The 144,179-nt window shown below is 42.1% G+C and overlaps 2 protein-coding genes across 3 annotated transcripts; one reads left to right on the forward strand and one right to left on the reverse strand.

Moving 5' to 3' along the window:
- Positions 1-8,430: 8,430 nt before the first annotated feature.
- Positions 8,431-111,656, reverse strand: NRIP1 (nuclear receptor interacting protein 1). Of its 2 annotated transcripts, XM_054047247.1 has the most exons (3): positions 111,469-111,656; positions 95,842-96,040; positions 8,431-12,962 (listed from the first exon to the last, which is right to left on the reverse strand). In XM_054047247.1, exon 3 carries the CDS (start codon positions 12,594-12,596, stop codon positions 9,090-9,092), a length of 3,507 nt encoding a protein of 1,168 aa, XP_053903222.1. In that variant the 5' UTR covers positions 12,597-12,962; positions 95,842-96,040; positions 111,469-111,656; the 3' UTR covers positions 8,431-9,089. The 2 variants fall into 2 exon arrangements, with proteins under 2 accessions (XP_053903222.1, XP_053903213.1); XM_054047238.1 differs by lacking the exon at positions 95,842-96,040.
- On the forward strand, positions 77,076-79,436 carry LOC128847662 (protein Spindly-like). The gene has a single exon (XM_054047258.1). The coding sequence runs from the start codon at positions 77,154-77,156 to the stop codon at positions 78,975-78,977; it is 1,824 nt and encodes a 607-aa protein (XP_053903233.1). The 5' UTR covers positions 77,076-77,153; the 3' UTR covers positions 78,978-79,436.
- Positions 111,657-144,179: the final 32,523 nt, after the last annotated feature.

Here is a 144,179-nt window from a genome sequence, read left to right on the forward strand (position 1 = left end):
CCTCCGTTGCTTTTTACAGATTCAGACTAACACAGCTACCCCTCTGAAACTTTATTAGCACATTCCCACTTTTTTGCCAAGGCCAGTAATAAAAAGATTAAACAAGATTGGTCCCAAAACCAATCCCTGAGGAACTCCACTAATAACCTCCTTCCAGCCTGACCCATTGTAGTCTCCCCTTTAACCAGTTCCTTATCCACCTTTCAATTTTCATACTGATCCCCATCTTTTCCAATTTAGCTAATAATTCCCCTCCAAACTGGGTAGGCACTCAGTCTAATCCTGAGTTCTCAGTCACTGGGATTTTCAAAAAGCATTGTCTAGTGGTGTAGTTTCTGTGCACTACCATGCTGCCAACTTCAGAATTGCCACTCCCTACCCCCAACGAAAGGACACTTAACCACTTCTCTCCTGAGTCACCTGTGATATAGTAAGGCATTCCAAAAAGCACACCTGTCTGTGTAGAGAGAGAAAAGGCCCACAAATAGGAAAGGAGGGAGAGGAGGTAAATGGTTCCTCTCTCTCTCTCTCTCTAAATACTTACAGCAACTTTCTGTGCTGACATGTTGCAAACAGGGAATATGAAAACAGGAAGTTTCCTAAATACACAAGATCCTAAACAATACCTTTGTATGTCATGACACTTCAGAGACTGCTCGTGTTGGGACAACCAGTTCCAGCCACCATGCTAAGTTCACAGCTCACTCTCTCTGTCTGGGTCCTAGTATGGTCTGATCTGTAAAAGCTGGCACAACTTGGAGACTGTCACCTTCCTGTGGGCACAGAGATCCAGGCAGGCAAATATCAGGAAACCACATAAACAGGACAGATATCTGAATGTCCCAGAGGCCATATATGAGTACTATACTCCTGGGGGAATTTTGCACTACTATGCGTGCGCAGAATTCACATCCCCCATAGATTTCTTTGCTTCCCTGCAGAAAAATGACTTTTTGAAGAGAAAGCAAAGGTAAGCTGTAAGAGCGGTCATGTGCCCCTCCCCAGCAATGCAGGGGCGTTGTTTTGGGCACCTGGAGTAGCTGGCAGAGAGGTAAATCACTGCAGGGGAGAGGGGGACAGGGCTAAGGATGCCCTGTCTGGTGGGTCCTACCCCTCGCCAGGCTCAGCTGCTAGTCCCATCTGGGGTGGACAGGACTTGCTCTTCCCCTAAAAGGTCAGACCCACCCCCAGAAACCTCCCTGGTTTCACGAGAGAGCTCTGCACACACACCTCCCACCCCCATCATTCCTCAGCCATGAAGGGTCATGGTATGGGGAGCTGCTCCCCCATCCATCCAGTCCCCTACACACTTAGACCCCCCCCACACACACACACTCAGATTCCTCCTCCACTGAGCTCCCCACACCTGAACTCCTACCCCACTGAGTCCCACCTCCTGCTGTCAGACCCCCCCACTAAACCCCATCCCTTCACCTAGACCCACACTCCAACCCCCACCCTGATGAGCTCTCTGCACCCAGACCCCCAACCAGCAGCATTTGGACTCCCATGCCCCACTCTCCCAGCACCCCTACCCCCCCCAATAATCTCCCACACCCAGACCCTCGTACTGAGCCCCAAACACCTTCACCCCCCGAGTCCCCTTGCCCCTGCACCTGGAATCCCCCAACAAGCTCCAATACATCGATACCCCCATCCCACACCCAGACCCCACACTGAGCCACCCACACCCAGATTGCCCCACACAGAACCCTCTCATCCCACACCTGGATCCCCCCCACACACTTGGATCTGCCAGGCTCAGCCTGCCTATCCACACCTGGTGCACCTGGCGTGGAGGGGCAGGGCTCCCAGGGCATTTCTGGGGCAGGCTTGGCTCTTGCGCTGTGTGAGCATTGGCTGAAGCCCCACCACTGAGCCCATGTCCCAGAAGCAGGGGGCGCTGCAGGGTGATCTCCCACCTCTGTGCAGCCAGTGGTCTGTGCTCCCAACAGCCATGTTGGAGCCTCCACATTTATTTATTGACAAATAGAATTTGCAGAATTTTAAAATATTTTGAGCACTTTTTGGGGGGAGGGGGGCACAGATTTCCCTCAGGAGTAGTACTAGGTGTGATCACCACCTGTGTGGTTTACTCAAAATAATTAGATCAGAGCAGACCAAGAATTAACATACACCTCAGAGTGAACTGTGACTGATGTACCCCCCAATCCCAAGGCCTCCCATCACCACCCTTCATTCTGTGACTCACATTGGAAGCATATACTCCAAGAATACTAACTTTGATCACAAACTGTAGTGTAAAGCTTATCTAAGGGGCACAATTGTTGGGAAGTTTTAGTTTTGCATTTAGAAAAATTCTTTTTCTCATGGAACCACTCAGAAATTTGGAAATAGCAGCTATGAACTGAAAGTACGCAAAGTCTCAATGGCCAATCAGGTGCTGGATGCGGCAGGCTGTGCCCATACTGTGCTTTCTCACTGGTGGTATGAGAATTAACAACTGTGCCCTGACACTATACCTTCTAAATACTGTTTCAAGGGGATCCACTTTTACAATGGTCAAAAACAAACAGGTTAGTAATGGATATTACTCCTACAGACTCCCCCCGATGCCTCAGTCAGCATCAGAACAACAAGAAGGGCCACATCCTGCCCCTACTTGCTTTCCCCTTCATTTAGCTTGAAGGAATCCCAGTTTCACATGGAAAGACTGCCTGGTTTAAGGTGAGCATATTTTACCAGAAACAAACAGCCCTATGGAGTGTTCAGTGTGATAAAAGTGTTTGGAGTGAAGAGAAAATTTGTATGGGTGTAGATATTATCAAAGATATTCTCTTGAGCATTGTGAGTGCTAGCAGCATTTTGTCCAGTTTTTCAGGATAAACTAATTCCAAATGTTTGTTCAAACCAGCAATGGAGCTCTGCATAGACTACCTATGCCCGTTCAGAATCCTATTGATCTCTAGTTTCTTCCTACTTGAAACAAAAGGTCTCTGATGTTGGTGTGTTTACCCCAGAGAAGTTACTGTACAAAGAAATTAAGATTTTCTTGTAGAGACTGCAAAAATTGGGAAAAAAATTAGCAATTATGGTCACATAATTTGCCAGCAAAATAATCTATCTGCAAAATTAATGTCATGATAAAACTACTGACTCCAATGAAACACTGGGAGGGTACTGAAGTGTTTTGGGATCCTTCAGAACAAGAAGGTGTTACATGCAATAAGGGCCTGACTCCACTGTAATCTATAGAGTTTTGTATCAACTTCAATGGAAGAAGGATCTGTCTCTCCCATCAAGTCGTACTTTCCAGATGAAGTTTCCTGACAAGAGTCTTATGAAAAGATATTTATCATCATGTCTGGCAGTGCAGGCAAGGAAAATGTATAATCAATTAAAGTGAATCTGAATTACTTTCCTGCAGTTGTGCAACTCCAGATACAGTATGTCTAGAACAAGTTCTTCTGGTACTTGCTTAAAATTCTGTGGTGGAACACAATATTCTGCATCCCTCAGTTGTTGAAATAACTTCACAGTAACAATTACGGAGGGCATATATACAGATACCTGAATTAAAAATTATGTTGAATCTTAGGCTGAGAATCTTATCTGTTTTACTAACTCATTTCCACCAATTTTCATGGGTTTCTTATTGGATATTTTGTTGAAGAAAATGTGGGGTTCCTGAAATCCTGTAGTTACTTTTGGATGATGAAAGTTTACATTACTAGTGTGGTGCTACTGGATCACAAAGACTCAAAACAGAGAAAGGACACATAATAAAATAGATTTAAAAACCATCAACACAATGCATTTTTCTCATTTATTCAAATTTTCTGCAGGAAGTAAACACTGAAAGATTTAAAAAACTTCACTCTGCAGTATGTACAGGTTTGTGACATCACATGAAGAAATTAATTTCTAATAAAAAATGAGACCAGTTATATTACTGAAAACACATCACAACAAACTTGGTTGCGGTAAACCCCAGAATTCTTATGTATGGCAATGAGAACTGTCATTCCATTGTTTTACAATGGTGAAATACTCTTGATACAATATTTCAGTTATTTAAAATGGAGTTCAAAACGTGTATGACCGATTACAATTGTGTGAGTTCTTTATGCTTTAAAAGTAGTTTTGAGGTTTTTTTCAAGACCCTTTTGATTTGAAGCACATTCTTTCACAAAGCTAAAATACCACAGCAGAAGTCATGTCCAGAAATGGAATACTGTTGTGTGTTTTGATGAACTGACCTGACTTTAAGACATTTTTGCCAATGCACAGGGTCCCCCATGCACTTTTCATGCAGCAGGTAATCACAACTTTAAATAAAAGGTATTTTCTATACATTCTTCCAGACTTGCAACTGTATACTTACATGCAAAAATTTTAAACCTATGTGATCATATTTACACTTATACATGGAATATACATAACCAAAAACAAGATTAAAAGGTTTTTTTCCTTTCCATTAGAACAATACAAAATATGTATTTTTCATTAAGGAAACCACTATTTACATCACCTTTTAAAAACCAATTTCAACATATTATATGTTTAACAAGTCAATTTATTTACATATATAAATATATATAATATATACTTACCAGTTTACTCCTCTGTAAGATGCAGCAGAGAACAAACTGGTAATATTTCACAGACGTCAATGAGAGCTGTAATACTCTTTTACTGACAACATTTAGCAGGGAATTTTTAAATCATTCATATCTTTATTTTTTTAAATGTAAATTAAACATTTTAAAATGTTATAAACAATAGTTGGCTAAAACAAGAGACAAATATGGCTGAATTCCATTTCAATCTTCTGATGTGCATAAACTGCTCCACCTGAAATGATGGTTTAGTCATATCAGTGGACACCTCCCTAACCTTTATTCTTTCTATGGTCACATGCACCTCAGCGGTTTATACGTCTAAAACTGAGGCAGAAGAGAAACCAGAAACAGCAATTCTGCCCTCAGTCCCCCATACCTCATTTCCCATTGAAACTTAGTGCAGTTCTTGGCTCTCTCCACCCCAGTTATCAGGAATATTCTGCACTCCTTTGTAGCTGCAGTGCAAGTCCCACTTCCTCCATGATGCTTAGGGTAACCAGATGTCCCGATTTTATAGGGACAGTCCCGATTTTGGGGGCTTTTTCTTATATAGGCACCTAATTACACCCCACCCCGTCCTGATTTTTTACACTTGCTATCTGGTCACCCTAATGATGCTGCAAACCTGGAATTTGTTAGTCAGGTCTCACAGCAGTATTCACCAAACCTGCATCCCTCTCCTAGCCTATTATTCTCATCCACAGTATGATAATTTAAGCTCCTTCCATGCAGGTCTAAAAAATAAGGGTCCAGTTGCAATTCCAACCTCTCACAAGGTATATTGTCTTTTGTCCCCCACTCCCACAATTGGGAACCCCCATTTGAGGAGTGGTAGTGGAGAAAGCCAACTGCGTATGCCCTGGAAGAAAAGGTCTACTGAATCATGGGGCTGAGGATGTCTAAGGATAGAGCTGTGAGAAAGTGCAGAAACACAGGGCCTCTGTATGGATGATCTTAGTCTATCACTGATCCTTCAGAATCCATGTGGATTCCAGGACCTGGGGACTTGCTGCAACTAGGGAGCCAGTCCCACTGATTATTTTGCTGGTGAAGCAAACCCTGCCCCTGCATGCTGCTTGATGGAACAATTGGGAAGAGAAACCCATAAGGAGAATTTTGGTGATCTCCTCCCCCATAACTCCTGGGTGAGAGCTAACAGAAAGGGCTATCGAGCCTTTTAGGTTCAGCTAAACCTTTCTAATTGGTTTCAGCTTGCCAATATGGATAGGGACAAACCAGGCTTTAATTCTCTTTGCTAGGCAAGAATCACATTGGTATTGGGGAGCTAATGTAGACAATAGCTTTGCCCCATCCACCAGTGGCTAACCAAACAGTATTAAGTAACCAGTTTAGCAGGAACTGTATGCCAGAAGAGTGCCCTCACCTCTTTTCTAGGGTCTTACTGATCATCATTGCAAATTCTGCCATGGGTGAGATTTTTCTATCAACATGTTCTAAAATTATATTATGCTGTATTTTAATTTACTGACGTCAGAGTTTTAATTCTCTTTCATTAACCTCATCTAAAAGGAAAGCTAAATTGTTAACAGTTAAAACAGTTAACATTTTAACTTAAGTGTCACATAAGCTTTAAAAACAATTTTAAAAAGTATATATTATAAACAACAATAGACTACCATAGAATAAATACAAGGGTAAGCACCCACTAAGGGATTCTGTGTCACATCTTGCTAGGGTTGGTTAGAAAACAGCAAAGTCTGATGTTCCCCCATTTTTCATCAGAATTTTGTTATGACAAAAGTTTTCCAATCACATCTACTTCGCGCACATTCAAGCTGCCTCCTATTGTATATGAAGTAAGCAGTGTCCCTCAAGTAAACTACAGCCTTGTATTTATTCTAGGGACCATCTATCATTCTATATTTCATAGCTATATACATGTAATTTCAAGAAAAATAATCACTTAAGACTTTAAGAGACACGTTTCATGGATGGAACAAATGCCATCTTTTTCTAATATTTATGTCAGGCTGATTCATATAAAAAGATTCAATCCAATGGCAATAATCTAAAATATAGTTTACCTTGTTAGCAATTAATTTCTATGACATATTTTATTTGTCAGCAGGCCACTTATTATAAATGCTAACTATTAAAGACAAAACACAAAACAAACTTTTTTTTTTTTGTAATTTACTGCATAGCTGAAGTCAGGCTAGTGATAATGAAATTTAAAACAATATTAGACTCATGTGAACATTTTAAAATATATATCTCCTTCATATAGCTCAATAATATATTAAGCTTTGCCCAGACAACACAAAAATGTATCTTTTATTCCCTCTGTAACTCTCTATATCTTGCGGGATGTTATGTACAGGACACTGTCAAATATTTGTGTTCCCTGACACACTACAACTTTCATTATCTCAGTATTATCAGGATTTGTTCATAACATAGGGAATTTTCAATCAAATAAGTAGCTATTGAGAACACGATCCAGTATTGGATAAGCTGGGTTCAGCAGTAGTTATGGTTATTAATACAGTTACTTTTGTTTTGCAGGAGCGGGGGGAGGTAATTCTTCACATTTTTCCATGCAAGTTTGATGCTTCTTGGGGTTCAGGCTGGCCACTAGGAAAGCATGTGCTGCTCAGCTTTCCCCCCACAACACCCTTTTCCATGCATCTCAGCTTTGACTTACAACTCTCCACTACTCCAGTCCAAGGCTGATTTTGAAAAAAATGCTGCCAATGTTACAAACTGTTGGGTGGAGGCAGGGGAACAGAGGAGACAGGCCATTTCTGAGATGATGTTCACTATCCACTATGGAATAGAACAAAACCACCAATTTTATTTTCACATACAGTGACACCTAACAAATTGTTCTGAATCTAGGTTTTCAGGGATGAAAGACCAGTGTATTACCCACAGATCAGCTGCTCACAGAATAATAAATACTCGCAGAATATGCATTAGGCTCTACTTACAGGAAGACCCACCAAGTTTTCCACCAAGATCTCACAATTTCCACTGAAATATGGAATATGTATTAAATAAACACAGTAACTGTTTTTTTCAGCACCATGTTGCTTCCTGTTAAAAGATTTTGCTTATGTGTTTCACAAACTGGATTCAATGGCAGTTTTCTGGCCACAGAGGACAGGTCTGTTTATCCCAAAATACTAAGATGCCTTTTTTACCTTCCCTTTATATGTCTGCATTTAAACTGCTAGTGGCACAACTGCATTGTAGACACGTCCTACACTGATGGTAGTTAATCCACCTCCGTGAGAGGTGGTACCTAAATTGATGGAAGAATTCTTCTGCCGACTTAGCCCTGTCTACACTGGAGGTTAGGTCATCTTAACTATGTTGCTCAAAGGGTATGGATTTTTCACACTCCTGAGAGACATAGTTGGGTTAACTTAATATTGACTAAAAAAAGCAACAGAGGGTCCTGTGGCACCTTTAAGACTAACAGAAGTATTGGGAGCATAAGCTTTCGTGGGTAAGAACATCACTTCTTGCATCTGAAGAAGTGAGGTTCTTACCCACGAAAGCTTATGCTCCCAATACTTCTGTTAGTCTTAAAGGTGCCACAGGACCCTCTGTTGCTTTTTACAGATTCAGACTAACACAGCTACCCCTCTGATACTTAATATTGACTGTAGACCTGGCTTAAGACAGGGGAAGCAACAGGTAAAAGTGGACAAAAAAAAGACTTACCCACTTTTTTTTTTTCAGTGTAGATTAAAATCTGCTTTTTATATAAAATGCTAGGAAAACTAGAAAACAATCTTTACTCATAATCCCTATTTTATATGAATACTACTCAGGGTTCTGCAGAATGCTCTAGTCAAAAGGAACTGGGAGGGGGAAAAAAAAAAGGACACCACACCATAATTTGGGGATAACCGCAAAAATAATTAAATAATAAAAAACAAAATTTGGAAGCACTAAAAATTACATTTCAGCACATTTGATTAATTAACACTTAGACTACCAAATGTGATGCTCTACTACCCTGGACGGACTGTTCCATTTCTTAAAAAAAATCTTAAAATTTCACAAAATGTATTAAACAAATATCACAGGTTATATTGTCTCTATGCTCAAACTGCCAAAAAAAAATGGGAATATACTATGTATGTGGAAAGTATGAAATGCAGCAGAATGCATTACCACCACCGTAGCTGTATGCTTACTTTATTTTATACCTAAATACCTGTGGTTCCAAATAAGACTTCAGTCACAGACTATTCATAACTTACTTTGATGCATACAGAATTGTGTCTTGTACAGCTTACAACTCTCACAGTTTCCTTGTGACTATCTACTGTAAAGCAAACATATCTACATGTTTTTAAATATCACCAGAAAAACAAAAAGTTTCTCAAATGAAAATATGATTCAATAAGACCATGCTTTTCTCAAATCATGCTCAATTTATACAGTATTCCAGTTCATACTTTTTTATTATTATTATTATTAAACACAGATTCAAACCCACTGACTGTAAACTCATTGTGTTGGCTATATATTTCACTCTGGTTCTTTTTTGATTGTTAGCACTTTTTCCAGGAGTCCATACACTTCTCCATTCATATTGTGTTGATGGGAGCTCTTATTCCCCATATGGCTATTGTAAGGGCTTCTTAAATTATGGAAAGGAATTTTAGGTTCTGTGCCAGGTAATAACTCCTCTTTTATTGTAACAGGAGTTGAATTTTCCATAAATGAAGGTTCACTCCAAATGTCCTTATGTGCTTCTTGGCTACTAACAGAATTGCCTCCTTTCTGTAACATGTAATACAATATTGGATTGGTTTTGGTCAGTCTTGGGGAGTCTTTTTCATATTCACCCTTGTCCATTCCTGTGATAACCCATCTGATGGGGCCTTTTTCACTGGGTATGGGGCAAACATTAAATTGGTCAGATTCAGGTCTAGATACTGTACATCCCAAGTGTTCAGAGAAGGGGGAACTAGCAGGACTCTTCACTGCTACTGGATACTGAAATGTCCTGTGATCCACACAACTGTTTGGTTGCACAGGATTTCCCATTAATGCATTTATTGAAGAAATTCTAAATTCGGGTTTATTATTTGCTACATTATTTTTGTTTCCTTTCTTCTTGCCCTCTGTTACTGCATTATTCCTATGCTGTGAAAAATCTCTCTCGCAATTTTCTGAGAGAAGCAGTTGTTTCAACACATTAAAGCCTTTACTATCTCTAGACAAACTCCTATTTTCACTTTCATTATTTGAACCATGACCAGCAGCATATTTAAATTCAAGATCGCTTCTGTTGAATTTCAGCTCTTGCTGGTTAAGCAAAGGCCGATACAATGTCTCTGCAGGAGATATGCGATTGTTTGAAGCATCAGACACAGACACATTACTTTTTACCTTTTTTAACGGACTTTCTGAAGGCTCAGTATGAAATTTCCTCTTCTTAGGAATGGTGCAAAGGCTCTTTGAGTCTAGAAGTGTCAGTTCACTATTTCTGTGACTTCTGTCCAGATCATCCACGAGATAACTATCTTGATTCTGTCTCAGCAACCGACTTAACAAGCCATTTTTTGAAAAAGAAAAATCTTCAGATGAAAGAGGCTCAGGTTTCAAGTCCTCAGATGCTGGAGAGGCACCTGTATTTCTCTGCACTGAATGAGCTATTCCTTGAAATTTGTTACCCTTACTCTCTCTTATTGGCTGTGCATTTGGATTATGAGGAGCATTTGATTCTTCACAAGGTTCAGTTTTTATTTTCACAGTCAATATTTGCTCACTCAAAGCCTTATCCATCTGCTCTTGTGAGCTTTCATCTTTTAAAAGCATCCTCTCTTTCTTTTCACTTTTACCTTTATTGGGGGTTCCTAGGAGCAACTGAAGGACAGTGCGTCTTTCAAGGAGATTTTCTATTTCAGAACTGGGAAGTCCTTGTTCAGTGGGTGTAGGATGACAATTGAATATTTTGTTGTTCTCTTCAAATTTACCTGATACATTTGTAAGTAAAGGACTATTTAATCTATCAATCAACCCTACAGGTTTATCTGTATTTACTGTTAGCAGCTGTTTGCTGGTTCTTTGCTCTTCACCTGACATGGAAGTCTGCATTCCACACTGAGCTAAGTTCTGCAACAGCTTGCTGGCACTGAAAGCTGCAGAATTTTGTGCACTTTCATTTATGTTCAGTTTAGTTCCTTGAAGTTCTTTATTTTTTGTAAGATCTATCAAATGTTTAGATGCTGGATTCATTAACCTCTCTGGCTGGATGCTGCAAGCATATGGTGGTGAATTACGTTTGACTGCTAGAGAAGATTGGTGTGAGAGATTTATAGGCGAGTCTGCTTTTGTAGAAATAAGCAAAGGTGGAGTGCTTAATGGAGTTATTCGATTTGCACTGGGACTTTCCGTCACAGGAGTCCTTTTACCAGTTTGTACAGTAAATTTTGCCACATCAGCTGTACTGTGTGGTCCCTGAGGGTCTGTATCTTTCTCTTTGTTATCTTCACTCTTAGGCCCAAGTAATAACTGAAGCAGTGTTACTTTCTGATGTGGATTCAGTTTAGAACCTTTAGGAGTGTCTTTATCTTCTTTATTCTCCATACTGTTCTCTAGACATGGAATTTTTGGATCCCAATTATGAAACAATGGCTGAGTCAGATTATCTAGAGAAGCAGGCTGTCCAGAATCTTGTTTGTCTATCCTCTGTTTGAAAGATAAATCTATAGGAAGACAGTTAGAATGGGAGCTTTCATCATCACTGCTGTCATCTTCTGTAAAACTAGGATTGTTGTCTGAATACTCATCCACAGTAGTTGGTGTGCTACGGTCCTCAAAAATACCCGATCTCTCATTCTGCTCTTGCCCTTTTGTTTGTTTAGTTGCATTTTGACTTTTAAGAAGATGTAAAAGCAAACTGTTGCTGGGAGATGGTTTTAAGTGGTTTCTTTCCAATATATTTTTGTATCCTAAATTTTTGGGAGGAGAACGAACGATTCCAATGGGGCTCTGAAATGGTGCCATATTGCTCTTGTTAGTTATTGTTTTGGTTGATGATCTCATTTGACCATTAAGATGGCTTGGCATTCCTTTTGACAGACTGAAATGGCCAAGGTCTTTCTGGGCACTTTCTTGTAATCTGGCCATGGCAGCAAGTCTCTCGCTTGCTATCTGATTTGCATTTTGTGCCTTTAAAGCATGTTCCCTTGAATACTGCTGCAAATGAGCTTCGCTTGAAAGAAGTAAAGCTAGCTGACTACAGGCTACGCTGGGTTTAGGCGAAGCAGTAGGACTAGATCTTTTCTCTACCATGCTTGCCACTGCTTGTAATCTTGCAGCACATGAGAGAGGCTCATTCATCACCTTGGGCCCATTCTGCCCTGTATGTGGAGATTCTATAAACCTCTCTTTAGGAGGGTTCGTTGTTACATCAGGCAGAGTGGTGTCAAGCTTTTGATCTTTTGCTTTTCTTTTCTTCAGCAGAGTCTTCAAACGACTAGTTGCAACACCATAGCACCTTACATCTTTCTCCACTTGTAAAGAATCCTGGCTGAGGGAATACCCTTGCTCCTTGAGGCTCTGCCTAATCTGTTGTGACAGAGCAACACTCTGCAGCCTAGAGCTGAATGACTGAAGCAAAGAGGCAAGTAATGTGCTATCCTGTTTGCCTTTAGGCACATTTTCAACCATGCCAGCTAACAAAGCTTCTTTTTTTCCATTCAAATCCACAATGGAATCAGACAACCGCCTTCTCTTTGCTGCATTCCAGTCTTCAGAAGACTGCAATAGTCTTGCTTTTTTGAGATGCAACATGCCAGATCCCTGATATGTATGTGTGTTAAGAACTGGACCATTACTTTGACAGTTGGGAAATATATTTCCAGAAATCTTAAAGTTTTGATCCTCTTCACTATGCCCAGTAGGCTTTTTGTTAACTGCAGTACCTGAGCCTCCCGCTGCTTGATGCATTAGTAATCCCTCTAGGTAAGTTAGAACAACAGAATCCTGGTGCATCTCAGAGCCAAGCTCTTCTCCATGAGTCATGTTCAATAAAAATATCCACAAAGACTCTGCTTCTATTCACTTTAAAGACTAGTTTGGTGTGGCTGAATTGAGATGCAAGGTTAATAAATAATAGGTAGAAGTCTATAATTTTTTCACATAATCTGAACTAAAACAAATGTTATGTTCCATGCAGGCTTCTTCCAGCATATATTGCTGATGAGCCAAATTTTCAGTCATATCAGTCTCTGTAGATATATAAAATATTTATGAAAGATGTCTAGAAGAATTACTTAAAACATGGTTCCAATGTAATGAAGTTCTACTAAACATCCATCTTCTTCACCTTTGTCCAGGACAGCAGCTTGTTTTTCATCCTTTTTCACCTCCATCATGCATGTCAAATTCCTAAAGAGAAAAGACAAATAAAAATGGTCTCAGAAAAGATACAAGGGAGAGATCTAGAACATAAGACACACTCAAATAGCACAGGACATACTTTAAGGTCACATTTCCTAGATCATTGCAGATAACTAGCAATACATATGTAATAAATAGCCAAATTAAAGAAAAACTAAAGTATATAAAGCCTACACCTAAAATAAATAAAATCACTCAAATTATCCTAGAGAATGAAAATATAGAGGAAACACAAACCCTCATGTACCTAGGTATTAGAGGGGGTCATGAATACACCTCTAAGTATGTACCCTCTGGCACAAAACAAAGAAAAGTAGTACATAAAGAAAAATCCCAATGTATTTCAAAACTTCACAGTTTAAAAAATTATTAAGTCGGCATATATTTCAAAGTTATATTATCTTTAGCAAATAAAGCTTACACAGAATACCCTGCACCCTGTCAATAAATTAGGACATAAACTAACTATTAATGAGGATCAGTGGCAGACGAGGGAAGCCTTAACCTTAAAAACAGCCTTCATTTTGAATCTATATTGGATTTTTTTTTTTTATAGGTAGCTTCATTTTTTATGTCTGCCTGGCAGACAGATGACACACTGGAGATTTAAAAGTAAAAACAAATAATCGCTGCCATCCCAGACCAGGTGCCAATTAAAAATAATTTCCCTCCTTTCCCTGATGCTAAATAGTCTGCCTCAGTCTTTCATTAACATCCATCATACACTTAAATATCCATGTGGCCACTTCTCTGCCTCCCTCCAAACAGCAGAAATCTGAGCTATGGCTCTCTAACTTTACTGGTTCCAAGTACCATCTTCTTAAAACAATATTGTTAAATAAATAGATGGAACATCAAGCTCACATACCACCAGTGGTACATGTACCACAATTTGAGAAGTGATCATGAGATGTGTATCACCCCTTCCATTATCAATGGGCACAACAGATCCCTGCACTGCACTGAATACTGACAAATACACCCTTCTCTATTCCTCCCTCACTACTCCCAACTAGTAGCAGCCACACTGGAGATGGAATAGAAAAGCTGCTGGGGTCAAGTTCTGAATTCATGGATATTTGGAGGCATTTTACTTTTATATTAATTTCCAGGGAAGTTTCCCTTGATTTCTTAGTTTGATTTGAATATGCAGAGAAACCTATTTGATTCTTTCATCAGTGAAAGTAGAAGAACATCATAAAATTCTTCTCTGGAAATCCCAACAATGGCACTTGCACTGGAATCAGGAGAGACATTTTCAATAACTTCTTAGGTCTAACAGTTCCTAATTGTATTACTCTGGTCACCAAGGGAATGGCTACTGTACGGACAATGCAACAATTGGGATCACTGCACAGGCCTGATTATTCTCTCAAATTATACCAGTGTACAACTGGTGTAAAAATGCTCAAATAAATGGAAGTAAACTGTTGTAAGTGGAAGACCAATCAATCAGGCGCTATGACTTCCTATAAATGCAGTGTGAATTCAAGTTTAAAGAAGGAGGTTTTGCTGTTGATTGTACTGTGACCAGAATTTCACCCAAGAGATACAGACATAGCTTAAAGGGACACCTCAGTTCTGAAAATGTCATTAGAACAGTTAAAAATGCATACTTTTTGTAACCTATATACTCAAGCTGTGCAAATCCCTCAGTTTTCATATTTCAAGCAGTATAATGAATCCCGACAAATCAGTCATAAAATAGATTACGTACCAGTATTTTTATAGTAATATCAAGTCCAAAGTCATCTAAAGATTACTGAAATCTCAGCTTTGCTCTCAAAGATACAGACACACACACACACAACCCATACTTTATAACAGAGTTAACTATGGTTGTTTCTACATTTATCCAAGGATATGAACAAGACCAAAAGAGGTATGCTACGTTTGGATTCATCTAACTAAATGCTGTTTAATAAGTTACAGCTTCTCCCAAACAATGAGCCCCGGGGCAGACTCTTACCAAATATCACCTCAATGTGAATTAAAATCAGTAATCCCTGAAAATCTGGGTTGCTAATGGGAACATCAAGTAGTTAGTTTATTAGCACCGCATTTGCCAAGGCTGTGTAATAGAGGTGCTGAGTCAGGAGCTGACTCAGTATCTTGTCACTCAAATTCCCACCAATATAAAATTAACTGGGACTTAAATTAGAGGATCAGTTAAAAGCAGAAATACAGCTGAAGGGCTAATTAGAGGGGGAAGCAACCCCAGCATGATAAACAAAGAGGAAGGAAGCCCTGAAAGGGGGGGAGCTGAGAGGCTGAAGGAAGGCAGAGCTGTGGAGGAGCTAGCTAGGACTTGTAAATATGCAAATAGCACTACAGGCGGTGGCCTGCTGGAACAGTATAATAAAGCATGGTGGTGGTGGTGAAGACGACCTAAAGTGGGTGTGGTTTGCATTTAAGGCAAGAAAGGACTACAGTGGATCACCCTGTGACAACCTAATTTCTTCAAATATTTGGGTATGCTGTGTATTCAGGGGGGAAAATGGGTTACTCCTGCTGTGTTTGCACATTTCAGAGGAGAATCCAGAGTCCACAGAAGACTTTGAAGGCAGCATTTGCAGGGCTGCCCAGAGGATTCAGGGGGCCCGGGGCAAAGCAATTTCGGGGGCCCCTTCCATAAAAAAAAAAGTTGCAATATTATAGAATACTATATTCTCGTGGGGGCCCCTCCGGGGCCGGGGGGCAAATTGCCCCACTTGCCGCCCCCCCTCTCCCCCGGCAGCCCTGAGCATTTGGCCCAAGAGGATTCCTTTTAGAAATAATTTTAACTTCTTTCATAACTAGAAAAACTGTATTAATCCTTGAACGGTTTAAACACACAAGTCCTACTATTCCTAGACTTATGATAATCCAAAGTTAGCTCTGCTTTGGTATTTCGGGACAAATGACATGAACAGGGTAAAACTCGAGGTATTATTAGAAAAGGAGAAATCCAGATTTTGTTTGCCCTGGAGAGATTCCGTGACAACTGATGAATGAATGAAATGTCATCGCCAAAGTCAAGCGATTGAAAGTTGAGGTTGGTTTTGTTAACAATTAACATTTTGGAGAAAGGACTTTGTTAAAATTTCTGCCTCCCTCCCCGTCCAATTAAAGGTATCAGTTTACAATAAACATATTATAATCTTTCTAAGAGGACCTTCAGCAAAACCAGAGAAAACAAGACTACACATTCTTGATATTTTTGAGATGAAAAAACAAAAACCCCACAGACAAACAGGGGGAAAAAATGTATATATTTTCAAACCTTCTTCAGATAGCATACAAAATAATAAAGAAAGCGCAACATTAAAGAAATCCTTTGCAGGTAACTTTTAAATTAAAGACTTTAGCTAATGTTCTACGGGTTATGCCAATACTTGATTTAAATTAAATCTCTCCAGCTCTGAGTAATTAAACAAAGACATTGTATTTATGCAAATCCCTCAGGTGCATAAGAGCTCTGTGATCGTAGATGGTATCCATAGACAGTTTAGTTTACTTATAGAAACTGCATAAGGAGTGATTTCCCTTTTTTTTTTTTATAATTACTCACAGCAGGAGAAATTGATAATTTAGAGAAACTAATAGATTGATCAAAGCAGCCATTTGCTAAAAATTAAATCTGAAAAAATACATAGAAGTATGAGGAATGAGGACTACGCCAGCCCTTTTAATAAGGCAATTAATTGGGGCAAGTGAAGGATCAGTTATGTAATATTGTACACCACTTGTGTATGTTTTTATAACAGGTAAAATGTGCTGAGCAAATCTGTCAAGAGAGTTAAGCTGGGTTGCAAGAAGTCAGGTACAGAGGATGAAATACATGTTTCATGTTTCTGATGGGAAGCAGAGTAGCTAGTTGCAGTTTTCCTGGGTCTGGATCTAAAAGGCATTTGTCTCAAAACTGCAGATTTCAAAGGCCTCTTTGTCTCTCATACTTTTGTTCCAACTCCTTGCTCAATACCATGATCAGGTTTAGATTTAAAACAACACAAAGGTAGATCAGCAGCATTGATGATACAAACATCGGAGATACGGGGTTGAGAGATTTACAAAGATCTTTTAAAGTTCATAATTATATATCCCGGTAAGTTATTAATACACAGTATTACAGAAGCTACGTATAGCAGCAAAGAGAAAGAGGCAAGATTGTAGGAGACAAACTGGAAGAAAGAGAAACAAAGAAACCTTCAGCAATGTGTTTATCTTTGAACAAACCAGTAACCTTACTGCAATGGATCTTTAACACACACACACACACACACACACACATACACACACACACACATATATGTACCTCTAGAGTTAGATACGTAAATATTATAACAAACTAATGGATAAATTAAGCAAATATTCAGATAAGCAGACCAAGTACAGCATATGTATTGTCTCTGAACTAAAAATATAATACTTTCCATTGCAACAAGATCCAAAAGATTAGTTCACCATCTCTTGGGTATAGTAAGATTATCCACATTATTTTTTATGAATATGATGTGTACCTCTATTAGATTATTATTATGCTATCTGCTATAGAGGTGAAAAGGGTTAACTCAGTTCTGAGTGGTTTTTGCATATCCGCAGAAACCAAATCAAGGGCTGTAGATAGCCCAATTACCTGTGTTTAACAAACAGTACAGGTGTCAATTCCTTTGACCTCTTAACCCCACTATACTCTGGTCAACAGGTTGGCTGGTAACCCAAGGAGGAGGGTGGGGAGGAGAAAGAAATCCAAGTGGTGAAAATGAAACAAAGAGCTTCGAGGGGAGGGGGGCTTAAAAAGTCTTAGCCCTGAAGCTGAGAGAAAGGGGAGGATCTGCAGAAAAGCAGAGGGAATCCCAGTCCCCAGAAGCAGGAAGGAAGGTCCATAGGAGTAGCTGAGTCTAGCGAAATCTTGAAGGGAAGGGCAAGCTTTAGGTAGGACTGAAATCTAAAAGCAGGGGCCAAACCTACTTGGATCTGCTAAGGAAAAACTGTTAGTAAACAGAGGTACTGTAACTTCAAGCAGCAGTATACAAGTGGGGTGAATTGTAGGATTCCACTCTGAGGAGAGCAGGTGCTGGGACTGTCACTTGAAAGGTGTGCCCAGGGAGAGACTGGTTGGTGGGGACAAAGGTACACCTACCCTGAACCATGGCAATAACTTTCAGGTGTCAACAGATTTGCTACCAGAGACTATACTTTTGGTGACTTCAAAAGATGGGAAAATAAAATCAAGTGACTAAAATGTACATTTTAGCCTTTTTTGATAATAAGCTACCACTGCAGCCAAAGGTAATTAATTTTCTGAAAACATCTTTTCAAAAGGTTTCAGAGTAGCAGCCGTGTTAGTCTGTATCCGCAAAAAGAACAGGAGTACTTGTGGCACCTTAGAGACTAACAAAAATTTGTTAGTCTCTAAGGTGCCACAAGTACTCCTGATCTTTTCAAAAGTTAAACCACTACTTAAGAGACAAAGGAACTTTCAAGACCCCATTAAAATGATGAAACGTTATGAGAATGAATCTATTTCTAAACAGCAGTTTAAAACCTAAACTGAGACCATAAAGAATTGTCATTCTCCTATTTAGTTCACTATGTACATATGTACATTACATCTCTAGTCCAATGAATCAAATCCAGAATTAATTCTTGCACCATTTTTCTACTCTCAGATATTTTAGCAACTACTGCAGTATCATCATTATCTCAGAACAGCATTTAAAAGAAAGAATAATTTCTAAGGCATCGATAATGAAAGTAAATTATATTGGACTAGAAGATCATTCCAGTTGAAGGGCTATTCCTGCTCAGGGGTAGTCATATTTATTCTCATGATGCTTCCTTGGAATTCTTTGGCTGGGTAACATGGAGATCTCTCCTCTCCACCTCTACTATGTCTCATGGAGAATAGTAGCTCTACGTACTAAAGCCATAAATCTAGAGAATCTGCAATGGCTGGAAGGATCCCTACTGGAATTCTCATAAAGAAGGTGGGTATCCAAACTATGGAGGGGAAAAGAGCAAGTTAATGCGGTCACAGGTTACTGCACTTTCCAATTCTGGGACTCAAATGCAATTCCTTGGAACACACAAATGGACTAATTTAGCAAAAAGTAACAGAAAGGAAAACTACAGAAGGTGCAACTAAACCTCAAAATCTTGCTGGTTATAAGGATTAGCTTGGGCAGTGTTCAGCTGGATCTGTGACATACCTTTCTTAGTGCCGCAGCCCACCCCACCCCACCCCAAAACTGCAAACTTCTAATTCTCCAGTCTCCTGCTGTGCTAGACTCGTATTTGCAAAAAAAAAAAAAAATTCTCATCTATCTCCCTACTTATATGGCTGTATCACCTTAGCATTTGAGCACCTCACAATCATTAATGGATTTTATCTTCACAACAACTCTGTGAAGTATGGATGAATTAGCTTAGGCACAGGGTGAATTAACTTGACTTGCTCAAGGCCATACAGGAAGCTGAGCCAGATATAAACCCAGGTCTCTTAAATCCCAATCCAGCATTTTAGACACCAGACCAGCATTCATACCTCTCTATGAAAGGAGAGTTGCAGAAAGGTGAATACACTTACCCAAGATCTCACAATAGGCAAGTGGCAGGACTGGGAAAAGAATTTAGGAGTCCTAAGTCCTAGTCCACTGCTGTACCCACTAGTCCACAATCTTTCCTGAACAATACGTTTTGCACAGGACTGGATGGGTGCCCCACCATCACTAGCAGTACATGGCCGGATTCTGTGTGACTTTGCACAAGTGTAAATTACTGCACAACACAAAATGTTTCCAAACCAAAATGGTAGTATTTTGAATTAACTTTGCACAGGTGTAAATGACTGCATAAGGATGCAAGGCAGTGAAGAACCAGGCTCACCACCTTCACATTTTTTTTTTTCTTTTCAATATGAAGTAACAACGAAAAAGATGTGAAGCAACAGAGGTGAATTTAAACAAGGATGAGGAAGTAAAGGAGGAGATTAGGAATTGATCATCAAGAACACAGAAACAGCTTAATGAAAGTGGGTTGCTTTAACACCTTCCTTATCATAGCTACATGCAAATATTAGACAGCTTGTAGGAAGACTTTATATACATGCTCAGACTTGCCTGCTTGAATTCTAGAACGATAAGACATCATCATTATCCATAGTCTAGATAAGCCATTATGTATTATATATGCATCATCTGGGAGATCCCTCTGGTGACAAAGTGGTGGAAGAGGAATAAACCTTCTCCTCTCATTGTTTTACTTTGTTTTGTTGAATTAATTCATAATGCTAAGCTCATACTGTACAAGAAGGTGTGACAACTGGCTGGTACATGAAATTAAGATACACACAGTTCTTTAAATTAATTTGGACCCCTAAACATATTTTAATTTAAAATCAACCCATAAATATTCTTGATATTGAGAACAACCAAAAGCTATTGAACATAAAAGGGGCTATAATAGGTTTCTCTCTCCCCCCTCCCCACCACCACAACATGCATACTTCTGTATTCTAACACTAAAACACATCAGGCCAGATATTAAGCAATTTAAAATAATCCTCAAGAAAACCAATTCCACATTGGAAAACATCCTTGCGCAAGGAGTCAAAATGTACCATTTCATCACAGCATGTGAACAGTTCAATATTGTGAAGATTGCAGTCACACAAAATTGACATGAACACAAAACTCCTGGCTAACACAACAAATGTTTTTGCCAGTGAGAACAAAGTGACAGACTGTTCAATCAAATTCAGTAGCAGTAACCCAACACCTGAGAAACAGCACAAGGATGACTGCTCTGGCAGATGAAGCAGAACATAGGCCTCCTCACTTGATTTTTATTTTATTTTATAAGACAAATATTAAATTAAATGCTACAAACTTTGGTTACAGCTATGCCCCCTACATTCAAACAAGGAGGCGGAAGCTGTGCACAAAATTTCCCCTCCTGTGCAGCAAGGTTGTTCAGATTCCCAGGAGACAATGTCTCTCTCTTCCCCCAAGTTTCACAGGGAAATTCTACATGAGTTAGAAGCGGGTCACCTCACTGGCAATAAGGAGCTCTGAGAGGACATGTAGTACAGAGAGGGGCAGGCTTACATTTCCACAGCCTGCCTGTCTCTGGGGTGGAGGTAGGGAGGGGGGCGGGGAGCTATATTAGTGCTTCTGCATAATCAGTCAGAAGCCTGGGCAGGCATGTGTAGGGAGGGTGCTGTTGGGGGGCAGGGAGAAGGATCAGGATAGGAAGGAAAAAGAACCAGAAACCAGAGTAAGCAAAAAGACAAAGGGAGAACTGTGGTCAGACCACAGGTTAATGCAACATCAGGTCAGTATACATTAAATGAGGAAATAAATATATATATATATATATACACACATACATACATACACACACAGACACACACACACACACACACACACTAATTTCCTCATTACAATACCTTATGGTATTTCTCAAATTATAGAACACAACATGATACACATGTATATTAGATACCTTATGACTAGCATTGTGCTCTTTAATAGCCACAGCTGTCAAGACCCCGATTTTACATTTCATCCGAACGAATACATCTCTTGCACCCAGGGGTCAAATTTTGTGGGGGAAAAGGTGGAGGTATTCTCCCAAGCGCTGCCACAAATTCATCTCCACCCATGTGAACCATCAAAATGAAAGACCTTACTAACAGCAGTTTGTGGAGAGGTTCAAAATATGAACATACAGCTCTCTGAGCAACACTGGGCTCGTTAGGCTTTGCTTCTTTATGACCAGTGAAAAGATAAGTGGTGATATCTCTCAAATGTCATTTACTTCTGGTACTAAAGTGAGACTTCATTCACAGTAGATTAATTGTGCAGATCTGTGATGGTCCCTCTCTTCCTTCTGACATGAGGAATGAAACAGTTAACATTTAAATCATCATCACTGGACACCTCACTGAGATGACTGGCACAGTTCACACCTCTATTGTTCCAGGCTCTCTGCAAACTCAAGTAGATATATTTGTATCAATTACATGATCAAATTTTTTGAAGTTTTCTTCATAATCATAAAAGCTAGATGATTTTTTTTTAAAAGATGAAAATGGAGTTTCTGGAAACCTTGGTAGCAGCCTGAGAGAGGTGCCAGTACCTGGTATTACCACAAACCAGCTGATTCCAAGCCCTGCCTGCATCCCAAAATATCCTGCTGGGACATACAATTTAGCTCCGAAAAGTGCTATCTACTGAAAGAAACACATTTATAGTGTCTCCTGCACCATTAAAATACTGACCCATCTCAAACTTGTTTAAACGGATAGTTCATCTACCCACAAACCAAGACAGTGCATAAGTGTCATTCTTGGGTGAGGCAAATCCACCTTATTCACCAAGTTACACACGTATGAACTGTATGTTTATATATTTAAGCCAATTCTTTAGTGCACATACACAGTCTCTCTCTCACACACACACAAAAATGCACTTTTAGAACAAAGTCATACTAACACTAAACTAAAACAGACTATTTCTGAACCTTTCCTGGTCCTACCATCCCTTCACTTCCAACACAGCATCCAGAAATTCGTGGATATCAGAACTTCTATTCTGTTTGCATCTTGCGACAGAATGGAATGTTTTCTCGCTGAGAAAATTTCTAATTATTTTGCAGATAATAATTAGACCAACCTGTCTCTCTCTGCTGCAGCACAGTTGTCACTCTGGGGCAATAAAAAGAGAGTGTCTTCTCTGCGTGAACTTGAGCCAGTTAAGGTTCTGGAAGTGCTGAGGGATGGCACATACTAGAACCTGTGAATTAGGTTGCTGCTGACCTCACCAGGAGTTATCCAGATTTTTAGCCTCTTTCCAACATATTACTGAAAGGCACCCCTATGTGGGGCTACACCTTAGAATCATTCGGAAACTCCTGCAAGCCATGCTGGCAACAATTGCTCTCTGAGCAATGTCTGAGGCACTGGTTTTGCCCTACCGAGTCCCAGATGGTTTGGGTCCTGGCTTTCTCCTTCTGATATCATGACAGCTGTGATAAACTCAGGTGTCCTATCTAACAATGGCCTGGCTTAAATGGGAGCGGTTTGTTAGGAAGGGATGGATTCTCAGCTTTGGCACTCACTTTCCACAATGGATCATTCAGAGCCTGGACTTGGTGACATTAGGAAGCTGCCCTACATTCATTGGTTTTCCAAGGTTTTCTATTGGGTGGGAGAGAATTTGACTGAAATTCAGTTGGCAGGATAAGCAGTAGGAATTTATTATAACTTTTGAATACACCTACAGAGTTGCTGATGGGTATAACGCTCACATGTAATTATAGACAAATTAAAATCAGAGAAAGTTTCTGTCATAAGCCTTCCACATTCAGAAAGTCAATTTTTTCCCCTTGCAAATACTACTGGAGGAATCAGGTACTCTTCTATATGTTTATATTTAGCATCTTTAACAACGTACAAATATCACAGGACCTCTTAAAACCCCTTAACCATAGGTGTAAATAAAGAAAAAAAAAGAATATGTAGTTTAAATAATATACATTTTTATAAACAATTGTCACCCTATGCCACTGGCTACTTAAAGAAAAGTAAGCCTATAGGAGAAATCTAGGATCTTCTAACCTGTAATGTTCTAACCTAGAAATTGATAGGTTTGTAAAGTCTTTTGTCCATTATTCTGACAGTCAAGGGAAGTAGCCCTACCTATAATGTCAGTCGCAAAGTCAGATTGAGTGTTTGACACCTAGAACTGTCCCTGTCAGTAACCTGCTTCTACTGGAGAAAAAAGGAGATGTAAGGAAGAACAGACTGAAGAGTACTGAAAAACACAGAAGAGGTCAGGGGGTTGAGGGGGGGGGGCAAGAGAAGAGAAAACCAAACCTCGACAGTGAAATATGCAATTGATCATTTTGATACAGTGATGATCTATGCCCAAAGAGCGAAGCAACAAAAGGAAATGTTATTGTTAAATTTCAGTCAGGCTATTTTTAAGAATAATAAGACAAAAATAAATAGCAACATCTGCTTTAATGATTGACAGCTGAAAATGGAGCTGTCTAATTCACAGTCAAATACAAGACTGGTGGATAAAAAGGGATGAAGAGAGGAAGTTTCTTTCAAATCCTATTCGATACTTATTTAATTCTAAATTTAAAATTAAATCTCACCAACTATATTCCTATTATCCTTAAACTTGTGACAATGGATCACCGATTAAGCATTTTACTTGCCAACTCCCAAAGAATGAAACTTTATTAATATACAGTGAAGAAATCGATATTCTCCTCAGGACAGTCATGCCACTGAGGCTTGATCAATACTCACAGATGATGTGTTTCCACAGAACTCTGACCTCATACCTGTTGTAGAACGATAAATATAGTGGCCAATTTCTCTATTGCATGAAGTTTTACAATTCTCAGTAGTACTACTGGAATTGCTGGAGTAGCTTTAAACGGTTGGTGACATTCACATTGAAAAGTAACCTCCCATTGTAGTTTTTTTTTAATTATTAATTATTTTTATCATCATCATCAAATGCATGTGCACCAAGGTACATTTTCAGCTCAGTGCCTGGTGAGAAGCAAGCAATGCTTAGTAACCAAGGTACTGTGACACCAATTCATCCACTTTGAGACGAATGTTATGATGTATAATTTTTGATGTGGGTCATTTTCTTGAATGTTTTCCTCAAAACAGATTATTATAATAATAATAATAATAATAATAATAAAACAAACCATAGTTTCTTACTAATGGGAACATGACAGGGCAGAATTCAGTGATCCTGTCTTACCACCACGATAAAATGAAAAATCCATGTGCAATATCATACCACCATCTTTAAACAATGGCCCCCATGTTAACTGGTACTGTTAGTCTCTCAAATCACAAAAGACTTAGCATACAGAAGACCTTGTACAATTTCTGTCAAGTGGGACAGGAACTATTTGCATTAGCAGAAAATCTCTACTACAAAGTAAAATTGATTTTTCTCCAGAGAGGCCATACTATTTACTGGAAATAAAGATGCAACCTGAAAGCTAGCGCTATATAAAACTAAGGAGGAACTATTTCAGAGACTAACAACATACAGTAAGGAATGTTATGGCAACTCCACCATAACTTAGCCACTGTGCAAGAATGACCGTGAGAATTGCTCACAACATGAATCCTAAATATTATTTGCACAGTTAGTTAAAAAGTAACACTATATTGTACATGAATGTCAAATAATAATAATACTCAAAACATCAAAAACTAGGCTGCAACCTCCTCACTTATGAACACAAGCCAGCTATACGATCAGAATGCTTTTCGAGTAGTTGTATCGCTACTTTAACCCGAATAAAGAATGTTATTCTATATTCACTGCCACAAAGCTATGATTGAAGGGGTGGGGAAAGATGCTAGGGCTTAACTACCCTAAATGCTCAACACAAGGACATACTCTGAAGTAATTCCTCAAATTTTATGTTGATAAAAATGACAAGCATTTTAAGCAAAAAGATGATATGCTGTCACAAAGTTGTGGAAACAGCTCTTACCAGTATGTTTTATATCTGTCTTTCATGAATGCTAAAGCAAGAAAATAATTACAAAATAGCAAGAAAAGGCTATTTATCTTCACTGCTTGTTCCATTAAATGTCAAGAAAGTTAAGACAGGTATTCAGACTCATTTAAAAGCTATATAAAACAACAACAACAAAGTACATAGGAACTTACTGATCTCTGGAAAAAGTTTAAGGTTGTGCCTAAATAAAACATTCCCCCCAAAGTAAAAAAAAGTCAAGGCAACATTTTGCTTATTAGAATCCCACAAACAACTAATTTTTGGCCACCACTGCTTATTAATAGACTTAGAGAGTTATCATCACCATTCCAACAATTTCACTGTACATATAAAGCCATTTGTTCCATGGCCTCAATTCTGCAAAGCATTTAAGCACATACTAAAGTTAAGCATGCGCTCAAGTACTTTGCTGAATAGAGATGGACTCCTGAATTGTGGGTCTAAATAGACATTGAATAAGTATCATCTATCTGAAAGCTAAATTTTACGATGGCTATGTACAAAACTTAAGTAATAACAAAAGCAAATCAATATGTTCGGGAGCTGCAGAGGCTTTGTATGTAACAAAGATCATATTCTACTGGAAAGAGGGGAATCTAATCATCAAACAGAAGATCTAATATATAACAATAAAAAAAAAAAAAAGGTTTTAGCATTCTTAAAACTAACAAAGTATGCACTTTCTAGAAAATATCTTCCAGATTACACACACACACACACACAAACAATTATAGTGTCAGTCGAACAAAGTTTCAAAGGCATGATTTTAAGACTATAAGCAGCCAGGAAAAAAACTGAAATGGGATAACTACCTCAATTAATTGCTTTAATTTTTATATTGCAGTGGGACATCCTGTGAGGTTGGAGTATAAAGCCTATTAAACTGAACTATGGTTTGTCCATCCCTAAAATAGATTTGACATACAAACAAGTACAAGTACAAGGTCAAGGTCACAGATCAGCAAGAAAGATTACAAACAGGACTGATGTAACAGCTGGCATTTGTTCAAAGCTCCTGTTTTTTTTTTAAGTCAACTTACAAGAAACACTACATTTTATTCATTCCATACACTGCATTTTCAAAGTGTTCCCCATCTTCGTAGACCAATACCATATGCCTGTTTTATCTGATATGGACTGTTATGAGGAAAAACAACAACAAAACTGAGGAAGAACAATTTATGTTGACCAAAAAAAAGGCGGTGGGGGGAGTGCCTTCTGACACCATTTTCACTAATTACAACTGTCAATTAACATACATTCAAGCCCAACATTGGGGGAAAAAAATCCAAAAAAGTCAAGATCCAAAAAGATCTAAGATCCATAGAAGTCCGTGGAATTCCAGACTGGAACAGGGACTCCACATGGGTGCAAGGGTCTTTGCTAGTGACATAGGACTTTTTCCCATGCCACAATCCATACCTAATTACAATGATAGTCTGCTTAGTTGCACACACTGAAGTTCCACTACTTGCACATCCATCTTCATCAACTGCATTTACCACATATCTTAATACGGAAAAAGGGAGCAACTAAACACAAAGTCTATGTAGAACACAATCACAATAACCTTCTTCATAACAATGACAATACTGCTGTCCTGTGACGCTTCCTTAATGCTGAGTGTTGAGCCAATAAGCAGATTAAACACAGTAGCAACTTATGAAAATAACTGCTGAAAATAATTAGCAATGAAAGTCATCTACCGAGTGGTCCATCCACCAACCTCTATATTCTCAATGCTTAAAAAACAAAACAAACGAACAAAAGGAATATTTAGCTTATACATCATATTCCTCAGACATACCTTTTGACATTTAAAGAGAAAAATAAAAAAGACGCCTTGCCTTGTGCAACGGAAAGTCATGTGACATTTACTTTTTTAAATTGAGAAAGAGAGATGGGTGCAGACGCTTTCATAATGCCTAACTGCTTGAGGAAGAGTATAGCTTGTGCTCTTCTTTCGACCCAACACATACAGCTCGCTTGATGTCAGCCTAGACATGACTGGGAGCAGTTTATATATAGACAGACATCTAGCTCTATAAATAGGATGATATGTGTTAGTATAAAGCTTTTATTGGCACTCATTTGGGGTGACCTGCATAACTCACTTGTAATGCAGGCATCTCAAACACTGCCAATAAAATCTTTATTCCATGATGTGCCCTCAATTATTTTGTTTATGCCGCATTTTAAACTGGTTTAGTCCCGTCCCTCTTTTTAATAAAGTTTTAAAATGTTTTATGGGTACTACCTTTGTAGCACTCCACCTGTCTGACCACATTGCCTTAGTTTATTATGTACAGGCCTTGCAGTGAAGGTTGTTGGTTTGTTTTTTTAAGCCCTCATAATATTAAAAAAAAAAATATTTCATATGAATCATGTTATATTTTTAAGCTATGGTATCTCATGATACATTGAGACCCAGAGACAAATGTATGTATCACTTCAAATCCTGGAATGTGAGCTCCTGAATGTAATGGTGTAGGTGGGTCTAGCCCTTACGGTTATTCCTAAATCTTAAATGGTCATTGAGTTTAAGACCAAAATTTGTCAGTTCTGGACCTCAGGACAAAAATTTGCACTTCCTTACCCCCATATTTGAGTGAATGGGGGTGGGGGAAGGGACATTTGCATTTAAATGCAAACACACACACACACACACACACACACACACACCCTCAAACCAAAAACAAACAAACAAAAAAAAACCACACCACCCACCATGGCAATGAGTATCAGAGTCCAGGTCAACTGAGTAGGGCTCACGCAAAGGGGTGAAAAAACAGTGTAGATGTTGAGTCTTGGGCTAGAGTCCAGGCGGTGAGACCCTGCCCCCTCCCCAGGTTTCAGACCTGAGCCTGAACATCTACACTGCTATTTTTAATCCTGCAAAGCAAGCCCTACTTTAGTTGCCATGGGTTTTCTTTGCTGTGTACACATACCCAAAGTTATTTTCTTTGTAAAAGGCTGATTGAAATCTGTGCAGTGATTTGGAATGTTAGGAGTCGTCCCAGCAGACATTAGCAGGCAGAGTACAAATAAGAGGGTCCAAGATTGAATAAATTGCATTTATTTTTGTATTTTAAAAAACCCACAACTTATTTACATTATGAAGCATAAAATTATTACCTCTCTCACTCAGCCTAACTGACTTCATCATACTTCCAGCTTAATCTGTCAGTGCAGAGATCCAGCATGGGTGAAAGGTCGTGCTCCAGGTCCTTTTTGATAGTGTCACCTTTCTTTTAATGTGCACATGATGGGTGTTCCCCATTGTGGAGTGACTTCAGGTTTTTGAGTCAATATATTGTAATACAATAGTACTGACACATGGATAACTTTCATACATACAGTTGTTCTCTTACTGAATTATGCGAATTGTTGTTTCTTTTTGTCTCACTTTCTTTACAAGAATACTAATATGAAGCTAATAAATGGATTTCTGTCCCACTTCTGCTGACTACAGGTGACTAGTGGATGATATTATGGGGTTTCACATAAGGTTTCGCTATTGTTGATTGCCTTCAATGCCTTTCAAAAGAGAATGGTTTCACTACTATGCAAATGGAGGCAGAACCTTTTTCAGGCTAATGCAGTTACAGAATATTCCTTATAGAACCAGAGCCAAGCTCACAGAACATTACAAAGACAATTCATATTGGACAGGCAAAGTGCAGTCCAATCAAATGGGTGCCTAAGGCGGCTAGTTACACCTTCCCTCTTCTTGAAGAAGCTACAGTCAGTAGAAAACAAATCGTGCATTTTAAAAAATTACAAAAAATCCTCAGTTGAGTTCCTAACGAGCAGCTGTCCATATTCCCCAAAACACAACAATACAATTATTAGACAATTAGTACTCATTGGCACTCTGGTTTTCTGTCTAAGGAAAGGAAGGTCAAAGACTGAATGGGGATGAGATTTGATCCCTCCTTGTACAAAAGTGACAAAGACCAAGCCTGTGAAGTGGATCAAGTTACCACTCATTGCCTGAGAAAACAAGGAAGGAGGAGTAGGAAACATTATACTTTTTCTTCAGCACCCTGATGGCAGAAACTCCTACATTAAAGGAGACAGCCCTGGACCTTTGTCAAATCAATTTTGGAACAAAACAAGCTTAATCAGAGAAGTAGAAACTCAAGACAGGACAGGAAACATCCATTATTTCTATAGTAGTGAGAAAGAAATTTTGTTAATTCTATATTAGCTCAATGAAAGGGAACCTTTCCTAGCCCTTCCTGAGGTGTCTATAACTTTAAATAGAAGATAATTCACCCACTCACCCACACACCCCCGCCGCCGCCTCATAAATTTGGATGTACAAGTGGTCCATTCATGAGATCCAAGTCAGAACGCTCAGTACGAGAGGCAGTGAAGATAAGCCCTACCTGTTTGTCCCTACTTCTTTCTCTGTCACTGTTTATTGGCACTACCACTACCCAGTGTCACCTACTTCTCACCAGAGGGTCATCTTCAACGCCTCCATCCCCGTCACATGTTCGTGTTGTTCCTTAACATTTCTTTCTCCATCTCCAAGATGGAATCCTGTTTTTTCCCCATAGTTAAGTTCATGCATGCCCTTATCACCTACCAACTGAGGCCATGTCTACACTACCACTTACGTCAGTAAAACTTATGTCTCTCGGGGTGTGAAAAAACAAACACCCCCCTGAGTGACGCAAGTTTCACTGGCATAAGTGATTGTGTGCACAGAGCTATGTCAGCGAGAGAGCTTCTCCTGCCAACATAAAACCACCTCCACAAGCAGTGGTAGCTATTGTGTTGATGGGAGAGCTCTCTCCCATTGGCATTGAGTGGCTACATGAGTGATCTTACAGCAGCGTGGTTGCATCTGTACAGCTGTGCCGCTGCAAGCTCACTAGTGTAGACATAGCCTAAGTTACTGCAACCTGCTCTTCTCTGGCCTCACCGGTATCATCAGGGCCCTCTTCTAGTACATCCCAAATGCAGTTGCTAAATTGCTCCCTCTTACCATTTGCTCTGATCACATCTCACCCCATCACACACACTTTTATTCCCTCTACTGGCTTCCCCGGTCAACCATACCAAGTTTAAATGTCTTGCTTTAATAGCTTTCTGGGCCTGTGTAACTCTGGCCCACCTACATATATGACTTCATCTTATTGCGGCCCTCTCCCTACACCCACTCTGCTTCACCAATGCCAACTTCATTGCAACAGAAACCTCTCCTACAAGCATTTCCATGACATGCTACGCAAGGATGACCTCCCAAGACTAGCCTGCCAAGCCGCTGCGTTCTCCCCATTCATATCCTTCCCACAATACCCAAGAGAAATGAGTCAAATGAAACACACAACTGAACCAACATGATGAAAAGGTGTCTATGGGTTAACGCATTGTTTGTCCTTCCTTACTGTTTGCTGCCCTCCCTCATCATGTCATGCATACATTTAGACTTAACATTTCAGAACAAATCTAGGTCTCTGCGAGGCAGTGAGGGAGGTTTAGGTTGGATATTAGGAAAATAGGATATTAGGAGGGTGGTGAAGCATTGGAATGGTTACCTAGGGAGATGGTGGAATCTCCTTCCTTAGAGGTTTTTCAGATCAGGCTTGACAAAGCCCTGGCTGGGATGATTTAGTTGGGGATTGGTCTTGCTTTGAGCAGGGGGTTGGACACACTAGATGACCTCCTGAGGTCCCTTCCAACCCTGATAATCTAGGAGGCACCTCACGCACCTATATCATCAATTAGATTGACCCCTGATAATTAAATGAGACCCATGAACAAGACTAGCCCCTAGAATAAACTGATTTTTGTCCCTTCCTATTGTAAAGGAAGGATCTGGGGAGAAAATATTATTTATTGTTTAAAAAACACCATAGTGACAGTGCTTCATAGACAAATAAAAAACCCCATATGGTTCCTTCCTCCCCAAAACCAACAAACTAAGTAAGACTGATAACGCAGTGAAAAGGGCAGTAGAACATGGTGGGTGTTGATGAGGAGAGGAGAATTCACTGGGGTTAACATAACTGGGAGTAGAACTCTCCCCTCCTCTTTGGTTAGTGCTATTAAGAATATAGTGAAATTTCTCCCTCAAATTTTCCCCTCCTAGTCAAATTTACTTTCACCCCTGAGATTACAAACAGAGGAGAGACTAGAGGAAAAAAGAAAACACTGCTTATAGCAGATCTTTATTTTGAGAGTGGGTTGTTTGATACATTTTTTAAAACAATCATGAGAGCAAATGGTGCCAAAAGTGGAGATAATAGATGAAAAAAAGTGTATTTTGAGGAGAGATTTAAAGGAAGAGAAAGGAAATCACCCTAGGGATCTAGTTAAATATAAAACTAGGCCCTGGTTCAATGTAATGGAGAAGGCTTTGCAATATGCTTCTTAATCATCCTATAAACGGAACTAACCTTTCTGGCTCAAAACAAAAGGCTTTTAACTCAATGGAGCCCCCACCCCACCACGCTTTTTAAGTGAGAGAAGGCAGCAGCCATTGGCTCCAATTCTGATCTCATTTACCACAGATTTACCCCAGCGTAACACCACTAAAATAAATTCTATTTCTCTGAACTGACTCCAGTATAAAACTCAGATCAGAACCTGGCCCACTCTAATGCAGGAAGCAGGACCCTAGGTGGTCATTCAACAGGATGTGCTATAATGAAATAATAAGGGGGGGAAGCCTGCCTTCTTTCCAAAGTTGACTTGGTATTCCTCTCCTAGCTCACATAGGCAGTGTTTCAGTCATAGCCTCTCTTAAGCTGAACAATTTGGTGTACCAAGAGTTGCTGTAAGTACTCCTGGGCTTTCCTTACTCTGGCAGATTTATGTGAAGAAGTCACTCTGCCTTTGACATTTGCCTTGAACAACTGTGTTGCAAATGATCTCCAGCCCTAGAGGATGGCATTAATTATTACTATAATAATTTTTTGTAGCACCATAAATTTACACAGCACATTACAGAACCCACATATGTCTCCAGCTCCAAAGAGCTTACAAACTAAGACAAGACATGGGGACAACAGTTCAGGAAATAAACAAACAGTCTGGTAGTAGGGAAGATGGGAGGAGGGTTTTCCTTACATGATAGGTTTCAAAGAGGCATTTGAAGGAAGGAAGGAAGAAAGAAGGTGCTAGAAGAGAAGAGATACTATTCCACATGTATGGGAAAGTGTGATAAAGAGCATGAAGTCATGAGTGGGGGAAGGAGAGGAAGATAGGAGCAGCAAGAAGCATGTGGAATGTGAGGGCAAAGACATAAGTGGAAGCAAAATTATGTAGAGTTTATACTGTAAACCAGGACAAGAAACCTGAAACTGATGCACTACAATAGAGATATTCAAGAAGAGTTTGTTGATGTTATAAGGAAATACCAGCATGGTTTGGGGGCTCTCTCTTCATAATATAGGATTCCCTTCTCCACTATTGTAAAGAGGATTTCATTGATGGTGAGGATAGATAAAATGTTCCAACGCATCTGGACAAATGAGCCACCTGCTGGGTCCAGTAATATGTAGTGGCCATTAATAGCAAGGAATGATCAAAAGAAAAGAAGCAGTACTCAAGTTAGTCTTCCCAGCACAAACCCTAAGAATGATCAAACTGATGCACTGGGATGTGCAAATAAGCATTGTACAAATCTAGTGATGCCAATAAATCCCTTCTTCAGTAAATCCTTTCCTTCTCTCCTCTACTGTGTGATTATTTGTTGCCCATTTTGATCACATTTTATCTAGTTAGTTTTTTCATGTGAAGTTGGTTCAGCCACCTTTAATCTCAATGATACAGCTCAGATGACAACCAGAGAAACTGCACATGTAAGTACAGAACTGTAAATAAGAGATTCCATTATTCTCAAGTTATCCAGTGGTGGGACACAGAAGGAAATTCAACTCTACATGATAGCCTCTACTTGCTACTTACAATAAATGTTCATCCAGTGCAGTTCCCAGCTATTCTTCCATGAAATTATTTTCTTTGCCAAATGATAGCCACAGGAGTAAACACAAACAGAGAAAAATTCTCTAGATTAACTCGAACATTCTTAGCAGTCTACTTTTCTTCAACTGAAGGTACAAGAGGCATGAAAAGAGAGGTTACTTTCCTCCACTTAAGGCTTTAGGGTATCGCTTCACCTAATTATGAGAAAAAGATTTTGATGATAATACAGTACGTCTCTCTTTCTCTCTGCAAAAGCAAATCAAAAACAAAACCCAAAACAACCCTGCTGTGATCGTTGCTTATGACACTGATCACAATTGTTTTACTCTTATCTTGTGCATCACCATCTCTGTGTTGTATTAGCTGGTTATTTTTCATCATATATTTGAATTGTAGGCTCTGTGAGGAAGGGAATGTCTTTTTGTTATTTATTTGTGCAGAGCCTGACAGTCTGGGCTTGATCCCTGATTGGTGCCTCCAGATACTACCAATAAACCAAAAAAACAGTAATAGCTACACACCTGGCCCTCAAAGCAGCAGCAGAGTGCTTCACAAACATAACTGAACATATCACCACAACTACCCTTTGATGTAGGGAAGTGCTATTATCTCCACTTTACCGATGGGGAACTGAGATAGAGGAAGATTAAATGACCAGCCCAAAGTCACCCATGAACTCTGTAGCAGACTTGGGAACTGAACACAGACCTACTGAGTTTCAGTCAAGCACTTTAATTACAAGACAATCCTTCCTCCCCACTGATAGGTGCATACAGAGTGAACACGTAACATCTGTCTAGTATCAGAAAATAGTGAATAACAGTTTATCATCTCATCTAACCAGGATTGCAGAGGCAGACTGCAGTTACATGACTTGGAATATACCCAGGACTTCATAGTAAATACCCCTATCTGACAGAAAACAATGGGAGGTCTTTAATGATCAAATATAGTCAAGATCTAGGTTTTACATCAGATAGCATATGCAGCAACAGAATACTGCACAACTCTAAGCAGGACAACTGGCCCAATATTGAATTGGCCATAACCTGGGTCACTGACACTACTTCCTGCAGCACCCTGATTTTTCTCAGAGATTCTCCCACCCTGGCTCAGCAGTGCCATGTAATGACCTGGCCCAAGCCTTCTTAGCTTGTGAGAGCTGACGGGACTGCAGTACAGCTTCAGAAGACAGAATTTTGCAGCTAGTCTTTGTTCTACTGTCTTTCTCCACATAGTCCTACTGAACTACTTATCAATACAGACTAATTTCTAAATGAGCACAATGAATCCCTGTAGTTTTGGAATAAATCTCTCTCTCACACACGTTACTTGTTGCTCTCTCCCACAAAAATCCATTTTTTGGAAATTGGTCATAAGGCGTCTACTCGCCACTTGGTCTGGGTCACCTGGAGTGCTTCTGTGAGTGGCTTGATTTGGCAGAGGAGAAACAGATAGGAGGTGGGTGCTGGAGGAAGAGGGAGGCCTTGATGGGCCATAGTGGAAAGGGATTTGAGCTGAAGAAGCCAGATAAGGCTGCCTGATTTTTTTCCTTCGCATTTAACAGCTTCGCTAATTCAGATCCAGGTTTTGGAACACTTCCTCACACCAAGTTGTATCTTACTCTGTAAGGAGCCCATTGATTTCACTGGGGCTGATCTCAAGGGGGCGGAGAGGGGGGGGGGGGGGGGATAAATAAATAAATAAATAAATAAAAGATACTATTCTGTGACCGGGCAGCAGAATCTAACCTTCAGAAATTAATCATCCCATGGGTATAGGGATAATCAAACAATATTAAATAATAAACCCTCATTAGAAAAAGTTAACTCTAGCACAGGGGTCGGCAACGTTCGGCACATGGTTTGCCAGGGTAAGCACCCTGGCGGGCCGGGCCAGTTTTATTTACCAGCTGACGCATCAGGTTCGGCCGATCGCGGCCCCCACTGGCCGCGGTTTGCCGTCCCGGGCCAATAGGGGCGGCGAGAAGCCGCGGCCAGCACATCACTCGCCCGCGCCGCTTCTCGCCGCCCCCATTGGCCCGGGACGGCGAACCGCGGCCAGTGGGGGCCGCGATCGGCCGAACCTGCTGCGTCAGCAGGTAAATAAAACTGGCCTGGCCCGCCAGGGTGCTTACCCTGGCAAACCATGTGCCGAACATTGCCAACCCCTGCTCTAGCAAAACTTCACCTATGACTAAAGAAATTGGTAAGACAAGCTTCAAAGACACAAACATTCTTGTTTGGTCTTGAAAAAGTGTGGCATTTTCTGAAGAGTGTTTTAATGTCTCTGTTGCCGGACCCCTTTACAAGTAGAATTTGTAGGCCCCTTACATGGCTTTTATCACTTTAATGAAAGAAAAACATTTAGAAAGTGCACACCACTGGTTTTAAAAAAAGCAAATACCAGAAGAAACTTCGGAAGGGGAGGGGAGAAGGGGAAGAAAGCCCCAGACTTTGGTTCTGCTATTGATCATTACTTACTATGGCTCAAATGGAAGAAAAGCACATCGAGAGTGAAGAAAAAAATAATAGTTTGGAACTTTTGCATTCTTTAAGCACCAAAATTACTACTTAGAGAATAAGCAATTTCTAGATTTGCAAATGCTTTCATAAGAATACATAAAGAAAAATACAAGCATAGGTGTCTGTGGCCATTTACACAATGTGGCCTTGTCTAGACTAGAAAATTTCTCATTTTTAGCTGTGGAGCAACACGGGAACTACAAGTGTAGACAAAGCTCAGTTGTTTTTACCACCGTGTCATGAAAGCCTGCTATGGCTTCCATCTCTCCAGGATTGTCCTGGAGTCTCCAGGAATTTAAGATTAATGTTTAATTAAAGATTATGTCATGATGAAACCTACAGGAATATGTTCTACCAAAATTGGCAACTCTAAAGCCTGCAGATAAGCAAACAAAATTTCTTAGTGTAGATGAAGTCTATAAAATGAGAGATGACCCCAGCGGCTTGCTCCCCACCCTTCAAATCATACTGCATGATCAAATTTGATAAATTTTATGCTTAAACTAAAGTTTGTTAATTCAGAATGGACACAGCAGTCAACAATTTTAAATAAGGCAAACAATAACAGAATTAATTTCAGTGGGAGTTAGGCACCTACATACTTTAAAAATCTGGCCCTGGGTTTCAAAATAGAGAATATTAGCAATACTTGTAGTTTTCAGGGAGAATTACCCAGCATAATAGATGCAACAATTCCACCAAAGAGGTTTAGCAATAGTCTCAGTTGAATACATGGGGACATTAATTACACAATTGCCTCTAGCATTAATGTGAATTGAGCTGCTACAGACCCAATCACAAGATTATATTAATTGTTTGCACACATTTCTGTTTGCTTAGGAAAGTTATGCAACAGGTCAACTTCCTCTGTTCCTTATGCTGAAACATGGTAACAGAAGGGAAGGGGATGGAAATGGGGAACAGAAGTTTCACCATCTTGACCTGGGCATGCATAACACCCGTTGGAAGATGCATGAACTGTAAAACCTCTCCCTTCCATTTCCATTATTTAATACTGTCTTGACAGGCAACTGCATATTTTTAAAAGATACCTTTATGTATCTGAAGGGGAGGCTATACTAGATAGGTCCACACTGGACTGACTACTAATCTTGGCAATCTGTAAAGTCAGAAAGTTCAGCAATTTGATTTAAAAAACCCAAATGCATTACAGTCACAAAATCCATTTCAGGCCAAGTTTTCCCACCACATTGACAGCAAAAGGAAATAGTTTTCAAACATATTAACATATTATATTGCGCATCAAAAGTTTAATTCTATAGATGTAATCCTACATTCCAATTAAAAAACAAATCCACACACCATCCTAAGCATACAGATTGTTCTGGATCCCATGACAGTTCATTTAACATAAAAAGTGATAAACACTAAGGAAGCTTTTGCCTTTAAAAAACAAAATAAAATAAATCTTCCTTCCTCTTGCACACAGACTATATACTATTCTAAAAGTAGTGCTTATCCAAAAAGATATTATATATATTGGGAATAGTCACAAAAAATCTTTGCTGGTAGAGTGTTTTCAAGGTCTGACATGGTTTGAATCTGACATTTTCTTTTCCTCTAATCATTTATTTAAAGTCATAGGTTGAATTATTTATGAAGGAAAGTTATTTGCATTGAAATACTGTATTATTGCCCTGTATTTGTCTAAGAAATGTATCCCTCCGAACTCAAAGCAAAACAGCTTTTCAATAACTGGATAAAAATTGCTAAGAGTCATTGCAGAATGGAATAAATTTTAAGTGAGAATTAACTAATTCTATGGTGTTGTAGTAATTAAATATTGATTTTAAAAGTCTTGTTAAATTTGGTCAGTTTCTTTTAACTTATGGTTTGAATGTAAAGAACCTGTGTAATTGTTTTTATTGTATTACGAAACATGTTTTTTATTTGCTTTAAATGGACTACAAAAGGTGGTGGGAAAGAGAACATCCCATTCACAGAGTACTTTCCTTGCATAAATGAGTTTAGACTAAATAGTTTTAATTTCATTATATATTACTTAAATACGAACTATCACATCACACTGCCCCCTAGGTGTATGCCTCTTGAAGAAATTTATAGTTTTCAAAGGGTCTATATGAGAAATAACATATCCATAAGGCTATGTTCACACTCTTTGCAAGCTGTAAAATATAAGATCAAGGATATTCTTGTATAAACATACTGCAGATCTTAAATCTAAAAGGCCATATGATGAAAGTAACTATTTTAATGCATGTCTATACTTCAGCATTTGACATCTTTTAGGTCCCTGGTTTCCTTAAAGCAGACTGTTTACTTGTCATCTACTGGAACAACATGTAGAGGGATAGTTTTAGAAGCCTCTCTCTGATAACTTGTATATAGTGATAACAAATCAGCAAAGATAGATTTTCATTTCCCCATCAAGTTATTAGATTGGGTTTACATCAAGATTTAAATGTCCTAGACAAGTCTTCCACCTGTCCTAAACTTAATTGGTTGAGACTGTTTGCATTACAAAGAATTTCTGCCCTTAAATGTGGCCACAAGCAAACATCCAAACAATCACTAACATAACTTCAGCAATGTTAAGAATGGAGCACTGAGTACAGCTCAACATAAAGCAGTCTGAATCTTATTAACAGATTGTTCTACACATCCCATCAAACATACAATTGACATCAGCACAGCATCTTAAAAAAAAGCCCCAGAGAATCAACTAGGTAAAGTCTATAACTGACATAGCAAAAGAACAGCACTAACCTACATTTTTAAAGAAAGGGTACACATTTCTATGCAAATGAAAATAAACCACAGAGCACAAATACTACACAAGACTTTTTCCTAAGCCTTGTTCTAGTATAATATTAAACAGTATTATATACCCTATAATATATTCCTCTTGCTTTTCCTCTCTCTGAAGCACCAGTACAGTGGGCCAGTTCAATAAAGTGGGGGGAAAAAACCCATACTCATCAGTTAAGTAGAACAACAAATCAACAGTCACATGTAAGATTTTTCCCCATTCATCTGGATATTAAACAACCTCAACCTGGAATTGCATCTGTGCAGGCATGTTGCAACCAGTGACACAAATCTGTGTCACTGAGCACTATATGTGGGTTTTTGTTATCAATCTGGTTATGTTACCAGTGAAGTATACAGCAAATTTGTCTTATTAGAATCGGCTTAGTTGATTGTAGTAAACAAAGCTGCAGACTCAATGCTCTCACAAACTTTCATTCATTCATTTCTTGTTCTTTACTTAAACTTACAACATGTGCCAAAGAAAGAGCTGAACGTTAAATATTCCTGGAGTGTCACAACATGTAATACAATAAAACAGATTACAACCATACCTTTCTTTCACAGCAGTAGTGCCAAGCACAGGTACACTGTAGCAATCAATTTGTTCTGCAGACAGTAAGGCTTTCATAGAATGCTAATGTAAAATCTCTTTTCTTTCTCCTTCGACTTGACTCCCCAATGCCTGGGTCCCGACCAATACAAGGAGGAGGGCGGAATGTCTTCTGCTGAGATAACCACAACTACTAATCAAGTATACGTGTACAAGGGCACAGGATTAAACCTCTACCAGGCTTGACTCAGGCACTGAGAGAAGCTAAACACATGCACAGCAAGGTCAGAATTAAACACGCACACGGACGCGTCTACTTGAGTGAACTAATTCATCACACTTTACCACTGACGGGTTTTTACCTCAAGGGAGTAAAATTACATCCTGGTGAACTGATGAGATTTAGACATAGGAGCATCCAACAACAATTTTGTTTTCCTTGAAATGAGAACTAGTGAACCCTGCTCTCTGTAGTGAAAGGCTGACTGTTTCAGAAACAAAATGTATATGGGAAACTGTTCTGAAGAAGCTAAAATGGAATTATGCCATGAAGTTTAACACACATTTAACGTACTTTGGGGGAATTTTTTTTTTTAAGTATTTATCTTTAATTTTTAGCATAATCAATCTATGAAAGAATAAGCATTTCACTTTTGTCTAACATTGCAAAAGTCAAACAAGCTGTTCAGTTACCTTGAAGTTTATTAGCATAGCAAAGTAACATCCAGATGCTCTCAAATATTGTCAGCAGTACTCACAACATATATTTTCAAAATCATTTAATAGGTTTTTGTTGGCTGGCATAGTTGGATATTGCATTACTCCTTTAAAATGGGCATGGCATTACCTTAGTCAAATAGCCCTAAAGCTACTTTAAAACTTTTCCTTTAAACATTCATTTATTTTACTTTCCTTCCTTTCATTTAAACTATTATAATATTTTACCACTACAAGATATGAACACACATATATAAACAAATATTTTTATTATAAACGTGTGGGGGTACACATGCTCACATTGTAAATTATTGAATTTTCACCATACAAAGACTGGGAAGAGAAATGTTAACATTTAACAGCAGTTTATTTCTCCTTTAATTTTGCCTAGCTGCATTTGCTTTTTGGTATTTCTTTAACAGTAAGTGAGATCGAGTATGTATGCACATTTATAAAATACATCAAGGCCACCGCTATAAAATCATTATTGACAGGACTTAACTAATATTGCTTCTCCTGTGGGATCTGTATTTAGAAGAAATAAATGTAAAAAATACTCAAACACAACCCTGATGTTACCATTTGGTACTTTACCACCTTTAGATTAGCAAAATACTTTTGAAGCATCAGTGGCTTCAATGAGATACAAAAGAGAAGCATAATCAATACTGATGAGTTTGTCCTTGACATACTGACCGTGTCATGAGGCTATTGTCATGTGATATCATGTCATTTCCCCACCTGGCTCATGACCTTGTCCTTTAAATGACCCAAAGCTTCCCTCAAGTAGCAGGAGGCCCCTCCCCGCAGTCTCAGCAAGGTCGAATGGGTCAGCATGTCCTCATCTATAATCCACCACCATTTGTCAGCAGGGAGGCTGGAGGAGGCAGGCTTGCTACAAGGGGAGAATGCCCAATTAGGCAGCTGTCACACAAAGCATAGGCTGCAAAATTATCCCCTGTCAAAAGAAAGAGCAGCTGCGGGTGCCAATTACAGCAACCTTTCAACCCTTTAGGTACTGGAAACTACACAGAAGTAAATGAAGTACAATTAGTGATAACAAATCGATGAATTAGGACAGTAAATTAGAAGTTACTAGCAGGTGAGTTTAGGTCTCACATAATGTTAAGGGCATACTACACCCCAGGCAAAGGCAAGAATGTACAGATTTTACACAGCGTATCAGTTTTCTTCTATCCATTTTTCTTGCATGGAGTCTGTTTTCCTCCATCATTTTATTCTTACACGCCTGCTGCCAGAGAGCAAGTGCAGAATGCGGTGGGGGAGGGGAGGGAGCCCAAGAAGAAAAGAAGTTGCATTTCCTACTCTTGCCCTTTTATCAGGGCAAAGGCTCAGTTTCCTGTCTCAAAGGGAGGTCCCCACCAAGAGCAAGCATAATTTATCTATACTAAGATAGTTAATTTCAACCTGACATTTAATGTTCACAGCATCTGACAGTCTACATTGAGGTGGTTTGTCCAGAAAGACCAGAATATCAATTCAAATGATAAATCCATCATGTGTGTTATTTCATTTACATTTGAAAGCCCTTAAATCTCTATTTGAAGTGTCAACAACTGTGTTACACTTCAGATTAAGGGGGAAATATTTCTCCTTATTTCAGTTCTCCTTGAGGCAGCAACTGTGTATAAGCACAAAGAATGCTATCAGTCACATTACTCCATGTTGTTGACAAAAATTCTCTTGCCTCATGAATAATAATTTTTTTAAAAAGCTGGTAAACAGCTTAACTAACTTAACTTTACAGTTTAAGAGGACAGCAATTTGCAGCTATGCATGAAAGCCAGGCTCTACAGGACATTAATACTCAACCTTTCCTTCTCCTCCTCTCTCAAGTCTATCACAACAGCATTATAGTAAATTTTGGGCTATCTTTTGACCTATTTCCTACCCCACGGTCAAGAGGAAAAAAAGTAGGGGGTTAAGAAAGGGAGGAAGAGAGGGGAAAAAAGGACAGAAAAAAGCACTGATGACCAATATAAAGCACCCCAGTACACTGTTAACAACCATATTGAATCAGTATTTTGCATACATATTTTGGACCAAACACAAAAGCCAAAAAAAAAAAAAAAAAAAATCCTTATTCCAAGACATCTTATGTTATGCACTGTGTGTGTGTGGGGGGGGGGGGGGAGGAGTGTTTTAAGTTTAACTGCAGTTAGCCCTTTTTTATATTACAAATGAGCACTCTCTCCCTCCTCTCAAATACATCTTCCACAGGGCTTCTCCTTCATAATATTTTTCAGTGGTGTGGGAACTAGTCCAAATGTCTTAAGGTAACAGTTTAAAAACACAAAAATCAAACATTTTTATATATACAGTGAGAATCACTTAAAAGAATAGTACAACAGCAGGAATGATTCACTGATCTTTCAGAAACAAAGTTTTATACTTTTGCTCTATAGCCACCGAGTAGCATTTCAGGGTAAAAAGAAAAAAAAAAAGTTCTCTCTGACTTTTATAGTTCAGAAACAGATCATCATTATATGCACATTGTTGTCCTATTTTTAAATAGATGGAAAATGTTCATTTAATAGCAATTAGAATATTTCTCATGAAGTTTGACATTTCCTTTTGAGTAACATATGGAAATCGCAGCACAGTGAAAGAGTTAATGTCTTTAGAATTCAGTTTCCATCATACTTGGGTGACTATCTCTTTAAATAATTTAAATCCTCTCCATCAACTACAAAGCTGTTTTGAAGCCATTTAGCTTTGTTCTTTACATGTGTTCTAATTAAGAAATGACCTTGTCATCACACACACCAGAAATCCTGGATTATTTCCTACAGCAAAAATCCACACAGCCAAAAAAAAGAGAAAGAAAGAAACACTTCTTTCTTTAGTGAGGAACTGAGGAAGTTGTTGGTTGGCTGAATGCTGAAGCAGTTTCACCGCATAATTTTTTTTTGTTGTTGTTGAATGTCACAGGGCGGGTTATTGTGACCTTGAGCTGCATCAGCAGCACAGCAAGGGTCGAGATGCCTGCAGGCGCCCTTGTACTGGATTTGCAAGACAAAACCTTCAAACTGGCTGAAGGACATCTTAAATCTCTTCAAAGGTTTTCCGTACTAATCTGGGCTGCTCTTAGCCGGATCTGTGCCAGTGAGAGAGGCAAAATTAAAAACAAGGTCTTTGACAGAATATTGTCTCCTCTTAACCCTTCTCATGCAGAAGGCAACATAGTGTAGGCATTCTGGAGACAGTTTAATAAGCAACGGAGATGCACACAGTTTAACCAGCTGCATTCCTTCAAAATTATGTAAGCAAACATGCACGAAGGATGGTACTGTTATTAACAGTGAATATTCAGCAACCCCACTACACAGCATTCCCTTCCCCCCTCCTTAAACCTGAACTATGTTATTTTCCTGCTGCTCTTATATTACAGGACACTGCAGTAACAATCTTATTCTCTTTGGGCCCAATCCTGAGAATTCAATGGGAGCAGAGGATGCTCAGCATCTCACAGAATCTGGCCCTTCATAACTATATAGGGTCGCCAGATTCTTATAGTGGGAAAAGGTAACACCTGCCACAAGGACGATGGAGGTGGGTGGTAGGGAGGGTGAACTGCACGCAATAAAAATGTTTTTCTTCTCAGCCACCTTGTGGATTTGAGTACATACAGGGAAAGGCGGATTACGACTTAAGGACTTACAAGGTAGTAAGGAATCACTGAAAGAGGGGATGTCTACATGTGACAAGCCTGGTAAAGATGGGAAGTGTACTTGGAGTGGACAAGAACTCTGTCAGCCTGTTTCAGTTTCACCAGGCTATCTGGCTGATGGCTCCTTCAATTGGTTGACAAATAGGCATTGTATTCACCAAGTGGACAAGGGGAATCCCGTGGACATAGTGTACTTCGATTTCCAGAAAGCCTTTGACAAGGTCCCTCACCAAAGTTGTCATGGGATAAGAGGGAAGATCCTTTCATGGATTGAGAACTGGTTAAAAGACAGGGAACAAAGGGTAGGAATAAATGGTAAATTTTCAGAATGGAGAGGGGTAACTAGTGGTGTTCCCCAAGGGTCAGTCCTAGGACCAATCCTATTCAGCTTATTCATAAATGATCTGGAGAAAGGGGTAAAAAGTGAGGTGGCAACATTTGCAGATGATACTAAACTGCTCAAGATAGTTAAGAACAAAGCAAACTGTGAAGAACTTCAAAAAGATCTCACAAAACTAAGTGATTGGGCAACAACATGGCAAATGAAATTTAATGTGGATAAATGTAAAGTAATGCACATTGGGAAAAATAACCCCAACTATACATACAATATGATGGGGGCTAATTTAGCTACAACTAATCAGGAAAAAGATCTTGGAGTCATCGTGGATAGTTCTTTGAAGACATCCACGCAGTGTGCAGCAGCAGTCAAAAAAGCAAACAGGATGTTAGGAATAATTAAAAAGAGGATAGAGAATAAGAAGGAGAATATCTTATTGCCCTTATATAAATCCATTATACGCCCACATCTTGAACACTACATATAGATGTGATCGCCTCATCTCAAAAAAGATATACTGGCATTAGAAAAGGTTCATAGAAGGGCAACTAAAATAATTAGGGGTTTGGAACGGGTCCCACATGAGGAGAGAGTAAAGAGGCTAGAACTTTTCAGCTTGGAAAAGAGGAGACTAAGGTGGGATATGATAGAGGTATATAAAATCATGAGTGGTGTGGAGAAAGTGAATAAGGAAAAGTTATTTACTTATACCCATAATATAAGAACTAGGGGCCACCAAATGAAATTAATGGGCAGCAGGTTTAAAACAAATAAAAGGAAGTTCTTCTTCACACAGTGCACAGTCAACTTGTGAAACTCCTTACTTGAGGAGGTTGTGAAGGCTAGGACTAGAACAGGGTTTAAAAGAAAAACCGGATAAATTCTTGGAGGTTAAATCCATTAATGGCTATTAGCCAGCTGTGTAAGGAATGGTGTCCCTAGCCTCTGTTTGTCAGAGGGTGGTGATGGATGGCAAGAGAGAGATCACTTGATCACCACCTGTTAGGTTCACTCCCTCTGGGGCACCTGGCATTGGCCACTGTCAGTAGACAGGATACTGGGCTGGATGGACTTTTGCTCTGACCCAGTATGGCCATTCCGATGTTCTTATGTCAATGTCATTTAAAAACCATCAACACTCTTACTAAAAAGAAGCATATTATTCAGAGATGTGTTTCTACACAGAACCCTCTACTTAATTTATTTGAAAAAATAAAAATATTCCAGGTATCCACAAAAAAAAAAAAAAAAAACAAACAAACAAACAAAAAAACAGCTTTCTGTATTAGTAGACAGAAAACTACCTGGGTTTTGGTATATGTAAATGGGAAAAGATGGCTTAACCACATACCCTATCTCACATTACAATGGCTGATCTGGTCAACAGTAACAATAAAACTGTTATTAATTTCCTACAAGTAAAGCTGGGTTAAAAACAGACTCATCATAGTTGTGAGAAATCACCATGACACTTTAGAAATGCCTTTTAACATTTACAATGTATAGGCCAGACAAGTCCTTGGGGAAGGAGAACTGGAAAAGGAGCCCATTAATGCCAGTAGAGGGTGTTCCAATTCTTCTCTGGCTATGCACTTATAGTTAAATTTAATCTGCTATTGTACATTGACTTTTAAAGTACTTGGCTCTACTATAGACAAGAAAGGACAATATTTAAGTTTACTGAAAGGATGATATTGCTTTGGGAATTATATCACAACTGTTACAGCACTACTCATCAACCGTTAAAATGGGCTCAATTGGTCACTTCTGTGAATGACAACTCTTCTCACAAAAACATCCTACTTCAACCGTCTGTTTTCAGATAAATTAGTGACAGTTCCTTCATATTTATCACCACAGAGGGATGCTATAGTGCCACTATATTCATGGCTGTCAGAGGAGCCCCTTGGGATCACTGGCAGCTGGGCAAAAACATGAGCACTTCCAGGACATGTGACACCGTCTGAACTGGACTGTGGCCAGATTGGGGAATAAATGTGGCATAGGATTGCCTTTGCAACCCTTCCTCATTTGGGGCCCTGCAGAAAGCACAGCTTGGCCAATCCTGCAATGGCAATTTTTAGTAATCTTTCTATTTTAACATTCATTAGGTTGGGACTAGGAGAGAAACCCTTAAGTCTATGTATTATATGTCCCTCTAGAAGAAAGTACTATGATGCTTTTTATACTTACTATAAGTATGCTGCAGCGTATTTCACTGCATAAGCGGCCTCCCAAATTTTTCCTTCCTGTAACTGAACCACACAGTGGAGGCAGAAATGTCACTAGTTCCCTGAGTATCATCAAGTGTTGTGAAGCTCCTCAAAACAAAACAAAAATGTGTTGCAATGACCTGGCTGAACAGGGTGAGTTAAAGACGCAATTAAAGCTTTTAAGTCAGGCAATAGATGCTGCCAAGTTTGAGAGAGAGTGTAGTCATGCCAAAAGCAGGCGCCAGAAAACAAAATGCAAGTTAATAGCTTCATTCTGGAGTTGCAGTGCTCCAGGGAGAACTTCCTAAATTGCAATGTCTTTAGAACTGAAAACGAGAGCTGGAATGCCTGACATACAGCACCTACCAGGAGTGTGGCACTCTCTACACCCACATGCATGGAATTCAACCATCTATACATACGTCACAAATGTACCAAGTCAGGCAATCTATCACTGGGGCTAAAGTTTGTCATGCTTTGTCTCTGCAGAGGAACACCTTGTTTGGGAAGTATGATTCTGCTGACCCATGGTTCTTCTCTCCACCTCGATCCGCTTTGTGATATTAGGCAAGACTATCATTGTGTGCCCATGCACCATCCTTAATTCTGGCATTTTCTAGTTGCCGAGTTCTTGATTTTGCAACCATTTAACATTATTTAAACAGTGATGATTGTGTGTGTTGTATATAATACGCACACCTTCCCCCATCTCTCCCCCCCTTTCTCCTTCTCTCCCCCCACTACCCCCCCATTATTAACAAAAAAGGAGATAGAGATTGTGGAGTTCTCACCACAATTTATCCTCCTCTCAATTGGAACTCTACCAACTACACCTCTACCCCGATATAACGCAGCCGATATAACAAAAATTCGGATACAACGCGGTATAACAGTGTACTGGGGGGGGGGGGGGGGGAGGCTGCGCACTCTGGTGGATCAAAGCAAGTTCGATATAACGCGGTTTCACCTATAACATGGTAAGATTTTTTTTGGCTCCCGGGGACAGCGTTATATCGAGATTAAGCCTACAAAAGCTAAAGTTCCCCCTTTGGAAGCCACTGCACATACTCTCCTTTGAGAGATCAGCCTTATCAAAAAAATGAACAATTTTAAAACTGTACTATGACCATGGCATGGATCTTGTTGCACTCTACAGTCTCAAAACACTGTTCTTACTATCATAGTTCAGCACTGCATATTAGAGGCTTCCACAAAGACAACAGACACAAATCACGCTGCTCACTATCAAACATCCTTTCACAGGTTTTAAAAGTCACAATGCAGACAATGGTCTGATAAATTGGGGTTTGCTTTACAAAAAAATATCAGCTTTTCTAATTATGTGACTACAGACAATAGAATCAAAACACCTCCAAAAATGACTGAAGGATGATAAGAGACCAAGCTTATTTAGCTGCATGAGCACAGAAAGCTTTTACAGTGGCCCAAAAGAAACGCAAACTTCTAACAAACACTTAATAGCTACTATGAGGATGCACATAATCCTTAGCAATAGAGGTAATGTCAGTTGTTGTTGCTTCTTTAAGTCTGATTTTTTTTTGTAGTAAACAGAGCATTGTAAAGATAGTTGTGAACCATTTGAAACTGACAGAAAAAGAAAAAGCATTTTTAATAGAAACAGCAGAATTTGGACTTTGGCATAACAATTTAAAGCCAGCAACTTATCTAGGCTATAAAGTCTTTTGATAACATCCATGTGCTTTTGTCACCTCTCATCCCTTCACCCTTTTTGGGAGAGCTTGGGGGCTGTCAGTAGAAATTACAGAGGATTTGAATCATGGCCCTACTGTGCCCCGTGGGTCTGCACCAGTGGTTCTCAACCCGCGGCCCACGAGTTGCTTGCAGCCCAATCAGCACAGTGCTGTGGCCCATGTGACATCCTTAAGGCCATACATGTAGTATTGGATGCGGCCCACAATGGTAAATAGGTTGAGAACCACTGCACCAACAACTTCCTAAAGGTGTTTTGCCAGAAGAGGGCAGATTTAATTTGCACTTGGGCTTTCATGGTGTCCTGCTGGCGAGATATATTCAACGGAATAATTTCTTAGACACGCTGCTACATCTTCTCCACAGTTAGCACCACTAATTTTTAGGGCTCTATTGGCTGATTAGACAGACATATGAACCTCACAGTTACTTATATGGCCCTCACAATCATAGTGTCTTTGCACACATTAATGAATGTGTTTCAAATTCATACAAGGATTTAAGCATTTGCTTACCTGTATGTATGTGAGCACTCCCATAAATGTCAATGAGGACTTACTGGCTGACAGTTAAGCAAGTGCTTGAGTGTTTTGCTAAATCAGGGCCTTAACCCTTAATGCAGATTCTTCACATAGCTTCACTGGTTTATGTTAGTAAAATACAAAAGCACCACCATCTGTCAAGTGTTTCTCCTCATGGACATTGTAAATATTCACAATAGCTTTCTGGCTGTGTGCACAACAGAGATGCACTTTAAAAAAATATTCTAATAAAGTGATGTCTAAACTTTTTTTAAATAAATATTGAAAAACATCTTTTAAAAATGTGTTTGCTCTGCTCTTCCCTGCAGCCCCTTGTATGAGGCCTTGCTCAGCAAGTCTCACAATACAAAAACTTGCAAGTCTCTCTGATAGATGTCTCTCCCACTCTTAATTTTTTCCTCCCCTGTGGCTCCCCCACTCACATTCATTCATTCATTCATCCATTCACACACACACATACTCCCTGTAACAGAGAAAGATCTGGTTTTTGGAAAGAAAAACCCAACATCTGATTGTTCAATATTAACTATTAAAAATAGTTTTAGCAGTACCTGACTGCCCAAATTAATGTCAGAAACCCAAAGAAAAGTAATTTCTTAAATTGCATTACTTGAGGTTACATTTTAAAAAGACCGAAATAAATTGCTACCCCGAGGACACCTGACATGCTGTTATTACTCATATGCCCACCATACAGTGGGATACTAGTGTCACTATAATCACTATAAAGGGGAATCTATCAAATTTGAACATTAAATCCTGAACATTCACTATATCTTCTATGGTTGTCTTTACAATACTTTGCAATTGCCTTTGAAAGCTAAGTAACTTGATTTCTTTCTGTAATGTATTCCCCCTAGATATTCCCTGCGCAAAATACAGAGAAGCACAGTGAATACAGAATGGAGATAAAATTATTTAGTCATGAAATGCAAAGACTGGAAAGGTTTGGTGGGTGACCATTTTATGTATTTTTTTTAAATTTGGTATTCTATGTCCTTTAGGATAAGAATTAAGAGTCTTGAGAACTGGATAGGCACAGTAAATGAATAAATTATGAGTGCACAGCTCCAGCATATGATCAGCAGCAATACAGATGCCACAAGTCCAGCGTATGGTAAGCATGGGAGTAACAACAGAAGAGGTGCCAAGCAGCAACGGAGGAGTTTACTGTGATTCCTGGTGACAACATTCATTAGGGAATTCAGGTGTCATTTTTCCCTCAAATGCGTTTCAGTTCAACTTTAACAATTCCTATTCCTGTATTATTTAATAATTTAAGCCTGTAGTGCCAGTGCTCATCTCCAGACAGCGGATGGCTTTTACTCAACAAAATTCTGAACTTCTTTCTTGCAGAGGGTGCCAAAGTGCATCTAAAAGGCAAAAGGTCTTGCCGTTATTATTTTATTGATTTTGCACTTTGAACCGTTTGAAGCAAGTTTCAGGGGCTTTTGGCTTGATTCCGTCATGCAACTTTGTCCTTAGTTCACTCGATACTTAGTCAATAGATCTCACTCCCAAATTATTTAACTACACATGCTAAGATTTAGTCACAGGTATTTTTAGTAAAAGTCATGGACAGGTCACAGGCAAACAAAAATTCACAGCCAGTGACCGGTTCATGACTTTTACTATATAAATACCCCTGACTAAAACTTAGCAGCTCCTGGGGCTGAGGGCTAGCCCCTGCACTGGCTGCGGGAGCTGACTGCCCCCAGCAACCCCTGCTCCGAGGCCCCGGGGACCACTGCTTGGGTGCACCCCGGGGCCAGTTGCTCCAGGACTGCTGCTCAGGCACTCCCTAGGGCCAGCCACCCTGAGATGGCCTGAGCAGTGCCTGGTGTGGCTGGCCACGTGGTATCCGAGCAGCTGGCCCCAGGGCCAGTTGCTCTGGCGGCCCTGGGAAGAGCTGCACCGGCCATTGCAGCTGCGAAAGTCACGGAGGTCGTGGAAAGTCAGGGAATCCATGACAGGATCACAGCCTTACACATAGCTAACTACAGCTAAGAATTTTAATGTATTAGGCATCTTCATTCAACCTTAAAAAAACCAAGTGGTTATCAATCTAATATTCACCTTAGTTCTGGAAATGTAGCCTCCACTCCCTACCATATCCAATCCAGTCGTCCTCCCATTCATATCACTGGGAATCTTAGTGGGAGCATGAGCTGGTAGTTAGGTCTCAATCCAACTCTCAATGGAGTCAGTTGAAAGGCTACAACTGATTTCAATGGGAGAAGGATCACGCCATTGATGATTAACCCCACTCCAGACTGACTTGCATTGTTGCTGTCCATCTCCTCTTCAGTGATATACATTCCAGCCTACAATACACATTGGGCTACTCCAAGCATTTGTCTTATAAAGCTTTGTAGCAGCCCAAGCTATACCCAAGTTAGGGAACACAAAAACTAAATGGGACATAGTAGGTGCTGCCTACTACATCTGAGGTCTTCTCTATCAAGCTGGTACAGTTGCTCAAAGATGTTAAACCATTGTTATAGTACAGGGGTGGGCAAACTTTTGGCCTGAGGGCCACATCTGGGTATAAAAATTGTATGGCAGGCCATGAATGCTCATGAAATTGGGGGTTGGGGTGCGGGAGTGGGTGAGGGCGCCATCTGGGGGTGTGGGCTCTAGTGTGGGGCTGGGGATGAGGAGTTTGGGGTGCAGGAGGGTACTCTGGGCTGGGCCTGAGGCGTTCGGAGGGCAGGAGGGGGATCAGGGCTGGGGCGCCTCATGGGTGCAGGCCGTCCGGGTGGCGCTTACCTCAAGCAGCTCCCAGAAGCAGCGTCATGTTGCTCTTATGTGGAGGCACGGCCAGGCGGCTCTGCACACTGCCCTGTCCACAGGTGCCACCCGTGCAGCTCCTAGAAGCAGTGGCATACCCCCATACAGCTCCTAAACGGAGGCGCAATGCCAAGTGCTACCCTGGGGCCAGCCACCTGAGCAGTTGCTCCTCAGGGCTGTCCCTGGGACCGCTGCTCAGGTGCTCCCCGAGGCCACCCGCCCCAGGACTGCCTGAACAGTGGCCAATGGGAGCTGCGGGGGGCGGCGCTTGGGGCGGGAGCAGCGTGCAGAGAGCCCCCTGGCTGCCCCTACATGTTGGAGCTGGAGGGGGGGGACATGGCGCTGCTTCCGGGAGACACGCAGCAAGCCCTTGACCCCACTCCCCAGCGAGAGCTTGAGGACCATATTAAAAGATCTGATGGGTTGGACGTGACCTGTAGTTTGCCCACCCCTGTTACAGTAGGTCCTCAATCCCAAAATGAAAGGTTTATAAAGAATAATCTCAAAACAATAACTGTCTTAGATCATATTTCCTTTAACCTTTCATTAAAACTGTGTGTATGAATAAGTATTACTAGAAGAGTTGCACACTTGTGATTAACAAATTGTAATCCTAACAGTTCCAGAAAACAAACAAACAAAAAACAACACTTCATGCATGCAGACATTATTCTGGACTAAACAACCCACTTCAAATAGCAATTGGCACCAATTCCTTCAAGCTCAGGACATTTTTTTCAAGTGCTGTAACTCAGTTCTTCAAGAAACTTACACAATTTTGTATTCAGTAACAGACTACAGTGATAGGACAGACATCTAGCATTCAAGGGATGGTCAGGGTCAGAGAGAGTAGATTCATGAAGTTGTGAAGAACTTCACTGCTCTATTGCTGATGAAGTTCAACAATGAGAAAAAAATTGTAAGATGGGTGAGCTGACCATCATATAAACTTTAATTTTACAGTAGATCAGCAAGCAGCAAATAACCCATGTAAGCAGCGAAGATGATGCTATTAGGTAGATATTTCTGCAAGAACTAACTGTTCTCATGTTCCTCCAATATGTCAGCCACAGCAAAAACATCCTCCAACATCAAACAAATCTTTTCCCCTTTCATTAGAACAAATGTAAGAAAGAGTTCGCTCTTCGTTGATGTTCCCGTACCCTTTGGATGGTTACAATCTTACAGTGGGTCTCGCAGCATGTCCTGAAGATCACCCAAGCATATATATTACAGAAGGAGAAAACCTATTAGGAGATCATTAGTATTGCCAGCAAGATTAAATTTAGTATAGTTTTTCCTTCTTTGAGGATTGAAATGCCCAGATCTTCGAATGCACTACTGCTGTCTTGCATCACACGGAGTAGTAATAGAAGTGTACCCACCTATAGGAAAAATACTTTAGGGCTTGTCTACGTGGTGTGTTCTAGCAGATCTGCACTACAACTTTTCCCAATGCAAGTTATGTCAGCATAACGTCTCCAGAGTTAGTATAATCACTTGTGTGCATGCATACTTGTTTCTTTCTATACTGTGGTGCACGTACTCACGAGGAGTGCTTGTTTAAATGTACAGTGTGGCGCACCCTGAATAGGCATCCCAGTGTGCAACTCGCCACTGTCCAGTGCATTGTCTTTTGGGAAGTATTGGCAATGCATGGGGGGGCGGAACTGCAATTGGGACTGCAATTTTCTTCATCACATAAAGCAATCTCTAGCACATAGGTTTGTTGAGCTTTTCACTGGAGCAAAAACTGCCATGGGACTTGTCACTGTCTGCCATCTCTGACAGAAGCACGGAGCATGCACAGTTCTGCACTATTGTCAGGAGTGTTGCAAGCACAGAAGACAGGATTCTTCAGTATTTGCAGAGTCACAGAAAGAAACGTTGTGAATTTCCAAGAGGGCAGATTGCTGTGGAACATAGCAAGAACCAATTCAAAATTGATGGTACTGCTCACTGAGGGGATGCAGATGGTGGAAAGCCACTTCAGGGCCCAAGAAAAAAGCACTGGCTGGTGGTATTCCATCATAATGCAGGCCTGGGATGATGAGTAGTGACTGAAAAGCTTCAGATATGCAAGGCCATTCCTGGTTCTGTGTGCTGAGCTTGCCCCAATCCTCCAGCACAGGGACACCAGAATGAGAACTGCCCTGACAGTGGAGAAGCAAGTGGAAATCACATTGTGGAAACTTGCTAGATTGCTACTGGTCAATGGGAAATCATTTTGCAGATGGAAAATCCACTGTGGGGGCGAATGGCATGCAAGTGTGTAGGGCCATTAATTGTTTCCTGCTACAGAGGACTGCGATTCTCAGCAAAACCTAGGACATAATGAACGGATTTGCAGCAGTAGGGTTCCCAAAATGTGGTGGAACAATATATGGCGCACACGTCCCTATCTTGGCACCAGACCACCTTGTCACATAGTGCAACAAAAGAAAGGACTGTTTTTCTATGGTTATGCAAGCGCTGGGGAACCACCAGGGACACTTCACTGACATCAATATTGGCTGGTCAGGGAAGGTGCATGATGTATGCATTTATAAAAATACAGGACTGTTCAGAAAGCTACAAGCAAGAACTCTCTTTCCTGACTGGCGGATTACCATTGGCAATGATGAAATGCCAATAACTACCTCCGGGAGGGGAGGGGGGAGCACGGAAGGGGGCATAGCCTACCCCTTACTCCCCTGGCTCATGAAGCTGTACACCAGCCACCTCCGCAGAAACAGGGAAAGATTCAACTACTGACTCAGCAGGTGAACAACAGCTGAATGTGCTTTTGGTACATACTGATTTAACAAAAAGAAGAACAGGAGTACTTGTGGCACCTTAGAGACTAACAAATTTAACTGTTTGCTGTATAGGATGCTGATCAGGTGGTTTCGCAGTTTCTTTGAGAGTGTGTGACACAGTCTCTCAGCATAGTCTGATTATCACACAGACTATGCTGAGAGACTGTGTCACACACACTCAAAGAAACTGCGAAACCACCTGATCAGCATCCTATACAGCAAACAGTTAAATTTGTTAGTCTCTAAGGTGCCACAAGTACTCCTGTTCTTCTTTTTGCGGATACAGACTAACACGGCTGTTACTCTGAAACTGATTTAACAATATTTACAGGAGTTTGTCACTTTCAAATTACTTTCATTTATGGTTGACTAACATTCAATAATTAATGCAGGCATAAAGGAATAAAACGGCAGAAAAGCTGACTAAATTAAAGTCATGACAGATGCATACTTGGGGGGTGGGCGCGGCGGGGAAGGACTGATGTATTAAACCCATACCAATATTTAAAAAAAAAAAAAATCAAAAATATTTAATGTTTTGCATTAGATAATTAATAATGGAAGAAATGGTTTGTAGAACACTAGTCATGTCAAGAGAAGTGGTAAAATATCACTCTGTTTCACTATCTTATTGCCCCTCTGAATTACTTTTGAGAAGTCATGTAGTAAAAGAGTAAATGTAGTATTACCTTCAAAAAGATATAGAAAAAGGATCCGGGCAATTGCCATTCTGAAAATGTAACTTGTATGCCTCACAAAATTAGGGTTACCATACGTCCGTTTTTTCCCGGACATGTCCGGCTTTTCGGCAATCAAACCCCCGTCCAGGGGGAATTGCCAAAAAGCCAGCTGGGCACTTCCCCTCCCGTGGCTGCTCTGCTCCTCCCCTGACTCTTCGGCTCCGTTTAAGAGCTGAGCGCTACGGGCTTTGGGCAGCCCCCATGCCTCCGGACCCTGCGCCGCCGGAGCCCGGGAGGGGAAGAGCCCGGCCGGGGGCGCAGGGTCCGGAGGCATAGGGGCTGCCTGAAGCCCAAGCGCTACCGGCTTCACGGTTTGCCAGGCAGCCTCCAGACCCTGCGCCCACAACTGGGCGCTTCCCCTCCTGGGCTCCAGCTGTGCTGGGGAAGCGGCGGCCGGGGGCGCAGGGTCTGGGGGCTGCCCGGCAAACCGTGAAGCCGGTAGCACTCAGGCAGCCCTTTTCGCATGGCTGGGAGTGGGAGGGAGGAGGGGGCGGGGTTGGGGCGAGGAAGGGGCGGAGTTGGGTGGGGCTGGGGGTGGGAAATAGGTGGGGCCAGGGCCCCATGGAGGGTCCTCTTTTTTTATTTGTTAAATATGGTAACCCTACACAAAATAGTTGAACCAATGTTAAGCTTGACCCTGAAAGGCTTCAACTCTTGGTTAAATAATGGGCCTCTCAGGAGGATAAAGGAATCATGCATAAAAGTCTAACAGATTTATAAAGAATTACTCATATTAGTAAACAAATCTGATCCCTTTATTGATGGAAAAGCAAAAGCACTAATTGATATTCCAAAACTAAAAACTTAACCCAAAAAAAAAAAAAAAAAAAAAAAGCAGTTACCACTGCTTAGTGAAAACAAGACCATGTCCAACCTCCATTTTCAAAACTCAAGTCCTTAAAAGCAAGAAAACCTATGCCTTTTTTTTTTTTTTTGCTGTGCATCTGCAGAGATGATCCTGGCCATTGTGCATGGAATCCAGGGAACAAGAGAGACAGCCAAAGTCCATTGCCTGTTCTGACATATCCACCCCCGAACAACTGAACTACTTGGGAGAAATATACAAGAGAAGAAAATGTCCTCAGCCTTAAGTCCTTCCTTTGTGCTTTCCAACAGAAGGGCCATTTGGCTGAGAAAATGATGCTGAACACCAAAAAACCTTCCTGACAGCAAGATCCATTTGCCCATGAAAGAGTGGTGGGGTGGGAGGACAAAAAAGCCCGATCACTCAGAGCATTTCGAACCTAGCATTTTCAAAGAAATACACTACAAAAAAATGCTGTGGGGAATAATCCAGCATTGGCAGGAACAGTGACTAGATAAAAATCTAGCAGGTCTTTTCCATTCTTAATATATATAATAAATCTATTGCAAAAATGTGGACCCTGTGCCTCAACATGACAAATATAAAATTCAAAATGTCCCTAACTTTGAGGAGTGTCCAGAAATTATTTCTACAAAAACTTCATATTGCAAGTTGGTATACTGAAGGCCTTAAATTCAAATTTTTATCCTTCAAATTAGGTACAGTTCACTGAAATAGTATGCACGCCAAGCTGACTGCGTAGAACTCAGCAGAAAGCTGAGAATGACTGCTAACTGCCATTCCAGCTAGACGGAGGCATGCATACTAATGTCCTTGGATTGCTGCCACATTATCCATGTATGTTTTATTATAGCTCATCTTAACATATAAGACCTTTGATTCTTTCAAAATTAGAACCAAAAAAAAAAAAAAAAGGTAGAAAGATTCGATACCCTAAGACTAATAACAGTATAGTTCAGACAACTTAAAATGGATCACCTTAAGCTCTTTTGGCAGATTTTATCTTTTTGATCAGACAAGTAATAAAAGGAGGAGAGATTATTTTTTTGTTTTTGCAGTAAACTCTTCACAAATGTAGTGGGTAGATTTTCTTAACAAATTATGTAGTCACATTAATTCAATTGAGGTCAGGAAGTCTTCATGTTAATAAAATGATTGTCCCAAAGTCAGAATTCCTATCTTCTCTAAATTTCCAAACATGCCTACCAATGATAAGCTAAAACCTAATAATTTCAATAAAAACTCCAAGCAATCATAATACAGAACAGGGATAGGGCTTGATCATGAACAACCCTACTCAAATCAATACCATTCGTTTCAATTTTACATGAGAAAAGGCTTACAGGATTGAGCCCCAAAACACTTAAAAGCAAATAACTACTTAATGCCAACAATACTATTAAGCATATGAAATATTGGTATTTTCCCATTTCTTAAGTGGAGAACATGAAGTCAAGGAATGCACAGAAGAACAAGAAGGCTCTAATGGATAAGCAACTGGCGAGTGTGTTTTTTATTTTTTTAGAAATTGCAACATAAAGTAATGCGAGTCCAGGAGATTTCTTTGAAGATGAGCTACCAGATGTGCAATGAGAACTAAACTCATGCTAAAAACTGGAAGACTATGTCAACATGGAACACTTACAACATATGCTTATATCAACTTTGCAAAGTTGGCATAAAAGTTTACCACCCCAGATACAAATTGTGTTGATCAGGATTTTACTATAGCTACAAGCTACAATGAAAACACTTTTTTTACTTACACATCAAAAAATTATTCAACCTATTTTTTCTAATCCTGCTGATCTCTCTTCTATTACTAAATGTTTCTTGTTTTCTTAATACATAAAGCAATACATAACATCATGTTAAAGGAATACTATCAAGCTATATTTACAAGTGTGTGTGTGTGTGTGTACGCACGCACACATGCATATATCTCATCACCTAGCCCCATGAGAAAAGCAACAGGTGTGGCTATATTGTCACGCACACCATCTCCTAAGTTTCCTACTTTCAGTAGGTGGTTTGCTCCTTCTACCAAAGAAGCAGGGGGTTCAGCTCCCAAGCATCACAGGTCTCAGTGGTCCACTGGAGGCACATGACAACCCAGGCAATGCATCTTCAGCCTGGCTTCAGGGCCTGCTGCAGTGTGGCTTTATTAGACTCATGCTAGGCTAGCCTGGTCTTTCCATTCTACACTTGTCCATGAGACTCATGAAATAGGGGACAGTGGAGTTTTTAAGACGTGTATTAAACTTTCCTGCAGATTGCCTGTGGGGCTGGGAACAATGTGTGTCCTCACTGATCCCATCTCACCATCTGTTACCCCCTACTCAGGCTTCAATCCCGGACCCCTCAGAGCACCCAGTGTAGTGTTTCAAGAAGAAAGATGCTGTAGACAGCATGCCAGACGCACCCTTTGCAGCCAGTTTTGCTTTACCATTTGTTGGCATAAAGGGTTGTTCATGGCTGCTCAGAACTTACCTTCCCTCCTCTCCCCAAAAAAATAAAATGTTGAAAAACAAACTATCTAGGACAAACTTGACCATTTTACCTGCACTTCGCAAGACGGCGATAAGAAAAATTACAGTTGGTCAAATCTGGGTCCTAGCAACCTTGATAGTATCCCCATAAACATTTTTGCCTCTTGAATAACATAACATAATTCCTGTTTGCATATTTGGAGACAATTAGCCTTCTTATAAGAAAGTTCAGCAATTCCAAGGAGGATTGTGTTAATGTTGCAATTTACAGGACTCAATCAGTTGAAAAGTGATTGGTTTAAGGAGTATTTATCCTCTCACAGCGTGAAAATACAAAAGACAATGGTTCTCAACCAGAGGTCCGGGGCCCCCTGGGGGGCTGCAAGCAGGTTTCAGGGGGTTAGGATGACCAGACAGCAAGTGTGAAAAATTGTGACGGGGTGAGGAGTAAGTGGCATCTATATAAGACAAAGCCCCAAATATCAGGACTGTCCCTATAAAAAGTCGGGACATCTGGTCACCCTACAGGGGTCCACCAAGCAGGACCAGTGTTAGACTTGCTGGGGGCACAGAGCAGAAAGCTGAAGTCCCACTGCATGGGGCTGAAACGTGGGGCCCTGAGCCCCGTTACCTGGAGCTGAAGCAGAAGCCTGAGCAACTTAGCTTCACAAATGCTTCCTGTGGCATGGGGCCCTGGGCAATTGCCCTGCTTGCTGCCCCTTTAACACTGGCCCTGGCTTTAATATGCAGAAAACCAGTTATTGTGGCACAGGTGGGCCATGGAGTTTTTATAGCATGTTGGGGGAGGCCTCAAAGAAAAAGGTTGAGAACCCCTGACATAGAATGACACATAACCAAAACCGTAATTTAGCCAGTTCTGGTTTCACACTTTTATTTTATTTTATTGGGGGTGGGGAAAGAGAGAGACACTGCAATTAAAAACTTTAGTAGAAAGCTGCAGTTGGGGGGTAAACCAACCAAAAGATGAATTCGGTTTAGTTTAATTCACTTATGTTAATGAACTGAAACATTATTAAGGCCACTTTAATTCTGAATGTGTGTCCCCACACAGGGGTTTAATGCAGTTCAATCTACTTTAAATTCACGTCTTTAGTTATTTTGGATTAAGTTTCCTACATGCCCTGGGGACAGACAAGCCCTTTGACATAGAACAAGGAAGATAACTGATCTCAGGAAAGTGTAATGGTGAGGAGGGAGGAGGAGGAAAAATTGGGTTTATTTCTCACCAGGAAAGAGAAGACTTTAAAGTTGATCGAGTAGCTTTTCAAAATTATACAAAGTGATGTCAAACTCCTCGTAAATACGTAAATTAGGCAAAACTCTTTCACACTAAGGGTAATAAATGTGGCATCAGCTACCATGGAAGGTGACTGAAACAGAGTTTGCATGAGTTCAAGAGACATTTATATTACTTTTTGAGTTAACGATGGACCAACAGCTTTAATAATTGCTTTGCTTTTTGTCAGTGCAAGTCAGATCTTTAATATGAACTGCAAAAGTTTTGGTGTTTTTCTTTTAATTGAGGGGAGCAGGTTATGCACACAGTGTATTATGCTACAATTGTTAAAAAGATTAATCTCACAAAAAACACACATGGATCTGATTTTAATTCCCAAAAGCAAGGATATGCAGAAGCATGTCTGGCCTCTATCCTTACAGCAAATCCATCAGACAAGTGTATAGTTATCTCCAAACTGAATGATGTAAACCAAGGGTTCCTAAACTGGGGTCTTCTGCGCTTCTGAGCTGAGCTCACTTCAATCCTCACCTCTGCCTGCTGCGTGCTGGGAGAAAGAGGCAAGTTCCCCAGCTAGCTTCCTCCCCTTTGTCCTTGCAATGAGATGCATAAGGGAGCCAAGGCTGGGAGGCCATTCCATCTGTCTTTCTGACAACACACATCAAGCAGCCATGTTTATACACTCCTTTTTTGTGCTAAGCTCAGACAGCCTCGGGAGGGTGGCCTGTGCCCTCAAAGGGTGACATCAAATTCCCAGTAATTTCCAAGTGGGCTGGTCCTGAGTGGAGGCTGGATCTGAATGAGTTTTGGGGGAGATGCAGGGGAACAGAGGTATGATAGATTGATCAGAAAAGCAAAGTACTGGAAAGGTTGGAGAGACTTGGGTTACCATATTTCCACAAGCAAAAAAAGAGGACACGGGGGGGGAAAAGAGCCCCGCTCTAGCCCCGCCCCACCCCCATCCACTCCCTCCCACTTCCCACCCCCTGATTGCCCCCCTCAGAACTCCCAACCCCCTGCCCCCTGCTCCTTGTCCCCTGACTGCCCCCTCCTGGGACCCCTGCCACTAACTGCCCCCTAGGACTCCACCGCTTATCTAAGCCACCCTGCTTCTTGTCCCGACTGCCCCCTCCTGAGAATGCCCTACGACCCTACCTGTCCCGACTGCCCCGACCCTTATCCACACCCCCACCCCACATTCACACCCCCACCCCCAGACAGACCCCCGGGGACTCCCATACCCTATCCAACTGCTCCCTGCCCCCGACAGGACCCCCAGAACTCCTGACCCATCCAACCCCCCCGCTCCCTGTCCCTGCCTGTCCCAACCCCTCTCCACACCCCTGCCCCTCTGACAGCCCCCCTGCAAACTCCCAACCCATCCAACCCCCTCTCCCTGTCCCCTGACCAGGGCCGGCTTTAAAGAGCCCAGGAATCGGACTGCGCTCCGGCCGGGGTTGCGGGGCTTGGGGTCGGCCCGGAGGTGCTCAGCCAGGGGTGCTGGGGCCCGAGCCGGGCCGGGGGTGCTGGGGCCCGAGCCGAGCCGGGGGTGCTGGGGCAGCCGGACGCCGCTCAGCCAGGGCCACGCCTCCACCGAGCTCTCCTCCTCGCCCCCCCCCCCACCCCAGCTTACCTGCTGCTGCCTCCCGCTTGCCCCTGCTTCTTTTCAGACTTCCCGCAAAGATCTGATTCGCGGGAAGCAGGGGAGGGGGAGGAGCGTTCAGGGGAGGGGAGGAGGGGGAAGACAGCTGCGGGCCGGACAGCATGGTAAGGCTGCAGGGGATGGGGGAGCCGGGAAGGGGCATTGGGTGCCCAGCAGCGCTTGGCCGCCGCTTTTCTATCTATAAAATAGCCGACCGGGGGGAAATCCCAGACATTTTTAGATTTTTAAAAATCCCTCCCGGACGGCTATTTATAGACCGAAAAGCCGGACATGTCCGGGGAAATCCGGACATATGGTAGCCCTAGGGGAGACTGAGGATGAGGATTGTTGGGTAAGTTAACATAGCACAGGAGGAGAAGGAAGGAAAAGAAAGGAAATAGTGAGGGACTGAAAGAACATGAGGGAAGATTGAACAAAGAGATTAAGTGAAAAACAAAGAAAAGAAATGAAGGAAGAAAGTGAAGTGTAGGGAGAGATAAGGTAAAAAGGCAGGAGCAATTAAGGGACAGTAAACTGAAATAACATTATATAATAGAGAATGCAGCCATGCTGTAACAGAATACACCTAAGATGCCATTCCCCACACTCACTCACTCACTCACACTGAGGGCTAAGATCCGCAACCCTAGCTCCACCTGCTTTTGGTATGCCAGCTTCATTCCAGCTGCTCCACTCCCCATCAGGGAAAAGACGGTTACTCACCGTTGTAACTGTTGTTCTTCGAGATGTGTTGCTCATATCCATTCCATTAGGTGTGTGCGCGCCGCGTGCACGATCGTCGGAAGATTTTCTACCCTAGCAACACCGGCGGGTCGGCTGTGGAGCCCCCTAGAGTGGCGCCTTCATGGCGCTGAATATATACCCCAGCCGACCCGGCGCCCCCTCAGTTCCTTCTTGCCGGCTACTCCGACAGTGGGGACGGGGGGCGGGATTGGAATGGATATGAGCAACACATCTCGAAGAACAACAGTTACAACGGTGAGTAACCGTCTTTTCTTCTTCGAGTGCTTGCTCATATCCATTCCATTAGGTGACTCCCAAGCCCAACTTAGGTGGTGGGGTCGGAGTGAGACATTGCCGTGTGCAAAACCGCTGATCCGAAGGCAGCATCGTCCCTGGACTGCTGCACTAGTGCATAGTGAGCTGTAAACGTGTGGACTGATGACCAAACCGCCGCTCTACAAATGTCCTGTATCGGAACATGTGCCAGGAAAGCAGTCGAGGAGGCTTGGGCCCTCGTGGAGTGAGCGGTGAGGTGCGGTGCTGAGACACCTGCCAGGTCATAGCAAGTCCGGATGCAAGACGTAATCCAGGAGGATAGGCGCTGTGAGGAGACCGGTGAGCCTTTCATTCGGTCGGCCACTGCAACGAAGAGCTGCGTCGTCTTTCTAAAGTGCTTTGTGCGGTCAATATAGAAGGCCAGGGCCCTTCGTACGTCCAGGGAATGCAAGCGTTGATCCTGGCGAGTGGCATGTGGTTTGGGATGAAAGACCGGGAGAAAGATGTCCTGGTTGATGTGAAAAGGAGAAACCACCTTAGGGAGAAAGGCAGGATGTGGACGAAGCTGCACTTTATCCTTATGGAAAACTGTATAAGGGGGCTCGGATGTCAGCGCCCTGAGTTCAGAAACGCGCCTTGCTGAGGTGATGGCTACGAGGAAGGCTGTCTTCCAGGATAGGTACAGAAGTGAACAGGTGGCCAGTGGCTCGAATGGAGGACCTGTGAGCTTGGAGAGAACCAGGTTGAGGTCCCACGTCGGGACGGGCTGACGTTGTTGTGGGTACATCCGGTCTAAGCCCTTGAGGAACCTAACGACCATCGGGTTAGAGAATACCGAGGACGCGAGTTCCCCTGGGTGAAAGGCCGATATAGCGGCCAGGTGAACCCTAATTGAAGATATCGCCAACCCCTGATGTTTTAGGGAGAGGAGATACTCCAAAATGAGAGGAATGGGTGCCTGCAACGGGGACGTGGCTCGTTGTTCGCACCAACAGGAGAACCGCTTCCACTTGGCCAGGTACGTGGTGCGTGTTGAGGGCTTCCTACTGCTCAGCAGAATCTGTTGGACAGAGTGCGAGCATTGCTGCTCTGCCTGGGTGAACCATGGAGCAGCCACGCCGTGAGGTGGAGTGATTGCAGGTCGGGGTGACGCAGCCGGCCGTGGTCCTGCGTGATGAGATCCGGATACAACGGAAGCGGGATCGGTGTCTGAACCGAGAGTTCCAACAGTGTGGTGTACCAATGTTGTCTCGGCCACGCTGGAGCGACCAGAATTACCTGTGCCTGGTCTCTGCGCAATTTGAGCAGTACCTTGTGGACCAGAGGAAACGGAGGGAAGGCGTAAAACAGGTGGTCTTTCCAGGGAAGGAGAAACGCATCCGAGAGGGAGCCCGGAGCTCGACCTTGTAGGGAGCAGAACACGTGGCACTTCCTGTTGTCTCGGGATGCAAACAGGTCTACCTGGGGAAACCCCCACCTCTGGAAGATGGAATGTATGATGTCCGGACGGATAGACCACTCGTGCGTCTGGAAGGACCTGCTGAGTCGGTCCGCTAGAGTGTTCTGGACTCCAGGGAGGAACGATGCCGTGAGGTGGATTGAGTGGGCGATGCAGAAGTCCCACAGGCGAATGGCCTCTTGGCATAGGATTGACGAACGTGCTCCTCCTTGCTTGTTGATGTAAAACATGGCCGTGGTGTTGTCGATGAGAACTAACACACATCGGCCACGTAGGAGGTTGAGAAATGCCTGGCACGCCAGGCGCACCGCCATCAGTTCCCGAACATTGATGTGCAGGGCTAGCTGGGATGCAGTCCACAGGCCCTGGGTATGGTGTTCGTTGAGATGGGCGCCCCAACCCAGAGATGAAGCGTCTGTGACCAGGTGCAGAGAGGGTTGTGGGGCGTGAAATGGCATCCCCTCGCAGACCACATTGTGATCTAGCCACCAGGTGAGGGAGGTCAGGACCGAGATCGGGACCGTGACCACCATGTTCAGGCTGTCCCGATGTGGACGGTATATTGAAGACACCCAGGTTTGAAGTGGGCGAAGCCGAAGTCTGGCATACCTGGTTACGTACGTGCAGGAAGCCATGTGGCCCAGCAGGGTAAGGCACGACCTCACCGTGGTAGTTGGGAACGCCTGGAGCCCTTGAATGAGGCTCATGATGGTGCCAAATCGGTTGTCTGGCAGGATGGCTTGTGCACGTCTGGAGTCTAGAACTGCGCCTATGAATTCTATTCTCTGGGTAGGTTCTAGAGTGGATTTGTCCTTGTTGAGTAGGATGCCCAACTCGTTGAATGTGTGCACTATTATGTGGACGTGAGCTTGAACTTGCTCCTTGGTGCGACCGCGTACCAGCCAGTCGTCTAGGTACGGGAACACCTGTATCCCTTGCCGACGAAGGTACGCTGCCACGACAGCCATACATTTCGTGAACACTCTTGGGGCCGAGGATAGGCCGAAGGGAAGGACTGCAAATTGGTAGTGCACCATGTTTACCACGAATCGCAGGAAGCGTCTGTGAGGTGGGTAAATTGAGATGTGAAAGTATGCGTCTTTCATGTCGAGGGCGGCGAACCAGTCTCCAGGATCGAGGGAAGGGATAATGGCCCCCAAAGAGACCATGCGGAACTTCAACTTTACTACGAATTTGTTGAGTCCGCGCAAGTCCAAGATGGGCCGCAGACCTCCTTTGGACTTGGGGATCAGGAAGTAACGGGAATAAAATCCCCTGCCCCTTAACTCTACTGGAACCTCCTCTATGGCCCCCATGGCCAGGAGCGTAGAAACCTCCTGAATAAGAAGTTGCTCGTGAGAAGGGTCCCTGAAGAGGGACGGGGAAGGGGGGTGGGAGGGGGGGATAGAAGAAAATTGGATAGCGTATCCCCTCTCCACCGTGCGGAGGACCCAACGGTCCGAAGTTATAAGGGACCAAGCACGGTGGAAGTGGGAGAGGCGATCCCGAAAGGAGGGGGTTGGATCCTGGGGGATGACTGGGGCGCCGTCCTCGACCGCACCTTCAAAAGTTCTGCCTGGGGCCTGAAGGTGGTCTAGGTGGCCCCTGGTTTTGGCCGGGTTGAGGGCCGGTCCACCTTCTTCTACCACCTCGCCCTCGCCTCCTGGCCGAGTCCTGTCTCTGACGAGGTGGGGGGGGGTAGAAGCGCTGAGGCTGCGGCCTAAATGGCCTGCGCTGAGGGCCCACAACATGCATCCCCAGGGAGCGCATGATTGTTCTCGAGTCCTTTAGGCTCTGCAGGCGAGAGTCCGTTTTGTCTGAGAACAATCCGTGTCCCTCAAAGGGGAGATCCTGTAGGGTTTGCTGCAGCTCCGGAGGCAAACCCGAGACCTGAAGCCAGGAGATCCTACGCATAGCGATACCCGAAGCCAGGGTCCTCGCAGCTGAGTCTGCTATGTCCAAGGAGGCCTGCAAGGAGGTCCGAGCCACCTTCTTGCCCTCCTCTACCATGGCTCCAAACTCTTCCCTGGACTCTTGGGGAATCAGCTCCTTAAACTTCCCCATAGAGTTCCAGGAGTTGAAACTGTAGCGGCTCAGCAGCGCCTGCTGGTTCGCTGCTCTAAGTTGTAGCCCTCCGGCTGAGTAAACCTTACGGCCAAACAAATCGAGCCGCTTAGCCTCTTTTGATTTAGGCGCTGCAGCCTGCTGGCCGTGGCGCTCTCGTGCGTTCACTGATTCCACCACCAGTGAACACGGTTGGGGGTGGGTATACAAGTACCCATAGTCCTTAGACGGGACAAAGTATTTTCTTTCCACCCCTCTCGCTGTGGGTGGGATAGAGGCAGGAGTCTGCCATATCGTATCCGCATTCATTTGAATCGTGCGGATCAGGGGTAACGCTACCCTCGATGGGGCATCCGCTCCAAGGATATTCACGATCGGGTCGTGAACCTCCACTATCTCCTCCGCCTGCAGGTCCATATTACGGGCCATCCTGCGCAGAAGATCCTGGTGAGCCCGAAGATCTATTGGAGGCGGGCCTGTGCACGATGTGCCCGCCACTGCCTCATCGGGAGAAGAAGAGGAAGATGCCTGCGGTGGAACAGGATCCAAGGGCTGGTCCTGGTCTCCCTGTTCCTGGGCTGGAGCATCACCTGTGCCTGGGTCCAGGGTGTCAGGTGGTGCGGACCCAGAGGCCTCCATGCCCCCTGGCGGAGGCCGAGAGATGGTGGACTCCGGGGCCCCTCTGACGGAGTGACCGGAGCGAGAGGTCGACGCAATTGGAGCCCCTTGCGCCTGATGGTACGCCCACGGGGTCCAGAACGACCAGTGAGATGGGCCATGAGCAGGGTCCTCTGCTACCTCCTGCCAATGGCCTATGTCCTGCTCCTCGGCTTGACCCTGAGGGGGGTATGCCGATCTCGATACTTCCTCAGAGGAGCGGGACACCGATCTCGATGGCCATGGCGGTGCCGAGTGCGTCGAGACGAATCCCGTGGGATGCGGTGCCGCACGGTGCCGGTCCGGGGATGTTCTATCTCCACGCGGTGCCGGCGATCGGTGCCGGGACCGCGACCGGTGCCGATGACCTCGTCGGTGCCGGGAGTCGGATCTGGACCTCGACGAGGACCTGGAGTATGCCCGGTGCCGGGAGCGGCCTCTCGACGTCGAGCGTCGACCGTAGCGGTGCCGAGAGCTACGTCTCGACGTTGATCGGTGCCGACGATCATATCGGTGCCGAGACGTAGAGCGGTGCCGCGAAGAAGATCTTGGCCGCGAGTACGACCGGTGCCGAGATGATATTCGGTGCCGGGACTGCGAGCGGCGTGGGGACCTGCTTCGGGACCTGGAGCGGTGCCGAGGTTCCAGTCCTTGTGGAGGGCGCATCAAGGCCGGTTTCCCCCTCGACTGGACCGGGCGAGTCAGCGGTGCAGTCGGTGCCGGTGGTTGAGGCGGTGCCGGCTCCGTGAGAGCTATTAAGTCTCTCGCCGCCGCGAAGGTCTCTGGAGTCGACGGTAGGCACTGTATCACCGCCGGCCTCGGTGGAGACGCTATCTGCACCGGACTCAACGGCTTCGGTGCCGGAGTCGACGGTGCTGGAGGCACCTGTTTCCTTTGCTCCACCGGCGGACGCGGCTCTACCCCCGGCACTGGGGGAGCTGGCGTCTTCGGCACGGACGTCCCCGTTTTATGGGCTTTTTTATGCCCCGGGGATAATGATCGGCGCCGAGGCACTGCTTGCGGTGCCGACGAGGTCCGGTGCCGGGGAGGCTTGTCTGACGCCACTCGCGTGGTCGTCAAAGCCGGTGCTGCCGGTGCACTGCGCACCGAGGTGCTAGGCGCCGGGGTCTGGCCCGTAGAGGGAGTGTCCGGGCTAAGTGCCGCCTCCATCAGGAGTTGCCTGAGCCGAAAGTCCCGCTCCTTCTTGGTCCTTGGTCTGAAGGCCTTACAGATCTTGCACTTATCTGTTTGGTGGGACTCTCCCAGGCACTTCAGACAGGAGTCGTGCGGGTCGCTCGTGGGCATAGGCTTCGCGCAGGAGGCGCACTGCTTGAAGCCGGGAGCGTTGGGCATGAGCCCGGCCCCGCGGCCGGGGAAGAAAGGGGGAGACGACCCCCTTAATCCCCTGAGCTACTTAGAACAACTATAACAACTTTTTTAAAAACTATTTAACTATTTAACTATAAACACTATAACTATAACTGCTAATAACCAACAAAGCTAGGGAGAGTGGAGAACAGCTAAGCAGCGCTCCACAGTTCCAACGACCGTCAGGGGCGGTAAGAAGGAACTGAGGGGGGCGCCGGGTCGGCTGGGGTATATATTCAGCGCCATGAAGGCGCCACTCTAGGGGGCTCCACAGCCGACCCGCCGGTGTTGCTAGGGTAGAAAATCTTCCGACGATCGTGCACGCGGCGCGCACACACCTAATGGAATGGATATGAGCAAGCACTCGAAGAAGAATGGAGCTTATCACATGAATGTCAAGGCAGGCCAGAGCACAGAGCACACAGCACTTCGCCTGATCATTGCTGGAGCAACCTAGCCACCTTTTCCCCTCAAGTCATCCACTCTCCTCAGTGGCACCAAGCGTAAACCCAGTGCTCAACATTTTGTAAGCTAGTCTAAATTTATTTGCCCCCGGTCACTTGGCACTTGCAACTCCAGCACTACAGCAGCCACAGCCCAAGTTCCCATTGCAACACCAGTAAGGCTGAAGATCAGAAAAAGCCAGGTAGAAAAACATTTTTATTAAATACGGGTAAGTCCTGTATTTTGGCAAATAATTTGGTAAGGAGCTACTTGCTTGAGAACTAAAGATTTAGTATACCACTAGGTTTTAAAATGCTAAAAGCAGAGTTAACCTCAACTCTGAATTGTCTTGTTTTACCAGATAAAAATCTGGCTGCTAATGTTACTTGAACTTTGTTGTGGTTTAGTTTAATTATGAAAGGGTTTAATTATATACTTTTACTACCATTCCAACAGGTTCGATATAGCATTAAATGAGCTCATACAAAGGAAATGAGCAAAACGTAAGTGCAATAATTAAAAGAAAAAAATTGTTTATGTATGTTTTCATTAATGTTGACGTTCCCATAAGGACACAACAAACCATCAGTAGATTGTGTCAGCTATGACTCAAATGTAACATTTTTATGGCTACTAACATTCCCCAGACTTTACTGATTTTTCTAAAGATGATCCAAGCTACTGGGACTTAAACAAAGCAGCATTTTATTCTACTTTATTAATTTAATTTAGGGTTACCATTCGTCCGGATTTACCCGGACATGTCCTCCTTTTTGTGCTAAAAATAGCGTCCAGGGGGAATTTGTAAATCACTCAAAATGTCCGGGATTTCCCCCCTCCCCCGGCAGAGCAGAGCGAGCGGCTGGGAGGGCTGCAGAAAGTCACGGGCTGGACTCCGGAGCAGCTGTAGAGGAGCTCCTCCCCCCCCCCCCCCAGCATTCTGAGCTGGCAGCTCCTCCTCCCCTGCAGCCCAGTGTCCCGGTCCGGCAGCACTGTGCAGGGGCAGGGACCGGGTTGTGTGTTGTGCTGGGGAGCGCAGCCACGTGTCCGGCTCGCACAGAGCCCAACACCCTGTTCTGAGCAGCAGGGTAAGGGGGCCAGGGTGCAGGAGAAGGGGCAGGGAGGTTCTGGAGGGGGCAGTCAAGAAACGGGGGGGGGTTGGGAGTTCGGGGGGGGCTTTTTGGGGGGAGTGGAGAAAGTTTTGGGCAGTCAGGGTACAGGTAGGGGATAGGGTCCTGGGGGGCAGTTGGGGGGGGGTCTTAGGAGGGGGCAGTTAGGGGACAAGGAACAGGGAGTCTTAGGTAGGGGGTGGGGTTCTAGAGGGCAGTTAGGAGCAGGGGTCCCAGGAGGGGGCAGTCAGGGGACGAGTTCTGGGGGGGAGCTGTCAGGGGGCAGGAATGAGGAGAGGGATCGGAGCAGTCAGGGGACAGGGAGCAGAGGGGTTTAGATGGGTTGGGAGTTCTGGGGGGGGCTGTCAGGGGGTGGGGCGTGGTTGGATGGGGCGTGGGAGTCCCAGGGGTCTGTCTGGGGGTGGGGGTGTGGATAAGGGTTGGGGCAGTCAGGGGACAAGAGGCAGGGACGCTTAGATAGGGGGTGGAGTCCTGGGGGGCAGTTAGGGGCAGGGGTCCCAGGAGGGGGCAGTCAGGGGACAAGGAACGGGGGGAGGGTTGGGGGTTCTGGGGGGGCGGGAAGTGGGAGGGGCAGGGGCGGGGCTAGGGCGGGGCTCCTCCCGTCCTCTTTTTTGCTTGCTGAAATATGGTAACCCTATTTAATTTCTCTTCAGAATCATTCATTTTACTTGAATGCAACTCTAGAGAAATTTTCGATCAACCTAAATGTTTTGATGCCTGTCCGCTATACTGACCATCCAGATAGAGAATTTACATTATCTATCAGGCACTTAATATTCAAGCATTCCAGTTAAACAATGAAAACATACAAGGGTGGCAGGAGATGGGTTAATGAAATCTTCACGTAGAGTTGAAAAGATTTTTGTTGTTGTTAAAGACATTGATTGTGGCTAGAGATTATTTGATTTAAAAAAAGAGACTTTTATTGATAAAATGAAACTGGCTATCAGATCTCATCTGAGCCCTCTTTTCAGTCCAAATAAAATAACTAAATTATTGACTAACCACTAACAGAACACATGGATTTTCATTCTTAAATCGGATATGAAATTCTAAGGGGGTGGGGGTGGGAAGAATCTTTGTAAGTGCATTAGACTGGGTGACAATATGTGATGGGGATGGTAAAACACTCTAATCTGGGGCAGGGTAAACTTAAATAAATCACTTATCCAACAAACCTTTGATGGAGCCTATGTTACAGGCAAAAAAAAAAAAAAAAAAAAGTGATGGAAGACCATGCACTAAAACCTACATGTATAACAGTAGTGCCCAAAACCCAGCCTACATTCTGATCTAGACCACTCAGGGTATTTATGTGCTCCCACTTCAGTTTCACAGAATGCAAGCTTTTTAAAAAGCAAATGTGTATTCTCGTGTCTTACATAGCACTGAATTCAGAAGAGGCCATACGTACACTATAGCGCCTATTTAACTATAACTATGGCAGCATAGATCCCTGGTGGACACTGACTATGCTGACATTTCTTCTGCTGATAGAGTACCACCACCTCCCCAAAAAACAGTAACTAAGCCTAGTTGAGTCTGGGGGCTCTGCAGATATAGCTCTGTCACCTAGGAGTTGTGACTTTTCCATAGTCCTAGCTGACAGTTATGCTGGCACCAATTCATGTACTACTATAAAACACAAGCAGCTATTTTAATATTGTCAATAGCTTGCCTTTATTCCTTCACTATTTTTCATCAGATACGTTAAGATACGCTTACCCAGTGGATGAGGACTCTGTGTAAGAATTTAAAAAATGAAATTTAACAAAAATTACATCTTCCATTCATGGCTTCCAAAACTTCTTCCTGTTCTTCTGTATCTAGTCATCTTCGTATCTAGGTGCTATGTATACATATTTCTTTATCCTGCCCAATTGCTCTGATTTACTTTTGTTCCACATTTTCACTGTTATTTCTTGTTCTACTGGCATGATCCAAAGCCCCTGAAGTCAATGGGAATCTTTTCATTTACTTCATTGAGCTTTGGATCGGGCTCTGTGAGGATGTTAGTCTCGGTTCATTTTTCTTGTAGTGTACCCTTTTTTTTGTTTTTTTTAGATCACCAGTTCTTAATCTCAAGTCCTCTTTTTCCACCTTCTTTGTTTTCATCTCTCTGTTTCTGTTCTTTTACCAGGCACATGCCATTCAGTAAATTCTCAGGAAGCACTGGACAATCCAGGTTCTGATCAGAGAAGTATTCCAGCAGAAAGTAGCCTCAAAGTGGTAAGACTACATGCTTCCAATGCTATCCAAAGCAGCAGTGTAAGTCTTTGTCAGCTTCTAGAGCAGGGGTTGGCAACGTTTGGCACGCGGCTCGCCAGGGTAAGCACCCTGGCGGGCCGGGCCAGTTTATTTACTTGCTGACGCGGCAGGTTCGGCCAATTGCGGCCCCCACTGGCCGCGGCTCGCCGTCCCAGGCCAATGGGGGCGGCGAGTAGCCGTGGCCAGCACATTGCTCGCCTGTGTCGCTTCCCGCCGCCCCCATTGGCCCGGGACAGCGAACCGCAGCCAGTGGGGGCCGTGATCGGCTGAACCTGCCGTGTCAGAAGGTAAATAAACTGGCCCGGGCCGCCAGGGTGCTTACTCTGGCGAGCCGCATGCCGAAGGTTGCCAACTCCTGCCCTAGAACTTAGTCTCATGCTGCAGCGCTGCTAAGTCAGGGATGCAGCTTGTCTACTAGCATGTGGTCCTGATCCATTGATGTAATTCTCATTGACTTCACTCGGCTGTGGTCCTAAACTCCCAACTTCATCTTGATTGGCTGCTGGGCATTTACCAATAAGTGTTCCATTGCCTGGCTATAGCTGCTGGGCAGCAGAATGTTTCCACAGTAGTTCCCTGACAATGTACCCTTTCAGTTCTCAAACACAGTTGAAATAAAACTAGTCCTTCTCAAAATTGTTTTTGCTCGAGTATTTTTCTTAACTGAGATGGATAATTGCATCAGACATGACACCACCAGGAAAAGGCAAGAACTTTCGGAGGAGGAGGGGCTTTGCCTACACTACAAGTGCTACAGCAAGCAGAGCTACACTGCCGCAGCTACACTCCTGCAGTGTAGACACTTGCTACAGCAACGAAAGGGGGTTTTCCGTCTCTGTAATAAATCCCCACCTTGAAAGGTGGTAGCTCTGGTTAATTCTTCCATCGATCCAGCAGAGTCTATACCAGGGTTTACAGTAGCTTAACTATGGGATGTTAATTTTTCACATCTCTGAGTGGCATAGCTAGATTGATGTAAATTTTAGGTGTAGACCAGGCCTCAGTGCCAATTTAGGCCTATTAAGTTCTTTTCAGCCAAGAGTCGGGGGGCGGCTACTTAAATTTTCAGGAAGCTGGAGATATTTTAATGGTTTGAAATCCTCTTTTCCCAGTGAGAAGGTGTCTGGGACTCACACGCAACCTCAGTCTCTCTCACAATGGTGAAAAAGAAAATACTGTGGGGATGTAAATTTAATCTTATCTTACCTTAAAATTGCTGTCTGGGAGGTAAGGCGATGGAGTGGAATTGTATATTAATGATGCGGTAGACTAAACAAATTAGAAGTGATGGAATGGATAACAGCCTGTTTGGGTCAAAATCACTTTGGGGAAGAAAGCTAATAGAAGTTCCCCAGGCTAGTGCTTGGGGTATGCTACAGACCCCCAGGATCTGATCTGGATATGCATAGCCACCTCTAACTTTTTAGTGAAATAACTACTACTGGGAATTGTGTGATTATGGGAAACTTTACTTTCCCAGATATAGATTAGAGGACAAGTGCTATTAATAATAGTAGGGCTCAGGTTTTCCTGGATGTGATAGCCGACAGATTTCTTCACCAAACAGTCGCTGAACCAACAAGAGGTGATGGCATTTTAGATTTGGTATTGGTGAGTAGTGAGGACAACCTTGGCTCGAGTGATCATGAGCTAATTCAGTTCAAACTAAATGGAAAGGATAAAGAAAAATATATCCACAACTAGGGTCCTTGATTTCAAAAGGGCTAACTTGAAAAAATTAAGGGAATTAGTTAGGGAAGTGGATTGGATTGAAGAACTCAAGGATCTGAATGAGGAGGAGGCTTAAAATTACTTTTTTGAAATTATTTGCTTGCATCCCAAGCAAGGGGGAAAAAATGTGTAGGGAAGGGTTGCAGACCAACCTAGATGAGGAAACATCTCAAACAGCTGATTAAAAAAAAGCCTACAAGGAATGGAAGATGGGATGGATCAGAAAGGAAAGTTACTTCTTGTAAGTCAGACAGTGCAGGCCTAAAGTGAGAATTGCCAATGGCCAAGCAGAGTTGGACCCTGCAAAGGGAATTAAAACCAATAGTAAAAGTTTCTATAGCCATATAAATAAAAAGAAAGCTGTCCCTCTTCTTTCCTTGTTAAGCACTGAGGATGGAGTATAGCCCATAGGCATAGCCCAACATCTAAACAAATACTTTAACTTTATTAAAAAAAATATGAGGCAATGAAGAGCTTAAAATTAGCGGCAGGGTGGCTAATGGGATATGGAGGTAGAAATTACCACACCCAAGGTGGAAGTCAAACTCAACCATCTTAATGGGATTAAATTGGGGGGCTCAGATAATCTCCAGTGAAGAATATTAAAGGAACTGGCACATGAAGTTGCAGCCCAATAGCAATGATTTCTAATGAATCTGTAAACTCGGGTGTTATAAGAATTGCTAATATAGCTCCTATTTAAAAAATTGGTGAACTGTCAGGCTGGAGAGAGATTACTAGAGGAGTTCCTCAGGTATCAGTCTTGGGACCAATCTTATTTAACATTTTTATTACTGACTTTGGCACAAGAAGTAGAAGCATGCTAATAAAATCTTCAGATGAGACAAAGTTGGGAGGTTTTGCCAAGATGGAGGAGGACCAGAATATCATACAACAGGGGTCGGCAACATTTGGCACGCGGCTCACTAGGGTAAGCACCCTGGCGGGCTGGACCAGTTTATTTACCTGCTGACACAGCAGGTTCAGCCGATCGCGGCCCCCACTGGCCGTGGTTCGCCGTCCTGGGCCAACGGGGGTGGCGAGAAGCGGCGTGGGCGAGCGATGTGCTGGCCGCGGCTTCCCGCCACCCCCATTGGCCCGGGACGGTGAACCGCAGCCAGTGGGGGCCGCGATCAGCCGAACCTGTCGCGTCAGCAGGTAAATAAACTGGCCCGGCCCAGCCTGCCAGGGTGCTTACCCTGGTGAGCCGCGTGCCAAACGTTGCCGACCCCTGTCATATAAGATGATCTGGACAAACTTGTAAACTGGAGTAATAGAAACGGGATAAAATTTAATAGTGCAAAAAGTCATGCATTTAGGGACTAACAACAAGAATTTTTTCTATAAACTGGGGACATATCCATTAGAAGTGACAGAGAAGGTGAAAGACTTGGATGTATGGATTGATCACAGGATGACCATGAGCCACTAATGTGATGAGGCAATGGAAAAGTTTAATGAAGTCCTAGGGGTGCATCGGGCAATGTATTTCCGGTAGAGGCAGGGAAGCGTTAGTACCATTATACAAGGCACGGTGAGACCCCATCTAGAATACTGACTGCAATTCTGCTCTCCCATGTTTAAGAAAGACTAATTCAAACTGGAACAGGTGCAGAGATGGGCTATGACGATGATCAGAGGAATGGAAAACCTACCTTATGAGAGGAGACAAACAGGTTGGCTTGTTTAGCCTAACCTAAAGAAGGCTGAGGGGAGATATGTTTGCTCTCCATAAATACATCAGAGGGATAAATGCCAGGAAAGGAAAGAAGTTATATAAGCTACATGCCAATGTGGACATAAGAACAAATTGATATAAACTGGCCATCAACAAGTTTAGCCTTGAAATTAGATCAAGGTTTCTAACCATCAGAGGAGTCAAGTTCTGGAATCGCCTTCCAAGGGGAGCAGTGGAGGCAAAAAAACCTGACTGGCTTCAGGACTGAGAGGATGGTCAGGGGGGACTGAAGCCTGAGCCCGGGCCAAAGCCAACACCTGATGTCAACTCCCTGGGCGGGGGGCTCAAAGCTGAAGCCCAAGGGCTTGAACCCCAGACAGGTGGCCTGTTACCTTGGGCTTTGGCCCCAGACCTCAGCAAGTCTAAGCCAGCCCTGGAGACTCCATTGAAACAGGGTCGCAACCCACAGTTTGAGAACTGCTGGTGTAATGGAAGTGCCTACAATGGCATGAAGCCAATCTGTAACTGCCAGCAGCAAATGTCTCCAAGAGCCAGAGATGGAACACTAGATGAGGTGGGAGAATTCTTTTCCCAGTGTCTGGCTGGTGGGTCTTGCCCATATGCTCAGGGTCTAACTGATTGCCATATTTGAGGTCGGGAAGGAATTTTCCCTGGGTCAGACTAACAGAAACCCTGGGGGTTTTTTTGCCTTCCTCTGCAGCACAGGTCACTTGCAGGTTTAAACTAGGGTAAATGGTGGATTTTCCGTAACATGATTTGAGGACTTCAGTAACTCAGCCAGAAGGTAAGGGGTCATGACAGGAGTGGGTGGGTGAGATTCTGTGGCCTGCAATGTGCAGAGGTCAGACTAGAGGATCATGATGGTCCCTTCTGACCTGGAACTCTCCGAGTCCAATACATATAGTAATATAATTCACCCCTCTATCCAAAGAAAAGTTGCTTTCGTTTTAACAACAAATATGGTATTTTTCTTTAGTGTACAATCACGTATTGTCCCAAACGCTCAGATACAAAACCCATGCAAACCTGCCTCTTTGCAGAGGCAAAAAGTGCAAACAAACAAGCCCTAGAACAATTCCTCATCTCTATAGACAAAGAAATGAGATGGGACTGGCATTGCACCCTGTCATCAAACTGACTCTGGCAGGCCAAGTTGTGGAGCTCTTTCCAGTCCTTCTGAGAACTTCCTGCCAAAGGCTACTTGACATTAAATTCTAGAGCAATTCAGGTTGAACATCCCAATTGACATTAATTTTCATGTTGGATCAAAAAGGCAGACCAGTCTTTCAGCTGGAGTCAAAACCATGTAGGGCTGCGGTGACCAAGGAAAATAGCACCCACAACCAGACAGGAAGCCAGTGCAGCAGCTGAAGAACTGCAGTCGTATGTTTACATCACACAACTCCACTTAAGAGGCAGGCAGCTGCATTCTTCGTGAACCCTGATCTATGCTATGAACTTATGTCAGCATAACTCCCAGGTGTGGAAAATCCATACCCTGAAACAAGTTATACCGATCTAACCCCCTGTGTAGACAGTGCAACATCAACAGAAGGGCTTCTCCTGTCAACGTACCTACACCGATGGGAGAAGCTCTCCAGTTGGCATAGGTAGCATCTTCACTAAGCACTGCAGCTGCAGCACGTGTAAGCGTAGACAAGCCCTTAGTCAAACTTCTTGAGGCTAAGCTTGAAGACTTCTCAGAACACCACATTTCTGTAGTCCAATGGGGAAGTCCCAAAGGCTGTAGTAAAGTCTGGATCCTAATGAAAATGGAATGAGGCATTCTTAGACATGGACACTCCTGGAATTACAGAAGCAGAAAGGTGTCCAAGAGAAACCCCAGAGTGCAGATGTCTTTAGGCAAAAGGGTGAAATTAAACATCCTCAGTTACAAGTGCAGAAACCACCCTACTATACTCCAAACAGCCTTTCCTCCAACCTCCTAGTATTACCTGCATCTTCAGTTTCACCAGTTTGCTCTCACCCACATACCAATTTTGTCTACACAGTGCATGGACGCACCCTTCCCAGTATCTGGCTCTGAAGCGAATGAGACCTAGAGCTGCAGATCACCTTCATATTGACAGTGAAGTGGAGCGGATATTGAAGTGGAGCGGAATTTGAACTCGGCGAGCGGAGCCGGAGCCCCGTTGCGGGCTGGGCCAGACTTCCAAAAGAAGCTGGAGGGAGAAAATAAAATGGAGACGGAGGCAGTTTCTAATCTTCGTCGCCAACTGAAGGAAGCAGAAGATGAGCGGAGAAAGGCAGCACAATATGGCTTGCATATACTGGAGCAACAAAATGAGATGCAGAATCAGTTAGATGAGCTACGGAGTGAATTGAGCATCAAAACTGAGAAATTTGAACAAGACAAGTATTCACTTCAGAGAGAAGTTGAGCTCAAGAATAGAATGTTGGAAAGCTTGAGCTTTGAATGTGATGCTCTTAAGCAGCAACAAAATATGCAACTGGACAAACAGCGAGAACAACTTGAAAGAATCCACGGACAAGAAATCAGTCAACTTAAAGACAAGATGGAGAAGTTGAAAGCAGACCTAGATGAAACCCGACTAAGTGAGAAACAACTAAAGCACAAAGTGGAACATCAAAAGGCAGTCATTAATGCTAAATCGGAAGAATTGCACATGATGTCTGAACGTGTACATGAAACCATGTCTTCAGAAGTGCTAAATCTCCAGACTGAACTAACTGAACTTGAAAGTGTGAAGGCCAGTGTTGAAGAGAAGATGAATGAATTGCAATACAGTAAAGAGCAACTAGAACTTGCGAACAGCAACCTACGCAACCAGTTGGAACGCCTTCAAGGAGACAAAGAAGAGAGAGAAAAGGAAATAGTTTCTTACTACAATGCATTAGAGAAAGCTCGTGAAGCTAACCAGGCACTTCAAGGTCAGCTGGATCATGCACTGGTTCAGGCTTTGGACCCTACCAGTAAAGGCAATTCTCTGTTTGCAGAGGTGGAGGACCGTAGGGCAGAAATGGAACGTCAGCTGATCAGTGTGAAAGTAAAATATCAATCACTACAAAAACAGCATGCATTCACTAGAGAACAATTGCAAAGAATGAAGCTACAAATGGCTACGCTGCTTCAGATGAAAGGTTCTCAGGCAGAACTTGAGCAGCTAGAACGCTTGCAGTCAATGTTAGAACAAAAGAATGGTGAAATAGAAGATCTTCTAATGAAAGTGAGGCAACTAGAGAAATGTAAGAATTTATATGAGAACATGAAAGAATCAAAACCTTCTAGTAGCAGTTCAATAGGTGGGGAATTTGAAGATGGCTATTATACAGATCTGCTTCAAATGAAACTTGAGAACTCCAATAAGGAGACCGAAACTTTGAGAAACGAACTATCCTTACAGAGGATGAAAGCTTTATATGAGAGCCAGAGGGTTCTGGAGGTAGAAAGGAAGCTTTTTGCCAATGAGAGGCACCTGCAGGTATGCCAAAGTGAGAACATGAATTTGCGAGTTATGCTGGACGAGCTGAAAATGAAGTACGAACCTGAAGAATTAATTAAAATCCCTAAAAGCATAAAAAGGAGGGAGAAGATTCCAGTGGACATGACTTCTGAACCTGGAGATAGCAAAAATGCTACAGTAGAGAAAACTACTCACTTTTCATCTCAAAATAAGGAAGAAAGAAAGATATGTACCAAGAACTTGGATCCAAGTGATGACCCTCAAAGAAAATATGTACTTGTGGCAGCACCAGTGAACATCACTCCGCTTCCCACAACACAACAAAGGGCTGAACCCGAGAAGGATAGGAAAAGAGTTAAAATTAAAGAGAACATCAAAGGTTCAAGTGAAAGAAATGGAAATAACTCTCTAACTCCAGTTGCCTCCAGGTTAACAGCTGGATCCAGACTTGAAACTGTGGAAAATGAAGACCTGAGTGAAAAAACAATCAAGCCTGAGAAGAAAACACAAAAGAAAACATACACTACATTATACGTGTCTTCTAAACCAACTCCTGAAACACAATGTCCTCAGCAATAAAACTCAGTTTTTTCCAGAGCAAATCTGGAAACTTAGTCTTGCCTTAAAGATTCTGTTGTGAAGCAATGAATACATAGTGTACCATTTTTAATGTACACATACTTTGCATTTTAAGAAACCTGTGTATCTGCCTTCTGTTTCATGAACAATTATTAATATTATGGCTTCTATTATGCAGGGTTCTCAGCATCCCTATTTGGTTAACCTCAGAAGTGCCACAAAAATAAATTCTCTTTTGGTAACTTGACCCAAAATGTTGTCTCATGCTGAATTTTAGTTAAGACCCTAATCATTAGTTGCTTTGGGTTTCCAAAAGTGTAGCTCAGTTCAGAATGACTAGAGTTGACTATGGACATCCTGTGAAGCTATATAATAAATACAGATATAAGCCGAGTAGGACTGCATATTTCTCTAGTGAATAAACTATTGTGACACTGGACTGATGGAAGGGAAGATAGAGAGAGAGAACAATAAATACTAATGTTAAATTTCTAAAGGTTGTTTTAATTGTTTTAAATGGGCACCTTTCAAAGCTACATTTTCCCCCAGTGTGTAGCAATTTCTGATTTTCAGCACACCCTATATACTTAAATCACACATTTAACATTTTCTTTAAAAGTCATGTGAATGTGGGGTGCATTTGAAATGCTAGGAAGGATCTTATAAATGTACCAACAGTTAAAATAAATCTTGCTTTACTCCTTTTGAAGGTGCCGATAAATGTTGCATTGTATGACAAAGTGCTTAGTCTTCATATTGACAGAAGAACAAGCCAAATTGCCTCAATCTTCCACCAGAGAGATCACTAAAAGTGTTTCAGAATCCCACTCAAGGAAGCTCCATCTGACAGAGAAGGAATTGCCCCAAACTGAATTTGATCTCAGAGAAGAATGAGATCATTTGAAACCCTGAGAGGCTCTAAGTTAATTTCATTTTTCAATCAATAAAATCAGCACTCCCTGACTGCTGTACAGGCTAACCATTGTTGCAAGGCTGGTTTGTTAGTGTCACCGCACCAAAAAGTCCTGCAGGAGGATCTGAGAGGAGAAGGAAGTAGTTTGATGGATTATTTCAGAGAATGGCAGCACACAAGGAAGTGCAAAGGTCTTGAGGGAGAAACCAACAAATGGGTATTTCAAGGCTGTTGTCATTGTTGGAGCAAATACCAGCATGAAAGGGGTTGAAGGAAACCCAAAATATCCAGATGATACCAGAGATGCCTCAGAACAACTTTATCAATCTTGTGCAGAAAGGAAAGAGTAGATAAAAAAATAATTTGAAATTTGGTTACGAAAGAAACAATACTGTGTGTTCTTCTAATGCAAAAAAATGAAAGAGAATTCAAGTTAATGAACCCCATTCCTAGACTTGGGCTGATGAGTGACAGAGGGCCAGATTTTGATACCACTGTTTGTACTCGATTACTCTGCCAGGATTCCCAGTGATTCCAAAAGGGGTCACTCTCAGAATCTGGCTCAAATTAAGGACAGAGAATTGTAAGAAAGAGCCTCAAAACTCACTCTCAAGAGAGCCCCTTGAAAAATCCTGAGCGCTAGTTTATTCAGTTTCTTTAAACAATCACATTTCCCCCTGCAACACCTGTCAATAGTCACAGCACAATGGCAAGGCACAGAATATGTTCTTGTGAAGAAAATACAGCCAGAATTCCAAGAATACTTGCTTATCAATCAATTACCCAATGCTATCAGAAAAAATATTGGGAAGCTTCAAACTCTTGAGACTACGCAGCATGAAGGAACATTTGAAATGAGAGAGAGAGAGAGATTGGATTAATAATTAAAGAGTAAAAGATTACTCAATAACAAAAGGCAGGTTTCCAAAACATAATCAATATTTTCCTTACATTTAAGTATTGTTGCAGCCTAATGCTTTTTCCATGTCCAAATGCCAGAAAATCAGTTTCAATATTACATATTGCTATATTATGCTGTAAATGTAATTTCAGAAATTCCTTGCAACACCACTATTGTTGAGGGTCCATTTGTATTACAATAAAACAGTTTTTTCTTCAAGTGGTTCTATATATTAGACTGAGCAACTGACACTGAACTAATATCTAGTACACAAATGGATTGCTATACTTGTCTCAAAACAACATTACTGAAAGTCAGTTAATTTTTAACAACCATTTTAAAAACCAACTTATAATCACGAAATGGACAATCTTTTATTATATTTCAATAAAAGTATCTTTGTAAACATCATGTTTAAATTGGAAAAACTAAGCAGCAACAATATTCAGTGGAAAGTGATTGCATTTAAGAGCAGTAATTCAACAGATACAAAGGCGCCTGTTGATGATGTCCATTTTGGTCATCTGTGAAACCAGCGGCACTATACAAATGTTCATTCCAAAGACATCTTGTCATGTTTTAATATTATTTGTTTATGCAGGACAGAGAGCCTTCTGTCTAGCATCGATATAAATAATAAAAAAAAGCTGAGCTATTAAAAATAGGAGAGAGAGTAATTTACAATCTGACACTTAATCCAAACCTGCAAGTGTCAAATGTTGCTTTCTTAATAAGCTAACAGCCACCAGAAGGCAGTTAAAACATCAGTTAAAAAAAAAAAAAAAATCCTACTGTCATGGCATCCAAGTAATGCAAGATAAAAGTATTTAAACAGAAATAGTATGTCACCCACAATTGGTCACAAAAATACTATTCCTGCAATACACTCCATCATATTCCTCAATTTAAACAACATGCACACTTTCACGCATATGCTCTCAGGATATTATGGTAAGTAAGAAGGTGAGTGTCTCTTTCTCAAGTTTCAGAGTAGCAGCCGTGTTAGTCTGTATCCGCAAAAAGAACAGGAATACTTGTGGCACCTTAAGGACTAACAAATTTATTAGAGCATAAGCTTTCGTGGACTACAGCCCACTTCTTCGGATGCATATAGAGTGAAACATATATTGATGAGCTATATATACACACACACATACAGAGAGCATGAACAGGTGGGAGTTGTCTTACCAACTCTGAGAGGCCAAAAAAAACGTTTTGGCCTCTCAGAGTTGGTAAGACAACTCCCACCTGTTCATGATGTGTGTGTGTGTGTGTCACTCTATATGCATCCAAAGAAGTGGGCTGTAGTCCACGAAAGCTTATGCTCTAATAAATTTGTTAGTCCCTAAGGTGCCACAAGTATTCCTGTTCTTCTCTTTCTCAAGAAAGCTGTGTAAACTATAGCACAACCTCACTAATCCAGTTTCTAATTAGCATAAAAAAAGCTTGGTGGCTTTTTTCCACCTGTGCTAGACTGATGTCCTAATATGAGCCCTTGTGGCCAGATATGGCATTGGGGCAGCTGTAACTCAGTTCCCCACCACCGTCCTCTGGCCTACTCCAACCATAGGTGGCATCCTGGCCCTCCAGCCAGACAACTTCACAGAGTACTCCCCTTCCAGGGCCAGTCTTTTATTAAAGTCCAACAGAAATACACAAAAACCAAACCTCTAGTCCAGCTGGCAGCTACCTCGTTAAAGCAGCAGGGGCACACCTTCAGACTGTCCCAGGCCTCAATCCACCCCACAATGCAGGGGCTAGCCCATTCCTCCCCCACTGAGGGGTTCAGGCAGTTTCCTGGTAGGTCTCACCTCTGCAGAAGCCTGTCCCGTATTTGCCCCTTTCTCCTCCTCAACTTTTCTTTAGGCTGCTTTGCAGAGAGCAGGAACTCCCAACTTCCCCTCCTCAGGTTTTCCACCCCACAACAAGGCTCACCCCACTCTTTATGGAAACAAACCCTGTTCTCCTCCATCTGGGCTTTAATTATTCTTTGCCCACAGTTCAGGTGCAAGGTGGCAAGCTAACTGGCCCTTCAAGCCCATATTAAATCTTTTCACAGCTAGTGTGGGGGTGAATACCACCTCTGAGCAGTTTCAATAGCAGATGCTATAATGGATCCTCTTAACTATAATTTCCCTTTTTTTTTTTTTTTTTTTTTAAATAAAATTTATTTTACAATTTACTATAAAGTTTTTAGTTAAAACTATCTGCAAAATAAAGTTTACGATATACATTCTGTGGGGGTTTTTTTTTGTTTTTTTGGTGTGTGTATTTGTTCATATACTTACACAATTCAGTAACCTGCAATGAAACTCGGTCTTTAGTGCAAGGTTCTGATGCATCATACACTGGGCTGAAACACTATAAAGTTCTCAGTGCAGAGGGCTTTAAATCACGACACATGGGGGAAGAAGAGTGCTGAGGAGGGGCTATGTTCAAAAGCGACAATGAATCCAGAAGCACAGACTTGAATGGCCTTTATTATACCCCTTTACATGTTGCAGAGTGTGCTGCTCCATGCAGGCCAGGTTTCAACAGTTCATATGGAAGAATAGGGTCATATATCTTCCTTACCGTTGCACAGCCTAGCACTGCTATGTCTGCTAGAATCACCTGGTCCCCAAGCAAATGGACCAGGATTGTGCCTGACTCTCTTACAAGAGGCAAAGTGGGAGAAGTGACATGGCTACTTGAACCCTAAACTCCATCCCAACCCTTGTACCTTCATGCATGTTTTCTAGCTCATATCTTTTTGTCTATGTGCACATACAATGGTCAAACTTTCTAAATTATAAGACCTTTGAGTAGTAATGGCCAGTCCCATTGTTTAGGACCAGTTTGTGTGTCAGGGTATTCTTGTACCACGAAAGGAAGAGGGGGGGGGGGGGGGGAATAGCGTTTCTTATGTTGTACTGTTGTAAGAGGAATAAGGATTTTTGTTCTGATTCACTGAGTATTGCTGCAACAATTTACAAAGTGGCATTTCAGCAGAAAATATGAAAGTATTTCCAGTACTTATAGTGCAGTTAGACAACCTTTCAAACCACTTATCAAAGAGCTTGAAGTTGGTATTTCAAGGCAAATTAAACAATATCGACTAAAGAGTTCTAAGTTATGTCCAGAGCATTTTAATATATTACTCAAAAAACAAAAACAGCAGACAAGCTTGCTTTTGCCAAGGCTTGTTTATAAAATAATTGAATATACTAGAAAGAAATACTAACAAGGAGAGCTTTAAAAAAAGTCTTGCAGTCTATAACATGGGGGAAGGTTATGAAATGGCTGTGATAGTAACTTTTCTAAAATAGCTATTAATCAGCTATTAATTTCAGAGCATTTTTCCAGTGTTTTGGAACTTTAGTATATTACTGTATATGTCATTTTTTTAAAAGAATTTATGTTTAAATCAAAATAATCCTTTGTTAAATGCTATAATACAACAGTAATAAAAATAAAAAAGTTAGGTCTAGGTGTTAACTGTAGTGACTACTTCTATACAGACTTAATTTCTAGAAATAAAATTTTGTCTTGCTTTCCAAGTCCTACATGCCTGACTCCTGAACTAAACTTCCAATAAGAACAACCATAGGCTAGATTAGGGTTTTTACAAGAGCCTGAACTGTAAATATTCTCTGGGTGGCTCTGGTCCCATTTCATCTACATTCTTGAGGATTTCCCCTCTCTTCCCCCCCTTGGAATGGATTAGTCCCCTGCAAGCAGCTGAAATAAAACCCAGCAGCAAGAGAGGGACAAGGGAAAGAAAAAACAGATGTTTAGAATACTGAGGCAGCCAGCTCTTGTAAGAAAACAGTACTCTTTCCTTTAGAAGAATCAGGTAACATTTATAAGAACCTGCCTTTTCTTCATCCTTCTCCTGCTGCTGCTCTGGGTGATCTGGTCTGCAGGTTCATCCTTCAAGGGTCAAAAAAAAAGGGGCCAGCTGATTATAGCCAAGGATTCACTTCTACCGTGCCTACTGGGAGGTCATTCCTAATTCAGAAAATGACTCAGTCATCTCTCTCAAAAACTTTCCTCTGCAAATGCAGAGAGTCTGCCAAAACAGGCAAAAAAAGTTTTAATTTCACATTATTCAATTTGCGTGACATTTTGAGTCAAAGTCAGAAATGATGAGTATACAGGCACAAATTAGACCTCTTCCCACTTATGCCACTTTAGACTCCTATTTACCCCAGCTCTGCCTACATGTAAAGGAGAGTAAGATGTAGACAGGTGTAAAATAAAGTAGCACACAACCCTATATTTAGAAAGCAACTAGATTAAGGAAGCAAGGACATTTTCTCTAAACCCTAGTTTCCCTCTATCCTTCACTTCATATTCTTGGAAATTAGAAAAGAAAAATACCTTTCATTTATTCTATTTTGCATCCAATGAAGAAAATTCTTGGAGTGTACTGTCTAATATATTGTCTCATCTAGTCTTAACTGTCCTTTGGGAAAGGCTTCAGCCACTTTTCCTAGGCATCTAATCTAGAGTATCATGGAGTGCACTGTTAGGAAGACCCTGATATTTTTGCTTAAATATTCCTTTTTGCTAATTTCAACCCAGTGACTCTGGTTATATTCCCCTGTACTCTACTAAGTAACTTCTGACCCAGCACGTTGTTAACATGTGAAGCTGTCAAATCATGGACTCTGCATAAAGAGGAAATCTGTTCTTGTGGTCAAGATACTTGACTGGGACTCTGGAGATCTGGGTTCAATTCACAGTGCTGCCACTGACTTCCTGTATGACCATGGGCAAATCACTTAATAGCTCTCTGTGCCTCAGTTCCACATCTGTATAATAGGAATACTGCTACTACACGCCCCGTCCTCTTTTGCCTTTCTTGTTTGTTTGGACTGTACGCTCTTTATAGATTCATAGATTATAGGACTGGAAGGGACCTCGAGAGGTCATCGAGTCCAGTCCCCTGCCCTCATGGCAGGACCAAATACTGTCTAGACCATCCCGGATAGACATTTATCTAACCTACTCTTAAATATCTCCAGAGACGGAGATTTCACAACCTCCCTAGGCAATTTGTTCCAGTGTTTAACCACCCTGACAGTTAGGAACTTTTTCCTAATGTCCAACCTAGACCTCCCTTGCTGCAGTTTAAACCCATTGTTTCTGGTTCTATCCTTAGAGGCTAAGGTGAACAAGTTCTCTCCCTCCTCCTTATGACACCCTTTTAGATACCTGTAAACTGCTATCATGTCCCCTCTCAGTCTTCTCTTTTCCAAACTAAACAAACCCAATTCTTTCAGCCTTCCTTCATAGGTCATGTTCTCAAGACCTTTAATCATTCTTGTTGCTCTTCTTTGGACCCTTTCCAATTTCTCCACATCTTTTTTAAAATGCGGCGCCCAGAACTGGACACAATACTCCAGCTGAGACCTAACCAGAGCAGAGTAGAGCGGGGACTCTTTTGTACTATGAGTTTGTACAGCACATAGCACACTAGGGTCCTAATCTCAGCAGGAACCTTTAGACACTACTCAGAACCGCCATCAGGGTGGGGCAAAGGGACCCGGGTGATTTAAAATGGCCCAGGGGTCCCTGGCCACCATGGTGGTGACCAGGAGCCCCAGGCCCTTTTAAACCACCCAGGTGGGCTGCAGGGCTCCTAGACACATGCGGGGTAGTGACCACTCAGGGCCCCACGGGTTGGCGCGATTGACCAGTGTGGTCGGTCCCAGAAGTGACAGATGTGTCACTTCCGCCCCGAGCCCCACTAGGGATGGCCCTGGGACCTGGAATTGCTGTCGGCGGGCCTGAAACTACTATAATACAAAATAATAAATTTAAAATTATGAAGTGTATTGTTACATTTAAAGTATAAAAAGAGTGCTCCATTTTCCTCAGATATATAAATTTGTGTATGCCTCATTACTACAGTGTGTCCCCCGCCCACACTTATTCAATATTGCATCCCAAATTGAGAGGGATACCTGCCTTTTTGTTTCAGAGATCAAAATGAAATGAGTCTTTCCAGGGTTCTTCCCCGCCCCCCACACGCGCACACACACAGAAGTGCTCCAATATATTCTGAAGTCTCGCCCTTAGATTGTCTTCTAGAACTAGCTCCTAGAACCCTTTTTCTCTGCAATCCCATGCTGCAGATTTCCCTATTGTGTCTGTTGGCACCATTCATGAAAGTAGGGAAGAAATGGAGTCAGTCAGTCTCAAATTTTTCAAAATGTTCATATCCAACTATTTTACATTAAAATAGATGCCAAGTCAAGGAAGAGTCAACCATGTACACAAGACCCAAACAGTACATGCTGGCTGAGACCCCTAACTTCCTACCACATACATGCCACTACACAGGATTCCTATCCCAGAGGCACCATTATATATAGCTACCTTGTCCAGAAACGGTATTGTTAAAGCAAATTTTAAAGACAGGAGAAATTGTGAACATGCCTTAGACCTACTAGCTTATGGGTATAGGCAGGTTAGGTTAGCCAGCCTTAACAATAGCCTTGCAACAGAACAAACATACCATAGGCTTTAGGATATTAAGGACCTAAAGTTGGTGCCAATTTTCTCCCTAGTGAATATACTTCAACCTATGATGCTTTGACCAGGGTTGAAAAACGTTTAAAATTGACAAGCTCAAAAAGGTGGCAGTTTCAAACATTAAAGCCTGTCTATATATAATCTTTAACTAAACACCTCAATTTATCACAAAAAGGTGCTGTACTTAAAAGCCTGCAGTGAGTACATATGAATCAGAAAAGAAATCGTTGCTACATACATCCATTTTACATTGCATTTACAGAAGCAAATGTGTTAATATTGTACATCTTATTAAAACACACTACTCAGTGATGGCACAAACAAGCTCCGTTTGATCTACTCCATAGTGACAGTGGCACACAACTAGCTAGAATGTTCAATTTTGCTAACGTGTCTTAAGAGGTATACAAAGCGACAGACTCAGACGCTCTTATTCACAATGAATAATCTGTAAATTGTCCCACTGAATTCAGTAGGACTACTTGTCTCGTAAGGTACTACTAAACCAGAACAACATATGCACACTTATCTATACCTTAAAAATCACAAAAAGTGGCCGAGGAGCAAGTTATGTCTCAGAGCCAGTGGCGCACTGAGACTGGAATGTAGACTGGAGTATCTGCAGCATACAAGGAAGCATGATTGTCCCAATTCAACAAAGCGTGTAAGAACATGAGCAGGTCTAGTCCCTTTGACTTCAGGCCGAGATTCCCAGGCAACAGAAGATGCCAGCTTTTCACATCCTGGATGTGTAGTGTGCGTTCCAGTGCAGCAGCTCCACTGGCACTCTCAGCACAGAAAGCAGTGTTATGATTCACTCCTGCTTGTGGGAAAGGGGACAGAAGGGACACAGTGAACCGCTCTCCTGTCTCCGAGTACACCCAACTTGAGAGAGCCATATTTTACCCCAAGGCATTACTTCTAACCTCATTACTCCACTACTAGGCAGGAACACCTGTCCAAGTTATTTATATTTTATAATACACTGAAACAGTTCACCGAAACAAATAATCTCCTGCCTTAATAAAACACTTGCTCTCATAGGAACATACTAAAACCAAAATACTACTTTTCTCCCACATCTACGCTCCTGTGACAGCAGTAATAAGTACGCTTCAGTAGACCAGTTGTTTATGTTATTCCTTTTTATAAGTCAGCACTACCAAGACCAATGTGTTTCAGTAAATTAAAAAATACACAAAGAATATTTCAAATTAAATACAGGGGGTAGATGCTCAGCTGGTGTAAATCATGAAGGTCCACTGACTTCAATGGTGTTATGCAGATTTACATCACTTGAAGATCCGGCTCTAGAAAATATTGTAGTATACTGACTTATACTGAGGGAATGGCCCTCAGAGCTCACATGAATGATCAAAGTCCTTATTATCAGTCTAATACAGCAGTTCTCAAACTGTGGGTTGGGACCCCAAAGTGGGTCCCAACCCCATTTTAATGGGGTCACCAGGGCTGGCATTAGACTTGCTGCAGCCCGGGGCCAAAGCCTGAGCCCCACCGCCCAGGGCCAAAACCCAAGACCGAGGGCTTCAGCCCGCGGTGGTGGGGCTCAGTTACAGGCTCCGCGCCTGGGGCAGAAGCCCTTGGGCTTCAGTTTTGGCCCCACCAGGCTTTGAAATCAGCCCCCCGCCCCCCAGGCGGCAGGGCTCGGGCAGGCTCAGGTTTCAGTCCTCCCTCCTGGGGTCATGTAGTAATTTTTGTTGTCAGAAGGGGGTCACAGTGCAATGAAGATTGAGAAACCCTGTTCTAACAGCATGAAAACATGTGCTGCCTTCTGGCATGCTGCCTGCTGGTTGCTATGCTAACACCACAAAGCCATTACACAACTGCATTTAAAATTGTTCTTGATTTTTCACTTAATTTCTAAAGAGAAAATGTTGATTGAGTCTTTCCCTCTACCCTTTCTTTAATGCACACCAAACACATGAGCAAATTCTGAAGAGTAAACTGCACATCTGGCAAATACAAGTGATTTTCAAGAACCTGTTGACATACATACACATACAAAAAAAAAACCAAAACACCACACACTTGAAAATGATAGACATGACAATACAATGTTCTTCCCCATTTAGGTGCCTCATTTGGAAATAAAAAAAAGCTCCAGAATATGATGTAGGAATACTCTTACATTAATAAGATAGACAGTGACTTCATAGGTCAACTGAAGTCAATGAAGCTATGCTAATTTACACCCACCAAGAATCTCGCCCTTAGCTACATAAATTATAGTTTCATAGAAACTATATATTAGTAACTGACAAGATCTTTAGATAAAAAGGTGGGGAGGGAGGAACTAGCTTTACTTTAACTGATACACCAAGCTGTACATTCTGAAAAAATACTGTCCTGGAAAGTAAAGTATGTGTTTCTCAAGAATATTAAATTAACTTTTATCTATCAAATCATGAAATGCCTTCAAAACACAACCTCCTTCTTTTTGCAGAATTGTTTCAAAAGTGGCAAGCACTACATATTTGATCTATGCTAAATGACCTCTGTAACCCAGAACAGGTATATACACTCTTGCTCGTTAGAAAACTATATGAAAACAATAAAAATAATCATACCTTACACTCTATGAAGAATAATGACAAACATCATGTTAAGTTTTCCTGAAGTTTCCACAAAGTCAGCTTTACTCTACTGTTTCAAATATGGGATGAGGTGGCAATATGCCCCAATTCTCCCTAATGAGCGTGCATGTGGTCATTTGATAGAGGTTTTAAATATAGAATCTAAATTAGGATTAGAGAAAAAAATTGCCATGTGCTTGAATCTTCATCCCTGGTATATAGCATGATAGCTGTTCAAGAACTGAACAATTAATCCTCATCCATTAAAGCTGAGGGAGGGGTAATCAGTTTATTTCAAGTTACCAGTCCCATCACCAGAAAAACATACTATCACATTCCTTTCTCTTAGCTTCTCCCCACTCTAACTTCATACTGGAACACAGCAACTACCAGACAGTGGCACTTCTGCATTTTATGTTTCTTTTCTGAAACACTAACAAAGACATCTCTTACCTACAGTTCAACACAACTTAATAGAGTTCACTAACTCCTCCACAGCATGTATCATCTTTGAGAGGATGAAACAAGTCCAGCTCTGGTATCCTCAGATCAAGTACAAGTTAACTTTCAATATCAAGTCTAATTTGACATTCCACAAGGAGAACTCTACATTTTAAAAATGTAGTTAAGGCTTCATCTTCTTCCCCAATTATATAAACAAACAGTTGTACTAACTACAAAACTGATTGTCAGATTTTGACAAAAGTCTACCTCAAAATGCAAATCCCAGGGGTTTTTTGGTTGTTGCTGATTTTTTTGAGGGAGTCCCTACATTCATTTATAAGGGAGTCAAGTTTTCAGAGGAAAGAACTTGTCTTCAGTGCTATTCTGCAGCAGTTTTTGCAGTGTCTAATTTTTTCAGGGGTTTTTTTTTGTCCTGTTCCTTTTTGCTTGCCTCTCCCTACCCCAGGGATCAGCAACCTTTGGCCCGCGGCTTGCCAGGGTAAGCCCCATGGCGGGCCAGGCCAGTTTACCTGCCACGTCTGCAGGTTCGGCTGATTGCGGCTCCCACTGGCCGCGGTTCGCCATCCCAGGCCAATGGGGGCTGCGGGAAGCGGCGCGGGCCGAGGCACGTGCTGCCACCCTTCCTGCAGCCCGCATTGGCCTGGAGCGGCAAACCGTGGGAGCCGCAATCAGCCGAACCTGCGGACGTGGCAGGTAAACCAGCCGAGCCCGCCAGGGGGCTTACCGTGGCGGGCCGCGTGCCAAAGGTTGCCGATCCCTGCCCTACCCAAACACCACTCCTTCTTGCCTCATTTTTTTTGGGGGGGGGGGCGGGGGGGGGAAGGGAGGGGTGCTTTTTCCCCCCTTGTTAGTTTCGCCTCAGCCTCAAACACTTAGACACACTACTCACAGCAGGGTGAGATCTCATGGCTGAATTCAGTTATGTAGGAGAAGCAGAGCTGGAGCTTGCAGCTCACATGTGCTAACAACTCTCACAACAGGTCACAGAAAGACCAAGGAAATGGACACTGATGGCTTTCAAGCATCTTTTTAAGTGGGACAAATGTGAATCCAGGGTCACAGTTTTTTCCCCCACGTTCCTCTTCTCTGTCCTGCAGATCCACCTCCTCCCCCATGTTTGGAAAATATTGCTTTAATAGCAAAAGGCAGAGAAAGCAATGCTTCTATTTGCTCGAGCATTGATTTCTGCCTAAGTGTTTCACTTGTATCAACCTTAAGGCAAATTTCCTTAGTGGTAACTAATGATCAGAGAGTCCCGTTCTTCCTCCTCTAAAGGAAGCAGCACTGCTATTACGATGTTTTTCCACTTCCCAGGAAGCAAGAACAGTCTATGAGGATCTGAATTAGTAGGGTTACCATACGTCCGGATTTTCCCCAGACATGTCCGGCTTTTTGGTCCTCAAATCCCCGTCCGGGGGGGAATTGCCAAAAAGCCGAACATGTCCGGGAAAATACTAGTCCCCTGCTTACCTTAGAGCGGCTCCGGCAGGCTGCGAGCTGCAGGCGGATTCCCCCGCGGCGGCGGCTGCTGCTGCTCCCCCCAGACACCTCAGTTTTGTGTAGCTGAAGAGCCAAGCTGCCCGAGTGCTACCGGCTTCACGGTTTGCTGGGCAGCCCCAGACCTCCAGACCCTGCGCCCCCAGCCAGGCACTTCCTCTCCCAGGCTCCGGCTGTGCTGGGGAAGCGCCTGGCCGGGGGCGCAGAGTCTGGGAGCTGCCTGGCAAACCGTGAAGACGGTAGCGCTCGGGCAGCTGTTTCGTGTGGCTGGGAGGGAGGAGGGGGAATGCAGGGCGCTCAGGGGAGGAGGCGGAATTGGGGCGGGGAAGAGGCGGAGTTGGGGCGGGGACAGGGCCCCGTGGAGTGTCCTCTTTTTTTAATTTTTAAATATGGTAACCCTAGAATTAGCCCCACCTACTTCCTTCTCATTCAGTACTGAAAGAAATTCAAGTTAACATTTGAAAAGAGGTTAATGTTTGGAGATACACAGGAGAACGGGGGTAGGAGGAAAATAGGACAAAACAACTACACGTAAATCATATTTCCTTGCCATATTCCCCTCCCCGCTTTTCTAGAAAGGAAGTTTCTTTTGAACTAGTGGCTGTGAGGAGCCCTTCTTTGAGGATATGATCTAGTGCCGACTAAAGTTAACTTAAGTTTCCCACAAACTTTGATAGGAATTGGATCAGGCCCTGTAACAGAAATGGGCTTACTTTCATGTAGTGTCTTGAAGCATTTTTCTGCCAAAAAACAAACACCTCAGACAACAGCAGGTCCAATTAGTATAATTGATAAACTAACAAGGATTAGCTCAAATAGCAGCCCTACAAGTGTCAATAGCCTATTATGACTCAACTTCACCTTGCCAACAAATGACCTCTAAGAAGCAGGCAGGCAAAGGTGCTTGTATGCTAAATTCACACAATCCTTAATCCGACAAATGAGACTTAAGGATCTGAATCACTTTTTACAAGCACAGCAACCATTTCCTTTGACATCCAAAAGAGTCACCAAGCTGAAATGCAAAGAGTTTCAGTGCTCTTGGTATCTAATTGTGATGCGTGCATGCCGATTTTTCCAGAAAAGTTAAGCGCCAAAGCAACAGTTTTCCCAGCAGCAGTAAATGGCGATTGAAGAAGCTTGGAATCACACAGCTATTTTAATGCTGAAGTTTGCTCCTATAAAGGCAAAACACTGTCAGCGTTTACATAGTCAAGTCCCTGAATACATTGGATGCAATAGGACACACTTCCCATGTGATGCTTCAGTCTGCTAACCCAAAACATTGTCTCAATTATAAATCCTAAACATACCACAGGGAGCACGAAGAGGATTAGAAATTCTCTCTTTCGTACCACATTGAGCTTAGGGCCATATTTTCAATCTGAAACAACCACGTGCCTATTAAGAGTGACTCCATCTCACTAAGCAGTCCCTCATCACATGAAGATGATTCGATAGAGAAGGGTTGTGGTGAAAGATAGAGCCCTGAAGCTAGAGATTTGGGAAGACCCTGCAGATCTGAAAACAATCTGAGACGCTATCAGAATTGTGAATCATAGGTAAGGACATGCTTCTGTGACTTTCTAGAATCTCCATGACTTATTCTGGGACAGTTCTGAGGCTGCCAGAGCAGTGGCCAGCCTAGAGTAGCAGACTGGCAGCCAGTCCTGTGGCTCACAGGAGCAGCAGTAGTCAGCACCTGCCACAGGAGCAGCAACAAGCCCTGGTCGCACTTGGTTTGTCATCATTTCCCTCCCACCACTCCCCAGGGTATTTTTAGTAGAGGTCAGGGACAGGCTGCGGGCTCCTGTGAATTTTTGTTATCGCACACGACCTAGAATCTTAATCTTAATCATAGGTATTGACCTTGCCCCAGGCATATGGGGAAAATACAGATAAGCACTTTGAAACTTACAAAGCATAAGCATAAATGCAATAGATAGGAGTCTAGCCTACTTTTAAGTTGTTCAATTGTTTTATGATTCAGAAGTCAGGATCAGTCAGACATGCCTGCTTTTTGGGCCAAGTACCAGAGTAAAACACCTAGTTCAGCCCCCTATCATTATTATAGCCTGGGAATAAGCTTTTGGAATCATCATATACGGTTAACTTGAGCCACAGAGCAGGAGCTTATTGCCAAAGCAAACTAATCCATTGAAGTTTGAGGAAGATAGTATGCCCCTCTGTAAAATGGTTAAGCCACGTCCCACATTTAGAGGATGGAACAGAAGGAGATGCAAGGACAAAGCCGTCATAAGCTTGTTTTGAAGAAGAGGGAAATGGTCATATCACATCTCTTGGCACTAACTGTCCCTAGAAAGGTGGCAAGGAAACAGGGCTCTCTGAAATAAGCCTAACACCCTGTGAAATTACTTCATAGAAAGTTTGTGAGCAAGAAAATAAGGGCGGCTGTGTTCAAGAGCTCCACCGAAAAGGTCATGTCAAGCTTTCATTTTTGATATTGCACTCCAAGGATAAGTTGAGTTCTAGAGACAACAGGTCTGATTTTCCAATGCCTTGTACCTTGCGTTATCATTTTAACCTGTGCCTACTGAGTGCAAAGGGACTGTAAAACGCTACCATCCTGATTTGGTAATGTTTTTGAACTCACTCTGTATGGGTGTAAATGACTACACGGGGGACAAGGCAGTGGAGAGTTAGGCCCAGAGTCCAGACTGAATGAAGGGCTAAGGGGGGGGAGTCAGCATCCCATTTCTGCAGTGGTTCCTGGAAAGTAATCACAGTTTCCCCAGTGCCAAGAGAACTTCAAGCAGTCTCTACTCATCCTTAGGGTGGCACTGATGAGCAGTTTGGGTGAGGACACAACCCCTATTCCCTTGGTAGTATGTTAGTGGGAAAAGAAACGCTGGAGTGGTGGGAGGACTTTTGTTACATTTCTCATGAATCAAATCTGAAGAAATGGGGACCGGACATTTTCCAGCCAGCTGTTCCTGAGGCATCCCTCTCCCATCATCTAGAAAGACCTTCCATTTAGACAAGAGATCTAGGATTTAGGAGACCTAGGGTGAAATCCAGGCTCCTTTGAAATCCATGAAGTCAAAAGGAGGTTTTGCTAGTTGGACTGGATTTCACTCCCAGATTTTGTTTTCTATTCTCTCTCTAAATCATTGTGGTCTCTCTTTGCACCTTAACTCCCCTATTCCTTCTAATACAGATATCACTTATTCTTGGATGAAAGGAGCAACATAAAAATAGAAATCATCTGTAATGAAGACAGAAAATTAAACAAGTCACACACCTGGGAAGATGGGACTAGAAAATAAACAGCTCGCCAATACTTTAGTTAAAGGACATTGCCCTAAGCTAGTAGCATTAGCATGCCCTGATCTTTGTGAGTCAGCCTCATGCACACACATAATAAACCCAGCAACATTCTGTAAGTAGAGAAGGGGTTCTTCCTACAGGAGACTGTGTGACCGATTACCCTATAGGAAAGGCAGATGCTCACTCTGCCATGTCAAAAAGGAATTGTGTTGTAGAAGTACTCGCTGAGAGGAGATAAAGCTAGTGTTCCACCACTGTTTGGATGACTCCACAAAAGAAATGTTCCAGGGAAATGATTATGAACGGTGGTTGGAAGTAAGGGCCCTACTCAAAATGGTTTGGTTTATGGACACTCCTCTTCTCCCAAAAATCCTGTAGTTAGCTGGTAGGTAACAACGTCCCTGGATAAATGCTCTGCACTACAGATTCTGAAATGACTCGGAAGCAGACCAGCAGGAGTGGCATGCATGGTTGCCTACAGCAGAAAGGCAACCCACCAATTCCAAAAGACTAAGTGAAACAACTGAGTGTATTTAAACTGAACAGGATAGAAAAGAAAGGGACATAAGCCTAAGCAGCTGCCATTTTCCTTTGGGCTGGCCCACACTAAGCCCCCAGTTTGAACTAAGATATGCAACTTCAGCTGAAGTCCAAGTATCTTAGTTCGAACTTAAAGGTACTTACCGCGTCCACACGCAGCAGGCAGGCTCCCCCGTCGACTCCGCCTATTCCTCTCACGGAGCAGGACTACCAGCGTCAATGGCGAGCACTTCTGGGATCGATTTATCGCGTCTTGTCTAGACGCGATAGATCGATTGCTTGCCACCAAATCAGCGGGTAAGTATAGATGTATCCTTACTCTGACCAAGAAACAGAGGGTTGACTGAAAGAGAAAGGAGGGAATTAATAGTCACTACATTATGTAACTTACTGTTTTTATATTTTTCTTTCTTGTCTTTTCTGCTTAGACAGAGGAAAAGACAAAAAAAAAAAAAAGAAGAGGTTAGTTGATTACCAAACCTGAATTCCAAGCACCAGGAGGAGCCACAGAACAAAAGGAAGAGGAAGAGAGTGGGCTAACTAGACTATTTATACTAATTATGACTGGCCTTTTTTGTACTTCCTTCATTACTGATAGGCGGAGACATAAGACACTAGCTTTAATGGAGAATTCTTTGGAGGATGGGAGATGAAGATTCCATTCCACAGTGTTTGTGGTATGTTAACAAATTTCTTCAATAAAGCAAGCTTCAGCAAACACCCTGAGGTCAAATAAAACTATTATTTGCTTTTCCAAACATTACGTTCTTTAGCAGCTAAATAAAAACATTACAAAACCATTTTATGCAAAAAAGGTTTAACTTTAGCTTGACCTTCCATTTTAAATAAACAAACCTTTCTAGCCAATAAGCTTCCCTCTGAACTCTGCAAGATGATAAGCAATACCTTAATTACATTCATTTACGTGACTCTGAAATTGTTCCAGACTGAAGTCAATGACTGCAAGGTCACAGAGTATGGAAAAAGTAAAATGAAGAGATACACACATGGGGCAGTTTACTCAAACAGGCTGTGGCAGTCTCTTCTCACCAATTATGAAGGGCCCATGATATCAACAAGTGCCTGTCTTTTCATCAATTACATGTAAGAAACCATTTTTGAAAATGCTGAACTGTGTAACAGCGTATTTTCCTTTTTGAAGCTGATCCAAAAATTGGAGACACTGGACAATTAAAATTGCTTTTAATGCTTAATGACCAATGCAAGCAAGATGAATATTCTATAATGCTCTAATTGAGAGCACAGAGAATGTTAAGAGCAAGATGATGTTGGTTGCCAAATGTGCTATGATTGTTACCAACAACACATCGCTATTTTCATTTATGTGAAACGGAATGTTTTGCACTGATTTATTTAGTAATGTAGGCAGTAGGAAAAGCCACTGTATTAACTTCATGCCATTGTAGCTCATGGATCACAAATGATGTTAGGTTTAGGTGTGAAATCCTATCAGAGGGAGTTTTACCATTGACCATTTCACTCCTGAGGTAGGAGGAGAGAAAATATCCAGCACAGCGGTTGCCATTAAAATCTTTACTATTTTGCCTAATTCAATTTACTACAGTATTTGTGCTATACTTACTACAGGAAATACCAAAATTATGTTAATTACACACAAGCAGCATTGTAAAGATTGTAACAGTGATCACTAAGTAGTATGAACATAGGGTATGTTTTCTGTGAATCAGCAGAAGACTGATACCAAGTCCATCCCGTTCCCAATCATATTTGCACTGAATAATGTGTTAGGTGTGATCAACAGCAATGAAATTATCTGAATTGTCTTTTATATAAGCATTTTAAATATTACAAATGTGAGAATATAAAAAACTCAAGTATTACATTTGAGTGTAAGCAACCACACATCAATTCCCTGAAGCTGACAATGGTTTTGTAGTAGTAAATTAGATGTCTCCATGTAGCCTCAGTTTACTAGCAAGCACTTTTACACAACTCTCAAGCCAACCTTCTGCAATTTAAGAATGATTTAGTGCAAGTGAAGCAATGAGTATTATAAAATTTACGCTTGTTCACCTTCTCTCCCCACAGAGAAGGGCAAGATGCTTTTTCCATGTAAATATGTATTAGATACAAATAATTTCAATAAATATTCCATGGAGAACAAGATGCTGCATATATCCATTTCAGTTCCACGTTACTGAATTAACTGCAAGATAATGATGCTGTCTTACCCCTCCTAAAAAAAAAAAAAAAAAAAAAGAAAAGAAAAAAGATCTCCATGTTTTTCAACCAAAAGTCAAAGAAAAGAATCTTCTCTCAAATTTTTTTTTTTTTTTTTTTTGGGGGGGGGGGGGGGGGGCGGTACCACAAATTCAGTTAAGATGAGGACACCTTATATGTGATAAAGCAACACTCATTTTACACATCAGTTATAAATGCCCCAAAGATACTCTGAAAACAGTTCCACAAGTATTCCTTTATTTTAAGCCAGGGTAGTCTTAATCAAACAGAGAAAGCCATTTCATTGTATCATTTCCTTTTAAAAAAATGTTAAAAGCTACCAGCAAGTTACTGTGAAGCTCACTCATAGCCAATGATTTAATGTGGGGTGCTTATTTGTGTAAAGCTTGCTTTACATGGGTTTTGAAGCTACCTCATGTCATTTGGGCTGATGTTATATCTTACAGCATAACCTCATCTCTGCTTGACTTTAAAGAAGGATAACCACTTTTCACTATGTATGAACTCTGAACATCAAAAACATTTATTGCCTCAATAATTTAATAGTGATGTTACTTTCCTGACTTCACAAAGTCATAAAGATGACAACAAACAGTCAGACTTACTGTACCACTCATTTGATTTTAGGCTCATAAGCAGACTTACCACACCGTTGGGAAAGCGATCCACAGGAGCAGGCAATGCAATAGCAAAAAAACAACAAAACAAAACAAAACAAACCCACACACATGCTATCGATCTATATTCCGGTCAAATAACAGAGTGGAGAAAATAAGGGGAGTATTTATGCAGTTAAATCGAAGACTCTTAAAAGTAGAGAACCTCCTTACATCCAGCTTAATTTGTGTCTGAAGATTATTACTGAGACAATTAACCACTGGACAAATACATTTTAAAAAATTGACGGTTGTGAAGAAAAATCATGTACCACGTGTCAATACAAAGTAACTTTCTCATAAAAGATATTTCCCTGCTGAGTAAAGCATTTACACAATGAACAAGAGTTACCGCTCAAGGTTTAAAATAAAACTTAAAAACAGATGTGCCCACACCCCAACCTGTTTCAATTCAAGACACCTGCTTCAGAATCTCTGCAGTGTTTTTCTTATTCTATAGTCAATGTTTATAACACTATAGCAGCAATTATCCCTATTACAAAACAGTTTACAGGTAAAACAAAGAACCACGAAGAAAGTACAATATTCAGTAACTGACATTTACTGCACTGGCCTTGGACTTCTAATCTTTACCAGACAGGCACACAATTCAATCCATCAGCTCATAAAGGTGTGCTTTTTTAACCTCTAAAACAGATGGGATTGGCTAGAAATGTCTGGCATGTCAAACTGCTAATCACTGTTGCCCTTTGCACAAAATAACCCACTTAAATTGAGGCATGGTTGCACTGTAACCGACATTAGTCTGTGGGAAACCCATTTAACTGTCACATACTCCTGCCACTCCTGCTCTCCCTTAATTAAGCCTAATGCCTTATGCTTTGACCTTTTGTTCTAGCCTATTAACCCTATCTAGTACAAGTTCACATATGTTAAACTAAAAACTTTGCTGTAAAATATTAAATGCCAAGCTACTGAAAGCATACGGGTCATTTTTCTTAACCCAAAAGGTTATAGACATCATATTATCAAATTCATTTGGCAGGCAAAATGGCAGTGATGTAAGGGTTAAATCCTAGACAGTACTGCATAACCACTAACTAAAAACACTAACCAGCAGTCACAGAAAAATACTGTTTCTTTCTCTTCTGTAATGAAGTACAGTATACTCCCTAGAACAAAAAAGTGTCACTGGATCACTATTTTTTTTTTTTTAAATATTGCAATGTTTGCTCTCGCCCTCCAACCTTCCTCAAACTGCCCATTCTTAGCAAAAAAAAAATTGAAATACAATAATTTACCATCAGAGTGGATTATGTTATGGATGATCGCTGAGCAGTGAAGCCTGTAAAACAAATCACTATTTTATTTTTAAGATGTCAATTTCTCCTCACTGAAGGCAATGTTCTGTCCGTCCTTGTTCACATTGCGTAATATCATTGAGGCTATTGAAGGAGTAAGGTATCAGTTGGACCACTTGCAGAGTAAAATACTACTTACCCCAACTGGTAGATTCTAGCCTTAAATGATTAACTTGCAATATCTTAAAGGTAGGGATTCTCAACTTTTTCCATGTCCACGTTTTTCTCAACCCTCTTTCCCACAACAGACCATCCAGTGATGCGATGTATCTGGGGCTCACCCCTCTTTCAGCAATATGGGAATAGACTCCTTTCTCATTTAGTATCATGACTTATGGCCCACAGCTCTTGCTTTAAGGAATACATCTGCTCTGGTATGCAGGATGATTGGTACTTCCCTACCACATGCAAATTACTTTTGCTTAAAAACCTCAAAAGATCTGTTGGGAATTACCCTAATGATCTAGAACTCGGATATCCAAAAAAATAAATTCCAATGACAAGAACAAATGTCTGGTTCTAATGCAAGAGGTAGCTTAAGGACAGAATACAGCACAACAGTTGTAACAACTTGTAATGCAAGCTTATGTATTGAAATAGGCTGAATACAAAAACCATCCATAACAACAAGACTGTTTGTACCAGCAATACAGAACGTGGTCACCCACTCAAAATCTGTATTGGTCCGGATGGGCAGAGAAAAAGCAATTTTAAATATATCAGGATATCTGCTGTTCATAAACAGGTAATAAATACCTCAAGTTTATAGAATAGCTACTTTTTTTGTCAAGTTGATATACTTAATACACAACATTTATTTACAATTCAGACTGTTAGACACCATGTAGGAAATATAATTTTTTTGCTGCACAAACAACCACCTTCTTAGAAAAAAAAAAAAAAAAGCTAAGTACAGTTCTTTGAACAAAACCTTCAACCACTTGTAACTAATATTTATGATGTGATATATTCAAATACTCATTTCCACAAAAGCCACTGTTCCATTAAGCACAATACAGCGTAAGGAACAGAACCGCCATCTGCTGCTGACCGTGGTAATTTCATAAATTTGAAGAGCTACTTAAACCATGGATTTTAACAGTAAATTTTATAACTTGGTGGTTTTGAGATCAGCAAAAGTCACATAACTAACTTTTCAACAACCTTGATTGCCAAGATTACTAAGAAATACTAGAGCAAGTCAAGAGATTAGCCTCTACGCTTTTCTGAGTGGTTAAATGTAACAAACTAAAGAATAAGGGACTGAGACCAGGTCTACTCCAAAGAAGTCAGGTCAACCCAGCTATGTGTCTCAGAGGTGTGAAAAATCCACACTCCTGAGGACAGTTAATCCAAACTAACCCCTAGTATAGACAGCGCTAGGTCTATGGATGAATTCTTGTCAACTAAGCTATCACCACTCAGGCAGGTGGATTAACTAGTGATGGAAGAACCCCTCCTGTTGCTGTAGCGAGTATCTACACTGAAGCGCTACAGCAGCAGTATTCTAAGCAAAGACATAACCTGACTGATAGCCACATTTTGATTTCTCTTGTGCTGGCTACTGCAAAATCAAAGATACTGGATGGATTCTGAAACTCAAGTATCTAAAGTTTACCAACAACATTCAGATTTTCTGGTGGTTATCCTTGAATATACTGTATTAGTTCAGATGTTCTCAAACTGTAGTACAGCCACTACTGGTAATATGTGGGCTGAAGTCAGGTGGTACATGGACTGGTTTATCAGAATAAGAATCCATTATAACCACACTGATTACAATTATGAAGTTGATAAGCCAGGTACTTTTGAATTTTCAGTGTGGTATGCTTGGTCTTAAAATTTGACTACAGCTCTGTTACTGCTTGTTTTTTGTTTGTTCGTTTGACATTGCTATTGTCCTTTCCAAGTAAACCGGTCCTAAGAGTACGAAATATAAAACAGACTACCCTGCAACTACTCCCTACCCAATCATTTCATTTTTCTTCATGCTCTTTTAATGGCCTTATTCTGCAAATACTCATGCAAATAATGCTACTGAATTCAATACTCAAGTGGGTAAAGTTACTCACATGCTTAAGTGTTTGCAGCATTGGGCCATAAAGCAGGCAATCTTTGGACAAGACTAAAGGGATGATTCCATTATACCAAAGGGAAATAGCATTTTAGAAATGGAGACAAAAGTTAGTATATATCAACAAACAGATAGTGGTACTAAATGTCTGCAAACCGTTTGTGATAAGTAGGATACTATTCATTAACCATTTAAAAATACCAGTCACTTCCCATATAAGCTCACCTGTCTCGTATTACATATATTATGGGTTGAGCTCATTTTATAGGAGGTTAAAAAATCATTTTTAAATTTGTATTTTATTTCCTCTCTCACGCTTATAATGTATCAAAACAGGATCCCTCCTTATCCAAGAATGACCTCCCTAACAAGTCTGGAAGATCTTAGGGCCCCACTAGCCGGTTCCACACCAAAAAATAAAAAATACAACACTATCCAAAGTTTATGATTTCTGCCTCTTGAGTGTACATTGTATAAAAAAAACTTCTCCTCTTGCTTTGGCAAGTTTTAACTTCAAAAATAGATAAACTTAAAATGTACTGTATAATTCTAAGATTAAAAGTATATGGTAGAAAGTCATTCAACACTTTTTTTTTTTGTTAAACTAAATAATGGTTCTGTCAAGATAGTTAACCCAAAGAAGAGACTTGCCTTGAGAGTGGTCCAACCCGGAAAGCCTATCCTTCAGGAGCCCAAGGATACATTAGTTCTCCTCAACAATTCCATGCTTGATCTGGAGGGGGTGTGTGTGAAATAATGAGTATCACAGCACCCAGATATTGGTTTACTGTTAGGGAAGTTACACTTCACTGAATGAGTGTGTTAAGATTTACAGGTAATCATAGAATAATAGAATATCAGGGTTGGAAGGGACCTCAAGAGGTCATCTAGTCCAACACCCTGCTCAAAGCAGGGCCAATCCCCAGACACATTTTTGCCCCAGATCCCTAAATGGCCCCCTCAAGGATTGAACTCACAACCGTGGGTTTAGCAGGCCAATGCTCAAATCACTGAGCTATCCCTGCCCCCCAGTTTATGTCAGCAAAATAAACATAACTTTGAACTCCAGAAAGTAAGACCTCCCAGACAGGACCATTGTTAAAATAAATACAGAAAAATCTATTACCCAACTACCCAGACGCGTTTCTTCAAGATCAAAATTACAGTATCCATGTAAAACAGTGAACTTTGGATTCAAAGACAACAGCTCTGATTTTTTTTTTTTTAAACTTGTACTTGCTACACTATGATTATGACTTAACACTTATTTCACATCCACAAATACCCAGAGGTCATGTTTTCTAAAAGGGCCCTTATTGAAATGAATATGCCAACAAGGAAAATATCAGGCCATAGTAGAAACTTCTCTTTTATATACCGTATTATATGTCCAAAAAAATTCTAAAGATCAGGCAAAAAGATGAAAAACAAACACAAAAGACTTTTAGTGTGGAGCAATTTGTTGACTTAAAACAATCAATTGGCACGAAAAGTTGTTCATTGTGATACCACTATCCACCTCAAGCACTTTTGTAACTACTTCCCTCACTACCATTCCTTAAATGGACATCTGATAAAACCCTCAGGTTTAGAGGTGAACCAAACTAGCTGTTTATATAAAAACAGCTTTGTGTGTGTGTGTGTGTGTGTCTGTGTGTGTAAATAAATAAATAAACTTCTATAGTGCTCGTCACTAAAGCAACTAAGTATTTTGATTAAAAAGTGATATACATTATAGGTAATTTTAACTCTGCTGCTCCCACAACTATCACTACCACACACCTTAATAGACCAATAGGGGTGGGTTGGTGGGCCTGTGCACGCACACAGCAGTTCCTTCTATTGCAGTGATACCTAGCTGTAATGTCCACCAGCTGAAGCAAGCTTCCAGATGAACTTCCAAGGAATTCTAAAGATGGCTATAACAGTGCTATCTAGCCAGGAGCAATAAAGTCACAGATAGATGTCACAAGGGCATCGTCCAAGAGAGGAGCAATCAAAGCCTCCAGGCCAGCTACAAATAAACTGGATACCCTCTGGACCACTGCTGCCACCCAAGAATCCATGAGGAATGATGGATCCATTAGGACCACCATGTTGTAAATCTTTTTGGCAAAAGCAGGTGAACTACTCTCAAATAATACAATCTCTTATATGCTTCTCCAAATTAACAAAAAGTTATTTGGCCTTGCTAAACAGAAGCGAGTCTCCATTTTTTGTTTTAATTAGGAAGAGAGATTAAGCTATCATTGGAGTCACAATAAATCATGTAATAAGTGAATGGTGGGTTTACCCTGCACTGCCAAAAGGCAGTAAAAAACAGGATCTGAGTCTTTTTCACTTAATTTTAAACTTAAAAGTGCAAGTAGGACAGACAAGTGAGCATACATTTGATCAAATAGTAAGTTTTATTAATGTAGTCACAGTATCATCATCCACCTTTCTCACAACAGACTGTTATGACTCACAAATTTAAGAAAGGGATAAGACAGGAGGGGGAAGCAATGCTTTTTTAGAGGATGTTCGTCTTTTGAGATCATCTTTGTGCTCAGCAAGGTGTTTTCTTGAATAGTTTTTTTTCTTTATTGTAAATCTGAGCAGTCTTCTTCTGTATTGCCATCACCACCACCACCACAAAAGTTTCTTGTATGGCAAAATAAAACAACTAGCAAAAGAAGCTAAGCTTCCTATGCAACTGCAAACAGTTTTGATGCCGTAACATAGCCACTGGCTTTTCTTGAAGCCAGCAGTAAATGATTGCCCTATATCTCCCCCCCCCCCCCCCCCCCCCCCCAGGACGTACAAGAGGCTTCAGGTTTACGAAAGTTTAGAGAAAAAGAGCACAAGCAATTCCACTTTGATATTTCTGGAAAGACAAAAGAAATTCCTACACTACCGAAAGTTTTTAAACAGAATTTTGGCAAGAACAACTCCTTGCACTGGAAGATGGGTTGTGTATAGTTTCTGCAGGAATACTAAGTTTGACTGTTTTAAAATTACAGGTGGTGGGGGTGTGGGGGAACCTAAAAATTAAAGATCTGAATATAGCAACCACTTGGGATAACACAGACAGAAATGCAGTTCTATCTCTGTGAGAACCAGAGCCCACTTCATCCCTAAAAGAAGTTCATTCCAATTTCTTCTTCAGCTCTGAAGTTAAAAAGGGTAGTAGCCACAAACTGTAACATTGACACTGAAAAACGGACTACACAGAACATTAGTACCAATCAGTTGTCAAAGAAAACTCAAGTACTGTGTGCTTCTTATGGGCAAGACACTTTTATACAGAAATCCAAGAAGATATTTTGTGGAACCTTCCGAATTTTCCCTTATTTGTTTCATGTCATCATTGAAGCGGGAGGGGCGGGGGGGAGACAACCACCCATACAAAGCGAAACACTTGCTTATAAAATGCATTTCTCTCACTTAATTTCACTCCTGCTCAAACTAGATATGTTTAAGGAAAACTAGACTACAGTACTTCACATAAGGAAAGATTGTGTGTGGTGTGTGTGTGTGTTCGGGAAGATCAACTTCAAAGAACTGATCTCAGACAGAAGACAGGCATTCTTCCAAATAGGCGGCAGCTTCTGGCTTTATTCTGATTATGTCTAGAACAAAAACTTTCCTTTTTCCTCTGTTGTAGACACAGACACATTTAGAAATAAAATATACATATAAAAATTGAGAACATGTCGTCTTTCTCAAAGTCACACTAATGAAATAACACCCTCCTTATAAAAGAAATAGGTTGGAAAGTAAATTGTTGTCGGGACCTAACAGAAGACAAGTTAGTTTCTTTGGCCAGAGGCAAGACTGGACCTCTTTCTCCTTCCTAGTTTGCCATGTTTACAAATTCTTAGCTTGCATCCTACTTCCTTAACCAGGAAGCCTAGATGTCTGGTACTCAAATGAGGGGCAACAAAACACCAAATAGTATCATTCTCTCAAATTTCCTGTAATCCAAGTATCATAGTTCTGTCCACATTTCTGTGGGGCTTTCCATGAGCAAATACATATCCACCAACAGCACTGCTTTGAAATTTCAGTTGCTATATTCAGTTTCTTCTTGTGGTAAGGATCTTCCTACATATGAGAATACAAGGAAGAACTATTTCCTTCTCACACGTAACACAGACTCCACATCTCAAGATGTTCTTCTCAAATTCAATATTTTCAAACAGAACTAACAAAATGTCCTTTAACAAAAACAAATCCTAAGGCAGTGGTTCTCAAACTGGGGCTGCCGCTTGTGTAGGGAAAGCCCCTGGCGGGCCAGGCCGGTTTGTTTACCTGCCCTATCTGCAGGTCCGCCCAATCGCGGCTCCCACTGGCTGCGCAGTTCGTCGCTGCAGGCCAATGGGAGCTGCCGGCAGCGGAGCAGGCCAAGGGAAGTACTGGCCGCCGCTTCCAGCGGCTCCCATTGGCCGGGAGCAGTGAATCGGGGCCAGTGGGAGCCGCGATCAACTGGACCTGCGGACAGAGCAGGTAAACAAACCAGCCCGGCCCACCAGGGGCTTTTCCTACACAGGCGGCGGCCCCAGTTTTAAATATTTCATACACTGGTCTCAAACTTGCTTGTTTTTTCTTTCTTGATTAAAATCTCCCTATCTGTTTAATCATTCTGGCTGGTTTATATTCTATCCCTTTCTATTCCTCCTGTTTAAACGTCATACTATACCTGTTCCCTTAGAAACTAGTAGAGGTAATTTTTTCACTCATCTATCACTCCCTATTAAACCCACAGTCATTAGTGATAAATTAATTTATATTTAGACACTTGCTCTCAGTATTGTAAAATATTAGTGGTTGATAGGGTTACAACCTGGCTCAGTACTATCACCAGTCAGTCGCAAGTGGCTTCCCACATGCTTCTAGGTCAACTGGAGCTGGCCAAAGTCTAATCAACAAACCTAGCTTTTGGTCTGTAAGGCACATCCGCAGGCTCACAGCTGGTCTGATGCCCTTCCTTGAAACAAGGAACTCCACAGTCCAGCCACCCTAGACTCCAAAACCAGTGTCTCATAGCTCCCAAGCCCCCCAGTTGCTTACACACACACACTCCCCCAGAGCTCCACTCAGGCTGGGACTTTCAGGGCTTCTACTCTAACCCATTTGGGAACAATGTGGGAGGAAAGCACGGAACACAGACTTAGCAAAAGGACTATCTTAACCACCGTGACATCATTGTTAAAGCACTTGAAATTTACAGATCTTTGAAAACAATCAAAGGTCCTGAGATGCACTTTCCCCATGTCTAGTCTCCCCCCTTCTGTGAGGCAGAGGTTTGTCAGCATTTCAGCATCTCTCAACCTCTATCTAACATGCCCTCATTACACATGTCAATCGTCAGCCCGCCTGGACAGAGCAGCACTTTGCTTTTAAGCCTCGTCTACTTATGTGTGCAACTGGAATACTTCAGCCTCCCCAGCCAGCTGTAGAAAAATAACTGTTCCATGGGGTAGGTCAGTAGTTCAAAGTCGATAGCCTCAGAGGGTAGTCCTGATGACTTCCTAGTGATAGTCCTTCAGTGAGGAATCAAGCACCTACATAAGAACAGCCATACTGGGTCAGACCACTGGTTCATCTAGCCCAGTATCCTGTCTTCTGATAGTAGCCAAAGCCAAGTGCTTCAGAGGGAATGAACAGAAAAGGCAACTATCAAATGGTCCCCTGTCATCTACTCCCAGCTTTGGGCAGTCAGAGGCTACGGACACCCAGAGCATGGGGTTGCATCCCTGACCATCTTGGCAAATAGCCACCGGTGGACCGATCTTCCATGAATTTATCTAATTCTTTTTTGAACCAAGTTATAATATTGTCCTTCACAACATCTCCAGGCAATGAGTTCCACAGGTTGACTGTATGTTGTATGACAAAGTACTTCCTTTTCTTTGTTTTAAGCCTGATGCCTATTAAATTTCCTTGGGTGATCCAGGATTCTTGTATTATGTGAAGAGGTAAAGAACACCTCCTTATTTACTGTCTTCACACCAGTCATGATTTTATAGACCTTTATCATATCCCCCCTTACCTGTCTCTTCTCCAAGCTGAAAAGCCCCCGTCTTTTTAATTTCTCCTCAAATGGAAGCAGTTCCATACCTCCTAATCATTTTAGTTGCCTTTCTCCGTACTTCTAATATATTTTATTTGAGATTGGAGCGACCACAACTGTACCTTTCCTGGGCAGGGCTATTATGGGAAATGCAGTTCCATATGTCTAAATTTGCCTCAAGTGAGCCTATGTTCAACACATAATACAAATGGAGCTCATAAACTATGAAGATTCCACAACCTCCCTACAAAAGGTATTCTAGTGCTTAACCAGCCTGACAGTCAGGAAGCTTTTTCTTATGTCCAACCTAAACCACCCTTGCTGCAATTGAAGACCATTGCTTCTTCTCCTACCCTCAGAGGTTAAGGAGAACAATTTTTCCTCCCTCCTCCTTGTAACAGTTTTCAAGTACATAAAAGGTTGTTATGTCCCCTCTCAGCCTTCTCTTGTCCAGACTAAACAAATCCAATCTTCCCTCATAGGACATGTTTACTTGCTGCGTCCGCAGGTTCACTGCTCCAGGCCAATGGGGGCTGTGGGAAGCGGTGCAGGCCAAGGGACGTGCTGGCCGCCACTTCCCGTAGCTTCCATTGTCCTGGAGCCGTGATCAGCTGAACCTGCGGACGCGGCAGGTAAACAAACCAGCCCAGCCCACCAGGGGGCTTACCCTGGCGACCCGTGTGCCAAAGGTTGACGATCCCTGCTCTATGCCATTATCTAAATCACTGATGAAGGTATTAAACAGAACCAGACCCAGAACTGATCCCTGCGGGACCCCACTCAATATGCCCTTCCACCATGACTGTGAACCACTGATAACTACTCTCTGGGAATGGTTTTCCAACCAGTTATGCACCCACCTTATAGTTGCTCCATTTAGGTTGTTTTTGAGGAGATCACGTAAGGCAGTATCAATGTTGGCCTGGTATTAAGATTTCTAGAAACCTTCTTTTGTCAGACTACATTAGTTATGCAAAAAGAGAACAAATTTTCTCTGCAAATTTTCTTGCAAGCATGTGTATTAGTTTTAACAGATCCCATATTGAGCAAAAACTAAAGGGAAATAAGATCAGTATTTCACTTCACCAAGGTTTGAACTCTGTGATGACCTTTAGTGAACCTCTGTTGTTGTTTTAAATCAATTTGTTCCTTGGAGTCATTTACAGAATGATAGATACAACATAAAAGTCAAAGTCCACATTTAAATAAGCCATTCAAGCTTACTAAATGAAGACACTCATCACCTATACTTCTTTACCTAGTATGTTTTTAGTACTATAATAACGATAAATCTATTTCTCTCCAAAAGTTTTGATTTTTTTTTAAAGAACCACCTTCAACTTAAAAAAAATAAGCTCAAAAATTTCCCTCTGAAAATGTTGTACGTTTCATAGTTACAAGTAACCCTTAAGACTACTAGAAAAGTAATTCACCTGGGTTTGCCAATTTAATCATATTGTGCATTTGACTTCATGTTGTATTTAATGCATTCATGCTCTAAAAAGCATGTACCAGAGGATGTCACCATAGATGGCGATAATAAAGGATTGCAGGCCATTCCAAGAGAAAAGCAGGAGTTCCCATTCACTATTTGTTGTCATCTCTTGCACAACGAAAACTTGCACATAAGTATGTGTACTGAACTTACAGTCAAGTGCTCCTGTCAGTTAAATGTCAATTTCAATTCTGTCTCTCAGGCTGTACAAAGAGGGAATGCTGAGACATTAACAAGAAGTTTGAGAGCACAGCAATGGCCCAGGCAGTGAACTCTTTATTTGCTCTAAATTTAGGCGTCCTGCGTGAGAGCTCACTGCATGAGATATCAACTCTAGTTCTGGCAATTTTTCAGTTTTAATATGCTTGTAAAATTCACTTTACAGCAAGTTTCCCCTTGAATGCCATTAAATCAGATGATTAACCACAAAACATTGTCACCTCTGACAAGTTTTGTTTGTGAGATGGCTTACTGATGTGTCACATTCCAGTCTTTAGTCCAATAACCATTAAAGACAGCAATCGACTCTAGCACATTTAAAAAGGACAGATCACCCCCTTTTCGGAAGTGACTTCATTTTCCTTACCAAGTTCCGTGTGTTGTATTACAACTCTTTGTAAACAAACTCCATAAATTTATATATCTGATCATTTATACTGCCATGACTCAGTTAAATTCCACCTGGCCTGTGCTGAATATAGCAAACAAATACCCACAAAATACTCCCAGAATCAAATAGAACTTTCTTTTGAAAAAGGTATCTTGCCACAAGAAGAGTGAAATGAGTAATAAGCAGAATGAGTCAACTGCATATCAGCCACCCTAACGCTGAATCATTCCCAAAGTCAGAAACTCCATAGTTCTTAGAACATCATCTCCATGTTTCGAGGATTTCCAGTACCACACTGGTGCTTTCAATTAAAAAAAAAATATGTCTCCCTTGAGTGTGGTGGTGTGCAAAGAGTACCCCACACAGCCACACAACATAATACAGTGCACATCAGGAAGGTTTGATTGTGTAATCCTAATTTATTATCCTATGACCCAAAAGTACATTTCTGTACGTTTCAGTTTTGTTAGTAATTGAGAGAAGTAAGGAAAACCCTCAATTAATATAATTTTGTAGGGGACAAAAGGCAACCCTGAAGGGCTGTGGGGACACCAAATTTGTATATTTGGCAAGTCCTGATATACAAACCTTCAGCTTATAAAGCAAAGAAGAGATGCCCCCAGGGGCTGCACGTTATGGAAGGTAAATGGTGAGAAAGCACCTTTTTGCACGGAGGTGGGGGGGGGGAGAAGAGTTGTGTGTCATACACAGCAGATGGGGTCGAGTCGGGGGGGGTGGGGGATTCCTAGCCCACAATAAACTGTGGGCGCCTTCGGAAGGGGCGGGGAGAGGAAATGAACAACAAGAGGGGCGAGCAGAGGGAAGCATGGCCTTGCCTGCTGCCGTGCAAGCAGCAAGAGGCGGCGGTGGATCCGGGGGGGGGAGCAGGGTTGGGGGGATCCGGGTTTAATGCTTCTGGACCCCAGGGTTTGTTTCCCCGCCCCCCAGACACGCAGCCCCGGGGAGCTGCTGGACGTGCAGCGACCGCGCACAGAGTTCGCGTTGCCTGAGCCCTGCACCCGGGCAGAGGCCGGAGGAAGGGGGGAGTCTCTCTGGAGCGGGGGTTGCAGGGAAAAGCGGGGCGGCGGCGGACGCAAACTTTGCCATGCTCCCAGCTCCCCCCAAAGGCGCAATTTTGAGCCAAACTTTTCGCTTTCCTCGCCCGCCCGAGGCAGCCGGGGGGAGGGGGGGGGGAAATCACCGGAAACAATCCCTCCCCGCCCAGCCAGCAGCAGCGCCCGCTCTGCGGCCACCCCGGCATTGTTCCCAGCCGCCTCCCTCCCCGCTCGGCGGGGCCAGCCACAGCCCCTGCCCGCGGGCCGGCGCAGACACTCACCCCGGCGCTCCTCCGGCCGGCCCGCAGGCGCCCTGCGTGTCCCTCTCACGCCCGCGGAGCCGAGTTCTCTAGGGCCAGGCTCCGGGGAGCGTTTCCAGGGCAGGGGGAAGAGTCTTCTCCCGGGCTGCACGGCAAGCGGGGCAGCCTCCCCTGCCAGGCAGCGCGCGTACACACACACAGCTCGCTGCCTGCCCTCCGCCCTGGCTCGCTCTGCTGCAATGGCTGGGAGGCTGACTTTCATCCTCCCCTCCCTCTCCACCCAGCTGAGCGCAGCCCAGTCCCTCCCCTCTCCATGCCGCTCAGCTCCTCTGCCAAGTTTCTGCTTAACCCTTTCCTGGCCCCTCCCGCCACAGCGAGGGAGGGGCAGAGCAAGAGAACTTCCTCTGTCTCCTGCTCAGCAGGGCTGCCTCTCAAGCATAAGGGAGATTTTAGGACAGGGTGGTAAATGGCTCCCAGGGAATAAATCTTGCTTGAATTCGAGCACCCGAAGAGAGGAAAGGCATCCTTGGGAGTGAGACTGGAAAGGGCCAGTACTGCCAACCCCCAGCACTCCAAAATCATGGCGCCAGGGCCTCCAAAGCCCCTGAGATTGGTTAAAACAAATTAGTTTTTAGAAAATAATAAACTTGGGGGTCTTTCTTGTTGCCTTCTTGTTTTTGAGACTTTGGGGTTCCCCAATCACATGGCTCCAGAAGCTGGGATTTAAGGAAAGAAAACAGATATGGTGAGCTGCTCTATAAGTTCTCCAGAGTTGACAATGGTGATGAAGGGAGTGCAGGGGACAGAACTGCGTCCTTCCTTTCCCAAGTCCTGCCCACTGAACCAGCATTTTCACTGCTAGACGAAACTCTTGTTATTGGCCTTCAATCTTTGCCTTTAGTTCTAATATTTCAGTGAAGTGGTACGGTGGTAGTAATGCTCATAACTAAGGTTGAGCAGAACTTTGTGTTTAACATATTCAGGGATACCAAATATTTTGCGAGGTGCTGTCCAAACCTAAGTGAAGAAGACACTGTCCCTGCCCCCAAGGAATTACAATCTAATGTCTAATTTCTCTTGCTACAGGTATTCTAGTGCCATTCCATGGAAAAAGTTGAAGATAGATATGGGATATGCTGCTGCTTTATTTGTTTTATATATGCAAAACCACAAAATGTCTGACCTTGGTCACATCCTATCTGTACAAACAGAGTGCTTGTGCTCAGAGTCTGCAAACATAACAAATGGGTTCATAAGTACTTTGCAGCACACTTTAAGATTTTTAAGTACACAGCAAAAAACATGGTAATGCTTGCCTTTTCTAAAACAACACAGAATGTTTGCCTTTTTAAAAACAAAGTATTAAAGGAGGAAAGAAAACAATACATTCACAACTACATACAAGCAAATAACCATAAAAAACACAGGCAAACATTCTAGAGATAGAACAGACCCAAACATACACGTTTTTAAAAACCACAAAGGAATATATTCAAACATCTTTTTTAAATAAATAGACATATCTAATAATATAACTACACAAATAGCATCTGGATTCCAGTTTCAAAAATAAAAGAGAAGTGCACATGGCTAAAGCCAAATATTTCAATCTACAGACTAATGAATGAAACAGGATGTTGAAATATTAAGCAAAATCTCTTGTACTTTGGAATGTACGAATTGTGTACTAGCAGAACTAATAATGTATTACTTGACCTATTTTTTTTAAGCCAATGAGAGATTTGGTGAACTTCATCATCTTGTGTTTTTAACCACATTTTTTAAGAAGCACCAGTATTTTCTAAAGCATCATTGTATTTGCACATCAGAATCCCTGTAAAATCAGTCTCTGTATTATGAAGCATAAACTAATGTTATGGCTTAATCTTGCCTAACATTGCAAGAGAGTTTTGCCACTAATTTCCATGGGAGCAGGCCATTTGTTTGTGATTTTAAAGAACTTCTCTTTAATTTTTTACTTCTTTAAAATTCTTTATCTGAAAAATGCTTCAGTGCTAAGCAGCTGGACTATCCAGGGGAAAGGAAATTTTCTCATTACTGCAGCAATTTACCAGCTATTTCAATCAAGTATGTCGGTAGTAGATGCCTTTTCATTCTTAACCTTAGGGAATGTCTTGCATTGAGAAGGAACCTACAAAATGAGGAATTGTGAACAAGCAATAGTAAGAATGCTTATCTGAAATATTCTGTAATAGGACTTTTAGCAAAATATAAAATGAACAGGGCTTGGAAAGCATCTTTTTATGTGGCACAATCAGCTGAGACTTTTAAGCAGTGTTGTCATTTACAAACCAGTTTATTTTCAGTATTTTAAATCATATTTATACAGGGCTAGATTCTGACACCCTTACTCACACTGAGTTCTCATTGGGCAGTTCAAATGACACTGCCAAATAAGGTAATACTCCATATGCGTAAAGGTGGAAGAATCTAGCCCGTAATGAAAAAATGAATCAGTCTGCCAGACTTTATCAAGCTATTCGTATATATTGGTTCTTTGTGTTGCTTGTCTTCAACCAAAGCCAAATACATGCTCATTTCCCCGACATAGACCATGTACATATGTGCTTGTGTGATGTACGCACACAGTAGATAATCTAAGTACATTTTTTCATTACAGACAATGTGAAGGATAGAGGGCTACTTTTTCAATTTTTGCTTTAGGGGGCTTCTTCATTGTCAAATCATCTACAAGTCCAAGACTTTTTATGACAGCTAGAAAGCCAACTACTTTTGAATTGCTCTTGAAAGAAATCTAAATTTACAGAAGTTACTGTTGAATTGCTTCCCAGAATTACAAGCAATTACTGGAAAGTTGTTGGTACTGTGCTTAACATTTGTGAAGTGTAAACTTATATTTGCCATAGCCAGTGAGCCATTTCTACTTACATATTACATTTCTCACCAGAAATTTCAAAATAGATCGAAAGCAAACATGCCTCTGTATTACTAACCCCTGCAAAATCAAAATGTAATTGCATTTTTTACATTCTTGAAGTACAAATTTGATCTTTCTATTTAGCTACGTGAAAATAGTTTAAAAATTGTTGACTTATACATAACTTTCTGTTTGATCGCCTTTATGCTTAGGAAAATTATTTTCATAAATGGTTAACAAATCTAAAATACAATTCCAGTTAGAAAAAGATTGTCTGTCTGATGTTGAAATAAAATACATAAATGGATAACATCTTTTCCCACATGGACCATATATTTGTAAAAGCAATCTTACAAAACTTCCAAACTCCCATGAGCTTCAACTGGAGGAGGATTAGGCTAGCCTAACTTTAAACCATGCTTGTGACATGCTTGAGAAGTTAGATGGCTTCACAGAAATATATTTACACAAAAATTCTTATTCTAAAATAGTTGGTTAGGTTCATGGACAAATGATTAAATTCCATCCTTGATTCAGCCCAATTCAATTCATACAATATGTCAGATTATCCACTTTTGGGAAGGTCCCTTCTTAGAAAATCAGATCACCCAATACTGCAGCCCATACACAGGTGAAAATCACATTGACACATCTTATTTATTGCATCACTGACTTAATGAGAGTTTTGCCTAAATAATAATAATACATAATATAACACATGACTCTTATCTAGTGCTCTTCATCCATATATCTCAAATAAGGAGATCAGCATCTGTCTTCTAATCAGTAGTAATATCTAGAATTAACTTAAATCTATGGGAGTTGTACTGGTGTAACTGGGGGCTGAATTTGGTTCAGAGTGATAATTTCTGTGTAGACATGCCATTGTTCATACACAGTCTTGGTCATGTGAGTAGTAAGTTTATAATCATTGTAAATGAAAAGTAATTGGATCTTTTTATAAGGGTGTTTGCAAAGGGGAGTCACCAAACCTGTATATAAATAAAAAAAATATCAAAAGTGTGTACCATTATAGACCACTTGTCTCCGAAAAATGAACCGAGTTACATTTCCGAAATATTATAAAACTCTTTGTGTATTTACGGAGGTTCTGTGAATTCTTTTAGCATTCATATTGGCATTCCTTTTCAGACCAAATCCTTTTTACAAACATTATCAAGAAAAGTCATTCCATAAGAGGTACCCTCAAGTTCCTACCAATATTTACTCTCTTCTTCTTTCTTTTGCTTTCATATTCTTCCATGTTTCTGGAATTTCTCTTTCAGCTGGATGGGCTATTCTAGGGTTACCATATCTCATAAATAAAAAAAGAGGACGCTCCACGGGCCCTGGCCCCGCCCATTTCCACACCCCTAGCTCCGCCCCAACTCCGCCCCTTCCCCGCCCTAACTCCGCCCCCTTCTCCCTCCCACTCCCAGCCAGGGGGAAAGGGCTGCCCCAGCGCTACCGGCTTCAGGGATTGCCTGGCAGCCCCCAGACCCTGTGCCCCCAGCCGGCACTTCCCCAGCGCAGCTGGAGCCCGGGAGGGGAAGCGTCTGGAGGCTGCCCGGCAAACCGTGAAGCCGGTAGCGCTCGGGCTTTGGGCAGCCTCCGGACCCTGCCCCCCCAGCCGGGCACTTCCCCTCCTGGGCTCCGGCGGCTCAGGGTCTTAAACAGAGCCGAAGAGGAGCAGAGCCTCCAGCCGCGGCGGCTCTGCTCCTCCCCGACTCTTTGGCTCTGTTTAAGAGCCGGGCTGCCCGAGCGCTACCGGCTTCGGGCAGCCCCCGTGCCTCCGGACCCTGCGCCACCGGAGCCCGGGTGGGGAAGTGCCCAGCTGGGGGCGCAGGGTCTGGAGGCATGGGGGCTGCCCAAAGCCGGTAGCTCTCGGGCAGCCCAGCTCTTAAACAGAGCCGAAGAGTCGGGGAGGAGCAGAGCTGCCATTTTCCCCAACATGTTCGGCTTTTTGGCAATTCCTCCCGGACGGGGGTTTGACTGCCGAAAAGCCGGACATGTCCGGGAAAAAGAGGATGTATGGTAACCCTAGGCTATTCTAAAAAAATATTTCTCCCTATTTCATTATCAGAAATCTCTGGATGATTAAAAAGTAGACTTCATATCATGACTCTTTGATGTAAGAGTAATAACCCAAGGACCAGATGTTATAGTCTTTTCAATTACAAAAACATGTCAAGCCAGCTGTACCCCATAAACTCTCATGGAGACATGCTTGCAGTATGTGGTTGGTTTTGTCCAGGCCTCCAGTGTACTGTATCTGTTTTTATACACACACTAGGGCTTGTTCATGTTTATTTGCATGTTTGTGTGTGTGTGTGTGCGCGCGCGTAAGATGTGTGTGCTTGCCTACATCCTAAGCAGGGATGGTTCAATGTATTTTGCCGCCCCAAGCACGGCAGTCAGGGAGCCTTCGGCGGCATGCCTGTGGGAGGTCCACCAGTCCCGCACCTTAGGTGTCCCCGCCGTTGAATTGCCGCCGAAGCCGCGGGACTGGCGGACCTCCTGCAGGCATACCGCCGAAGGCTCCCTGACTGCCGCCCCCACAGCGACCGGCAGGCCATCCCCCGCGGCTTGTCGCCCCAGGCACGTGCTTGGTGCGCTGGTGCCTGGAGCCGCCCCTGATCCTAAGTAGGAACTACCATTTTGTCCTTATATTTTTTGTTAGGAAAATCCTAATTAATAGGACTCCATGTTTGTCACGGAAGTCAAGGAAGTCATATAATCCGTTACTTCCATGACCTCCATGTACTTCTGTGTGACTAAATCGTAGCCTTATTAATAAGTAATTAATTATTAATGTTTTAAACTTTGTGCCCCTGTAACACCTTTCATGTAAGAATCACAAAGAGCTGTACAAACATTACTTGATTAAGCTTAAATAATTATCATATCCGGGTTAGTAAATACTTGCTTTCTGTCTTTACTCATGGGAATACATCCAGTACTTGTAAACTACTGCAGTTTGATGTCACTGTCTAAAAAATTCCTGAAAAATGTTTATTTCCAACAATGATGTTATAATACACTGACCTATCACCATTATTGATAGTGTGAAGTGATGCCCAGAAGCAAAATAGTCTGGAGTTATTACTTCCAGGGATGACATCAGAGAGCACCAGTATAGCAGGTATAAAAGTCTGTGTGAAAAAAACCATGGTATCCATGGGTTAATAGTATTGCTACACATGGAGATGTCCCAGTTTTTATGGCTGCATCTGCAACATCTTCAGTCTATGCATATTCTTTGTTGGACTTTGTCCTTACCCTGGTCTTCCTCAGTGTTTACTCAGGCAAAGATGTCACTCACATCAGTAAGAACAAACTGAGTAAATCTAAGGATTTGGCCCTCTGTCAGACTAAACAGCTAGTGGTTATCAGAGTACAACACCATTGTTTCACAGTATCAGGTTGCAGCCTGGCTATCATCTGATCTGGATAACCCTTTGTATTGGTTCTTAAGATGAGACAAACCATGTTGTTGAAACTGTATGTTCTAAAATAAAATGAACACTATGTACAAATTATACATACTGAAAGCTGGCAGCCTGTGCCCAACAATAAAAAGAATAAAGTTTGAGACTTTAACATTAGGAAATAACTGAAAGGACAAACTAAGTTGTTCTCTATGTTCAACTTTGAAAATAAACTATGCAGTAAGTAAATGTTTCATAACAGATATCTATGTTAATTACATATTAAAATCAAGAAAGTACATGAATATAAATGTTCCTAATTTAAGTGCTCTGACTCAGGAAATGAGAATGTTATGATACTGTTTACTCAGCTGTGCTGCATATCCTCTATATTTTATGTTATATCTTTAACTACACATATATTAGTATAGGACGGTTCATCTTTAAAGGAATAACAGGAATAGAAAATATAACATATGTGCTATGCAGCCAAGTTATTACTATGGACAATCATTTTTCCTCTACTGACTTTTGAACACTTATATTCATAAATTTAAAATTAAAGTAACTAAAGTTTTGGTGTTTTAATATCCCAGTTTGTTTTTCCTCAAAAAAAGAATTGAGAATTATTAAGTGTGAGGCTCCAAGAACACCTGAGAAAAAGTAACTAGGGCCTGTTCATGTGTGTGCAGAACACTCCCAGTTTCACTGAAGAACTGAGAATGAGGGCACCTAGCAATCTCAGAAGATTGGGCCATAATAATTAGTGGTAAAATATCTCTGTCTTTAGGACCAGGCCTTGTAACCTTAAGAAAAGAGCTAGTAAGTGGAAAAGTAAGAGATCTGTTCTTTCCCAAGGATTTTGTGGGAGTCAAAACCTCAGAGCCTGCTGAGTGCTGAAGCTAAGACCTGTAAGGTTATCCTGTCCAATGATGAATGGGGCTGAAGACAGATAATTTTGTTTTAAAAAGGCTACAATTAACAACTTTGACAAATGCAGGAAAACAGACTAGAAGTGAAGATAAGATACAGTATTATCTGAATATTGCTGACACCTCCCATAAAGCCTGCATGCACTGACTGCACAGCACACTTTTGAAAATCTGGACATCATTTGGGTACCTAAATGGGAGCTGAGCTCTTCTGAAATCTCGTCCCAATTGTGGGTGCAGAATACTTAAGAAAATCTGGCCCCACATACATAAAACTAGTGATTTTGTCTACCTTCAATTGTTGGGCACTCAACATTTTGAAAATCAGAAACACAGATCACTTTAAATTGCCTTAAATTAGGCACCCAAAAACTGAAGCACCCACGATTACCAGGCACTTCTGACAACATAAGCCATATGTGGCTTTTTTGTTTGTGTGTTTTTTTTTTTTTACTTATTTTTATTTATTTATTTATTTTATTATAATCACATTAATGGTATAGATAGCAGATCCAACTGAATACCCCTCAGTGGGTTTATTAACATGCAATATTCAAGTCATATTAGGAGAAGATGGCCTTAGAAAATGTTAGATACATGACAAATCAGACTTTAATGTTGTTGATCTTAAGACTGCATGTCACATAAATCTGGCAGGACGAGGATAGTAGTCTGACTCACCATACACCAGATGGCAACAGTTATGTTCATACAGGGTGTGTCCCTCTGCCAGGAGTGGGGAAATTTCTCTTGCTATTTTTTGTATTGTTTGTCTTATCAAAGAACTGCTTTCACAAGATTACTCTTGCTTTAAAAACTCTTTAGTAAGTGCATGACTTATTTCCAAATATAAACTTCAGCTGTTGCAGGCTGTGTCTAGAATTTCTAAATTTAATTTTGTAAAGATTGCAGCTTTTTTCTGTCTGATATATAATGAAATAAAACAAAACACACTTGAGAACATTTTCAGTAGACAGTCAGTCAGGGTTTTGATTCACAGCACACAATCCTCCTGTCAATGTTCTTTAGGGTGACCAGACAGCGAATGTGAAAAAGCAGGACGGGGGTGGGGGGTGATAGGAGCCTATATAAGAAAAAGACCCAAAAATCTGGACTGTCCCTATAAAATCGGGACATCTGGTCACCCTAATGTTCTTCAAACAACATACTCCTAAATAAACACATTGCTGCCCAAATGGCATCAACTACACAAAAGCCTCAGAGGCAGGATGAGTGTTGTTTAACTGTGGACTTGGCCAGAAAATGGTAATTCCATTTCACAGAGGATTTTGAGATTTCAGAATTAGGTTTTATTCCAGTATGGGCTACAGTTAACTTCCTTTGGTAGGACAGCAAGATTTGGATCATTCTCCCAAACCATTCCTCTCTACTTAAAAAGATATTGCATCTTAGAGCAGTAGTACCTTTCTTCTATTTCTTTGGCAGGTGGCTCTGTCTAGTTTCCAAAGAGATATAGAAGAGGTTAGAACTGAATGATATGTTTGCAATAAATAATTATTCATTTTTTATTTGTGATTTATCTATGAACAGACCAACTCTTATTAATATATGTTCATTGTTCAAAATTATTTGACACATGATTTGTGAGCTGATTGACTTCACCAGACTTTGTTTCAGTCCCTACCTGAACGTGTTTCAGCCCAGGGATGGCTCATGACCTATTCACCCAAACTATTTTTTCACTTATTTGCCATTTGTAATTAATTATTCATTCTGTTTGACTGATCGCTTAAATCACATGATATTATTTCTTCTCCCTGACTGGATGATTTCCAGGCCTGCAAAAAACTTCAAAATCACCAGTGAACACTTTTTGTGTAAAAAAATATTTTCAGGAGTATTCCCAACACTCTCTATTTCCACAAACAGAAAGTTGCTCATATGAATGTTTGAGGAAAGCTGGGAAAAGAGTCCATAAATACCATGAAGCAAATTCACAGTTTTTATTGCAACAAATATTTATGGTTTTCTGAACTCTCTCCCCAGTTGTTAGGAGGTTTCCTTCATTTCTTACAAGAAAGAGACAAGATAAATATTAATTATAATTTCATGCAAATTGGTCTTCATTACACCGGACTGTACTCTTTTTCCAGAAGCAGAGGCTCTAGCATGAGTCAACGAGTAAATTGTTCTTACACTCACATGACTAAAAGACTGTACAAATTATTATCTGAAACATAAAGACTTCTATTATCTACAATTTACACTTTTTTGTTTCTATTCTCAGCTTCACTCTCACTGAAAATTCTCCTGTCTTCCCCAAGGGCCAGATTTTGCACCGCCCAGATGCAAGGAGGGGAAGAATTACGCATTGGATCATACAATAGAGTTCTTCCTAGATAGCAAATTCCCTTTCCTCTTTTTTCATTAACTGAAATATGAACAAAAATATCATAAAAATCTTTTGAATTTCAACTAGATCCATTCCTGGTTGAAAAATGGGTGGGTGAAGGGGAAATTTTCATGAAAATATTTTGTGATTTTTTTGTCAAAATTTTTATGAAAAATCTAATTGAAAAAAAGTCAACCAATCTATGCCATTGATAGTGGTGGGCCTAGGAGATTTCTGTTAATGAATGTGATACTCTAAACACACCTGCTTTTGTTTTGGGGCAGAAACACCATCCTATAGCTTTACACTAGGTAGAAGAGAAGGATCCTGCCAAAGAGATATGTTTTCAGTGATCAGAAAATAATCTTGTCCATGGATTCAATTACAATCTATTAGATCAAAAACTTGACACATGTCATTTGGGTTCAGACTCATTTTTCTCTTTACTTTCCTCCTCTGCCCTCACTACAATACACTTTAAATTTGCCCCATGATAAAGACCAGAATATCAGCGGGAAGAGGAGTAGTGGTAAATAGAAGAGTTATCTCTGAGCTGGCGCCAGAATGAGTAAGAGATGAAACATGCATATACTTTTATTTATAATTATACTGGGAAAAAGAGATGTCCCTAAATGAACAATATTTTAGTCTGCATGGGCCTAATCTCATATCACAGCAGCCATTGATTTTAGTGGGTGCAGGATCAAATCCCATATGCTGTCTTTGTATGTTTAAAATTTGTAATAAAATATAAATGAAATAATCTATTCCTAAAGGCAGATTTTCATTCTCCATCCATTCTCATTTTGCTAGATCTAAATGTTCTTCTTGAATGCCTAAGGGACTTTGTTTGGCACAGTCCTAAATTGGCTTGAATCATATATATCCGACAGTTACCTGCAGTCTATTTCCAAAGGTAATTTGTGTCCTTTTGCCGGTGCACTTATTTCTTGTGCTCCACAGGGTTCCACTTTGGCCCTGCTCTTATTCAGCATTTGTATACTGCCTTTATGCAGGATTATTCATTGGTATGATATTGGTTTTCATTTCTATGCCGACAAGGCACAGATCTATGTGTCAACTAAACCTGCAATTTCAAACTATGCTATTACCATATTGACAAGTTGGTGACTATAAAAGACTATATGAGCATCAATTTTCTTTAGTTAAAATCAAACAAAGCAGAGTTGTTTATGACTGGCACTTGAACTTTTAACCCATCTGTGAAATTCAACTTAGGTTCATCAGTTAAAAACCTTGTTTTGGTTTTTGATTGCAAGCTTTCCTTTTAGTGTTGCATTCAGAAGATTAAGGCCTCCTTTTAGTTGAAATAAATGTATATTGTATATTGCTCATTCACGCTTTTATCTTCCCTAGACTAGATTACTGTAATGCCGGCCTTGCTGATCTGCCAATGAGACTGTTTATCATATTTCATCTTGTATACCCAATTCTGCTTCCAGGGCACTATATTGTGCAGAGAAACAAATACATTATACATCTTGGCATCGACACACTGGTTATCTGTTACCCATGGGATCTACGTTAGCTATAATTGCTGTTGACCTACAAAGTCTTTCATGAGCAGGGCGCTGAGTGTATCTTAGATTTTATATTAAGATGTACTCATTAAAAGCCAGATTCTGCCACAAGTGAAGTCAATGAGAACTTTGCCACTGACTTCAATTAAAACAGGCTAAGGCCCTATATGATCATTGTTCCAAGTTCTTAAAGCTAGGATATGAACAGTGGGAGGCACCTTTCTGCCCTTATGCCCTATGACTGCAGAATAAGTTCTTGCTCCGTATTTGGTAAATTAGTTGTTTATTTTACACATTTTTTTCCTCAGATGCAGTCTATATTTTGTGTACAATTTTCACACATTGACCTTAAGGTTGCACTGCAAGATATATCTAATTTGTGCTAGCTGTTGAAGAAAGTGGGGTTAGATCTGGGTGTCTGCGTGGAGTTGGTGTTTTGTCAGGGTTTGGCTGTCAAGGAGTAAGCTGCTGTTTAATTTTATTTTGATTCTTTTAATTTATGGCAGGGGCACCTAGAGCCTTGGGTAAACGTGCCTTTCTATTATAAATCTAAATAAATAAATAACAAGTTTCTCCAATACCCTAATTCCTCTTGCCTATCACCTTACCTTTTGGATAGTCCTACTCAAATCAGTGGGAAATCTTGCCAAGTAAGGTACTATTCAAGGTGAGAAAGGTATCAGAATCTGGGCCAAAGTGATTTAACACCATGTGGAATGAAAGAAGCTACCATATGTGACAGAGTTGTCAGTCCACCTTGTTGTGTCTATCAGACAGGGCATGTGACTTGTTGATTGATTGATGAAGTGTGTAATACATAGGTACAAAAAGGTGTGTTAAGTTACAGTTGCATGGAGCTGAGGAGTGTTCCAGTTTCAGCACTGACTTTCCTTGATTTTGTTGGTTTAAATCATATATTTAATATTTCTTTTCTATTAAAATAAAGGAGACCAAAATTTAAGTGCTTAAAGTTAGGCTCCCAAATTTGTATTCAAGTACCTAAATAAATGTGAAAAGAAACAGACGATAGCAACCTACCTGAGACCTTAGGAAACAGGAATGTTTGTTAGCTATTTTGGGGGGACGGTGGGATTAGAGTATCTCACTCCAATTCCTTTTGAATTTCCCATTTCCTTTGAATATCCAGGCAGTTGCCCAGGATTATACATACCAGAGGGCATCCAAAATCAGGAGTCTCTGGGGAAAATGGGGAAATTAACTGGTCTGTGTCAAAACCTCTGGAGAAAAGTACTCCACATAAATAAGAACATAACAGCGGCTATACTGGGTCAGACCAAAGGTCCATCTAGCCCAGTATCCTGTCTTCTGACAGTGGCCAATGCCGGGTGCCCCAGAGGGAATGAACAGATCATCAAGTAATCCATTTCCTGTCACCTATTCCCAGCTTCTGGCAAACAGATGCTAGGTACACCTCCCCTGCCCATCCTGGCTAATAGCCATTGATGGGCCTATCCTCCATGAACTTATCTAGTTCTTTTTTTAACCCTGTTATGGTCTTGGCCTTCACAGCATCCCCTGGCAACGAGTTCCACAGACTGTGCTTTGTGTGAAAAAATGCTTCCTTTTGTTTGTTTTAAACCTGCTGCCTATTGATTTCATTTGGTGACCCCTAGTTCTTGTGTTATAAGACAGAGTAAATAACACTTCCTTATTTACTTTCTCCACACCAGTCATGATTTTATAGACCTCAATCATATCCACCCCTTAGTGGTCTCTTTTCCAAGCTGGAAAGTCTCAGTCTTATTAAGATCTCCTCATATGGAAGCTGTTCCATACCCCTATTAATTTGTTGCCCTTTTCTGAAACTTTTCCAATTCCATCTGTGTAGGACCCAGGGATCTTGAAAGATGTGTAATAGGGGTGTTGATCACTGTAGCAGTGGAAATATGCCAGCAGATTTTGCATCTGCTATTCTGGCAGGGTGTGGTGCTGCTTTGAGTTGGTGTGTCCCATAGATGCAGACTCTGTGGGTGCTCCAGCCCTGTCAGGATGAGGAGGCTAATCCCCTGGGTGTGAAATAGGGCCTGTACTCTGCGTGTCTTGTCTGTGTGTAGGGAGACTGCTAGGGAGGAGGATCTGGTGACCCAGGGCCAATATAGTCTTTGGGCCGCGAACACTTCTCTGCAGCTTCCTGTCAGTGTAGCTCCTTCTGAACCATATTACCAGCTCTTTCTCTTCAGCCCGCTAAATAGGGTGTTCCCCACTACAGAAAAGTATTTGGGCCAGTGGTTCTATTCCCCTTTTTTTCTCCCTTAGACAAACTACTAAGGACTGGTAGGAAGGATGGTGTGCATCTCCTTTCCTAAACCTGCCAGCACCTTTCCTGGCCTGCTCAATTCCTGTCCCTTCCACTCACCCCAATGTGGGCCCCTCTGAGGGGTCTGGGTGGAAGAGAGGATACCACTATGGCGTGATTAATTTCCATCACCTTCTTTCTTCTACTTGGAGGTGGAGAATCACTTGTAGACCAGGGAGGTATGCTCATATCTCTACATCTTACCCCAGCCAGAAGTTTTACTGTACAAAAGATTAAACCCATGGATTTTATCCAGTTGCTTTTGGTCACAGTGTGTATCTACAGTAAAATTAATATATTCACATAATTCACTGGTTTGATAAAAGGTAATCCCCTTTACTGTAAAACACAACCACTAAATGTTCTAATATAGCATATTTGTTATTTCACTGTGTATTTGTTTTAACTGAGGCTTACAACGCAGTTGAATTTTACAGTATGTGAAATTCAAAATCGGCTGCAGGTCCAAATTTATAAAATAACTTTTTACAGAATGTAGGCCTATTATTTTACAGCCTAATTTCTGATTAGGTTTAACCGCACCTCAGATGAACTGCATGGATTCTACTCATTAAAAATGATGACTATTCAATTTCATCGTTTTAAGTGTAATTAAACGCAGTATTGCCAAGTATGATAATATCCTAGAAAAAAATTGAACCCACATTACAAAAACAACCCACTTTGGTACTGCTGTGTGGGAATATTGCACTTGCCATTTGTGGCGCTGATCACAATCTTCGTGCATTAAAGACTCTATGGGCCTGATCCAAAGCAATTGAAGTGAGTGGGAAGATTCCCTTTGACTTTGGATCAGGCCGACACAGGGATAACAGTAATCATTTTTATAGAACTGTATAAAAATCAATATTTTCACTGGCAACTATCCAATTTATAGAACTGATTGGAAAAGTTTTGACAGAACCATTTTCCATTGGAAAATACAGCTCTGTTGAAAGAGAAATGCTTTGCGAAAATTGTATTGATTTTTGCCAAAATTTTATTTTGGAGAAATACTGTGGGATTTTTTTTTGACAGTCTCTAAACAGCCTGTTTTTATATTTTCAGAATAAAATGTTTCAATTTTTCATTTTGAAATTAGTTTTCATTTCATTGTTTTTCATTTTCTATTTTATATATTATAGATTCATAGATTCTAGGACTGGAAGGGACCTCGAGAGGTCATCGAGTCCAGTCCCCTGCCCACATGGCAGGACTTATAAAGATACTGGTTTGATCTTTCCTCCCAGTTTTGTCCTGACCCTCCTTTCTCTCTGCCAATATAGCCCACACTCCCTCTCGTTTCCGACCCATCTCCCAGGTCTCCATGTTCCCCACTTACCTGTGGGCTTTGCTCACCTGTCCCCGTTGAACCTAGTTTAAAGACCTCCTCACTAGGTTAGCCAGTCTGTGTCCAAATAAGGTCTTTCCCCTCCTCGAAAGGTGAACGCCATCTCTGCCTAGCAGACCTTCCTCGAATAGCATTCCGTGGTCTAGGAAGCCAAAGCCCTCCTGGCAACACCATCTTCGCAGCCAGGCATTCACCTCCATGATGCATCTGTCTCTGCCAGGGCCCTTACCTTTGACAGGAAGAATCGAAGAGAATACCACCTGCGCTCCAAACTCCTTCACCCGTACTCCCAGAGCCCTGTAGTCACTCTTGATCTGCTCAGTGTCACACCGTGCAGTATCATTTGTGCCCCCATGGATGAGTAGCATGGGGTAGTAGTCAGAGGGCTGGATAATCCTCGACAATGCCTCCGTAACGTCTCGGATACGGGCTCCCGGCAGGCAGCACACCTCCCGAGATGAAATGTCAGGGCGACAGATGGGCGCCTCCGTCCCCCTCAGCAGAGTCTCCGACCACCACTACCCTACGTTTCCTATTTGCAGTGGTGGCAGCAGACCTCCCAGCCTTAGGGGTACGAGGCTTCTCCTCCTTTACTGTAGGGGGTGATTGCTTCTTTCCTGTATCAAGAAGAGCATAACGGTTACCTATTACCATGGCAGGAGGGTTCGGAGCAGGGGTGGAGTGCTGCCTGAAGTAACCAGCTGCCAGTGTCCACTCTGAGCCATCTCCTCCTCCATCTGTGGTGTATCAGCAGTCCTGTGTACTGGGATAGCTACCTCAGCTGTCTCCACATGGACACTGTCGAGGAATTGCTCATGGATTCGGATGCTCCTCAACCTAGCCACCTCCTCCCGTAGCTCTCCCACCTGCTGCCTGAGAGATTCCACCAGCAGGCACCTCTCACATTGGATGGTCCCCCCAGCCTGGATATCAGTAAGTGGAAATTGCAAGTTACAGTCTCTGCAAAACCACACCAGGATCTGGGTAGAAGCATCCATGCTCAGGCGCTCTGTCTGGCTACAGGCACAGGTGTAGGAGACAGAAGCAGTGCTGGCACAGGTGTTGCGGGTCTTCCTAACCATCGTAAGCCTCCCTCTGTCAAACTCCCGTCTGCAGCCCCCTGTCCGCTGAAAGGGTTGTTAAGCCAGAAGTTTTGAATGTAGTTGGTTTATAGGTTTTAAGGGGAATAAAGGGAAAACAGATAGAACCAGCAAGGGACCCTCGCCTCCTTCCTGCTCCCCTTCCAAACTCCCTTGCGAAACTCCCTGTTAGCAGCCCCTGGTCGCAAAGCTCCCTGGTCGCTTGTGCGCTGCTTTATAAAGCCCTGGCCTGTATGAATGCCCCGCCCACTGATTAAGGCTCAGCCACTTACCAGAGGCTTCTAGCTTTCAAACCTTCCTTTGAAGCTCACAGCTTCCAACTGCCAGCCACAGCACACAGTCCTTCAAACAACCAACCAAACAGACAGACAGACAGACAAACACAAGCTCAGCACACAGCAAGTAACCCCCAAACACAAACAAACACACACTACAGACAGTCATTATAACATTTATGAAGTCATAACTGAAAAAATCATGTAGATCTGAAATGAAAATGTGTTCAGAATTTTCCATCCCAGAGATTTCTGATATTTTCAAGTTTAATTCCAATTCGAGTAAAAGACACATTTTGAAATCTCAAAATCCTTCACATAAAATTACTGTCCTCCACACAGTTCTGTACATTTATGAGTGTACATATATATAGAAGACCTGATTATGAAGCCCTTGTTTGCCTGAATATTCCAGTCAATTTAACTTTAATAAGAATGGCAGGATCACCACAGACGTTAGAGACCGGATCAGACCCTTATGCAGGACCTTAGTTATTCTCGTGTCATGACAGCAGCAAAATTTGTTGCCAGTGGACTGTCTCAAGGGAGAAAATTGCCAGTAACTTCTCCCTGAGAATTAGTCTAAAAAATGCTTCTCTGGCTATCCAGCCATTGGGATAATAATATGGTATGTTTCTGAAGAAAGGGGTCTGACTGAACTGCATTGATGGCACCAGAAGTCCCTGATGCCTGGTTCACTAAACAGAACTGGCAACTGACTCTGAAGATAAAAGTTCTTGACGTCTTACCAAGCTGGAGGAATGGAACTGAATTCCACTTATAAAAATATAGGGGAGGGAATAGCGTGATCTTGAATGACAGAGAAGCTTCCATGAAAGGCTTTCATGGAAGACAGGTCAGATGTGATATACCAGGGCTGAGTCTGGGGAATTTGTTGCAACTAGATAACATGTAAATTTTCTACCACTAGGATGAAACAAAGTTTCTCTGAAACTCCAGAGAAAAAACATGTTATTCCCACTTAAGTGGTTAAAAACAAAGAATACGGATGTTTATTTTCACTCTTATAATTGATCTCCAAATAATGGCTACTGTAATTGATTTTCAAAGAGATTGGCACTCTGTCCTTTCTGGGGAAATGTATTTCATACACGACATTTGTCATTTCTCTGTTATTTTAATTCACAATCTTATCCTTCATTCTTTTCCTTGTGGAAGCAAATAGTAACAGTACTTTTAACCTGAGACTTCAAAGGTAAAAATGTTGTAAAGGGGTCCACATTTCCTTCTGCTCTCAGATCTCAGCCAAAGTCTTTGATCACCAAAGATGCTCAAAGATTGGGGCAACTTCTTAAGAATTGGGTTACTACACAGAAATCCATTGAATCCATGTTCATATTCAACGTGGATCAGAATAAATCTTAACATTCATAAGTATTTTAATTTAATCACTTATAACAATTAAAGTGATAGTCACTGCTTAAACTTTTTGCTTAGTACAATAAGATTCCTTCTCTCCCTCCATACTGTAGTTAATATTGTGTCACTAAGAAAAATTCTAGATTTCCATGATTTTGAACTTTGCTGTAAAAAGTTATTCTTTTCAATCCAGAAATTAAAAAACAACAAAAGAAATATACCATTTAAGTTACCGTATCAAAATACAACAAAATAGTTTTATACTTCTAAAATGAATTTTGTGCATTCTTATTACTTAAAAGTAGCTTTCATTTTTTAAGTGAAATTTTGTAGGGCACGATGTAAATTAGATACTTTTGATCTCTATCAATCTCTCTATGTGCTTATAGTATGGAAATCACTGAAATCAAAATGTGTTAATCTTCAGCATAACCCTGTCCCGGGGTCCACAGACCACTAGGGGCACCTCCTCCTGGCTGCTCAGGGGATTAGCTCCACTCACATCCAATGCCCCTTTCTGTCATTCATTCATGCAGCTTGGTGCCTCTGTCTCTCTAACTCTGGGTGCTCTGTCTTTGTGATTTGGCCCTCTGGCCAGGTCACTAAAGTCCTTTCCTTCTAGGGTAAGCAAGTCCTACTAGAATATCATCTTAGGCAGTCTGCTGCTCCACAGTCTGGTCTGTACAACTTCCCCAGGGGCTGGTAGGGGAACTCCAGGGCCCCGCACTTTTCTGGGCTGAAGCCCATGGACCTACAACCAGCAGCCAAGATCTAAACCTTGCTACTGTTTCCCTGGGCTGCTCCTACTTTGCCTTTATCAGGATCTTTCTCCACGCTCCTCTGGACACACCCTTCCCTTAGAGCCAGAACAACAGGGCTTCTAATCTCTCCTTAGTTTCTGCTTTTCCCATCTAATGCTAGAAAGTGACTGCAGCCCCTTTCTGTTGCCAATTTTGATTTTATCATAGCCCCACCTGTTCCTTCTCATCTGGGCTCTATTCCCAATCAGGAGTTGCTTGTCCAGTCTAATTTCCCTCTGATGTGGCCTATCAAGTTAATTGGCCCTCTTCTCAGCCTCATTAACCCTTTTGAGGCTGTTGTGGGGTAAACACCCTATCATAACCCCCTGTAGGACCATATTCTAAACTTCAACTCCAGTGGGTTGTCATTTCATAGTTTGTCTTTTTCTTCAGGTATTTAAAGGAGCAGGAGGATTTGCTATCTAGAGAAGTGCCATCTCTGAAAGAAAGGCCTACAACAAACAGATTCTGAAAAGAGAGGAGTCTTGCTGAGTGTTCTGAATGAGCTGAGACAGGAATTCATCTTGATAACCTATTGCCAAGTGTTCCCCAGCAGGGTGCCTCTCCATAAGAGCCATCCTGTGTACAGTAAGTTGTATCATATCTGTTGATTGCAATAGTGCTGGAGTTTTACAGAGAGAAAGATGGTCTTTTAGGTAGGTGGGGCCTATCCCACTAGAGCTTCTGAAGATGAAGACCAGGACCTTGAGCTGGACCATTACAAAATAGAGTCACAATTGTAAGCGGAGTACAGATGTGGTGTGTTCTCATCCACCTGTTCTGCTTAGGAGATGTGTGTAACTGGGTGGTAGACCATCTAGACCTTCTCTGTGGCTTCTTCCATCAGCCTCAGGGAGAGAGCATTACAGTAGTCCACGCTTGAAGAGACAAAGACCTAGATCTCTCAGATCTGGTCTTGGTGCATGAGAAACAGGTTTAGTCTTTTAACCAGCTGGAGATGGAACTGTTGTTTCTAGGCACTGCTATAACCTGAGCCGTGCATCTGAGAATCAAGCTGACTGCATAAGCCTGACTCGCCATGATGCTACTTTGTCATAAGACTGATGTAGCAAAATGGTTAACCAGGCCTAAGACTACGCACCTTCCAAACTATCAGCTGCCTTGGATTCTAAAAGGTATTAAAAATACTTCCCCCTACCCACCAGCATCGTGTCTATCTTACTAGGGCTAAGCTTGAGACAATGCTTATTTCTTTCAGAAACTGAGATAACTGGTTAATGTCATGATCTGCTTCAAATGAGAATTCTGTGTATGGATGTGTATAACTGGTATCTGAGAAAATAAACACTAATTGAGTGAATTTTTGAAAATAGAGTCTTAGTGGTGTCTCCCAGGAGTCTGTACTGGGATCAGTCCTATTCAATATATTCATAAATGATCTGGAAAAAGTGGTAAACAGTGAGGTGACAAAATTTGCAGATGATACAAAACAACTCAAGACAGTTAAGTCACAGGCAGAGCTACAAAAGGATCTCTCAACACTGGGTGACTGGGCAACAAAATGGCAGATGAAATTAAATGTTGATAAATGCAAAGTAATGCATATTGGAAAACATAATCCATATAAAATGATGGGGTCTAAATTAGCTGTTACCACTCAAGAAAGATCTTGGAGTCATTGTGGATAGTTCTCTGAAAACATCAATGTGCAGCGGCAGTCAAAAAAGCAAACAGAATGTTGGGAATCATTAAGGAAGGGATAGATAATAAGACAGAAAATATCATACTGCCTCTATATAAATCCATGGGCCCACATCTTGAATACTGCATGCTCCAGCCCTGGAGCACCCATGGAAAAAAGAATGCTTAGCACCCACTGGCAGCCCCCTTATCAGTGCCTCCCCCCGAGTACCTCCTGCCTGCTGTGGATCAGCTGTTCTGCGGCGTGCAGAAGACACTGGGGGAAAAGGGGGTGGAATGGGGTCGGAAGAGGCAGCAGTGGGGGCCTTGGGGAAGGGGTGCAGTGGGAGCAGGGCCTGGGATAGAGTCAGGGGGAACACCCTGTAGAAGGTTCGTGCTGGGGATCGACCCTCCTGGGCAGGAGGGGAGCCACACCGACTCCCTACCGGTGGAACAAGCAAACGGTTAGTTCGGTGCTCAGGCCCTCAGGCAGGGGCTGAGCAAACAAGCAGCCAGTTCAGGGCTCAGGCCCTCAGGCAGGGGCTGAGCATCAACACAACAGTTTAGGGAGCTCAGGCCCTTTGCTGCAGGGGCTGAGTAACAATACAACAGTTTAGGGAGCTTAGGCCCTTTGGTGCAGGGGCTGAGCAACAATATAGTGGTCAGGCTAGGCCCAAGGCCCTATACCTGAGCGCTGGGTGAGGGGGAAGCCTGCCACCCGTGAGTAGGGTGGCAGGAGGAGACGCAGGCTCATCCACTCCACTGCGTCCCAGCCCGGGGCCCTAGCAGTGGCTGCTGCCGCTGCGAGTCAGTGGGGTGTCCTGACCGAAACACACTGACATCGGCTCGTACGTGTCTGCAGCCCGACCGGGGTCAGCTACCCCCGGGCTACTTCCAGTTTCCCCCTCAGGGCCTACCTTGTCCATGGCACCGGGCCCAGTCCAGTCCATCAGCATGGGTTCCTCCCGGCCGGGGCTTGGTGGCAGGTCCAGCAGCTCCTCGGGAAAGTCCAGCATTGACTCAGGTGGCTCCTCCGGGTAACAGCAGGGGCGGAAGGGCCCTGGTGGCGTCTCGCCTTCGAGGTTGGTGGGGGGGAGTTCCAACGGGTCTTCCTAATGACGGGAGCGGACGGACTCCGGTGGTTCCTCCACGTAGTGGGCTTGGGGCAGCTCTGGCCAGTTAGGGCCATGGCCTCGGAAGTCTCCTGGCCACGAGCTTCCTGCTGCATGTCTGCTCCCTGTGGTGGCTGGGGCCGCACTGAGCTCTGGCGGCTGGCTTTTATACTTCCTGCCCCGCCCCTTGACTTCCGAGAGGCGGGAACAGGTGGCGGAGGCTCCGCCCACTTGGGTGTCTGTAAGGCCACTCCCTCTGCTGGGCAGGAGGGGAGCCACACCGAGTCACTACACACCCCCAACACATTAGAAAGGAGGTGCCTATGGTGTGTCCTGGTCTGTGGGAACCTTGCTTCTGATGATGAGCTTGGAGAGGTTGGGAGGGAAGGGTTGTTTGAAGGCCAGAAGAGGGGTTCAGGAAAGATTTTTTTCAGGTTGAGGTCCCCATCAAGTATAGGATTAGTTGTTTGATAATACCCCATATGCATTTCAGTGTGTGATGGTAGGTGACAACTAGAGGTGTGTAGTCAGAGGAGGTTTTATTTCTGTATTGAAGTAGATTCTCTTAGGGTATTTGGGTGGCCTGTTCCATGATAGCATCAACTTCTCTGGTGAAGTGTCCTTCTTTGGCGAAGGTGGTTTCGAGTACATTAAGGTGTATAGCCGTAACTTTCTCCTATGCGTATATTCTGCAATATCAAAGTGTCAATGGACTATTTCACCTTGAATACACCCTTGAAATATGTGTTAACTACTTATGCTAAACAATCTATTCCATCTTGATTCTCACCAACAGAAGTTGGTCCAGTAAAAGATATTACCTCACTCTAATATCCTGCGACCGACACAACTACAAACACCACTGTATAAAATGATAGTTGCATTCCTAATAGTAATTTTCACTATTTTAACTTTTAGTAAATCCCACTCACTGACTTACGCGTAGTATTACTAGTAAAACCTAGGATATGTTTGCAATAGAAAATTTGCAGTGCTGGATTTTCTCAAAAACAGATATGAGTGGATAGATTAAATGAGTAAGAGGATAAAAACAGATTAGGTAAAAAGTATTGTTTTGCAGGTAAGGCATTGGATGAGAACTCAATAGAACTGGGTTATATTTCTGATTCTGCTACAGACTTCTTGTGTGACCTTGGACAAAATGCTTCATCTCTCTGTGCCTCAGTTTCCTATCTGTAAGATGGAGATAATACTCCTTTTTCCCACCCTTTTGTCTGTATGGTTCTGATGTGTGTTCCATTTTCTTCTAGGTTCTGCTACAATTTCATCTCTGCACCAATCCCAGGAAGAAACGAAGGGTGTCTTGACAACAGAAAAAGGGCTAAATCAGTAGAGACTAATTTTGAAACTTTCTAAAGATTATTACAAACAGTGAAAAACAAATTTAAAAAAAATTTTTTTTTAAATGTTTCATGGTCTCACTTTACATTAATTACTTTCATGAATGAATTTCATTTGCTCTTTACCATTAAATGTACAGCAATGCAAAACAAAGTGAAAACTTTTGAAAAAATATTTGACAAAAGAATAAATCTGCTCAAGGAATACAGTTTCTTTCTATAATAATTGCACTTTTAAGAGGCCATTGCTTTACTGGTGGCAATTCAGAGTAACAGTGCTTTGCTTAATGCTGTCTATAAAAAAATCATAGTTGTACAATTTTCAAAGTGAAAACAATTATGTAACATTGTTTATACATTAAAACCACATAATTAATTCAGTCTTTATGTTGAATAATGCTTTAAGAAAAAAAAACTGATTTAGAACCAGTGATTGATTTATGAGGTAAAATTAAAACAGCTAAATATGTATAGTTTGGCTGTGTACCAGCTAAGTATATGGAGGTGGCATGAGAATTGCCTTAAGGGTGTAAACAGCAAGGAATGAGAATGATTACTTTACAGAATGGGAGAAGATGATATACCTAAAGTAAAGGAGAAGATTTAAGAGAGAGAAATATTGACTGAATATCAAGAGAAACTACCTCAAAGAGAGAGGGAGAGAACTATTAGTGTATAAAAAATAATCTCTGAAGGAAAGTAATAGAAGCTCCATTGCTTGAGAACTCTAAAATTAGAATGCATTGAACACTAGCAAATAAAGGGCTAGATTCTGATTCCTTTACTCTCACTAGAAGTACCTTACTCTGAATAGTCAGTAGGACTATTTGTTTAGTTATGTTTACTCATGTTAGGTGGTACCTATCAGAATTTGGCTTATAATGAAGGAAACAATCCTCTGGCAAGGGATTGATTTTCTGACTTGCATTTCCTCCTTCTTTAATTTCTAGGGACCAGATTCTGATACCCTTACTCTCCCTCACATGTGCATATGGCATCTGCAGAGCAACATTCTGTAGATGTCGTGGTAGGTCCATAAGCTATTTCAAGGCCTCCTCTGTGCTATTGTGGATATCATCCAATTCACCCTTGAATCCATATTTGGGGCACTGCATTATGATGTATTTGATGGTTTGAATGTTTTCATCATAGTTGCATGAAGGGGAGTCTTTGATTTTCCACTTCAGCAGCAAGTAGCTGCATCTTCCATGGTTTGTTTGGATGTGGTTCAATGTGGTCCAAAGTCTGCATGGCAAGTTGAAACCAGGAGGGTGGCTTGTTAAGTCAGTAATAATGTTCTTGTTTGGAATGGTAGGTGAGGTACACTTTGCCATTCCCTGGCCAGATCCAGAGACATGAGGTGGTCATGTGCAGAGGTGGCACTAGGGGGGGAGCTTGTGGGGGCTATAACCACTCCAAAATTTGCCTTCGCACCCCCCCACCCCCCTGGAGCTGCCGCTACTGTCTGGCTGCCCAGTTCTGAAGGCAGAGTGGAGAAAGCGGCGGCTGCTGGCCAGACACCCAGCTCTGAAAGTGGCAGCACTGCCACCAGCAGCAGTGCAGGAGTAAGCCTGGGTGAGGGGCCAGAGGGCCTGAGAGCAGGCCTTCTCCCATGTCCCTGCCTGCCAGGTTACACTGTTCAGGGCAGATGGAGAATGCAGGGCTCCCTACTGACTTGTTCTGGCCTGGGCTTCTGGACCCTGCCCCGATGGTCACTTCTCCCCAAGGGCTCTGCTGGGCCCGGAGTCAGATCCCCCCATCCTGGTGGGTGTTACCAGCTGCAAGCAGATGAAGGGCAGTGGAGAGCTGTGGAGCAGCCCCAGCCCCAGCCAGGGGGCAGGGCCTTGGGGGGGGGAGGAGAAGGTGGGGCCAGAGCTTAGGAGGCGCAGGGGTGGGGACATGGAGAGGGGCAGCTCCTCCTGGGCGGGGAGGCACAGCCTCCCAATTTTCTGTCTAGGGCACCCCCCCCCCCCCAGGAAGAGGCTGGCGCTGTCCCGGTAAAGGTGTTGATTTGCATGGTCTGATTCAGCTGTCTATCCACAGGTTGGGTACGGTAGCTTCTTGTCCACATTGGTACACAGTACCCTGCAACTGAGTACACCAGGACCAAGGCCAATGGTAGTAGCACTGAGGCAGTTGATCCCCAGTCTGTTCCTGCTAACTTTTGAATAATGTTGATATGAGAGTTTGATTTAGAGGCTATTTTCTTGAGCTGATCATGAAAGGTCAGTGTGCAGTCAAGAATGACACTGAGATACGTTGGTTTGGATCAGAACGCACTGTTTCACAACAAAACTCGATAGTGTTTTTGTGCAGTTCTGTTATCAAGGTGGAAAGTAGAGACTATCAATATGCTTGGATTTGGTCTCAGCCACCACTTTTGGAAGTACTCCTCCATGATCTTAAGGTCAAATGTAAGGGTCACTTTAAGTTCTTTAAAGCTATGGGCCTGAATTGTGAATGCCATATAATCAGCATACCCTTACTCATACGGCGTAGCATTTTACTTTCCCAAAAGTTCCATTCACTTCAGTGAGGCTTTGGGTGCAGTTAGGTGATACTCAGCCTGAGTAATGGTGTCAGAATTTGGCTCTCCTCTTCTATGGAATCCTAGTTCTAAAACTGGAGCATTTTGATGAAATGCCAAATTATGAGTTTCTCTCTTTTTTTTTTTTTTTTTTTTTTTTTTTTTTTAAGTATTTCAATATATCTTTCTCTTAAATGATGTCTGAGTTAACCGTGATGAAATATTGATATACATGACAGATCTGGGAGAAAAGTGCCCCAGCAATATACTTTGCTTCCTTTTCCAATATCTGTATCAGTTGACGTGTATATATATATATATATATACATAGGGGATTTATGGCATTCCCCTCTTGTGTTATCTGAACCGGTGATCTGCTAGGCCTCTCCACTCTTTGACTCTAGGAGCCAGCCTTACCCTGCTCTGCTGTGAGAACCCCCACTCCTGGGCTGTTCACGCACAGCCTCTGGCATGTAAGCTGCTCCCAGCTACTTGCAAGCGAATGACACTAGCCCATATCTCTGGTCTCAGACACAACCCTAAGAACCTCCGTCTTGCAGTGTCCAGTTATGCCCGCTGGACACTGCAAGCTTATATAAGTTCATCAGGTTAACAAAGAAATTGATATGCACCAGGCTTGTTATCCCAAGGGGAGCCTCTGACACACTTCAAACCAAACGCACTGCTTCAGGTAGAATAAACAAACAGATTTATTAGCTATGAAGATAGATTTTAAGTGATTATAAGTCAAAGCATAACAAGTCAGAGTGGTTACCAAAATAAAATAAAATATAAGCACGCAATCTAAACTCTCAACTCTATTAGACTGGGCAGCAACTAGATTAAGCAATTTTTCTCACCCCACTGGATATTGCAGTCCTTAATGTACAGGTTTGGCCCAGGTTTAAGGAACAATCTCCTGTGTTGGAGTCTTGTCTTCTCCTCAGTGTCTTGGTTGTTTGCAGCATAGGTGGGGGCAAGAGAAGGGCCCCGTATGTGTCCACTCTGTTTGTTTTATACCCTCAGTCCATGTGCTTTTGGAGCACAAGTCCAGGCATGTCTGGGAGGCATTGCTGAGTCTCTCCAAGTAAGGTTGAGCAATTCCCCTGGTGAGGCCTCATGCAATTGAATTGTAGCTCCCTTGCTGGACAGTGGCTGCTGATGGGCTGTTTGACACCCCGCCTGGTTACTTTCCTTGCTATTGCCTCTGGGGAGCTAATATGTGGCTGATTCCCTAACTTACAGCATGCTTTAGTGACCACCATACAACACAATTCTCATAACTTCATTATGCATTAATGATACACATATATGGATAGAGAAATGACTTTCAGCAGATCATAACCTTCCCCAGATCATAACCTTCCCCCTGATACCTTACAAGGCATGCTTTATATGGGAGATCATGATTATATGGAAATGAAGAATATGGGGTTACAATACACTTCCCCAAGGTACAGAATGTCACAGGATCCACATCTGATCATTGTTAGATGAGTCCTAGAAACATCCCATTCAAGGCTAGTCTCCTTCAAAGGATGGAAGAGTATCTTAAATGAGCCCACAAGGGTTCTCCAGTAAGAGACACTGCCAGTAAAAAGAGAGCCATATTTTGCAAGCATGTTTGCACAATTCTATAAAGGCAGGAGCTAAAGCCCTTTGACATCAATGGCTCTTGAATTGAGCCCTAAAATGGGAAGCTCCACATATCTAGTTCTCCAGAAGATGGTCATGTGAAGTGATATTGTAGTTCCCTTTCAGGCTATAACAAATGTACTGTACTCAAGTAGTTATCAATGGTTCACAAACAAGCTGGAAGGACAAATCGAGTGTGGTCCCACGGGGATTTGTCCTGCATCTGGTTTTATTCAATAGCTTCATCAATGATTTGTATAAGGACATAGAGAGTACATTTATAAAGTTTGTGGGTGATATCAAGCTGGGAGGGGTTTGGAGGACAGGATTAGAATTCAAAATGATCTTGAGAAACTGGAGAACTGCTCTAATATAAATAGGATGAAATTCAATAAGGACAAATGCAAAGTACTTCACTTCGGAAGGAATAATCAATTACACACACACACACACACTGGAAATGACTGCCTAGGAAGGAGCACTGCAGAAAAGGATCTGGGGGTTATAGTGGATCACAAACTAAATATGAGTCAACAATGAAATAGTGTTGCAAAAAAAAGTGAATATCACTCTGATGTATTAGCAGGAATATTGTAAGCAAGACAGGAGAAATAATTCTTCCACTCTACCAGGGCTGCCCAGAGGGGGTGCAAGTGGGGCAATTTGCCCCAGACCCCGGGCCCCGCAGAGGCCCCCACGAGAATATAGTATTCTATAGTTTTGCAACTTTTTTTAATGGAAGGGACCCCCAAAATTGCTTTGCCCCAGGCCCCCTGAATCCTCTGGGTGGCCCTGCACTCTACTCATAATGATAAGGCCTCAGTTAGAGTACTGTATCTGGTTTTGGACACCACACTTTGGGAAAGATGTGGACAAATTAGAGAAAGTCCAGAGGGGAGCAACAACAATGATTAAAGATCTAGAAAACATGACCTCCAAGGAAAGATTGAAAAAAATTGGGTTTGTTTAGTCTGGAGAAGAGAAGCCTGAGAGGGGACATGATGACCGTTTTCAAGTACATAAAAGATCGTTATAAAGAGGAGGGTGATACATTGTTCTCCTTAACCACTGAGGACAGGACAAGAAGCAGTGGGCTTAAATTTCAACCAGGGAGATTTAGGTTAGACGTTAGGAAGAAAACTTCCTGTCAGGGACGTAAGCACTGGAACAAGTTACCTAGGGAGGTTGTGGAATTTCTGTCAGTAGAGATTTTTATAACAGTTTAGACAAGGAAGGCAGCAAGCCAGTCCCTGGTATCACTGCTCTACAACCAAAATGCTTCTGAAATAAATGTAGTCAAACTTTACTAATTCTGGGTCACTGAGAATGAAAATTATGCTTAAAATTGTTGATTGGCTCTAGTTTTCAGGATATGCTATTGGGTCAGTATATACGACCCTTGACTTGGGAATGGCAGAGGATAAGTGAGTTATAAAGGGAAGGGATCTCAATTTAAACCAGAAATGACTAAAATACATCTTTGACTGGATCTATGAATAAATATATGACTGGGTTTGGACAGTACTTGCTTTTTAGGCAAAACAATGAATGATGCAATCTGAAGCTGGTATTGCATCATACATGATATGAATTGCATCATATTATTCCTAGAAGTCATGGATGATGCAATCATAACGAAGCTTACATCACTCTGCTGAACAAATTGCCCTATATCCGCTCTAGAAATCATACAGTGTCATGCTCTCTTATTTGTCAGTGTTTGATTTTGCAAAGGGACACATTTCTGTTTATCCAAAGTGAGCAGAGATGCCTCATACTTGTGTGAACAGTGCAGATAACTTCTGCTATGTTTGTGGTGAAGTGACTTTTGCATCACAAAAGCGCAGTTTAACCACTATGGTTAAGAAAGCCTATCACTTTATTTTGGCTGCAAAATTGGAGATCAGGACAAGAGGTGGGCCCCACACATATGCTGCAACACTTGTGCAACAAATCTTGGCCAGTGGTTGAACAGGAAAAGGAAATCTATGCCTTTTGCAGTGCCAATGATTTGGAGAGAGCCAACAGATCATACCAGCAATTGTTACTGCTGCATGGTGTCTCCAGTTGGGAAAGGTGTGTCAAAGAAGAAAAAGTGGACTGTGCATTATCCAAACATTCCATCAGCTATACGCCCAGTACCCCACGGAGAAGGACTGCCGATTCCTGATGCACCAGAATCATTCTCACTTGAGTCAGACGAGGAAGAGGATGAAACTTCTGGTCCTGAACCATCAATGTCACAGGACCCACATTTTCTCCCATCCTCCTCCTCCTCTGAACCACACCTCATAACACAAGGTGAACTGAATGACCTTGTCAGGGATTTGGAACTACCCAAGAGTAAGGCAGAGCTGTTGGGCTCCAGACTACAGCAGTGGAATCTCCTGGCAGGTGATGTTAGGGTTTCCATGTTCTGTGACCATCAAAAGGATCTTGTCCCATTCTTCTTCATGGAAGGTGATCTTGTAGCCTGCAACAACATCGATGGTGTGATGGCAGCCCTCAACATCGTTCACGCTCCAGATGAGTGGAGACTGTTCATTGATTCATCGAAGATGAGTCTTATAGCTGTTTTACTGCATAATGGCAATGTTTTGCCATCAATTCCAGTTGGTCATGCAGTCCATATGAAGGAAACCCATGACAACATGAAACAACTTTTGAGGTGCATAAACTATGACCAATATCAGTGGCAGCTTTGTGGCGATTTGAAGGTTGTTGGTCTCTTGCTTGGTCTGCAGACTGGATACACAAAGTACTGCTGTTTTCTCTGCGAACGGGATAGTCGTGCAAGAGATTCCCACTACATCAAGAAAGATTGGCCACTCCGACAGTCATTGGAGCCTGGGAGGAAAAGTGTTCAACATCCACCACTTGTTGAATCAAGGAAGATTTTGTTACCACCCTTACACATTAAGCTGGGTCTGATGAAGAACTTTGTCAAGGCCATTGACAAAACACAAACAGCTTTCAAGTACCTCTGTGGAAAATTTCCAAGATTAAGTGAAGCTAAAATAAAGGAAGGTGTCTTTGTTGGTCCTCAGATTTGTGAACTTCTTTGAGATGATGCATTTGACCATGCACTGCGTGGCAAGGAAAAGACGGCATGGAAAGCCTTCCAGTTAGTGGCAATAAATTTTCTCGGAAACAACAAGGCAGACAACTACAGGTTGTTGGTGGAAAACCTCCTCAAGGCATACAAAAGCCTTGGTTGCAACATGTCACTAAAGATACATTTTTTGCACTCTCATCTAGAATTTTTCTAACGAACTGTGGAGCAGTGAGCGACGAGCACGGCGAGCGATTTCACCAGGACATTGCAACAATGGAGAAATGCTATCGGGGCAAATGGAGCCCATCAATGCTTGCAGACTATTGCTGGACAGTGACAAGAGATGCTCCATTTAATGAATGCAAGAGACAAGCCAAGAAGCGCCGAGTAGACACTGAATAGGACTAAACTATGTACATAATATTTTTTTGCCTTTTGTTTCATAATAAATTTTATTTATATAACACTTTTGCTGATTTTTAAAGTGTTACATAAACAGGACAGGTGAAATATTATCATGTAAAGCAACCATAAACACATGAAAAGACCTAGGTTTACAATTTATGATTAAAACTCTACTATCTACACAATATACATAGACATAAAATGTAAAAACTTAAATATCTTAGAAACAGTAGCCAATCAGTTGTTTTAATGTCATATTTGAATTCAGCACATCAAAATATATAATAAATAGCACATTTTATCTCTGAAGCAGACGACTTCTCAAAAATTGTAGACCAGTGTATCAAAAAGGTTAAGAAACACTGGTCTAGATAATACTTAGTCCTGCCTCTGTGCAGAGGACTGGACTAGATGAACTATCGAAGTCCCTTCCAGTCCTACGTTTCTCTGATTATATGAAACTTCTAATGCATGTTCAGGAATACTATTCATTTTCTCCTGAATTGGCAGTCATCACTTACATGTTTTGAAACAGAAGTATGACAGACTGGGAAACTACCAATTGGGAAAAGTGATGTCTTGACACCTAAGATCTATCATGAGTGTACTCTGCACATTACTGTGTCTTTCAACAAATAACTCTGTGAATCTCCTTTAGTACTGACGTGAATTTCTTTATCATGAAATTCTTCATGATCAATAATGTAATAAGGACATTAAAGTAGAATAAGTAGATCCTGTTATTTTTCTATTTTCTTTTTCATTTTGTTTAACAATCTTATTTCTTCCCAAACCCGTATTACTATCCGTTCTGTGTCATCCTCTAGCTGTTTGAATAATTATCAGCTGTTTATTTTAGAATGTGGCCTCACACCCTTTGGTCCATTAATTATCTTCTGCCCAGGCAATCTGACCCTTTCCCCACCTAAGCTCTCAAATACATTTCACACCTTAGTTCAGACTTTTTCTTCTTGCAATGACTTCCTTTATGCTCATATCTTCTAACTTTAAATCTTATTATTTTGTTTTAGTATGTTTCAGCCACAGGACAACTGACTTTATTTTCTGGTTGTTAGTGCATGTTTTATAGTCTTTATTTCACATTTAGGGAAATACCATTATAAACCTAAAGAGGAAAAAAGAGACTAAGTGTACAATACATCTGTAATGTTTATGGCTTACCCTCTGAAAAGGAAGTTCATAATCATCTAGTATTATCATATTTACCCGCACAGCATATTGGGTGAGTAGCCAGCACTTTTATATTTGTATACACACTGACAGATCTGTTCATCCAGGCTGAAATATGCCTATAATCATCCCAAAGGAAGACATGCCCTTACGCACAATGTAACTAATATAAAGGAGAAGTTATATGTAGTGATCAAGCAACATGTTAATAAGTAATGAATAACAAAGAAATCTCTGACAATCATCACAAAAAGTATTGGCACTAAGAAATTAGCATTTGTATGCCTGTCTGTACCTCATTTGTTATTTTATTATTGAACAAATGAAATAATAAGATATTAAAACTGACCTGATGGCCCTGTGGTTGGAATTTGCACTCCTACAGGAGAGAACTTGGTTGAATTTTTCACTTCCCAGATTAGCTGAGATAGAGAATATTTTTGGAGGTCACACACTCAGTTTCTGGGTTAAAGGATTGTGTCACATTTCTGTATCAACCCCCATGGCCTGTCTTATAGCAGTATCGGCTAATTGGGTTTTGAAGGGAGCCCTATTCCATCGCTCTGTGAGACATATGGTTTTGAGGAGAATGTAAACTGACAAGAATACTCCACTGAGGACCTCAAACTGAGTGGGAAAGGCTGTACAAAGCTCCTGGGATAGGAATGAGTTGCACATATGTAAAAAGATGTAATCAATCAGTGTAACAAATAACATACAAATACAAGATGCCAGACTTGCTCAAAATATTGGCAGTTGCAGTAGAGAGTTTTCCAGGATGGATATGGGGACATTTTCCCCATCCCTCACCACCAAGTCATATTGTAAGTATAAGGTTACATGTCTGTCTGTACTGTACCTGTTGTATGGCTAAACAGAAGGCTTCCATATCCTCTATTGCTGATCTGGCAAATTCAATGAGCACTACATTCATGTACAACTTTTAAATAAAAATTGCTGGGTTACTAACTCACCTCTTCAAAATCTGTTAAAAGCAAGAATGAATTAAAACAAATCTATTTTCCACTCAGCTCAGACTTCTAGAGTTATGGCAAGTCACTGACCTTTGGATGACTGTTTCATGGTATCATTATGCACAGCAATGCCAAATTGTCAGTCTGGACTTTAACCCACATCGTTGGATGTACACAGCGGAAGAGGATGAAGGTTATTTGCAGTAGCTTCTGAGGCTGGAAAAAAAAAATTAAAGGGTGAAATTCTGTCCCCATTGATGTCAATGGAAGTTTTGCCACTGAGGTCAATGGGGACAGGATTTCAACCAAAAGTGGGTGCAAAGGCCAGAGACTGCCTGGCCATTTTGTGGGTGTACAGTGAGCAGGAGAAGCGGTCTCCCTTCTGATGTGCCCTGTGCAAGGGCCAGACAGATTTCTAGTTCCTGCATGCTGGGAAGGACAGGGGCTGCCAGCTT

The sequence above is a fragment of the Malaclemys terrapin genome, chromosome 1 (genome assembly GCF_027887155.1).
Source record: "Malaclemys terrapin pileata isolate rMalTer1 chromosome 1, rMalTer1.hap1, whole genome shotgun sequence".
Classification (NCBI taxonomy): Eukaryota; Metazoa; Chordata; order Testudines; family Emydidae; genus Malaclemys; species Malaclemys terrapin.

Coding starts and splice junctions, on each gene's coding strand:
- LOC128847662 (XM_054047258.1), top strand. CDS start 77,154: ATGGAGACGGAGGCAGTTTCTAATCTTCGTCGCCAACTGAAGGAAGCA.
- NRIP1 (XM_054047238.1), bottom strand. CDS start 12,596: ATGACTCATGGAGAAGAGCTTGGCTCTGAGATGCACCAGGATTCTGTT.